This window comes from Cnephaeus nilssonii, assembly GCF_951640355.1.
Source record: "Cnephaeus nilssonii genome assembly, chromosome: 8".
Classification (NCBI taxonomy): domain Eukaryota; kingdom Metazoa; phylum Chordata; class Mammalia; order Chiroptera; family Vespertilionidae; genus Cnephaeus; species Cnephaeus nilssonii.
This window is the reverse complement of record NC_137079.1, coordinates 26,449,195-26,554,356: the sequence shown is the minus strand read 5'-3', so window position 1 is coordinate 26,554,356 and position 105,162 is coordinate 26,449,195. Positions and strand designations below refer to the sequence as shown.

The following is a 105,162-nucleotide window of genomic DNA, read 5'->3' as shown; positions in this document are numbered from 1 at the left end:
ATAGCCTTTGGTGTATCTTAATTGACTAACTTGTAATCAGTAATTAGGAGGAAAGAAAGTAGGAGTAATGTTGGTTTATAGCGTAAGGGAAGAAAATGAGAAAATAAAAATTTGCATTGAAGACTTGCTTTCATCTCATCTCTTAATTCTCTCTAGTAAACCCTTAGTAAAGTGTGGTTAAAAGTTTTTAATTTAAATACGTTTTCTAATAAAATCAGAACAAGATCATCTGATAATAGTGCATGAGGTTTTATTGACTATGGTACAAGCTAAAACAAGAAGAAACAATCATTTAAAAACACCAAAGACCCTTACATAGCAAAGGTTAAGAAATAAATTAAGACTCCTGTTGGGCTGTGCTGGGGGAAGGACAGGCCTCATTCACTTCGATCCTTGGGCTCTCGGTATTTCCACTGGATGTAGTCAAAGATGTCTTTCTCACTATCCACTGGCAGGGGTTCTCCAGCAACTCCTACAAGAGACAAAAGAATCAAAAGTTTTAGAGGGTTCAGGACTGACAGTTGTATAGGACATACTTGTAGAAAACAAAGAAAATGGTAGCCAAGCCACTAAAAAAAGATCTTGCCCGCCCCCATCCTGCCACATGAGCTGTGGCTGAGGTTTGTCACATATACCCCAGAGCTACAAAAGGAACCTGAGTGTGCCAACCACGGCCTCTGAAGTTATCCAATTCATGATGTTCTTCTCTGCTGGATCTCCGTGGGAGTCTCCATGGATTATATAAAATACTCTGGTTAGTTCCTCTGCAACTCAAAATGGGGTTTCTAGACTAGCAACTGGCATCACCTGGAAGCTTACTAGTAATGCAGACACTTGGGCCCCACTCCAAAGCCCACTGAACTGGACTCTGCATTCAATGGGGTAGTCACGTGGTTTGTATACACACTGCCATGTGAGAAGTACTGCCCTAGTCTACCAAGGAAGAAAGCCAGATTTTATACTTTTTAGGACAAAATAACAAAATTTCCATTTTCCTAGTACAGAACAGTAAACTACATAGTATATTGTGAAATGTTAACAAGATCAATAAAGCTGAGATTAAGCTATTATTACTCTTTAATTTTAAAGCATGGGGCCAAGCCCTGACCGGTTTGGCTCAGTGGATAGAGCGTCGGCCTGTGGACTGAAGGGTCCCGGGTTCAATTCCGGTCAGGGGCATGTACCTTGGTTGCGGGCATATCCTCAGTAGGGGGTGTGCAGGAGGCAGCTGATCTGTGTTTCTCTCTCATCGATGTTTCTAACTCTCTAAGCCCTCTCCCTTCCACTCTGTAAAAAATCAATTAAATAAATAAAGCATGGGATCAAAGCTACCAGATTTGGCTCGGCACTAAAAGCAATGATACCTGGATTCTTCAGAAGTCTTAGAGATACATTTTAATCAACAAAACACTTAGACCAATAAAGTTTATTTTTACTGACCATCACAGGTAGAAAGAATTTAACCCACTGTGATAGAGCTAGAATTAATTCCTGTCATCACGGGCCTTCAAGTGAGAGCCTGGGAACATAAATGGATTAAAGCCCCTAACAATACAAAGAAACTAATTAACTGGCATAGTTATTTAAAGGCTTTTTAGAGAAATCGAAGTTGCTAAACCAAAATACCTTGAAAATAACTTTCTCTTCAGATGACTGGGGTTTTCTCTAAGGAACACAAATACTCACCAGTGACTCCTAGGGGACGGATTGTGTATTCATTGATTGTGAAACCCTTTTCTAAGGCATGAGTTCGCATATTCTTATTGAAAATATCACTCCCAGTGAAATAGAGAACACCACAGTAATATTGATCCTTGGGTATCAACCTTAAAAAAAAAAAAAAGCAATAGAGAAATCTTCTACTACACATTTCAAATGTAGCAAAAATAAGACTCTTAAAATCAGTAAGATACAAAGCACCTAAAATATTAGACTATGTGGTCACATAACCTGAAAAGGAGACTATCATTAGGTAAACCATTCAAACTACCCAAACCCTGCAGTTTAGGTTTTAGTAAACTATGCTCTGCAAGAGGTGTGGAGAAATGAAAAGCAGTGTCACTTATTACAATAACTTTCCCCAGGGAGGAAATGACTTTTGAGCTATGGAAGGCATCCTGATGAGATGGATAGCTAGAGAAAATAAATTAGATTCTGTAGACAGTTATTATTTCTACATTTTCAGGCTAAACATTTTCTACAGCAGAAACATAAGGTACTTCAGAATGAAAAGGGATTCTGGATATTTATGTAAATTCCAAGATGAATAGAGGAAGGGGGGAACGGAAAAAAGAAGGGAAAGTTAATAGGTCAGCAACAAATACCTGATATCAATTCTCCTGTGTGGATATTCCTTTCCATCATTTTTACTGGGAAGCTGGCAAACACCCTAAAATGGATATTTAAAAGAGTATTTAATGATATTTTTAAACTGAAAGCTTAATTTTAATTAAATGTTATTAAATGTGAGGTAAGTTTTGTTTATATGGCGGCAGTTTTCTAATTTGGAGCACTTTTAACTTAGTTTTTCTATGCACTGTACATTATCACTACCTTCTTATTACACTTTCTGATAATTAAAGAACTACATGAAACAGCAGGCAAGGATGAGAGTGATGAGGATTTGGCCTTTGTGAATTCTAAACAACAAGCTAATTGAGGAAAGCATCAAACATGAAAGACAGACCAAAACAAACAGAAAAAAAGCAACTTGGAAGAAATGATTATTTAGGAAAAAGAAAACAAATAAAAAAGCTATTAGAGGAAAAAGTAGGAGAGTTTGAAATTGTGGATACCTCTCAGAAATGAGAAGACCAAGAGAAGAATAATCTAAGATAAGAAAACCAGGGGATTATTTTCTTCCTTCTCTACAAGTGAGTTTTCATTATACTTCTAGTTTTCAAACAGATATTTTCAAGGTCTGTTTTGTTATCTTTTCCTTTTTCAGAAAAATAGGCAAAAATTCTGGACTAGTCAGCAACCCATAAATATGTTTAAAAAAAAACTACAGACATAAATAAATTTAAAAGTAAAACTTTCAAATGCCACATTCTAAGAAAAATATACAAGTGTCAGGCTTCTGATTCTAAAAAGTAGTTGAGTTGGTACACATAACACTAAAAGCCATACTTTTTCACTCAGCAACATAGAAAAGTTAAAATCTAAAATCCAAAATGGGTTACTATGGCTGAAAGATTAATGAAACCTATTTATGTTCAAAATATGAAACCTACCTTCTTTGGCATTAGTAAGTTCCAACTCAACCTTCAAATGAATCAGAAACTACTTCTATCTGGAATTACCATGAGGTATTACCTTTCAGATATGGATGTTTCGATGCCACAGGCAATGATCTTACTGTTCATCACATCAGAACTAGGTCTTCATCTAATGGCTTTGTTCCTTTCTTCAAGGCTAATTTTATTTCCTGCACTTTTTCTGAAGTGCTAGTGTCAAAGAATTTCTCTGTATTATTGTACACTAGTGGCCTGGTGCATGAAATTCGTATGGGGGGGGTGCCCCTCAGCCCAGCCTGCACCCTCTCCAATCTGGGACCCCTCGGGGGATGTCCGACTGCCGGTTTAGGCCTGATCCCAGAGATTGGGCCTAAACCGGCAGTCGGACATCTCTCTCACAATCCGGGACCACTGGCTCCTAACCGCTCACCTGCCTGCCTGCCTGATCACCCCTAACCGCTCTGCCTGCTGGCCTGATTGCCCCCAACTGCCCCCCTTCTGGCCTGATCGCTCCCAACTGCCCCCCCCACCAGCCTGCTCACCCCCAACTGCCCCCACTGCCATCCTGCTCACGCCCAACCGCCCCCCTGCCATCCTGCTAGCCCTCAACTGCCCCCACTGCCAGCCTGCTTGCCTCCAACGCCCCCACCTGCCGGCCTGCTCGCCCCCAACTGTCCCCCTGCCGTCCTGCTCACCCCCAACTGTCCCCCTTGCTGGCCTGCTTGCTCCCAACTGCCCCCCCCCCCCCCCGTGCCGTCCTGCTCGCCCACAACTGCCCCTCCCCACTGTCCTGCTTGCCCCCAACTGTCCCCCTGCCAGCCTGCTCGCCCTCAACTGCCCCCCCCCCCCCGCCGGCCTGACCACCCCCAACTGCCCTCCCCTCCTGGCCTAATCACCCTTAACCGCCTCTGCCTCGGCCCTGCCACCATGGCTTTGTCTGGAAAGACGACAGGAAGGTCTCCGGGTCTAATTAGCATATTACCCTTTTATTAGTATAGATTATTTATTAGATAGAGTGGATTAGTTTTGTTGACATTTCAACTAGGTAGCTTCATGCAAGTGTCTGAAATAAAGCTCTTCTCAATACCTTAGGGTAGTCAAGGTACCTTCTATTATCTCTTTAATCCTTACTGTAGATATTTCACAGAAAATCATCCAAGGGCAAACTTGCACAAAATGTTAAAATTTGAATGGTACTCCTCATATATAAATCAAACAGGCATCAAAATGCAGAGGAAATTGTTTTGTTTTTCTTTCAAATAGTATATGCACAGGAGAATAGCTCAATTATCTAAAGACCATGATTTTACAAGAAGATTTGGAATAACCCTGGCTTCCCTAAGGTTTGATTACTATTAAAGGAATTAATGCTTTGAAGATAACTTGAAAAACACATGAATGGTCATAGTTGTAGGAACAAGAGGTTTTAAAATCAAGTGGGTATGGAATGAGAAGGGTTTATTTCATTTTATAAACTGAATTCATTTTGCAGCCAACTTCCTTTCAGAAACCTAGAGATCGTAACTTCTTGGATATCTCTGCTAATGTTCATGCACTTAGGGTCACTGCTCTCTCTTCCCCCCAGGTATCTGCTTGGCTAAATCTCTTACCTCAAGTCTTTCCCCAAGTCTCATCTTCTCTGCCTCTGACTAGCCTGTATAATACTGTCTCCTGCACGCCCATCTCCCCATGTCCTGCTCTCCCCTTTCTTTTTAAAAAGTAGTAATTATTATCTTAACCTAACACACTATACAATTTACTTACTTATTAAGTTCACCATTATTAAATCCCTTCCCACACTCCCCAAATATAAGTTCTACTTAAATTCACTGATATATCCCAAACTCCTAGAACCTGGAATGTAGTAGATGCTTAATACATATTTGCTGAACTGACTGAATATACCTTCTCACCCTATTAACACTCATTCTCCCCATTTTGTTCTTTCATATCATGAACAGTAAGGTCTGACCCAGCCTACTCTGTAGCAGTCCCTGGAATTTGGCTGCCCATGCACTTCCTAGGCAAAGGTCTTTTTCTTTTTAACTGAGCAGCTACTAGGAAACCCATTTCCACCACTGTCAGTAAATCTTTATGCTCACATATACTTGGCTACCCACCTTTCCTTTTTAGGTTATACCCAGCCCACTAGCTTAAATTTTCCTTGTATTCTTGCTAGCTGGATTACTACCACCTTTGTTGGTTTTTCCTCTGGATGTCTCTGAGCACCAGCAGAATACTGTTCAGATTGTAAAAAAATAAATAAATAAAAGCTTCTGCTATAAACACCTTCCATGTTGCTAAATCTGAAAGCAGCTGGTGTACTTCCCAGTAGGGATCCCAGTGCCTCTCACAGAGATGACTACTGGAGGAGAGTGAGGCCAGAAGGGAACCAGAACATGCCCAGGCATACAAGGACACTCCTACTATGAAAAAAAAATCCAACCTGTGTAGCTCATATTGTTTTTAGGATTTTTATCTGATTGAATGTACTTTAATTGTAAGACTTATACATATTTATTTTGAGTAAATTAAAATCAATCTAAATTTTAAAAAGATGTTCATGGAGCATATATAAACCCTATTTTAAATAAGACCTCATTTGTGTATATAGTGTTAGAAACAGAGTAAGAGCTCAAAATCTGACAGATTCAGGAAAACATATTTAATTCTCAAAGACTGACTAGAATTTTTATTCTTACCTTTCCCAAAGTTCTTTTGAAAACACTGATAAAGTGTGACTAACTTAAGCAATACACTTTCATAGCCCATAAAAATCACCAGGCTGAATTTAATAACAATGTTTCTACATGTTAAATATACATACCATAAAATTACCATTTTAACCATTTTCATCTGCCCCAAGTTAAATTATGTACCATTAAACAATAATTCCCCATACCCCTCTCCGCCCAGACCCTGGCAACCACCATTCTACTTTCTGAATGACATGATATTTCAATTATCTATCTCAACCATCTTCTTCTAGTATTGGTTAAAACCATCGTCAAATTTATGCATGAGACTTGCTAATTCTATCATGTCTATTCTCCAAAAGATGTCTTTTTCCTTTCAGTTATGGAACTTGGAAAAAGGGGGGCACCAAGGAAAGGGAATACAAATGATCTATATTATAAAGAGGTAATATGCAAATTAGGCCGGGACTCTGTAACGGGTCACGACCAGACAGGAGGAGGTTGCGTGCGCAGGTGAGTCCCGAAGCGGAGACGGAGACAGAGGCAGCGGGGCCTGCCTGAGCCGGCACAGTGGCTCAGGCGGCCCTGGAGTGGACACAGGCAGGGGAGCCGGGAGATGCTGCAAGTTAGGCACGGTCCCGGCCCCCCGCAGCGCCGGTCCAGCCTTCTGGGGCGCCGATCTGGCCTGACACCCGAGGCAGATGGTGCTGCGCGAGTCAGGCGCCGGTCCCGGCCCCCTGCGGGGTGCCTCCTCGCACAGCAGGAGGCGGGGCACCCCTCGCATGATTTCAATCACACGCTGGGCCTCTAGTGTACATATAAGTGACCAGTAGAATAAAGGTAAGCTTTTAATACCTTAATCCTAGATTTCTATTTGCTTTCCTGTTAATTTTTATACAGGGCCATTTATTAATGTTTTTAATCCATTTGCCATTTTTCTTGAATCTTTAAATTTTAATTCCCTATAAGGACTACAGGATTTTGACAGTTCATCATGATGGGTTTCAATTTGAAAATCTCTGCAAGTGTCTCCCTCTATGAACTCCCCTACTTATCATTCCACACAACATGTTTCTTTCCCTGTGTGTTCTAGCACATACCTTGATTCCTTTTCTTTCTTTGGTATTATAATAAATTAACATTCTTTAGGAAATTTTAATCTCACTTATTTTAAAGAATTCTGAGTCAGAGAATATAAAAACATTTGTTATTTTAGGGAAAAACTTATATGTCAAGGTCATTATGGATATTTTAAAAATAGCAGAGTATACCTAATGATCTATTCCAATGGCACAGATATTTACAAGTGGGGAATTTAAAACAAAATTCTTTACTAAAATAGTCTGAGATTAGCATTCTGCTAATTCTTCTTGTTTAAGGCCTCATGGATATTTACTGACTGTAACATTAAGCTACAGTGAGGTCACACCCTCACAACCATTACTGAACAGTCTTTAAAGTTTTTTTCTGATGTGTTAACTCAAACGAGTACTTACCATGAATTTTGTTTCACCTTTTGACAGAGTATCTGTAATAAAACAGACCTTTTGTAACTGCTCCACAACACGATGTAACAGTTTTGGCTGTAGAATCATAATTAGGGAATAAGAAAAAGAACAATTACTCTGTTATGGCAAGAAAACATTTTTAACACAAGTTTTCTGATGATCTGTGAAGAAATGCCTATTTTCCTATGTTCTGAGTAAGTACTTTTTTCTTTTAACAGGAAATTCATCTTATTAAATGAAATTTATCTTTAGATACCATCATCTTTCACCAATATCATGATGCGCCCAAACAAACATCATTTGTGTGTTTATCTGTTTCATTAAAACAAAAAAGTTAGCTGTTTCATCTTTAAAAGGCATATATTCCAAAATAAAAAATGTTTTGCCTTCTTGGGATTTCTAATAGAGGTAAAGTTTCTAAATACAATATTTTTTAATAAAAAAAAATTCCTTTAATGAAAATCTGATTATACAGAGTATTTTTAAAATATCTATGATAGACAATAAATAATTCTGAAAATATTTTACTAAATTTCATCTTTCAAATGTTAGATTGTCCATCCAATTCCTTGTAGAAAAGTATGCACCCCTTTCAACAACTTACTTTTTGCCTTTCACATAATTCAATCAGTACCAAACAATTTGACTTTTCAGAAAGATTAAAACAAAAACTTAGGCCTGGCCAGCATGGCTCATTGGTTGAGCGTTGACCTATGAACCAAGAGGTCACGATTCCATTCCTAGTCAGGGCACATGCCCGGGTTTCGAGCTCGATCCCCAGTAAGGGGCATGCAGGAGGCAACCAATCAATGATTCTCTCTCATCACTGATGTTTCTCTCTCTCCCTCTCTCTCTGAAATCAATAAAATATATATTTTTAACCTTTTGCACTCGGATGTCAAGTGTGACTCGACACGGTTAGCATTAGAATAAAGGAATCGAGAAAAAAGCGAGTGCAAAGGGTTAAAAAATAAAACAAAAACTTATTCTGAAAATGGACAACTATCATTTAGAAAATGATGCTCATTGCTATGTAAGATTGATCACATTGATTATAAATTGAAGTACCTGTTTGTTTGACTCAGAGGTAAAACTTGGATGGGTCAGAAGAACATCCATGTCACCACTGGACTCTGCACCTATGATAACAGAGAAAACTTATGGAATTCTTCACGTAAATTTACCTATGAGACAAACAGAACCATGGGGATGACACACATAGAAGGGCCTTACTTCTCATAGCATGTGGCTTGCTGTGTATCAAAGTCTAAGTTTTGAAAATATTGACTCCAAGGCCCTACCCAAGGAGATTCTTATTTAGTAGGCTTGCAGCAGGGTACGGCAATGTGTATATTTTTTAAAACTTCCTAGGTGTTTTTGATGCACAGACTTGTTAACTCTAATCTTCTCATTCTGCAAATATGGAAAACAGGACGTGGAGAGACAAACTTACTTAAAATCATGTAGTGACAGAGTTGGCCTGAGAACCCAAGTATTTTGGCCCCAATCCAACGTTCTTTCTACTTACCAGTAATTATAGTTTTAGTACTTTTCTATCCCCAACTCTAGATTCTTACAGCAGCTACCCAGAGAATTGCTTTATAGCCTATCACCTACTTCCAAGCAAAACTCCAGAGTGGCCAGAGATTCAGTCAGATATCTTTCTAAAAGTTTTAAATAAAATTTTTCTATTCTAATTGTTAAAGTTTATATTTTTAAACTTATGTTACCCTTCCAAATTTTTGAGACCACAATTGTATAGTTCTAGCTTTGCTCGTATTCACATAGTAAATGGACATCAGCAGAACCTGGTTGTTGTGAGAATTGGTTTTGAACTGGTGCTTCTGAGACATTATTCTTAGATCCATTACAGAAAACTTAGAAAATACAAAAAGTAAAACAAACAAACAAAAACTACCCACAGATTCACTAGCATCTAGCCAGACAACCACTATTCGGATTTTAACACACCCAAAATTATTATAAATTTTTATTAAAATTGGTCACTAAAATATCATCCTACATAATAAAAAGGTAATATGCAAATTGCATCACTCCGCTACGCCCACGATTGGGCCAGCTGGAGGCGCGGGGGGCGGGACTCAGGGTGGCCGATTGGCTGGTGGTAGGAGCGGGGGGCGGGGACTCGCGAGTCCCCGCCCCCCGCTCCTCCCGCCAGCCTAAACGGCCGGCGCTGCGGGAGGACCCATGGGGCCGGCGGAAGATGCTGGTGGCGGAACTCGGGGTGGCCGATTGCGTGGCTGCGAGCACCAGTTTTCCGCCAGCACCAGTTTTCCTCTGGCCACCCCCAGATCGGAGCACCTCCCGAGTCCCGCCCCCAGCCTTCGGGAGGCGCTCCGATAGGCGGGTGGCCAGACGAAAACTGGTGCTGGCAGCCAGGTGAAGGAAAGTCTATTTCACGAAACTTCATGCAATGGGCTTCTAGTCCTATAATAAATCCAGTATGGATTTCTCTAATTTTTCATATATATTTCCATCTACAGATAAATAAACTTAGCTAATACTACTGGATATAAGTAAATCTGTTAAGTAACACAAATTACATCTTTTTTGTTGTTGTTGTTAATCCTTACCCGAGGATATTTTTCCACTGATTTTTAGAGAGGGAGGAGCAGAGACAGAGACAAACATAGATGTGAGAGAGACATCTATTAATTGCCTCCCATATGCACCCGGAACAGGCCAGGAATCAGCCTGCACGTACCCTTGACCAGAATTGAACCTGAGAAGCTTCAGTCTGTGGGCTAACGCTCTATCCACTGAGCAAAACTGGCTAGGGCACAAATTACATCTTTTTAATCCATGTTTTTTTATATACACTAAGCAATTTTAACATCAAGGCATGAATAACCTGAGATTAAGAAGTGTATTACCTCTTCTGAAACTGCCACAGACTGTAGCAATGTATTCAGAATCCACTTTTTTAACTTCGTTTAGTACAATATCCTAATAGGAGAAAAATTAAGTCAGTATTCTAAAAATGGTTTTTCAGAGTGACACTGTCAATTCTAATCAAAGAATACAATTCAGCACACTCTTACTTGCATTTGTAACATCTCTTCACGAGGAATTCTTTTCTCAAAGTCCTCAAAATATCTATAAAGACAGAATAAATAGATAAGATTTGTGTGACATTTAAATCTTCTTAAAAATTAAATTTCCTACTATATCAAGTGTCCTTATACCATCAGATCATTAAAAAAATCAAGATTAAAATTCATTAAGACAACAGTAAAACTGAGGGTGGAGAAGGTTTATTCCTCAAACTTGATCAAAATCCTTACGTGCCATCCTTTCTGCTATTCTAGATACTCCATCTAAACTTATTTATAAATAAACTTCACATTCACATACCAAGAGTAAATAAATTTAAGTTAGTACACTTCCAAATTAGACTGTTCCCTATTGACAAGTCAAGGGGTTATAATTTATTGTCCTTAAATCATGTAAAATCATTGTATTTTAAAATATCTTAGTAGGATCTTGCAACATAAACAAACCCAGACATTATTCTAATTGAAAGAGGCCAAAAGACCACATATTGTATTATTTCATTTATATGAAATGTCCAGCATAGGCAAATCTATAGAGACAATAAGTAGATTAGTAGTTGCCAGGAGCTGGGGGGTAGAGGTGGAGGGTTGGAGAGAAATGGGAGTGACTGTTAATGGGTACAAGCAACAAAAATGCTCTAAAATTTGGTTAGTGACGGTTATACAACTCTGTGAATATACTAAAACCCCTGAAAAAGTAAACTGATGAACAAAATAGATCCAGAGACATGGAAGCATGCAACAGACTGACAAATCTCAAAGGAAGTGGAGGGGGAGGGGGCAGGAAGAGATTAACCAAAGAATTTATATACATATATGCATAATCCATGGACAATAACTCGGTGAAGGCCTGTAGAGGGAGAAGTGGGGAGGAGGGGAAGAGGGGAGAAGGAAGTCAAAGGGGGGAAAGGGGACAGCTGTAATACTTTCAACAATAAAGATAAATTTAAAAAATTTAAAAATAAAACCAATAAATTTGTACTTTAAATGGTTGAATTGTATGGTATACGAATTATACTTCTACAAGATTGTTATAAAAATATTATCTAAGTATGAAATAGCATCTAAGAATAAAGCACCGGCTGAAAACCAATTCTCACAACAACTAAGTTCTTTAGAAGATCTCTATTTACTATGTAAATGCAAGAAAAGTGAGACCTATACCACCCTGGTCTCTTAAATTGCTCAAATTTTTGGAAGGGCAGCGTAATAGTATGGTAAGGCATCAACAGAAAAGTGCAAGTTATTAGGCCTGAATCGCCAACAAGACTGTAAGACTAGAGGAAAGAAACATGCTTATGCATGAACATAGCTTATGCACTATGTATCCCTATCTAATAAAAAGGGAATATGCTAATTGACCCTCACACCATTGCAAAGATGGCAGCACCCACAGCCAATGAGGGAATATGTTAATTGACTGCTCCGCCCTCAAAGATGATGGTGCCCACAGACAATAAGGAGGGAATATACTAATTGACCACCCTGCCCTCAAAGATGGAGGCACCCACAGCCACAAGATGGCAGCGCCCAGTCCCCTCAGCCCTGCTGGGGTGGCAGGTGTGCGGCAAGGCTCCGCGCGCCTATCTCTGGAGTCACCCAGTCCCCTCAGCCCCCCAGCTGCCCAGGGCTGGCCTGAGGCACAGACAAGCCTTGGATGGCGGCTGCCCAACCTCCCAGGGCCGCCCGAGGCTCAGGTAACCAGGGCCGGCTGAGGCTTGCGCTGCTGGCAGTGGCAGCAGCAGAGGTGTGATGGGGCGTCGCCTTCCCCTTATGACCGGGTTGTCTCCCACCCCTGAGGGCTCCCGGACTGTGAGAGGGGCAGGCCGGGCTGAGGGACCCCTGCTCCAGTGCATGAATTTTCATGCACCGGGCGTCTAGTTTTAAATTATTAGAAAGGGGGTTCCTGATTATATCTGGTACACAACATAAATAATAGCTAATGCTGATATACAACATGCCTATTAGTTATTTCATTACTGTTATTTAAGTGCTTGGTATTTTTCTTCTTTTTTTGAAATTTAGTGTTTCAAGTTCATGTCCTATCTTCTGAGGTTGACTCTAAACTTCCTAAGAGCTACACTGAGCCTGTTTATATCCTTACCCCAGATCTAGTGTAGTGCTTTATATAATGAAAGCATGAAATAAACACCCACTGACTCACTGATACACTCAGTTCTATGAATTTTCAGAGGAAATTCCCTACAAAAGTTAAGAGAATTAGGGGAAAACTCTAAACAGGCAAACTAGAAAGCAGTAGCAAAACATGTGAATACAGGCATATTCTCTACAAGCGTCTGTAACAAATCTTAGCATTTCTGAATAGAGAAATGGTTGTTTAGCTAAGTTTGAAGAATTATTATGATGTATGAAAGAATGGCTATAAAAAATTTTACTTTTACGTTTCCAGTGTCAAAGAAAATTTGCCACCTTACTTCAGCCCAATTCGCTGATGATGGTTCAATTTATCTTCATTTTTTCTGAGATCTGTATAAAAGATAAAGTTGAGGTGCTGATTCAAACATTTTTGGGGGAAAAATGGTAAATTTAGTGATCCTATTTACAAAAAAAAACTACATGGAAAATACATTAAAATTACTTTGAAAAGACAGTAAAAAAATTTACCTAAAAAGAATTAGATAAAAGTGACTCTTCAAATTAACATAATAAAACCTAACAGTTATTTCATGATCATTTTTATTTCCTGAATCAAAAGTTCAATTAGTTACATGGAATAGTAGTAGATAAAACATACCAAGATCATACCAAATTTCACTGACTATAGCACAAAGCAGCCTTAATAAGAACTATATTGCTTAATTTATGGTTAACAGCAGCAGTAGTAACCACAACTTCTGAATGTATTATGAGTAACTAAGTTCATTTGTATTGCTCATTTGTTTATTCACTCCTTCATTTAGTTAACATTTATTGAGTACCAGTTTGTGTAGGAACTGTGCTAAAAATACTGTTAAAAAGAGATGTGTTTTTATTTTTTTATTTTAAAAACTGTCATATCCTAACATATCTTAAATATAAAAGTGACTTAGTTCCACTTAGATGTTCCTTTATTGGGCATAAATACAAGAGTAAGCTTTTAAAGATAAGTATGCTTCACAAGCTATTCCTATAATCACCCATATATTCACATAAATTCTCTCTGGAAATATAAAATGGAGAAAAATAAGTATCTTTATAATATATGGAGTACTTAATATTTCTCATAGTTGTATTTACACAGAAAACAATGAAGTATATGACTGAAATGAAACAGGAATATTGAGTTTGTTTTATGGATATGATATATCAACCATTATTTTATTACAGATCTGTGAAATGAGAATGTAAAAACCCTACAAAAGTTAAGAGAATAAGGGGAATTAGAGTAGATCCTTCACACTCCCAAGGGATACAACTAAATACCTTTGAAAAACTAATGCTTGACCCCATTTTCAGTATTTCACTCAGATAAACCATATATGCCACAAGCAGAAAAGTACAACCCTCCGAGATGCAGATGTAACAGAGGTCATTAACTAGCCATGTGACTCTCACAAATTCTTAGTAATATTACTAATTAACCATCCTTCTTAAGAGTCGGTTACTATTTTTAATTACTTTAGCAGGTACCAAGCTTTGTGCTAAGTGCTTTACATATATTATTTCATTAAATCACATGAGACAGAGATTATACCATTTTGTAGCTGAGAAACTGAAGCACCAATCATTCATTCTAATGAACTCATTGCTTACAAGTAGTTGAACCCACGAATATTAAACCCTAAATGCCAGATATACTGTAATGAATCTATACATATATATGCCCTTGAAATGTATGAAGAAATAAATTATATTTAAATGATTGCTATATTAGATTTAAGAAAAGTGTTTTACAATTGCTATTTTTATCACTTCTTTGAAAGCAAAAATTCAATAAGCAATATAAGACTCTTACAGAAGCTTTCTCAATATACAAAATTGGCTTTTAAGCTGAATGTGTAGGACTTTGTTGTTTAAAATTTTATTAACGAACAAAGTTTATTTACATCAATTAAAATCTGCAATTAAAATCATTGCCTTAAAACCAAAAGCCACTTTTTGCTCTTCTTGATTTTCTTCTGAGTTAAGATGGGAATCTAAACTACTCTGTATATCTATTCTCTAATGTAGAGTTAAAAAAAAAATCCATATCATTTGTATCTAATTGAGAGGGGTTTTTTTGTTTTGTTTTTTAATATGTTTTTATTGATTTCAGAGAGGAAGGGAGAGGAAGAGAGATAGAAACATCAATGATGAGAGAGAATCATTGATCGGCTGCCTCTTGCACACCCCCCACTGGGGATCGTGCCCGCAACCTAGGCATATGCCCTTGACTGGAATTGAACGCAGGACCCCTGAGTCCACAGGCCAATGCTCTATCCAATGAGTCAAACCAGCTAGGGCAAGAAGGGATTTTTTCAAGTTCTGGTTTGTTAGAGCATTAACAGTCAGTCAGGACCACATTTAATCTGGAATTACATACTCACCTTCTAATGTTTTAATTCCTTCATCTACAAACTTCCTTGCAGCAGATGGACTACAAGAAAGAAACACATTATTTCATATCAAGTGAAACTCAGGATTCTTGAAACAAATAATTATGTCTTCTCTTGTCAAACATAAAAGAGTTACTATTGAAGTGAACAAGACTTGCTAAAATGGTGTATGGTAATTTGGGTAATGTTCAATTTCATCCAAAGAGAGGAATTCTTGAAGCCTCAATCTCGGAATACAACCATAAACTTAGACATGAAAAAGATATCTCAACAGTTAGGTGGCCTTATGCCCATGTCTTTTACCCATAAAAGGCATACAGGTACTTGAAAACTGTTCATTCATTCATGAGATTTGCTGAGGGCCTAATATGTACCAGATAACACTGCTAGGTGCTAAAAATACAACAGGAATAACACAAATAAGGGTGCTGGTCTTACCTACTTACATCCCAGTGGGTAGAGAGAGTGAATAAATACATATATAAGCAAATAAAAAAAATATCTGGCAGATGAATGAAAATAGAGAAACATAGCAGAGTGGTTAGGTACTACTTTAGATTGGGTGGTGAGGGAAGGCCTCTGAGATATTTAAACTGAGAATGGAATGACAAAGAGCCTATTCACAGAAGCTGATATTCATGGCAGGAAGACAATGTAGCTTAGAAAAAACAGAACTGAAAAGGGAGTCAGGAAACAGTTCTAATTCTGATTCTGCCACACTTATCTCACTTTCTGTATGCAGTTTTCTTGTCTGAAAAAGGAGAACAATATAATAGATACCCTATAAAACAACTTTTAACTAACATTGCATAATTGCCTTGGGTCCCCAAGGAGTCAAGCTCATTTTCAGTAGATTAAGTTTAAGAATTTAATCTATTTTAGAGTAACATTCATAAAGATATTGCCATATAAATCATCATTATATCTAAAAAAAATTCTCATTCCACGAAGATGAGAGTTTAAGTAAAGCATTACAGCCTTAATATTTCAATGTTCATCTTTATTTTGTCTAGTGTCAAAGAAGCCTCCTTTCATGCTAGTTCAAATTTTAAGATAAAGATCCCGTCATTAAAAAAATGTTTGAGAGCTTGTTTCAAATTTATAAGGTACTATGCTAGGTGCTGTGGAAAAAAAAGCTTAAATGTTTAAGATATCATGCTCAAAGAGGCAAATGAGTTTTAATCTGGAGAACACAATAAGATGTACGAAGAGCAAGTATTAGTGGAGTTTAGAGGAAGAAGAAATCATTTCCAGCTGGGGAATCAAACTGGCTTCATAAAGGAGGTAACACTAGCCTTGGATGAGGCTTTCACAGTCACGACAACATCTAGAGAACCAGCCTCAGACAAGTAACATATGGAAGAGCAAATTGTATGGGCAAAGGCACAGGCGTGGAAAGAGGCAGGTTTTGAAGAGAAACAGCATGCACTTTAGTTTGGCTGACATAAAAAATTAAACCAACCCCACATTGTGTCTGTTTGAAAAATAGTTCTTGCCCTGGCTCAGTTGGTTGGAGTATAATATCGTAGACCAAATGGGTGCTGGTTTGAAATCCTTCCTCTCTCTCTAAAATCAATAAAAACATATCCTTGGGTGAGCATTAAAAAAAAAAAAAGATAGTTCTTACCCAATGCCAGTAACTCGAGTCAGGAAATTGATAGATGAACTTGTATCATCCTGCCGAATCTGTAAGGGGGGGAAAAAAGCATGACAATGATTTAGGAATGCTTCAACGCCTCCAATGATCTTATTGGAAACATACCAATACTTACATGTGTCTGGATAACCCTTAAAGGAGTATTCATATATAACCTAGGTGGTTATAAGTGACTAGAGGCCCAATGCACAAATTCCTGCACGGGTGGGGTTCGGCCGGCTGGCCCCAATTGGGGTGGATCGGGGCCGAGCCTGTCGGGAGGATGGCCTACCCCGATTGGGCCAATCAGGGCCGGCTTGGGGGAGGGGCCATGGGAGGTTGGCCAGCCGGCCCCATCCCTGATTCGGGTTCGCTGGCCGCAGTGGGCTTCATAGCGACCAGTCCTTCCGGTTGTTCCGGCGTTCCGGTCCCTGGCTTTTTATATCCTACCTAATAAAATAGTAATATGCAAATTGACCGCACCTTTGCTACGCCCAAGCCACACCCACCAGCCAAAGCCACACCCACCAGCCAATCAGGGCGAGTATGCAAATTACCCAACAAAGATGGCGGTTAATTTGCATACGCTGAGAGAGGGAGGAGTGAAGACTGAAGACAACTTAGAAGGAAGACGGAGGAAAAGCGGAAAGCAAGATGGCTGCCAGAGGGAAAGCCCGGGCGGGGCGGGGCGGGGCGGAGTGGGGCGAAGCGGGGCGGGTGGCAGCGGCGCGGGTGCAGGTGTGGCGGCCGCAATAGCGGTGGCAGCGGCAGCGCATGCGGCCGCAGCGGCCGCTTGCAGGATTTTTCCTGCAAATGGGCTACTAGTATATAGATAACAGAGCAGCTAAAGATGTCTCATCTCTAACTTATCCAATACTCTTAAAAGACATTCATGAAAAACCAGAAGTGATGTAATTACTCTCACCAGAGTGAAATAAAACCATAAAAATACTTGGAAGAGTTTAAGCATTGAAGTTCTAAAAGATAACACCTTTTAGTCAAAGTTTATAATCTCCCTCCTAAATGGTTCTGGAAATATGAAGATAATTCTATTATATATGTTAATAGTCTCTTAATTGCCACATAAAATAAGTGAACATTCTATAGAATATTCAAATTTTTTAAAAATAGGACACTCAAAGCCATAAACTCCCCTCTTCTCTTTTCCTTCTGAGTCTCTAGAGTCAGTGACATCAATCACCTGCAATGGTGCTCCAAGATAGCTGCCATAAAGACAGACACAATAATCAAATAAGCAAATAAATATGTTAAAATTTTACCTTTTCCAGTTTACGCAATTTTCCAGTTGCTAAAAACTCATCAATCTTTTCAGCAATTTTTGTTCCAACGCCGGGCTACATAAAAAATTAAAAACACAGAAGTCATGTAAATGTAATGTTTTCCAAATCTCTAAAAATTAAAGTACAAAATTAGAAATTAAAAACAAATGATTATCCTATGACCAGTTTTGAAACAAAGAACAAAGAAATTGGGCCTCAGTAAAAAATATAAAATACTTAAATGATTGACAAAAGAGAAACCCTAGCAAAACAATTCTAAATGACTTGCTTTTTAAAAATTAACTTCTGTGCCTGGCTGGTGTGGCTCAGTGGTTGAGCAATGACCTAGGAACCAGGAGAACACGGTTCAATTCCTGGTCAGGGTACATGCCTGGGTTGCAGACTTGATCCCCAATGGGGGGAGTGCAGGAGGCAGCCGATCAATGTCTCTCTCTCTCGTGGACGTTTCTATCTTCTATCCTTCCCCCCTCCTCTCTAAAATCAATAAAAACATTAAAAAAAAAAGGGGGGGGGCACTGCTCAGGTTTCTCATTTTCTATGTCAGAAGATACTGACCCAAAGCAATTTAGAGCCAGGCTATTTTTTATAACTAATATTATGGAGTATAAGGTAAAATACTTATTCTGAAAATCGCAGATTTCTAGAATTATGGAGAAGCACTCATATGCATCAGAAAGTAGGTCTGTTCAAAAATAACAGTGAAAAAATAATAATAGTGAAATGGAATAAAAATGACATTTTCATATTAAGTCCAATCTTATGCAAAAGGAATTTTGGGTACTTCTGTGTTCTTTTTAGGGATATACCATAACTGAGATTTGGAATGAAGTGCATCAAAGTTTGCCAGAAGTTTGCCTTTAATAAATGATTGGGCTATTTGCAATTAACATAAAAAGGGAAATTCAATGGTGATTAAAGGGGAACAGAATGGGAGCAGAAGTGGCTTCTGAGGTTTAACACTAGGTCAGTTGGACAATATAGAAACTTAGAATGAAAGTCTAATGTATTTATAACTTGCATGGCTCATCTACTTGGGGATGATGTATTGATGTTGAGAACTATTATAACACAAAGGATTTAAAACCTAGACACCAGAGCATGATTTGTATCGAGTAATAAATTCAAGATGAAGATGTGGTACATGACTAAAGTGGATAATCTGTCACTTAGTCATAAAGTACAAGATTTATGGTAATGTTAAGACTCTGAAAGACGAAAATATAAGAACAGTTATAGTTTACATTCTAAAGGCTCTCATGAGAAAATTAAGGACAATCAAATAGTAATATCTAAATTCTAGAGGACTTTGAAAACACATAGATAAAGAACAACAGAAGAAGGTGATAACTATCAGGATCTAGACTAATCAAAAGCCATGTCAGTTTGACATCTTTAAGGAAAAATGAATAAGCCATGGCCAGTTTGGCTCAGTTGGTTGGAGCATCATCCCATATACCGAAAGGTTGCAGATTCGATTCTGGATCAGGGCACATACCCAAGTTGAAGGTTCCATCCCCACTTGGGGCGTGTACAGGAGGCCACCAATCAATGTTTCTCTCTCACATCGATGTTCTCTTTCTCCCCCCACCCCCCCTTCCCTTCCCTCTAAGATCAATAACCATATCCTCGAGTGAGAATTTTAAAAAATAATAAAAGAAAAAAATGAAAAAGGTATGGTCCTTAATTTTTAAGAACTTAGAATCTTTTAGTGAGATTTAGATGAGAGAGAATAATCTGATTATCAATAGGTACACCTTCCTGGGATAATATTAACATTACTATTACAAATTATCAAGGATACGACCTTCTAGAAATTGTGACACTGCTAGCATACAGGGCTTTATGAAAATTACAGAGGACAGGGCTAAATGCCATAATATACAAAGGGGTTTAATCATGTGCTTATTAGCAGGTAAGATCTCTTTGGGAACTCTAACTCATGTAAGTTCCTATACGTGGGGATCAGAAAAAGGTAGCTGGGGACCAGATGTGCTGGTACCACTCTGTCTCCATACTCTTCTTCAGATTGAAAATGAGTGAGTACATGCATAAATGGAAGAAAACAGAGAAAACAGAGAAAAAAATTTAATTTAACACATGTTTAAAAATTTTTAAACTCATCCCTCTCCCAATCAAAACACTTTGAGCTTGAAGTATGCTTGAAGCAAAATAAATATTATTCCAATAAGTCAGTACAGTGAAATTTGCCTTGTAGGCCAAGGCAGCTTCAAAGAGACAAATTTAGTTTATGGGAGCCCACCAAATTCGTATATGTGTGAATTCGTCAATCAACTTGCTTACTAAACTTACCAGTTTCTTAGCTTCTGCTCCACTCTTTATTTTGTGTGGGTACTTTGCTATCACAGATGCTGCTTTCCTATAAGAAAAAAGGAAATTAGAAATCCAGTAAGATCTTAATTTTTCTTAAACTGGAATACACATACAAGCAAATATGCAGCTTAAACTATCACCGAGCTAATTCATTTTCCATATCTGTAAAACTTATTTTTTTAAAAAAACACACAGATGAGCTGAAACCACATACCTCTCTATTAGAGATATATCTTGAAAATCCTCACAATTGAGACCTCAAAATTACAACTAAATTACACAACAACTATAAAAAAGAACCAGTCAGAAATAAAGGATACACTAACTAAAATGAAGAATTAATTTACAGGGAATCAACAGTATAGTAGATGAAGCCAAAACTTGAATCAGCAATTTGGAATATAAGGAAGCAAAAAATACCCAATCAGAACAGCAAAATGAAAAAAGAATCCAAAAGGTGAGGATAGTGTAAGCAGTCTCTGGGGCAACTTCAAGCACACCAACATTTGTGTCATGGGGGTGCCAGAAGAAGAAGAGAGCAAGAAGTTGAAAACCTATTTGAAAAAAATGACAGAAAACTTCCCTAACCCGGTGAAGAAAATAGACATATAAGTGGAGGAAGCACAGAGAGTCCCAAATAAGATAAACCCAAAGATGCCCACCCCAAGACACATAATTAAGATGCCAAAAGTTCAAGTTAAAGAGAGAATCATAAGAGCAGCAAGAGAAAAGCAGTTAGTGACCAACAAGGGAGCTCCTGTAAGACTGTGAGCTGATTTCTCAACAGAAACTTTGCAGGCCAGAAGGGAGTGGCAAGAAATACTCAAAGTGATGAAAAGCAAGGACCTACTCTACCCAGCAAAGCTATCAATTAGAATCGAAGGACAAGACTAAACATTTCCTCTCTGAAGCCTGCTGTGACTCAAATTATAGGGTTGAAAATATCTCTTGACTACTACATCATCAAATGTGTGGATGATAGGACAATTACTTTCTATGGGAAGCCATAGGAGGTAAAGGGGAGAGTATAATCCTTTTTAAATTACGCTGGCTGGGAAGGGAAGGAGGAAGTTGAGTTCACTTTTGGAAAGGTAAAGATCAAGGGGATATAGACATAAAAAATCTGAAGAAAAGCCCAGTGCGATACATATTTGGAGTCACTGACATAACCAGTATACAAAGCCACCAAGAATGGTAAGATTGCCAAGAAAGTGAGAGGAGAGAGTCTCTGAGGGCAGATCTCTAGGCACTGCCATTTTAACACGGAAAACAAGAGGTGAAAGAACAGAAGGTTACGCCCTCACGGAAGTCAAGGGTAAGACATGAATAGAATGAGCTAGTAGTGGACGTCACTGAGAATCCGCTGAGATGTAGGTGAGGGCATCTGCAGAGGGTCGGCAGAACGGAAATCGTAGTGCAATGAGATAAGAAAAGATACCAGGGAGTCGGAAGGCCAGGCCAGGAACACAGATCACTCAAGAAGGTTAATTGTCAAGTGGAAGAGAGAGATAAGGTCCTAGTTAGAGGGGGAGTGAAGAAGATTGCTTTGTTTTTGCTTTTAAGAGCTGAGGGATTAGGATGTGTTTATAGGCCAAGGATCAGAAGCAAGTGGAATAATGTCTAGGGCCAGGCCCCCGGTGAGATGAACAAGGATGGGATCCGAAAAGGTGACAGGATAAGACACAGACGAACCAGAGGGGAAAATGTGTTTCCTTGAACCACATCTGTTTCCCAGCACAGTCCTCATGCACTGTCTTTCATTTACGTGGAAAGCAAACTGTATCTTCAGCAATTCATGTTTAAGTCCGAACTGGATTGAACTGATCTTACAGAGCTCTGCCCAAGTTCTCCCAGAAATATTGCAGTGAGGTACCACCAGCCAGTGCCTTCAGTCCTTGCTTTTTTTTTTTTTTTTTTTCTCCTCTGGCAGATGGCCCAAACATACACGGGCCCCTCCGCCCTGTTGATGGCCACATATCCCGGAAGGCAAGTTCCCAGAGAAGGCGGCACCGTCCCACCTGTACGCATTGTATTTGTGGATCGCCTGGTTCACGTTCTTCTCAAAGTTGGCGAGTTCTGAAAAGGCAACAAGAGGCTCGGGTGAACCAGAACCGCGAGTCAACAAACGAGAACCGAGTTTCCCAGAAGGGGAAGTAACAGCCTTTAATCTTCGAGGGCGGGGACACCCGCCCCTGCTCCGCGGGCCAAGCCCACAGCAGCCCCGGCGGTGACAGGGTTCCCAGCAGCGCTGACTGACAGCCAGCCACCGGCCACGGGCGCGGAAAGCAGGTCCGCACGAAGGTTACCCGCTGCCAGGGGGCCGATCCCATCCCCTGGGCTGTCGGGACGGGAAAGGGAGCAGGGAAGGCCAATGGGGTGGCAGGAACGAAGAAAGCCAGCGGCCCCCCGGCGCCGGGCTCACCTGTGAGCATGTCGGTGATCCCCCCGTTGAGAGTCTCCTGTGGCGCTTTCCGCTTGCTCATGGTGGCCTGCACCTGAGAACCTGAGGGCACCGAGCCAGGGACTGGGCCCCTCGCCCAGCCTGAAGGGGGACAGGGACGCGGAGAGGTGGGTAGGACCAGCCCAGCCCCCGTCCAGCCAGCGCGACCGGCTGAACAATGGCTGCCACTGACAGGAGGCGCGGCGCTCGGCGCTCGGCGCACGGCGCGCGTGGTGACGTCACGCTGCGGGGCGGGGCCGGGCCGGGCCGAGGACGGCGCGACTTCGGCTGGTGAGACTGAGAACCGGTAGGTAAGGGGGGCGGGGACCCGAAACTTGGTTTTGGCCGGAGGAAAGCGGACACCCCAGAGTTACCTCCCAATGAGGTTTCTGTCGGAAGACCTGGATTCCCAACCTAAGACGTATCTGTTTTCTCAGTACGTATCTCTGAAATGCTCTCCCTAAAAGGGGAAACTTAGGAGCCCGATTTTTCACTCTGAAGTCAAAACCTAAGGTGGTGGGGTATATCAGGTGGTTGGATGGGAGACAGAATCCTGAATTCTGCTCTGTGCACATTTTGTGTGTGCACAATAACAGTTATTCAACTCAGGACGCATTTTATATGTGATGAGGCAACACCACCAGGGTGATGCTGTCACAACTTTCTGCAAGAAGACGGTGCAGTCCACACCGCAATGGCGTCCTCCTGTACTAGGTGAAGCAGGAGCCCGGAATGAAATAGGCCGATAACAGGAAAGCCTCCTCTCTGAAACTTTTTAACAGATATGCCAACCAGTGTCAAAAGACATTTTATTTGTTATTCCCTTGCCTTTTGCAGTAGGGGCTAAGGTGGAGGGAAAAAAAACACACACACAAAACACTAGAATGGGAGAAGTGCTTAACTTAATGAGCAATGAAACTGCCATTACAACATGATAACCTGCATCTGAGAAATTTATAAGTTCTGCTTGAGAAATGAAAATGTGACATCAGCAATATTTTACAAGTGTTCACTCCTGGGGTTCATACTGCCAAATTCCAGGCAATTGCTTTGTAAATAAAATTAAAAGCTTATTACAAAATGATAAATGGTTGCTGTAGAAAAATCAGAAAAAAAGTATAAAAGGAGAAAACATCAGTGAACATCTCACCATTTATCTTTACTATTAATATTTTGTGACATGTTTCCAAATCTTCTAATCCAGTCCTTTAAAAATTCCCATTATTTTTAAATAATGGAATGCTTTAGATATATTTCCTTGATTAGGTTGTGTAGGTGTTTGATTTTTTTTAAAATATCAGTGTACATCTTAGGTTATACTTATTGGACATTTGTATTTCTTCTTTTGTGAATTTCCCGTTTATATCCTTTGTTCATTTTTCTAATAGGGTAGTTGTCTATTGTTCATTTGCTAGATTTTTAAAATATTACTACTAACCCTTCTGCACAGTTTTGTATGGTTTTTGTAAATATTTGTATTTGCCCTTAATCCCTTGCCTTTTAACTTTATTCTGAAGCTTCTTACCACTTTGATTCCCACCTTCAATTAGAAGTGAGTCATCTTGTTTTCTGCATAACCCTTCTTTTTGGCATTGAGTTTGTGGACATCTCCTGTGAACTATGCCTAAAGTTGTGTCCCGGTCCGTTGTCTGCTCCTACACCCGAGACCGGGAGGAATATGAGGACGGCGAGAAGCCCCTCCACGTCTACTACTGTTTGTGTGGCCAGATGGTTCTGGTGCTGGACTGTCAGTTGGAGAAATTGCCCATGAGGCCCCGGGATCAGTCCCGGGTGATTGATGCTGCCAAACACGCCCACAAGTTTTGTAACACAGAAGACCAGGAGACTATGTATCTTCGCAGGCCTGAAGGCATTGAACGACAGTACAGAAAGAAGTGTGCCAAGTGTGGACTGCCACTCTTCTACCAGTCCCAGCCAAAGAATGCTCCTGTGACCTTTATTGTGGATGGGGCAGTAGTCAAGTTTGGCCAGGGTTTTGGCAAAACGAATATATATACTCAGAAGCGAGAGCCTCCTAAGAAGGTGATGATGACCAAACGAACTAAAGACATGGGCAAGTTCAGCTCTGTCACTGTGTCTACTATTGATGAAGAGGAAGAGGAGATTGAGGCTAGGGAGATTGCTGACTCGTATGCACAGAATGCCAAAGTGATTGAAAAACAGCTGGAGCGCAAAGGCATGAGCAAAAGGCGGCTGCAAGAGCTGGCTGAACTAGAAGCCAACAAAGCGAAAATGAAGGGGACTTTGATTGACAACCAGTTCAAATGATTAGGACCGTTCTCTGAACCCAGACTAAAGGCAAGCATTTAGACCAGGAGGCGAAAGAACTTTTTCTTGACTGCATGGACTGGTTCCTACCTTTATGCCCCAGCAAAAGGCCTTATGTTGCTTCCTACATTCAGTGAGGTCTTTGAATCCATCTGACCTACGTTCTAGAAATGAATTTTTTAAATACATGGGTCTTCTGTACTATTTTTTTTGTCCATTTGATGTCAACTTCTTTAGTTGTATAGAAACTCCATAAGTAGACTAGTGCTTGAGTGGCTTTAGTTTCTAAAGTAGCTGTTCTTTAACAAAATATTTAAAGATTTTTTTTGGGGGGGGGGGGAATGAGTCATATTAGTTTTTTTCCATTCATTTTTCCTATCCATCTCTATTCCAGGCTATATTCATTATTTTTTTTTTCTGAAGAATGATCATTCTTCTTTAAATAAAGTTTTTATTCACCTCTGAATAATGAGCATTGCAACTTTAGGGAATTGTGGGCTTTAGGGAATTGTGGGACCATTTTTTTTTATATGAGTATTATGCCAACTTTAAAGAAAATCAGTGCCAGAATATCAGGGGAAATGATCAATTCTCTGTCCTCATCCTCTTGGACCAACCATTAACATTTGACCCACTTAACCACTGGCTTCTTGAAATAGTTTTCAATTGGCTTCTAAAATAGCACATGCTCTGCGTTTTCCTTCTTCCTAATTCTTCTGTAGTAGCCACTCCTCAAGTTTGTTGGTTTTTGTGAGTGTTGGTTCCCAGCTCCTCCACTCTCCAAACTAAATGGAAAAGTACCTCAGGCCTTGATCTTCTGGGCCTTTACATCCCCACCTTGTCCAGTTTTATATCCCCATCTTGTCCAGTTTCACCTTTTAAAATACCATGGCTAGCTTGAAGATTCCTAAATTTGTATTTCTACAAATTAGCCCTGATCTCTCTTGAACTCTAGACCCATGTATCAGACTGCCTACTGGTTGTCTCTAGTTGTCCATAATAGGCATCTCAAAGATAAAATGTCCTATAGAATTCTTGATTCTTGCCCCACTAGCCTCAACTTTTCCACTTCTCAAGTTAATGACACTTTTTAAAAAATTTATTGGGATGACGTCGATTTCAAGTGTGAAGTTCTGATACACGATCTGTATGTTGCATTGTGTGTCCACCACCCCAAGTCAAATCATATTCCAACACTATATATTTGGGCCCCTTTGCTCTATAATATCTGCCTACCCCCTTCCCTCAGGAAACCACCATATCATTGTCTGAGTTTCAGTTTTATATCCCACATATAAGTGAAATCATATGGCTCTTTGCTTTTTCTGACTTATTTTGCTTAGCATAATATCCTCAAAAGTCCATGTTGTCACAAATGGTAGTGTTTCATCTTATGGCTGAGTAGTATTCCATAGTATATATTACCACATCTTCTTTATCCAGTCATCTATTGAAGGACACTCATTGTTTCCGTATTTGACCGCTGTGAATAGTGCTACAGAGAACATAGGGGTGCATATATCTTTGCGAATAAATGTTTTCGAGTTTTTCAGGTATAAATCCAGAAAAGGTATTGCTGGATCATATGGTAACTCTGTTTTTAATTTTTAAAGGAACCACCATAATATTTTCCATAGTGGCTGTGTTGATTTACATTCGAGGGCTCCTTTTTCTCCACAATCTCTCCAACACTTATTGTCTTGTTGAAAATAGCCATTCTAACAGGTGGTAGGTGGTAGGTGGTAGTTACCTCATTGTAGTTTTGATTTGCATTTTCCTAATAGCTAGTGAAGTTAAACATCTCTTCATATATCATTTGGCCATTAGTCTTCTTGGGAGAAGTATCTGTTGAGGTCCTCTGCCCATTGTTTAATTGGATTGTTTGTTTGGTGTTGAGTTGTATGAGTTCTTTATATATTTTGGATATTAACCTCTTGTCAGAGCTATTGTTTGAAAATATTATCTCCCATTCAGTTGGTTGCCTTTTTAGTTAATGACACTTTAATCTACCCTGCCATCAGGCAAAAACCCTAGGAGTCATTCTTAATTGTGCTTTTCCCACCCCACATCCAATCTGTCAGCAAGTTTTGTCTGATCTGTCTCTAGAATATATATTCTCAACTGGATTACCTCTCACCACCCCTACTGCCACTACCCTAGTGCACTCTACTATGATCTCAATCCCCAATTACTGCCATAGCCTCCTCAATGGGCTTCTTGCTTCTATTCTTGTTCCCTCCAAATAGGACAAGAGTGATTCTTTAAAAAAAAATGTGTATCAGACTATATCATTCATTTCCTTAAATACCTTCTCATTGCACTTAGAATAAAATCCACACTCCTTCCCTAGCCAGTGTGGCTCAGTTGGTTGGAGCATCATCCCCTATACCAAAAGGTGGCAGTCAGAGCACATACCCAGGTTACGGTTTGATCCCCAGTTGGGGCATGTGCAAGAAATTACTGATAGATGTTTCTCTCACATCAGTGTTTCTTCATCTACCTCCCTTTCTCTACAATCAATTTTTTTAAAACCCCACACTCCTTTCCATGGCCTAATGTGATCTATCTTCTACCATCTCTCCTACTTCCCACATTTCCCTTTGTTTACTATACAGATGTACCTGCTTCAAGGATCTTCTCTCATTGTTCAGGTCTTGGCCTGGCTGCCTTCTTCTCATCATTCAAATCTTAGACCAGTAGTTACCTCCTTGTCACATTCCTGAATAACACTATGCACTCTATCCATTACTGTTTTATTTTCTTCATAGCACTGAAACTATTTGAAACTTACATGTGTTACTTGTCTATTATTGACTCCTTACTCTACCCCTTTTCCCACCAATGTTAGTAACCTCCATGAAAGTAAGCAGTTAATTCTTGTTTGCCACATCGAGGTGCTCAATAGATACTTGTTGAATGTCCTAATTGCAATTTTGCTGAAGTAAAGTGTCAAATACTTTGAATTACACAGGATAGGGACACATCATGATGTAGGATGGTTAATCATCCTGGGTTGACAGAGATTGAGAACTTTACTGGGATACAGAACTTTTGGGCTAAAACTGCTATGGCACTGTTTGATCCAGGTACTATTCCACTAAGTTGATTACGAGTTCATAAGTTCTAACCAGAGGATTGTGGAACCCAGTATAAGTGTTGAGTCATTTCACAAGATATAGAAACTATTTTTTTAAATAAATCAATTTAATAATACTGCTAGATGATATGAGAGGCAGGAACTCCCTGTCCCACCTCCACCACACACAGATGTGTCCGAGCAAGGACAGAGGTGTGAGCATTGTGTTCAGCAGGCCAATGGTTAACAAGTAACCTTTTCTTCTCTCCTTCTTCTCCATGACAACTCACTCCCAAGTAATCTTTGGGACCCAAAGAAGGGAGTTTCTCTTCCATCCTGGCTCTAGTGGCTAAAAGATGTGGGAGCCGAAGGGAGGATAACCACCACAGTGTAGGTAAAAAGACGATTTTAGCAGCAGTGAAATGAAAAGAGGAAGAGAGAGGATGGGACCAGGCCAAGTCCATGACTTAAAAGTCTGTTCAAGAGAAACCAAACCCAATGAAACATTAACTGTGAGGACATGTGGGTCAGGGCCTCTGAAGATCAGGAGGGGTCAGGAGAGGATAGGCTGGCATCAAGGACTGTTCATACTTTGCCCTGAAATATTCATGTCAGACATTTGTCCAGTGGTCTGTGGTGCAGCAGTAGTTGAGCACTTTTTTCAGAGCAGAGCAAGGAGCCTCTGTGGTTTAGTCTCCCTAATGCTCCTGCCTGGCATCCATGCTTGCTGGGCCTCTGTGATGGAGGACTTCCAGTGTCCTGACGAGTTGCTGGCAGTGCCCACCAAGGGCCACACCCTTGGTCCACGGTCAATGCCACAACGGCTGGGGAAGTAAGATCTCCATCTGGGTGCCAAAGACTGCTGGGACATCAGTATAGCAGGGCACATACCTGGGAGAGCCTCAGGCCAGGCAGCCCCATCAGGTGGTCAAGGCCACCCACACAGTCAGGCGGCCTGCTCCAAGCTATTCTGCTCTTCTTCCTCCGTCTGTAACCAGCTCCAGTCTAAAGACTGAAAGTCAACAGGCAGGTTAAAAATACACCTCAGGTGGTGCTGGTTTTTCCAGGAGGCAACCAGCCCCATTTAGAAGGAAATTTAAACCCTCTCATTAATAATAGCTATTGCAGGGTACCCTTGAGCTAAAGAAACATTCAAAACCATACAGAATCTTTTCTTTGGACTGGCTAGGAGTCCCTGAGATTCCTGGACTATGGAAAGTAGAAAAGCAATTTTAGTATTACTTGTACTCACAGTGCTTATTTATGCCCACTGTGGGTAGGTGGTACCAAGAGCATTTCAGGTGGAGCAAAAGCACATGCAAAGGCCCTAGGCGTATAGCATCGGAGTATACTGGCTGAATATAGCATAATCTAGGAGCAGAGCAAATCTCAGCTATTGATTTCCAACCTCACCAAATGAAATGCTCTAATAAGACTTCCTTTTCCTCTGGCAGAAATGCAAATTAGCAGTGAACAGATGAAATATATAGTCTCAGGAGGAGGAACAGTAGCAACAACAGATATAGAAAGCCCCCAAACCAGAGAACACTTAAATAAATACCAGATCATTACAATTAATGGTGTCCCCTCTGATTATTCTGAAAACTAAGACGTTAGAGGGAGGCTAGTAGGTGATTGTACTGGCAGGAAAAGGCCATTTAAAGATCTGAGGGAATGATTTAGGATCCTTGAAGCAATGTTAGTTTTGTCTTAATGTACCTGTATCTTGACTAGTTGTTCTTTAGGTTACCTGCCCTATAACTAGTGCTACCTACTGCTAAGCTCTGAGTCCCTGAGAAGTGGGGCCATGACAGGTTCCTGCTTTATCCCTGAAGTTCAGCACAACACCCACAACACACCAATGTTCAGCAATGGGACAAAAGTTGATGGAGGTTGGGGGAGGGGGGAGGCCTTCTCAAAATAATGTTACCTTCTTCATAAAGATCAAGTATTGTAAGGTTTAAATGAGACAATGCACATAAAGTACTGTTCCCATTCAATAACTGTTAGCATTATTATAATGATGAATAATAAATATGTACAGTTGACCCTTGAACAACATGGTTTAAACTACGCAGGTCCACTTATACACGAATTTTTTCCAATAAATACAGTAAATGTATTTTATCTTCTTTATGATTTCCTTAGTAACATTTTTTTCTCTAGCTTACTTTATTATAAAAATATAGTATGTAATACATATACAAAATACGTGTTAACTGTTTATGTTATCAGTAAGGCTTCAGGTCAACAGGAGGCTATTCGTAGTTAAGTTTTTGGGGAGTCAAACGTTATATGTAGATTTTCAACTGTGCAGGGTGTTGGCACCCCTAATCCCTGTGTTGCTTAAGGGTCAATGTACTAGAAAATCACAAGTGTATACTGAGATTGAGGAACCACTGGATTGCCTTTCTGTTTTCTTTTTCTCGTCTGCTGTAGCAAGGACATGGGATAGGCCATTACCCGTAAACTCTGGTCCTGTTCTTTCATGGTGTCTTGCATTGCACTTTCTAGCTGGGTGCAGAGATTGTGTGCTTCGGCCACCAGTTCTTCACTAGAGAAAAGGATTGAGTTATTAGAAAGTGTCAGTAGTATTTTTTCAGAGATAATACTATTATTTAAAAATATGCTAAAGAGCTTTTGACAAGGTTTTTAAAATTTAATAGAATTATTTTGGTACTGAGTATCTTAAAACACCATGTCATTGATTAGTGACCACATTCATCCAGTTAAGCACTTTTTGGAAGCCCAAATCTAGCCATAAGCACCTGCTGTTACTGTGAAAAAGCAAACAGATCTCCGCTTAATAAAAAAGTTAAAAGTAAAAAAAGAACTCTTTCAGACTTAACTATATGGCTGAATATATTAAACTGGAGGCTTGGTGCATGGATTTGAGTACCAGTGGGGTCCACTTCAGTGGAAACTGGAAGTCCTACATTCCCTGAGGGATGCAGTAGTGTGCGTGCGCACACGCGCAGAACGGCAGGCAGCCGGGGAGGAGCCCGAGCCTGGGCCAGGTGCGTACCACTCTGGCTCATCACAGCCCCACTGCACCTGCCGCTGCCACCGCTCGGTAGGCTCGCTGCCGCTCCACTGCGGTCTCTGTGCGCCCATCCTAGGGCGATACCAGCACACCCATGACCAACAAGCGGCTGCAGGCTCACGCCCAGTCAGTCCCGATGCTGGTCCTGATCCCAGTCCTGGTCCAGATGGGGGAGGGGCGTGCAGGGGGAGTGTCCGCAGGAGAGGCTTGCCACAGCTGCAGCTGCACTCGCAAGCCATGAGCCCAGTGTCTGGTGCCTGTTGGTCAGCTGAGTGGCACTCCCGCTGTGGAAGTGCACTGAACACCAGGGGGAAGCTCCTGCATTGAGCGTCTGCCCCAGGTGGTCAGTGTGCATCATAGCTACCAGTCAAATGGTCGAATGGTCGCTTAGGCTTTTATATATACTAGAGGCCCAGTGCATGGATTTGTGTACTGGTGGGGTCCCTCGGCCTGGCCTGCAGGGATCAGGCCGAAACCAGCTCTCCGACATCCCTTGAAGGTTCCCAGATTGCGAGAGGGTGTAAGCCAGGCCGAGGGACCCCACTGGTGCACTACAGGGGCCGGGGATAGACCACGGGAGGGCTCCAGGGTGTGTCCAGCCCATCTCGCCCAGTCCCCATTGGCCAGACCCTAGCAGCAAGCTAACCTATCGGTCGGAGCATCTGCCCGCTGGTGATCAGTGCACGTCACAGCGACTGGTTGAACAGTCAAATGAATAGTCGGACACTTAGCATATTAGGCTTTTATTATATAGGATAGATTCTTTCCAAATTGCCAAATTCTAAAGATAATTCCCACATCACCTGTTTTCCAATTTTTGAAATGGAAAAAAATATATATGAACCAAGCAATTTCACCAGGTTTCCACAGTTCCTTGAGATCCGAGAAAAAGTAGGTCTGGGAACTGATTTCATTTAATCTGTGCTCTCTCTTTTCTATAATGATGCACGTGTCCTATCAATATCGGGCCATGGCGACATAGGGGGAACCCATCCACCCTTTTCTAACCTCAGCTCTATGATGTGGAGAAACAATCAGCAACCTGTGTGCCCAGGATGACTCTTCCAGATCTTTGAGCATTTCACTGGAGGGAATATGACAAATCCAAGAAGGCAGTGTCCTCCCACCTTGCAAAGTATGACTGATGGAAGGAACACAGGGCACCTTTTTTGCTTAGCTTCATCTACAGGGCTACTAACTAGGTGAAAGGCTTGGGGCTTAGCTCCAGCAGACAATGTAGGAAGCACAAGACCCAGTTTTACTATCCTCAAGGGACTCACAGTAGGCTGGGAAGAGAATTAAGAACCCAAGGCCACATAGGATTAAGTACCAAAACAGTATAGGCTATGAACTCCCCCAAGTACTAGAACAGGACTTTTAAAACAGCTTTATTGAGATAAATTAGCATACCATAATGTTCACCCTGTTAAAGTCTACAATTTGATAGTTTCAGTACATTTACAGAATTGTGCAACCATCACAATAATCTAGTCTTGGGACATTTTCATCACCCAAAAAGCAATCTTGTACCCATTATCAACCACTTCTCATTTCCCCTCCCCACCTGCCCTAGGCAATCATTAATCTATCTACACTAATAAAAGAGGAAGACGCAAATTGATCGTACCTTCGCTTCAAGAGGCCCACCAGCCAATCAGGAGTATGCAAATTAACCCAACAAAGATGGTGGGTTAATTTGCAGACAGTGGTCAGGGGGCGGGGCAGGGCATTCCCCACCGCCCCATCCACTCCGGGCCTCTGGGCAGCATGGGAAGGCAGAAAGGCGGCTCCGGGCGGAGCAAAGACGGTGCCGGCAGGCAGGGGAAGGAAGGCCCATTCTTGCACGAATCTTCATGCATCGGGACTCTAGTTTTCTAAATAAAACATGCCTCTTTGCCTAGGGCCTGGCACATAGGACATGCTGAGTTAATGGGTGTGGGACTGAATTATAAACAAAAACACTCACAGGAGGTCCAAGAATTGAGCAATCCCCATGTGCTTGTGTGGCCAGAGCTTTGGAGGTAGGAAGCAGATGTGCCCTCTAGATTGGAGGACCATTCCAGAGAAGCTCTCGAACTTGAGTGTGCATGAGCTCCACCCCTGAGTTTCTGTTTCAGAATCTGCATTTCTAACAAGATGCTGCTGATGTGGCTAGTCTGAACCAGACTTTAAGGACCACTGAGCTAGCGCAAGGAGTTTGTGCGGGAACAGTGGATCCGCCTAGAGAGCTGCTCTGAGGTGGCCATGAATGCCTGAAAAGTCTGAGAATGGAGCCTCTAGGGCAGGGGTGGGGAACCTTTTTCTGCCGAGGGCCATTTGGATATTTATAACATCATTCATGAGCCATAAAAAATTATCAAGCTAAAAATTAGCCTGCTATATTTGGTCAAACATTTAATTAACTCACCCCTAATGCCTTGCCAGGGCAAATGACTTCGTATGGCTGCTCTAGGGAGGCGGAAAGCCTTGCCAGAAAGGGCTGAAGTGCTCTGTTCACCCCTCTGTGGCAGGGGTCCAGGTGACAGGAGGGGAGAGGAAGGGATGAATGGGAGGTGATGAGAGGTGATGGGAGGAAACCGGTAACTTGGTAACTCAAAAGTGGTGGTGGGGTGAGAGGGAGGAGGCAAGATGACTCAGGTGGATTGAATCAGGCCCTCCCTATAAGGAATCTGGTTTTGAAGACCAGATAATGACTGATGGACTACATAACAGCATGTGACTGACCAGCACTTTCAGTATTCTCATTGAGCAATTAGTAATCCAACCCTCAGACAAGGAAATTTTAGTTACCAACATATTCAGACTCCCAAGGGACTATGAAGCATTTGTCCCTGCAGTGCCTACGATATATAGCAAACACAAAGAAAAACATGCACAAAATCATTAGATAGACGAAATGGTCTATCAGTGGTAAACATCCATTTCCACCCCATGACCTCCTGACGTGCCCTTGAATATTACACTTGGCACTGTTAACTATGACGTACCTTTTGTTGACTAACTCAGGTAAGCTGTCGGGGGCAGTGAGAGGCTGAGACATCAGCTGACCAGAGTGACTAAGGCGAGAAGCATTCATGCTATCTGGGCTTCCACTAACAGGACCACGGACCTTGCTCTAAAGGACAAAACCAAAAAGGAAGTCAACAAAATTTTGGAGCAAAGGGATAATTCAACTTTTGCATTCACACCATGGTATTTTCTCATGAAACAATTGGCCACAAGACACATGGTATTCCTAGAGAATAACAGTCAACCCCTGTATCTGTGACAACAGCTGGTAGTTTGCATTTCAATTTAGAAAATGTTTCTGTATTTTGATAAAAGATTCTAAATACAGAGAGATTTGAGTGCCTGTATTTGTAAGCTTTATTTCATTAAGTTTGATTGCTTAATGAACTTTTATAAGGAGATTAAAAGTGAGGTTTTTTTTTATTCTTTTCCAAGTAGAAGACTTAGACACACACAAAAAAAAAGTTTTCAGGGACTTTCTGTGAATCGCACCATCTTTGGGACAGCTGAGAAGAAAACCGAGACAGTCTGACTCCAAGGATGTAGCAGCCACTCCCCTTCAAAGCCAAGATGCTCCATCAACGGCTCCTGCTCCAGCTACTTGCTCCTCCTCAAACCTACAGCCCACAGACATGACCTACAGTCCACCTTCTCAGCACCTCAAGCCACCTCTTCCTCCCCGCATTCCCACCATACTCTCATCTGTTGGCCTCACCTACTGCTCATTAACCCCTCTCCTCGCCTTCACTGCAGCCTGCATTGTTTTCATCCCTTTCAGCTGTATAGACTGGCTCCTCATTCTCCCAGCTGAACATCAAGGTCCAACCTCACCCAACCATTCAAGAACCCTAGTTTGCCCTGCTCTTCGTCCTTCCGCTGTGCCTTCCCTGGCGACTATCACCCTTGGAGAGACCCATCTACCTCCTCTACTTCTGCCTGTGTCCACAGTAAGGAAGGAGATCACTATTGTGCTTTTGGGCTCCTGACTTTTCTACCATCCTGTCCTGTGCACCACAGCAAGTACTCAATTCTGCCGCCATGGAGTGGCCACTCACGCTCAATGGTGAGGTCTGCGAAAGTCTCCAATCTGTTCTCCAGTTGCCATCAGAGTGAGTTTCTAAAATCCTAATGTGACCATCCCATTTCCATACTTAACTTTCTTCAATATGAAAGGAAAAAAAACAAATACTGCAAAGTTTCCTTTATTTCTTCAAAATAAAGTGTGGCCTGTCTGAGCTAGCCCTTGCCTAGCTGTCCAATGCCATCCCCAGGGATACCCTTCCCTACCCCACACCAACCTGCTTATACCTCCTTGCTCCAGGCCTTTGACAGAGCATCGTCTTTGTCCTGGAGTGTCCTCATCTCCACCTAGCCACCTACCTACCTCCTACTCATTCTTCAGGTGAAATTCTGTGGTTCCCTCCCCTCTAAGACTGAAGCTGGCATTCCTCCTCTGCATTTGTGCTATATTGTGTGCTTACTGTAGCTGCTGTATGTCACCTCCTGACCTAAATTGTTCTCATTCATTTCCCTGGCTGTGCCCCTCACCAGATTATGACCTCGGGCCAGGGGCCATGCTTATTTTTCCTCCCATAGCTCTAGTATTCAGCACCCTGCTGGGCATATACTCAGCACTTGATGTTGAATGGATGCAGATGGCAGATCAGGCCATTGCCTGTGAATACCTCAACTTCCCTCTCCCCCTTAAATCTTGTCTGCCTCGTCAGCTCTCCCCTTTTCTTTTCCTCCTCACTTCCCAAGGCCACGCTCATGATTCTGACCTCTGTTGTTCTCAAGACTGGAGACTAAATTGTCTCCTATTACTTTGATACTGTGAATCCCCGGAACACTGTCTACTTCTACTTGGCTTACAATATGCTCCAGTTGCCATGATCTTAAAAAACACCATCCTTGTATCCCACTTCCCACCTTAAGAATTTCCCTTCTCCTCTTTGCTCTTAAAGACTACCAGTGACTACATGGCTCTCTTTTCAGCCTCTTCCGCCTTTGTGCAGCCTTCCCATCAGCTGTGGCTTCCGTGGCTTTTACCTGTTTCTTCACTTCTCTGTCCTGAGCTCTCTTTTTCGTGTTATGTTTTCTCTCTGAGCAGCATTCAGTGGAGTCACAGCTACATTATGACAGATGGTGGTCACAGAAAGTAAGAGTTACAATAGAGGCAGCAGGCATAGATGAGGATCCACCACATCATGCTGCCATGTACTGCAGAGGACTAAATGGAGGACCCCCAAAAGATCTGTCCATTCCTAACTCCAGGAACCTAGGAATGTGCCCTTATTTGGAAAGACGGTCTTTGCAGATGTAGTTACGGATCCTGAAATGAGATCATCCTGGACTCTTCACGTGGGACTGGAATTCAATGACAAGTGTTCTTATGAGACACATCCAGAAGACAGAGGCAGAGATTGGAGTGATGCGGCCACAAGCCAAGGAACACCTGGAGCCACCAGAAGCTGGAAGAGGCAGGAAGGGTCCTCCCCTAGAGCCTACAGAGGGAGCCTAGCCCTGCCAACACCTTGATTTCAGACTTCTGACAGAATATTTTGTGGTAATTTATTAGAGTAGCCACAGGAAAGACATACATGCATAAATAAAAACAATGGGCCTAGGCCCTAACTCTGCCACTCCTGCTCCTCTAAGTTGCAAAGAGGTGGCCTTATGGTCTCCCTTGTAGGCGGTACAGCTGCAGAGAGGGGGAAAGGCCCGGGGAGATGGCAGACTGAGGGCTGTGGACCAGGCTGCAGGGGCTCACTCACACAAGCGATCTTCAGGAGATTCCAGAGCTCCTTCTGTCGCTTTTCCTGAAGCCGAACAACAGTCTTCTCATCCTCATTCATTAAACTCACCACTTCTTCCACCTTGGGCAACAATTCCAGAGCCTTCTGCTTGCAAACCACAGTTTTACTGTAAAGAATAAACAAGACAAAGTCCAGTGGCATTTGGGTTGGAGAAAGTGGGAGAACATAATCCCTGGTGATTACGAATCCAGTCAGCAGCTGCAGATATTTTCTTCACGTGGACAAGTGCATCAGAATGGAGTGAAGAAATGGCCTCACACAGCCTTGCTGCTTCTTCACATTCCACCTCGAGTAGGAAAGTCGGGGCTTGTACCTGAGCTGTGTATAAATCACTCGCACTTTCTTCTCAAAGGCTTGGATTGCCTGAAGTAGCAGTCGCACCATTTCCTGGCTGTCACCCTCAGTTCGCTGGTCTGGAAAGAGGAAAGGAATTGCACAGTTCCTACAGGTGGCTGGCAAAGAGGACCAATGTCTCACACCTGAGATACCAAGGAACCCAAGGCAGGCATAAAACCACACTTACCTCTAGGTTTTTCCCTGAGTCTCCTGTAAAGCTCCCTCGCTTGCTCTTCTCTGAAATATACAATAAAGAAGCTCTGTCTAGATTTGAGGCCACATTAGAACATCTTAAGCATTGATTAGCTGATTCCTGCCAGTAGAATTACTGATTTCTAGAAGTAAGGCTGGCAATATGTCTTGACTGGAGAAAATAATTATTCCTGGTGATAATATAGGTGATGTCTATAAATAAGGGCATGATCACTCTCATTATCAACTATCTCCAAGGTTTAACTAGAGAGGATCTTAAGGAAAGGAGTCTCCACTTTGTCCCTTGGAATTTCTGGCTTCCGCAATAGTGGTTCCAGGTGCCATCCCTGGATCCGAGCCCGGAGAACATGGCTTCCTTTTGAAAACGTAAGACCAGGGTGGATACAAACTCCTATCCCTTTTTCCCCTTAACACAGTGAGACAGGCTGATATTTTCAGAGGTGATTTTCATTTGAAAACTAGAGGAGAATAAAAGTTTAAATTATTCAAGAAAATATAGGGTACAAATAATCAGATTTCTGAAGTTCTGGCTCCTGGTCCTGAGAATCCCAGTAAAAGCATCAGAGGACACCACTGAGCCCAAATGGGACAGTTTGTGAGAGGCTGATGTGCCTGCCTGCCTCCTTCCCATCTGCACCGTGGGGGCTGTGTGAGACTTCCTTTCGGCAGGACTGCTCTACTTGGGTGCCTCATCCTCTCTTGGAGCCAAGGCCAAAGTCCTGATAAAGACTCAAATGAACGGTTTCCAGATCTGAACTTCTGAGTTTCCAGGCTTCTTCGTCTCTGGGCCAGTTTCTGCTTTTCAAGCTACACCTGGGACAGGGTGAGCTTGACGAACAGTGATGCCTGATACCATGACAAAGGCTCCTTGCAGTATAGCCTTTATATTTTACAAATTACTGCTCTATGCATTAGCTGAACTGATCCTCACAATGTTGGGAGGTGAGACAACTTTTCTGGCCACTAAACAGATAGGGAAACTAAGGCTCAGAATGATGGTGATCTGTCCTTGCTCATCTCTGGAGCTTGCCAAGATGATTCACTGGGGGTTCGGGGTGCATGCTCTATAGGAGAACAATCTCACGAGCTTCCATAATAACCACACGTGTTCCCAACGCACATACAGAAACTCCAGGTGGGGCACATGCATGTGTTAGGGACACAGTGTGATCCCCGCCCAGGTGGTACTCACAGGTCGTCCAGCGTCCCCCCCTGCTTCCGACCCATTGGGCTCCTCTGCAAGTCCACGATATCCGTCTGCAGTGCCATCATCCGTTCCACCAGATGTTTCACTTCGTTCTCCTGATGAAAAAGCTGTGCTAATGTCAACTGACATAAGAGTATTCTGAGACGCAAGATTTTTTGGGGAAACCCTTCAAACTGATTGTAGACTCACAACTGACTCGCTAGAAGGAATATGGACTTCGGAATCAGAATGAGCTGGCTTTGGATCTTGGGTCTACCACTTTCTGTGTGACCTTTGGGCAAGTTACTTAACCCTTGATCTGTAGTTTCCTCCAGCATAAAATAAGCTTCTAAGAGGGCTGTTTTAGAGGTCAGATAAGTATCTGGCATGGTGCCTGGCATATAGAAGATGCCCAATGCACAGTGTGCCCCCCTGCTTTCTCTTAATTTGTCCATCCAATGACATCCCATGTGGGGAGCCTGGATTCCTTTATTTCACAGATTATGTCTATGAGTACCCATCTCTATGGTTAAATAATGTGTTATCTATATATATTCACCTTTAAGCATTCATTCAGTATTGATTTACAGAAACAAACATTAAAAAACACAGAGGTGAAGGTCCTTGCCCAGGTCACAGGAGAAAATGGTGGAAAAGTCCAAGAAAAAGGCTCAGAGCCCAAGGTCTTCAATTTGTGTGAGGGTCACTAAGTAATACTTCCCCTGCCTTCCCAGTTAACATCTTCAGTGGCATTTGATCTACACTGTCCTAAGACCCTCAGTCTAGACCTTTTCTTTCCTATGGATTTAATGTCCCAATAAAATGAGGCAAAAACCTTTGACTAGATGGAGTGTTGATTATTCATTCATCCAAGGCCCTTTCTAATAGATGTCTAGGCTTCCCCCCAAGGTCACTTCACACTTTGCTCCTTATTCAAATCTGGACCAGCTCTGTCCATCTGCATAGCTCCTGGATCTGCCACAGTGGGGCCCCCTTTAGTGACTATTCTTCCAGCTTCTTTCCAGCAAGTTCTAGTTAAAGTCAAAGAGCATGGCGAGGAAAACTTGAGTTCTCACGTACAAGATCGGCCTAGTCTTTGACGAGAAAGTGGAAAATGGTAGAGAAAAGCCTCAGTAAGGATATAAACCTAAAATGAGTCTCCTACCCGCCCACAGAGCTCCACAGCCTGTTCCATTTCCCTCCAGGCCAGCAGCAGTTTATCTGATGCTGGAAAAAAAAAATGTAGGGGAAAAAATGAAAAACAAAATGAAGACACCACAAAACCAAAACAGAAACAAGCAACTCGATTATAAAAGGATAAAAGAAACCTCAGGAAGAGAAAAACAAAAATGAAATGGGTCTCTCCAAACTCATTGCAAAGAGTACACTCACTGATCCCAAACTCAGTTTGCTCACTATACTTCTCCAGGTCAATCTGGATGCTGGTCTTAAAGAAATCCAACTTGGCCTTGAGCTGCTGAGACATGGAGGCCATGGAATTCTTCATCTTGGAGAGGCAGCTGTTATTCCGGAGGAGATTCATCCTGGAGGGACCACAAGAAACAGAGCCTTCAGGCATCTTTGGATCCCAACACCATTTCCTGTACAAGAACCAAACTGCCTCCAATGCCAAGGCAGATCCCTGCTATAATTATTATAAGAGCAGCTACTCATAACCATCAGGACAATTTCCCTAGTCCTCAGCAATGCATGAGGTCCTGCACCAAAATTGGAATTGGACAGAGTACTACACAAAGGACCGATAATCCAAACTAGTCATAACTTGGGGGGAAAAGTCAGGCAGTCCCTGGTATGACCATCAGGGGAGTGTTGCTGCCCCAAATTGCAATGAGCTCCCCCATGTTCCAAATTCTGGCCCCAGTTCAGCCAGCCCAACCCTCCATTTATGCTCCTGTTCCATGTGCTGACCTCACCCTGCCATGTCTAAAAGGGTCTTCCTCCATCCGGTCCAGCTGACCACGTCCTGCCCATCCAAACCAGTGTCTCCCTAACAGTTGCTTCTGGGCCCCTGCCTCCGCCACCTCCCTGTGGCAAAAGCCACCGAGCCATTTTAAGTAAGTCAAATCCCAAACCGCCTGGCACAGTACATGGCAGCGCGCTGTCCCTGCTGCAGCCGGTGACAGTCCTCCCTCAGGGTTTGGATGCTGTGCCAGGCCTGGCCCCACACCTTCCGCAGCTGGAAGAAAGGCAGGCTCCTCTTGGGCTCTTGAACTGGAACAGAGTCATATGCAATTGTCAGAGAACTGCTCCCCTACAATTCACCACATCCTGCCTTGCAACATCACTGTCAGCACTTTTAAAAAGTTATATAACTTCTACGTTATTATAGAACTTTTTTTGGGTGCTATGCCTGGTTACTCTCTCATACATTTTTGTACCCCATTACAGAACAAGCATGCAATGCACTAGTCAATAAACAGCTTTAGATTTGAAGAAAGACTTTGTGAATCATGTGGAGATAGTCACATGTACACAGGCTCGTATATTTTCAGTAGAAACTCTTATGCTCACAATATTTAAGGTCATATGAAGCTTTCTAAAAATGCAGCTTCAACCAGCAGTCCTAGAAGATGACTAAGCAATAAGCCTGGAGATCTCTAAGCCTTTGGACACTTGATCTGTTTATTCTGTGTGTGTGTGTGTGTGTGTGTGTGTGTGTGTGTGTGTGTGAACAGGACTGGGAGATACATTAAAATGTCCATCACCCTGGCTGGGTGGCTCAGTATGTTGAAGCGTAATCCCATACACCAAAAGGTTACATGTTTGATTCCCCATCAGGGTGTATACAGGAGGCAACTGATCAATATTTCTCTCTCACATCAATGTTTCTCTCTCCCTCTCTCCCTCACTCTCTCTCTCTCTCAAATCAATAAAAAACCATGGACATAGACAATAGTGTGGTGAAGGCTGGGGGAGGGAGGGCAGGCAGCGCAGGGGCAGGGTAGAGGGGGGGGTCAATGGGGAAAAAAAGGGACATGTGTAATTCTTTCAACAATAAAGATAAATTTTTAAAAAATTACCCCGAAACAACAATAAAAAATAAAATAAAAAAATAAACACAGATCCTTGGCCTCACTGGTGTGGCTCCATTGTTAAGCATTGACCCATGAACCAGGAGGTCATGGTTCGATTCCCAGTCAGGACATATACCTGGGTTGTGGGCTCGATCCTCAGCAGGGGACATGCAAGAGACAACCAATCAATGATTCTCTCTCACCATTGATGTTTTTATCTCCCTTCCTCTCTCTGAAATCAATAAAAATATTTTTTTTTAAAAAATCCTCAGTTGAGGATTAAAAAACATTTTTAAAATGTCTATCTAACATTCGTACAATGGAATACTACTACACAGGCATTTTAAAAATAGGCAGCAAAAGGGGAAAAAAATTTCCAAAATATATTGTGAAGTGAAAAAGGCAGATACAGAACAGTACATATTGTATGCTACCATTTGTTTCAAGGGGAAATGAAGAAGAATATAATCATTTATAAATGCATAGGTAGAATACCACTGGAAGGTTAACTCAAGAATTTGATAGTAAATGGGGGAATAAGGACACATATGTAACACCTTAATCAATAAAGAAATTTATAATAAAAAAAATAATTTTATAGTAGCAGTTTCTCTGGAAGAGGCTGGGGGTACTGGGGAGAGAGGAAGGCTTATTTTCCGCTCTATATGTTCTTGCATCTTTTGATTTTTATTTTTTTTTGGCGTATGTGGATGTATTCATTATTAAAATATAAACTCAAAAATAAATAAAATGGCCACCTGATTCAAGGTCAGTGGCTTGCAGGCAGTGTTCTCTGTCTGTTTCAAATTCTACCTAGAGGCTGAAATTAACTGAAGACTTCCTTTCCTCTTTTTCGGCTGGGCTACTCCTCACATGTCCCTAGTAAAGAAGGCTGCCCCGAGGATAGGGTAAGCTGATCTCGGTGTGGACCCCTCTGCTGGGCCATGTCTCTCCCTCCTGCCTTGTCCCAAGCATTGTAAGCGATTATTTAAAACAACAACAACACATAACCACAACGATGTTCTTACGGATACAGCTGACACTTTCAGGTTGGGGCCGTGGGGAGATCTGCGTCTCATAGGTGACTTTACTGTTGTCAAAGAGGAAAACGAGATCCATGTCCAATGTGCGGCCCTCGAGCTGAGAAGGGACAAGAACAAAATGAGATCTCGTGAATCCAACCCCTCCTTTATCTACGGAATAATGAAGATATTTCAGCGTGTTTCCCACTGTTTACCAACAGCATCGTCTTCAGCCAGCAAGTACTAAGCACCCACTGGCCTCTACTTCCTTTTCCTGTTCCTTTTCCACTTATTTATCCCCCGTTCCTTTTCCACCTCATTGGCAACGTATTACATTCCATTTTATTCTGTGATTGTCTTTTAGGTGCAATTTAGACGTGTGCTATCTCCTTTTCTCTCCAGTGATTGTTTCTTACATGTTAACTTCATCAGTTTTGTGGGGGCAGGGACCATGTCTTGCATTGCTGTGGCTGTCAGCACAGTTCTGTACACAAGAGGCGCATCATAAACAGTTTTGGTTGACTTGGAAAAACGAAGCATCACGTTGACAACAAAGGCAAAATAAAGGCACGCTAAGTGGTCTGGAAGTAACAAGACGGGTGTGGAGTGATTGGTGTCTCCTATTAGGACACACAGGGGATCTTGCATTCAGTGTGATGAGCAGAACTGATGAAGTACAGCTAAAATCTGAATGCATGATTATTTTCCTTGCAGGCAATGTCAGGGCAAAACAGGGCATTCTACAAGAAGCCCAGGGCTCACCTTCCCGTCTGAAATACACTGAGTGGCAGGCTTGTCGGAGAGCAATGCCAGACCCGCTTCTTGCAGCAGCTCCTGGTCCTCCTCAGGGATTTCTGTGTCCTGCCGAATTCTGGCCTTTAAGCTCTGCAGACTCTCGTCTTCTGACACTGGATAGGTGTGAATGGTGCCTGTGACCATGTTCAAGATATGAACCAGCTGCAACACAACCCAGATGTTATTGAAAAATCCCAACTTTACAGAGATGCCCATCTCTGGATCCTTTGCTACTCCCAACACTTCCCAGCCACACAAAGCAAGGGCCTAGCTTGAGGGCCATGGTATATATACTCTAGTCTTTAATATTCATGTTTGTCCATAGCTACAACTTTATGACCTACGTCAGTCAGCACGGGTTCTATCCTCTTACTTATGTAGAGAGATACTCTCACAGCAGCCTAAATTTCCCCAATGGTCAGGTGGCCCATGACCTGTTTTTTAATGAGTATTTCTTTCTCATAAGAACTGCCGTGACCCATGGGGATCTGACCTGTTGCCTCCATGCTCACCTTTAAGTTTAAGATGTCATCCAGGGCCTTGAAGCAGCCGTTGGGCCCATACCCGGGGTCAGTGCCCCTTTGCCGGGGGTGCCACATTAGCATCAGCTGCAGCCACTTCTCCAGTCGCTGCAACAGGATGCTGAGAAGAAGAGGAGCACAATGTAGGAGGAGACGCCTCTAATGCAAATTTCAGGGGGCCTTAACATGGGATTAAAAAGCACACACTCACATCCATTTCACCATTATACACACGGATGGCAGCCAAAGAAATAATCACTTAAAATGAATTAATCTGAGAGAAAAAGTAAACATTTCCAACTAACTTAATTATTCAGGTGCTTATCCCCTCTCCTGGTCTGCTAAAACACCTCCTCAAAATTAGGGATTTTTCAGCAGATGGGTCAATAGGCTGATGTCCCACTGGCTCTGCGAGAATGATCTAAGCTTTTTAAATGCACTTTATAGGCGTGCCTGACCTCCAGGTGATCTCCACACACAACCTGGAACCCCTGCTGCTGGAGTTATTTTGTTAATCACCCCGTCAAAGGTTCACATGACAAAGGTCACTCCTTCCCTTGGCACTGCAGGCCCTCCACAACCTGCCTCCTGTGAGGTCTCAGCTGACCTCTCACCGCCCCCACGAAAGCCCTTCATGAAGCCAGTACTGCTACTGATGGATTCCCTAAATGTGCGTTTGCTCCCCCGCAATTTTTCCCCTTTGAACTTCCTTCCTCTTTATCCAAGTCCTGCACATCTTTCCAGATCCTTCCACCAAGTTCTAGCTCAGCCAAAGTCATTCCACATAGCTCTCATCCACACAATACATCTCCCCATCCTCTATATACTCACGGTAATTGTTATCCATGCTACTTGTGGATAATGTGACTGCCTTCTTGGCTTTCTTTTGTACCATTTCCCAATTCTGATATTATTGTTTAACTGTTCATATTCTGACTCTAAGACCAGAACGCAATGCTGTTCAAACTACAAAGTTTATTTCTTGGCTATTACACAGTACTAGGTTACATGAGCAATGCAAGGAGAAATGTTCCCTACCCTTAAAAGGTTTACAGGTGAGTAGGAGATAAACTCAATGCAAAACCAAATGTAACACAAGGTTGAAGCTACTAATCCTAATAAAAGGTACATATGAATTGTTATGTGAATTTAGAAAAGAAGATTTCTAGATGGGGCTAGGGCTGGGAATCCACCTAAGTTTAAGATTGAGATGGATTATGTCCAGTTTTTATCATAGGATGATATCCTGATAACCCATTTAAAAGCTATCAGATGTCACCTCAGACATCTATTTCAAAAAGAGGAAAAAAACTGTTGAAGAAAAATGCCGCTGTACCTTACCTGTTAAGATTATTGGGGTAGGGTAAAGAGCTCGAAAACTTCACCGCTCCATTCAAGTCTTCAAAAACGACGATGTCCATCTCACTCTTCTGCCGGACTTTGGAATGCCTGCAGACATGCATTCTTGTTACTTACAGCCCTTAACTCACTTCGTGGTCAAGAGCCATTTGACACCTGTAACATGTCACTTTACAACTGTGCAGGATACCCCCAGGTCACTAATCTCTTCAGGTAATGGTCAGTGCATGTGTATCCTGGTAGGAAGGCTCCTGTGAGCGTTTACTAGTAAGAATGATGGTACTGCCTGAATGAGTAGAGTCATTAACCCTCCTGTGCCCAGAGTTCTGCAGTTGGAGCTGCTGACTCATTTCATCCTTGGCCCGTCCTTATCATTTCCTCTAATTTAAAACTCCCATGTTTTGATGGAGGATAAAACGGAGACTTCCAAACCATGACTATGCACATATCACATTTACAGGAAATATGCACAACACATGCACTTCCCTCTAAATGTATATGGCTAAATATTATTTATAAGTGTAAATGAACTTTTACAATTCCCAATTTAGAGAACTTATCAATGCACCTGAAATAGTTTTTAAAGGGAAAAAAAATTAGCCCTAGCTGGTTTGGCTCAGTGGATAAAGCGCCGGCCTTAGGACTGAAGGGTCCCGGGTTCAATTCCGATCAAGGGCACATGCCCGGGTTGTGGGCTCGATCCCTAGTTGGGGTCATGCAGGAGGCAGTGGATCAATGATTCTCTCTCATCACTGATGTTTCTCTCTCTCTCTCCCTCTCCCTTCCTCTCTAAAATCAGTAAAAATATTTTTTTAAATGAACGAAAAATATTAAAATCCAACCAGTTTCAAATCTTCTTGGTGACAAGGATAATAATTTGAATAATGCTTCATAGCTAAGCAAGTACTTTGACACTGAACACACACTTCCTTTGCCATAATAACTGCATGTGGCAGACACTATTTTTAGACTCCCATTCAGTGGTAAGGAAATAAAGATCAGGTGATTTACCCAAGGTCATACAACTACAGAATGGCAGAACTGGTAACTCAAATCCAAAAAGTCTGGTGTTCTTTTGAATGTCTGAACCTTTCCTTTCCAAAAACACCTGGGAAATTTAAATAAAAAGTATTCCCATGAACACTTCTCATTAGTAAAGGGTGAACTCGCCTATCTGGAGCTCATGGGAAACCTCAAAGAGCTGGCAGATGGCCGAGGCTGGTGGCTTACAGCTCTGGCTGAAACTGACTGTTGTAAGTCAGGTGCACCAAGACTCTTCATTACATTCAAGTGGGATAATCCTCTAATACAGTGGTCGGCAAACCGCGGCTCGCGAGCCACATGCGGCTCTTTGGCCCCTTGAGTGTTCTAACGCCACTTCTTCAAATTAGACTCGCCCAGGCCGAAAACCGACTTCTGCGCACGGGCCACAAAGTTTCAATCGCACTGTATGTGCACGCCCGCACGTGGTATTTTGTGGAAGAGCCACACTCAAGGGGCCAAAGAGCCGCATGTGGCTCGCGAGCCGCAGTTTGCCGACCACTGCTCTAATAGAATACTTAGTCTGTCAATGGGAAATTACAAAAATAGAAGGACATAGTAAATAAAATGCTTATTGCTTAGGTCCCAAATGTATTGCAAAGTAGCTTTATAATCAAATTACAAAGCTGAAATGACATTTGTCCTGAAATTACCATCTACCTGCCACCTGAGATGAGAGAGTGAAATTTTAGGAGTTGTTTGCGGCTTTACAAAGCAGATGAGTCAGGCGCTTCTCACACCCTAGTCCACTGCACAGCTCCTTAACGGGCCGAGAAATCCATTTGAAAGCGGTCACCTGGCCTTCCAGCACCAATGAGGGGGGTTCTAGGAATCCGATTCTGCAGACAACAGACTTACTAGGAAGATGATGAGCCATTAGGAATATATTTTCTTTTCTTTTTTTTTTCAATTTTTTTATTAAGGTATTATATGTGTACATATCTTACCATTGCCCCCCCCCCCACTCCACTCCCATATATGCCCTCATCCCCCAGAGTTTTGCATCCATTGGAGGAATATATTTTCAAAGAGCACTTGTTCTTCCAGTCCTAATGGATTTTAACTGATTTTGTTATAAATACTAGAAAAGGTCAACATTTGAACTGAAGAAATGTAGTAATTCTTTGGTTAGTTAGAGACACTGCAGCTGTACAGATATTTAAATTTTTTTTTTCATAATGGTTACAGAATAAATTGTAACTATAAATTAATTAGCTAATTCCTCAATATTCAGAACCTGTGCCAATCAACAAGCATTACTTGTTTTTAAAATAAGCCACCACAGGAGGGCGTATTTTGTCATTTCACAGGACTCCTCAAGAGCAGGGCCTTCACCTCATGCATCTTTGCATTTCCAACATCTGGTGTATAAAGCTTGACTGGACTGCCATCACATACAACGGCTCTGAAACAGATTTCAAAGGCTACATCTTATTCTCATAAATAAGTGTTCTCATGATAAAAAATACCTGTTTTTGAAAAAGTTCATTGTTTTTATTACTTCCAGAAAGGTAGAAAATGACAACAGCCAGTGTTGGCAAGGGTGTGGTGAAAGGGACAGCTTTGTATGTTCCTGGTGGAAACAGTATTTATATAACCTTTCTATTGAGTATTTTGTTGCTACACATCAAAAACCTTTAAAACATGTATAATCTTTGATCTTTTGCTTCCATTTCTAGAAATTTGTCCTAGGGAAAATTAATTGTGAATACATAAGAATTTCCCTACAAAGATGTTATCTTGGTGTTATTTTCAGAAGTAAAAACTATAAACCACCCATGCTTCCGGTAATGGGGGAGAAGCTAAATAAGCTGTAGAATGGCCACGCAGTAGCAGACCAAACAGACATTACAAATAACATGGAACAACGTAAAGCATTTTCAATACTAAGTTTGAAAAGCAGGTTCTATGAGAATATGTAATTTATTTGTGTGGTGTGGGTGTTTTTTTTAAGTATAACACACACACTGAAGAGCTTGGAGACACACAAAAATGTTCATAGTGGTTGTTTTCAAGGAGTGTGAAAGAAATCCTCACCCTGTAAAACTGCTTTAGGAGTACATACAAGACAGATTTAATATTATGCTACCACTGAGGTGAAAAAAGGGAAGAAACACATTAACAAACAAACAAACAAACAAATACAAGCCAAATCTGCCTGTATGTGTATGAAACATCCGTGGAAACATACCAAAAACCAATGCTCTCGAGTGCCTGTGGGGAAGGAAATCGGGCTGGGAGACCAGTCTGATGTGACTTGCACTGTATACTCTTTCACACTCTTTGAAGTTTGAACCATGAAACGTTACTACTCCAAAAAACTAAAAACTGAAAACCAACAAAAAATCTGAGCCACACAGCATCGTTTAAATTAGTGTGTGGCCTCTCAAGGAGCAATTCTGAATGAAACTTAACTAATTTAGGGGAATGTTAATTTTTATTTATTTTTTAAATATATTTTTATTGATTTCAGAGAGGAAAGGAGAGAGAAATATCAATGATGAGAGAGAATCATTGATCGGCTGCCTCCTGCACGCCCCTTACTGGGGATCGAGCCTGCAACCTGGGCATATGCCCTTGACTGGAATCGAACCCAGGACCCTTCAGTCCGCAGGTGGACACTCTATCCACTGAGCTAAACCGTCTAGGGCAGGAATGTTAATATTTTTAAATATATTTTATTGATTTTTTTCAGAAAGGAAGGGAGAAGGATAGAGAGTTAGAAACATTGATGAGAGAGAAACATCGATCAGCTGCCTCCTGCACACTCCCTACTGGGGATGTGCCCACAACCAAGGTACATGCCCTTGGCCAGAATCGAACCTGGGACCTTTCAGTCCACAGGCCGACACTCTATCCACTGAGCCAAAACAGTTAGCCAAAATGTGTATAATGATCAACACATTTTTATAATAAAAAAAGTTAAAGGACATTTAAAAACTTAATTGTACCCTTTGGTTTTTTTTTACTAGAAAATCTTTCTTGGTAACTTACTTGGTTCATATTTTAAGCCACTTTCTTATAATTTTAAAACAAAAGTGTACATTCAGGTTTAGTAAAAACTGTCAATAAATTTTCATGTAAATATTTCTCATTTGTCTTGCACACATATCCTTGCTTTGTTTACTAATACACAGCATTGTCAGGGTAAGTGCACACATTTACACAACGGCCTGTGAATGTATTGACTTGCTGCTACTGAATGGGGGGACAAAGGCCATTTGGATAGTATTATATTTAATGATGTTCACACTTGACAACTGCTCTAACTTTCTAGGTCTTTGGAGTTTGAACTGCCTACATGTTGGGTCCCAACAGGACTTGATCTCTGGAAGACAGATCACAGATGGCTCAGGCCTAGCCTGGGAGCGCCCAGTGAGATGGGAACAGGTGAAGTGACATGACAAAGCAAAGGGACATACTCCTTCTTTCAGAAGACTCTCCCAGTCCCCACGCCCTCCCACCCCCCAGGGCTGTGGTCTCTCACCACTGCACAGGCTGCCAGTTGGGGAGAAAAGGCCGGAAGCCTGTGATGCACTCGAAAGCCAAGGTACCAAAGCTCCAGTAGTCGACAGTCACCGTGTACTTCTGCTGCTCCAGCAGTTCCGGGGCCTGCAACAACGCATGAGGGAAACACACCTGAGCCGCTGCCAGAGGGGGCAACAAGCCCTTCCGGTCACGCCCCACACTTTTCCTGGCTCCATCCAGGAGGTGCTGGCATCCCGCTCCAGGGTGAGGAGGTGACCTGGTTAGGTGGTGGTATCTAGGATTTTTCTGTACTTCACTGACTAAAAAAGGATATTTTTAGGTAGATCAGAGTACATCATATATCTTTCTCTTGGGCAAATGGGAAAGTAGACTACACACAACAAAGGAAAATGATACTGAGCTGTATATACCAAATGCATAATACATGTATTAAATGCTGGCCACGTCTCCTAAACTGATGTGTTTTATGACGTGTATACAATGAAAATGGAATATTTACAATCAGGCAAGAAAAAAGCCAGATACATGACTGCTGCCCACGTAGAGAGAGCTGTGGGGTGACCAAGGAAAGCTTTGAAGCACAGGTGGGACCCAGGCTCAGGCCTGGTGTCTGAGAGGAAACACTCCAAAAAGGACCATCACAAGCAAAGGCATGGAGGCAGGACTGTGTGGTCTGGCTGAATGTGTGACACTTATGGACAGACCAAGGAGTCAAACCACAGGGGAAAATTGGGGGATGGTCAGGTCAATCTCTGTGTCTCATTATGGACAGTTCTGGCTCCTGCAAGTGAACAATTTCACTGAGCATCCTGGACCATCCTTGGTCCTCCCCTTCTCCCAGAATGCTGCTAAGTCAATTAGGATTCCCGAGGACACTTAGCAGGACCTGCATAATTACATTATGTGGACACAAGTGCCTTACCATAGCCCGCCCCCCACCCCCAAAATCTCTCTTCCATAGGAGGTGATAAGCTGATGGAGCCCACACCCTAGTTAGTAGGATAAGTAGAAAGTATAAATGCACTCATAAAGACTTAGAATTTCTTTTCTTTTTTTAATTTAAGAACTAGAAAGAATATTTAAGCTCATCCAATCCAGTGGCGTTCAATCTTTTATTGCTTTTGTTTTTTAAACTGCAGGCTCCTTTATTCAATCAACATTTTGCCGACACCAGCAATCTACTACCAAGTCTTGCTAAGTCTCTTGCTAAGCACTGCTTACATCATTTCCTACATCCTCTCTGCTGCCAACAGCTCTGAACTGCCTATCACAATGTCCTCCTTACTACTTGCTCAAGATTTTACTCTTGTTCATTCTTCCCACCCTATCAAGAGTGATCTTTTCTAAAGGTAAACCTGATCTCTCTCCAACTTAAAATCCTTCTATGTCTCTCCAGATGTTTTAGGAGAAAGCCTAAAATCTTAAACCAGCTACCAAGTCCCTGAATCGTCTGTCCTCTACCTCTCTCTCCAACTTTAACTCGAGGTTCTCTCTCCCTTCTTCTCTAGATTCCTGACTGTCTCACTTTCTGGTCTGCCAATGTACTATCCCTGGAGGGACTTCCTCTCCTTCCCCCACCTCCAGCCCCTTTTCACCAATTCAACCTTCAGGTTTCAGACTAAGTTAGGTCTTCCTAATATATATTCTTATCCCTTTTCCTTCGCAGCACTTACCACAACTGCAATTTCTTAGTTATTGGTGTAAGTCTCAGGGTAATGCCTACTTTCTTGCTAAACTCTAAGCTACTAACGGCCAGAGAAGTGCTTGTCTTCTTTCCCATTGCATTGCTGGCTCCTGGCACAGTGCCTGGCACGGAGCCTACACTCGATCACTATTTCTTGAATGAATGAATGACTCAAATAAAACCACAATATTCAGACCAAATAAGAAAGGGTAGGGATTCAGAACTCAGATCTTCCTCAGTGGCCCCTGAGACACCTCATGGAAACTGTAGTGTCTATAGACCAGTATGAATCTAATTTAAATTCTTATTTTCGGACAGTATAAGAATTCTTTATTTTTAGATAAAATACCGAAGCACAGAGGTTATGGGATCTGTGTGAGGGCGCATCAGCAGCCCTTTTGACATCAGAGAAGATGACCACATCCTTCCACAGGGTCTCTGCCGGCAGAAGTGCTGACTTGACCAGATAGATGATGGCTCTGACCTCATACAACAATCCCTACGCATCTAGGAGACATCCAAGGAGCTGGCAAGACTGAGATGCTAGGAGGCGAGGACAGAGAGGAGCCCCACAAGTGTGGCCATTGGAGAAAAACTGATGAGCAAACATATAACCCCATTTCTTACCAGGTACTGCAGGGTCCCCACAAAGGAAGTACAGAGACTGCCCTGGTCCAGTTCCTTGGCATATCCTAGGTCAATAATTTTGTGTATTAACTGAAAAAAAAGGAAGAGGAGAAATCTGAGGATTATGAGAATACACTGTCTCCTATAACAATTCTGATTTGTTTGCTGACAGGGCAGGGGATATACCTGAACTTCCAGGTGGTATTAGAACCTAAGCTCCTATGAACCACCAAATACACAGGAGAATGCCTTCATCATGGTAGATTTAGGGCAGAAGGAAACAAACATATGCTGGAAAAATGCTGGAAAAAGGCATACTTTCTCTGTTGGTCTGTGACCAATCATCAGAGGAAAATCAACATTAAAAGACCATGCACCAGCCCTCAACATTGCTAAACCTGGACTTTATGATGTGAAAGATGAGGCTGGTCTCTTCTCAGAAGTAAATACCTTCAGTTCTCAATTCTTAGAACCAATGACAAGTATGAGTATGAACTGAAACAATGAACTGATATCACAGGTCAGCCTAGAATGCTGGCGGAAGCTGTATCGGAGAGATTAAGTGGCCCACAATTGAGTTACTACATTCCTCTCAGCTGAGCCCCTGCTCATCACCCCCAGCTAAACAAACAGGGCCATGAAAAAGCACAGCACTGAGCCCCATGGGGAGGTCACCACCACACATGCAGGAGCGCCACCGATGAGGCCACCAAGAGCTCTGCGGAAACCGCAGGCTGGACCAGGCTCCATGGGCAGGTGCCAGCTGCAAATGCCTCTTCTCAGCCCCACCCAGAGTCAACTTAGAGCTGGTTCCCATATTGGCATCAAAAGTGGACGCTCTCAAACAAATGGAAACAAAAAGTCTATTTCCAAGAAGTGCTAGTCCCAAAGGTTGGCGCTGGAGGTGGGAAGAAAAACATGATTTTCCTTATCAGATTCCCGCCACTTGGGCCATTAACAATGTGATCCATTCAAACTTGCCTCAACCTGCAAGCGAGAGCTCTTTGCTGGATTTTGTTTCAGATCAAAGAGCAGTCCCAGAGAATCAAAGCAAATATGAACTCAAGGAAACGCAAATATAAACACACATGCAGAGCTTGTTCCTCATCCACCAGAGCCGCTTCCCTGGGACTTTCCAAGCCCCAGGAGGGGGTCACTCACTCTTTGCTCTCCTTGCTGCAGGACGATGTTTTCTGGCTTTAAATCCCGATGGATGATTCTGTTTTCATGAAGGTATCTAAGCGCAGAGGCTGAGAGGGTGGAAAGGGGAAGGAGTTTTCATTAAGCCTACAAAAACACTTTTCATTTCAAAATCGCCTGAACTGTGAGAAATGAATATTGTGTGTGCCTGACCCACAGTCTGACTCCCAGGGCACAGAAACGGTGGAGGGATGGGGCCGAGGCAGCTGCCCCTCGGGCCAAGTGAAGAGGACCTGGCTGTGTGAGCAGAACTGGGACCCCCACAAGAATCTGACTTTTTCACGCAAAGAACTCGTAGCTTCGAATCCTTGAGGTCACCAACTACAGTCTAAATTGGCTTAGGTCCACTGATTGTCCAAATGAAATGAAAGACTTGCTACTTTCAATGCCTAAAAAAAATTCTATTCCATCTTGTTCTCTATTGTGTTAAGTTTTAAAGACTTGTGCTTCTTATCGCACTTTCATTTTTGTTTTACTAAGTTTTATTAAAGAATCAAAGCAAAGTACAATAACACACTGTAATAATTGCACAAACACAACCTTGCACACAGGGATGGTGCTACTGTTGAAACTGAACTAGTGGCTAGCAGGGAGCGCTGATGTGCAATAACTCAAAATGTTTATTGATTGGTTCAGAAAAGGCCTGTCTGGGTATATGACAAGAGTGTCAGGGTATCTATATATATAAAAGCCTAAGTGACCAACCGACTGGTCAACCGGTCGCTATGACATGCACTGACCACCAGGGGGCAGATGCTCAATGCAGGGGCTGCCCCCTGGTGGTCAGTGCGCTCCCACAGCGGGAGCGCCGCTCAGCTGACCAATGGGTGCCAGACGCTGGGCTCACGGCTGACAAGTGCAGCTGCTGCGGTGTGAGCCTCTCCCGCCTCCACGGCAGGGCTACCGAGCTGCTGCGGCAGCAGCAGGCACAGCGGGGCCAGGATGAGCGGGAGCAGTGCCTGGCCGGGGCTTGGGCTCCTCCCTGGCTGCCTGCTGCTTCCTGCACTACTACATCCTACGGGGATCAGGCTGAAACCAACAGTCCGACATTCCCTAAGGGGTCCTGGATTGCGAGAGGGCGCAGGCCAGGCTGAGGGACCCTAGTAATATAAAAAAGTGTGGGTTGATGTGTTCAAAAGCAGAAGATTTGAACGTTGAGACTCACTGTTTTTGGAACAAGCACACAGGCTAAGACAAGGCCTCTGAAGCTAGATGTGAACGTCTCAGTGCAAATAGCAGGGCATGAGCAGGTGAGATGCCCCAAGCAGCTCTTCATGAGGAGAAGAGCTCGGATCAGACTGAAAGCCCCATTCTCTACGCCCTGCTGATTGAGAACTGTCACCAGGTCCTTAGTGAGGGCAGATGGCAGGCTGGTCACTCAATCTACTGATTACTATTAATAGCTGTCTACTTTTATGCTTAAGCAACTGTACATAACAAATTTTAACCCTCATTTTAGGGCAGTCATTTATTCTCAGATATTTTTATCAACTTAAAGTTGGAAATTAAAGGTAGCTCGGCTGGCGTGGCTCAGTGGTTGAGCGTCAACCTATGAACCAGGAGGTCACAGTTTGATTCCCGGTCAGGGCACATGCCCAGGTTGCAGGCTTGATCCCCAGTGGGAGGCATGCAGGAGGCAGCCGATCCATGATTCTCTCTCATTAATGTTTCTCTCTTTCTCTCTCCCTCTCCCTTCCTCTCTGAAATCAATAAAATACATATTTTTTAAAGAAATTAAAGGTATTGTTATATATAGTTTCTTGGACTGAGTGAAAGAGTCAAAACTTTGGTAGGCAGAATCAGTCCTTAAAATGCTTAGTTCAGCCTGACCGTGCTACATTTTACAAAATAGTACCTGAGGAGCATGATAAAATGAATCAAAACTGTCTGAAGCCAAGAGAACCTCATTTGATTTAAATCAGGTGGAAAACAAGAATTTGAGGTTAAGAAAAATACTTTTGCATTTGAAAGTTTATTTAAAAATCTAAACATCTAGCAATAGTGATAATACACATGTATAAAAATTGAAAACCACAACACAAGCATCAAAGCCTAAAAGTTCATTTCTCATGTTTCAATTATAGAAAAGAATTCCAAGGACAGATACTGCATACAGGAAAACGATAACCTCCTTCTGTTATCCTTGTCAGGCTCGGCATCCAGGTATTTACCCCAGCCTTCCCTTAGCTCATGAGGAAGACGAATATATAACTGAAGAGTGTGTCACACCTGGAGTTCTTATTGATGAACTAGAATCCCAAAGCACAGATCCTGTGTATTTTTTCAGATTTATAAACCACAAGTTAGGGGACAGATAGGACCAGCTAGACTTCCTTGTAGAAAAACAGGTTTATAAAGGTTGTGTCCATGAGTTTCTACTTACCACCCTCCAAATTCAAAAGGATTACTAAACTCCTTTAAGAGCATTTTTGTTTGGGATACAGTCCATAGAGAAGAAATGGAAAGATAAATGGACCAAAAGACTAACACTGAGATTAGAAGAGACTGAAAAGGCAGCCAGCAATTGGTGATTTAAGTTAGCAATGAGTAAGAAGGGCAACAGGATGTTCGTTCACGCAATAAAAATTGACCATGTTCCTACTATGTGCCAGTCATTTTGGTGTCACTGGACTTTCCAAATAAAACACATTAAAAGGCCAAGTGCGGACATGTGGAGAAAGATTTAGTCCAGCTAACGGTTTCTCAGCTAAAATAGTTCCTATGACTAATCAGCAAGGTGGCGAGGCAGTCATGCCAAGTGCTAAGAGAAAAGTGAAAAATAATTCTCTCATCCTTTCAACTAGTAACTTATAAAGTGTCTTCTGTTTGCTAGGTGTTGTGGGAAATGTGCCAGTGAATCAAAGCGCTTTCTTCACTGACAGCACAAAGTCTGTTCAACAGGCCCCAAACCCAGAAGCCAGTCCTTATTGCCAAGCACAGGCAGAGATCGTGTAACAACAGCAGAGATGCCAGGTACCAAGTGAGTGGAGTAGGCAAAAGGGGGAAAGGAAAGCCGTGAGAGGAAAAACCATGGTGAGTGATGGATCAGGGAAGTTCCCACGGAAGGGGCAAAAGATAAGAAGGCATAGGGTTGTTGGGGAGATGCAGGAGCAACATTCTCAAAGGAGGAGCATGTGCAAAGGCTAGCAGGATTGAAAAGTGGATTTTCAGAGTCATGTACATGTGAAGCTGGCTACAGTGGATTGGGAGAAATGCAAGGTTAAGAGGTTTGACCTTGATCTAATGATGGATTATAAAGAAAGAAAGTGTCCTTTCACTTGTATGCACGCTTATAAGCATAACCAATGGACGCAAGACACTGGGGGAGGGGGTAAGGAGGGCATGTGCCGGGGGGTAGGGAAGGTCAATGGGGAAAAAATGGAGACATATGTACTACTATTTGTAATACTTTAAATAACATAAAAATTTTTTTAAAAGTGTCTTTTCAAATGAAAGATGGATTAATAAAATGGGGATAAGGAGGTGAGGTAGGAGGTCATTATAGTAATTTCCCATGACACAATTAGTGGAGGCAGTAGGAACACAAAGGGAAAGTGGGATATACAACACAAAGGAAGGCTGAGAGGATTTGGACACTTTTAAAATAAGAAATTCAAAATTGGCAGGAAGGTAGGACAAGTGATGCAAGAGAGGTCAGAGTTGAACATGCAGATTTTGGAGATGTAATTGCTACAGATGTCATGAGAATGACCTGGCAGACAGAATATTGGGAAGTAGAGGGTGGTCAGTCCAGGGACAAATAGGGTGGAGCAGAAATAAAAGAATGCATCAAGCAAAGCTCTGGGCAAAAGATGATGCATTAAGGGAGAGGGGAAAGAAACTGTGGGAAGTAGTCAGGATGGAATAATGGAATGAACAGCAAGACTTTCTGGGGTGCCCAGGCCAGTGTGGCTTAGTTGGTTGAGAGTCGTCCAATGCCTGGAGAGGTCTCTGGTTCAATTCTGGTCAGAGCACATGCCTGGGTTGAAGGCTCAATCCCCAGTAGGGGGCATGCAGGAGGCAGCTGACTGATGCTTCTCTCTCCCTCCCCCTTCCTCTCTCTCTAAAATCAATAAAAATATTTAAAATAAAGACATTCTGGGGTAACCATTCTGAAAATCAGCTACCTGAATAATGAAAATTGAATATTTAAAGTTAGAATGGACTTTCTCTAAGGTCACCTAGCCCAAATCTCTCTTTTATTTTTTACATTTTTTTTGTAGGCCCAGAAAGTTACCATAGTTTTCCATAAAGAGGAAATAGTAATATAAGTAGACTAAAAAAGGTCCTCGCACAAGCAGACAGAGCCGGGAAAGAGGAGAAGCCAGAACTGACAGATAATTGTTTTCTCTTTTATTATTATTACTAGAGGCCCAGTGCATAAAATTCGTGCACGGAGGGGGGCGGGTCTCTCAGCCCAGCCTGCACCCTCTCCAATCTGGGACATCCCTCTCACAATCCGGGACCACTGGCTCCTAACCACTCACCTGCCTGCCTACCTTATTACCCCTAACTGCCCTCCCCTGCCAGCCTGATTGCTCCTAACTGCTCCCCCCTGCCAGCCTGATCGCTCCTAACCGCCTCTGCCTCAGCCCCCACCACCATGGCTTTGTCTGGAAGGAAGGAAGGACGACCAGAAGATGTACAGTCGACCCGGTCTAATTAGCATATTACCCTTTTATTAGTAGACTATAGGCCCAGTGCACAAATTCATGCACTGGTTGGAGCATGGCCTGTGGGGATCGGCCTGCTGTGGGAGGACTGCTCATCCCAGTCAGCTGAGCAGCTGCTGAATGAGGAAATTAGTCTGAGCTGCTATTTCGGGGTAATGTCTTGGGTAAAGGCATGTTCTGTGTCCTGGAGGAACCTGGCAGAGAGTTTTGCATCCCAAAGCCACTTGGTGAATGTCCTTAATGTGTGATGCCAGGTCGGTGACACCATCAGGGATGTTCAGGGCAGCTGTGCTCCAGGATCCTCAGCCAGCAGGACAGCCTCCCTGGAGGGTCTACAGTCACATTCCCTCTTGCCATCCACCTATGCCAGCTCCCTACGCTCTTTCTAGAACACACCTTAGACGGCCGCATCAGCTGGTGGGGTCAGGCCAGAGTCTGGATTGTCTCAGGTATTTGATAGGGGCAGAGACTTGGCCTCTCCCTGGGCCTGCTAGCGGCTGCTCCCACTGCAGGAGCAGCTGCTCATCCAGGTCAGCGGAGCAGCGCTCCCACTGTGGGAACGCACTGACCACCAGGAGGCAGCTCCTGCGTTGAGCTGTTGAACAGACAGGAATATTCGCATCATAGTGACTGGTTGACCATTCGTTCTGGTCATTCCGCCATTTGGTCACTGGGCTTTTATATATATAGATGCTCATTAACCTGGTTATGCTTTCCAACATACTTTATATACAAATGATCTGCATTTCTGAGATCAGGTGATCCTCTTTTGTTATGATTCCACAATTAGAGAAACACTAAATGGAGAGCCCAATTTTCTGATTTCCAGAATGACAGCTCTGTTCCCTAAAGCCCTGTGTCCTCTTTGAAACCCTCTCTGCTCTTCAATGTTGAAGTACTGGGTGCCTGCTAGGAGCAGTTCCAAAAAGGACAGAGATGGCTACTCAAAGAAAGAAGCACAGACAAAAACGGGGAGTGAAGTTCCTGAAGGCTCAGAGGATAGGATGGTCAGTCACTACAGTAAACCAGCCACCTGGAGAATTGGGAAGACTGAGTCAGACCTGAAACTGAGTAAGACCCTGGCAAACGCACAACTGGCCCACCCAGCTGGCCTGCATGGCAGGTCCCCACCCCTCAGAGAGCAGAGACGTGGGACTCCAATCTGTGCCTCAATCCTGAGTGCCCAGGAGTCTGCTCCTCTACTGACAGAAGGAAATACACGCCAATGTTTTCCAAAGAATAATGAGCAAGATTGCTTCAATAGAGTCCACTTAGATACAACCTTCTTAAGCTATTTTAGGATCAGATTCTTGGGAAGACAAATAATTCCTAGCTGCCCCTGCACCTGTCTCCGGATCTCTTACCAGCAGAGAACAATGGTCGAACTGGCCTGCCCTGGCAGAGGAAACAGGGCTCACCATGTGCTTGCCAGGCACCTGCTCATTTTCTCACATGTACACTGCAGTACTTCTCAGGCAATTTAAAGTTCACTGGGAAAATCCTACCTGTGTCTATTATCTTGGTGCTGCTCTGAGTGGGCATCTCTGGGAGGTGAGTGGCACAGAAGATATGGGGGTGGGGGGGTTACACAGGTGTAACCCAGAAGAGAAGGCAATGAAGCCGTCAAGGGTGTGGCTCTGCCGCTTATCTGAAGTCAACCTGGCAGAGAACAGAAGCGGCAACTCCAACAAAGGGAACGTGGCGCCAGCACTTGAAACAAACTAGAACAAAATAAGTTCAGGAAAGGTTTCAGAATACAGAACAGTTAAGTGAGATGAGCTCCAAGAAAAGCTTTTGACCTCTGGCTCAGTGACAAAACGCTTGCAAAAGAAATAAATTTGATGAATACACAAATCAGAAATGGGTAAAAAAGTAAAATACAACGTTATCAGCCACCTCAACCACCACAACAAAGGCAGGGGAGGTAATTGCTTACAAAAACTGGCTGAGATGGGAATGGGTCTGAGGAAGAAAAGTTTCAAAGACAACCTCCTACCTGGCTCACTGGATCCCAATCCCAGGTCCACACCCATACTAGGGTGATGGAAGATTTTCAAAAGGGATGCTCTAAATCCAAATCCAGAGGGGAAAGGAAATGAGAAAGAAACTAACTCTTGGTGACTGCAATTCATCTCATTTTATTCTCATAACAATTCTAATAAAGGGAGTAATGGTCCCATTTCACATCTAATAAAACTGATGTTCTTAAAAATGAAGTAGCATGCCTAAGGTCACACTTCCAATTAGTAGAAGAGCTGGTATTTGACCTGGGAGTGTTACATATATGTGGATCTTTCTTTTTAATAGGTCCTTACTTATTTTAATTTATCTTGGAATTTATTTCACTCATTTGACAAATATTTATGGAGAAGCTGCTAGATAAGGTACTATGGTTCCAGATGCTGAAGTCATAGCAATGACTACAGTCTCTACCTTTGAGAATTTAATTCTAGTGTACTACTACTTCAACACCTCATTAATTCCAATTTGGGGTCATGGAGAGGAAAGATAGGGAATCAGAGACCTAAAGAATTTTAATATTCATTCACCTATAAGTGAACTGAACAACAACGTAAGTCCTTTGACGTTTACCTCTTGGTTATTCTGATTTACAGATAACTTAAACACACACGTACAACTTGAACAGGTAATAAATAACACGAAAGCTACTCCACAAGTCAGTGGTAATTGGATATACAACTAGAAGAATTTCTATTAATATCACTAGAGAATCGCTTGAGGAAGTAAAATGTTATATGAGGAAGTAAACAGTTATGTGTGCCTAAGCGAGTAATTTAAGACTTTCTTAATAACTATTTGCTGAATGCACAATGAGTGAAAGAAAAATATTGGCAAGGATAACATTTTAGTAAATGGCTTGAAGCCCTAACCAGGGAGAAACAAAATAAAAGTTGCCCATGAAGAGCAAAATATTCTCCAACCTATTAACCTGCTTTCAACCCAACTCAACAGAGAATAAATTAATGATCTGGCCACCGGGGAAAACACAATCAAGTAAATGTCTGAGCAAAATGTAGATGGGTGAGCCACGTAGCAAGGTGTCAAAGAAACAGGTGAGATTCTCGACCTACAGACTAGACTCTCTAGGTAGACAGACAGGACCCTTTCAGGAGACCCACAGGGGCCAATGCATGAAGGAGTGGATGCCCACCCCAGTTAGATCAAATTGGTGCAATGTCAAATTGCCCTTACTATGAACTCTATCCAAAAGATAAAGACACAGGATAGAGGAGGAGATAAAATTTTCTGTCAGACTGTTTGGATCTTAATATTAAATATGTCATTGTTTAACTTTGCCCCATTTCATTTCCTTCTTGCCCACTTTCCATCAAAAGTGGCACAGAGTGCCCAACCAGTGTGGCTCAGTCAGCTGGGCATCATCTTATGCACCAAAAGTTTGCCTTTTTGATTCCCAATCAGGGCACATGCCCAGGTTGTAGACTAGGTTCCTGGTAGGGGCGTGCATCAGGCAGCCAATCAATGTTTCACTCTTATATCAATGTTTCTCTTTCTCTCCCTTTCTCTCTCTCTAAAAATCAATCTTAAGATATAGATATATAGATATATAGATATATAGATACATAGATATATAGATATATAGATATATAGATACTCGAGGCCCAGTGCACGAAATTCGTGCATGGGGGGGGGGGCCCTCAGCCCGGCCTGCACCCTCTCGCAATCCGGGACCCCTCGGGGGATGTCCGACTGCCGGTTTAGGCCCAATCCCTTGAGGAGCTTATAGTCCAGTGGGGGAGACAGGTGAATCAGATTTCAGTGGGGATAGGACCTAGAATGTGGCTGAGCAGAAAATGCCAGAGCAAAACATAGGAACAGTACCTGACTCACTTCTTGGGGTCAGATTTCCTAAAGATGTCCCTAAAAGCAGTGACATCAAGCAGAAGTTTATAGGATGAACAGATTTGCTATGCAGGGACCAGGCCTAACCTGGCAGTTGGTCATCCCTCTCGCAATCTGGGACTGCTGGCTCCTAACCACTCGCCTGCCTGCCTGCCTGATCGCCCCTAACCACTCACCTGCCTACCTGATCGCCCCTAACTGCTCACCTGCCTGCCTGATCACCCCTAACCACTCTGCCTGCCTGCCTGATCATCCCTAACCACTCTGCCTGCCTGCCTGATCGCCCCTAACCACTCTACCTGCCTGCCTGCCTGATCATCCCTAACCACTCTGCCTGCCTGCCTGCCTGCCTAATCACCCATAACCATTCTGCCTGCCTGCATGATCACCCCTAACTGCCTCTGCCTCAGCCCCCGCCACCACAGCTTCATCTGGAAAGATGTCCAGAATGACATCTGGAAGGTTGTTCAGCTGTCTGGTCTAATTAGCATATTATGCTTTTATTATATATATATATATGTATATATGTACACACACACACACACACACACACACACACACACACACACTTATATACTGAGTGACCAGATTATTATGATCTCTGAACACATAAAATCTGGCCACTCAGTGTGTGTGTGTGTGTGTGTGTGTGTGTGTGTAATAATTCATAATAATTCATGCACTCATATATTAGAGGCCCAGTGCATGAATTCATGCATGGTTGGGGTCCGGCCAGCCTGGCCAGGGGGAGGGGACATGAGCAGTTGGCCGGTCTGCCTGCTGGTCGAACTCCTGGTTGAGGGGACAATTTGCATATTAGCCTTTTATTGTATAGGATATACACTGAGTGGTCAGATAATTATGCGTTCAGCGATCATAATAATCTCGCCACTCAGTATATTTATATATATATATATATATATATATATATATATATATATATATATATATATAGTGGCATAGAGTAAGTTAGAGGCAGACCCACAGCAGCAAGGCCAAGTGTCTTAGAGACTGGAAGTCACCTATCCTTCCAGGCCAAGACTTAGAAGAACACAGCTTGTGGCAAAATAGTAACAAGTGGTGAATCTAGGTGACAGGTATGTGGGTTTCACTGGACTACTCTTTCAACTTTTCTGTATGTTTGGCATTTTTCAATAAAATAAAGTGTGAGCAAACAAAATACAGCTTTAAAAATGTTTCAGTGAGAAAGGGTTGAAAATGGTATATCATTCCCCAAATCTCAGGGCAACACTCCGTGATAAACTCTGGATAACTCTAGATCTCAGTCAATTTGGCATTGCTTCTGACCTCTGCAGTCAGTGGTCACTCTTCTCCCTGAAGCCAGCCTTGTCTTCTCAGAGAGTGCCACCGATACCCTCATCTGAGGACACCATCAGTACCACAGGATTAAACAAGGGCAGTTTTTCCTATGCCTGGGGTTGGCAAAAGAGCTGCCAATGTGGAAGTGGAAAAAGTCATTGTGAAGGGATGAGATTCATTCAAATAACAACTTGCTCCGTCGCTGGCCATTCCAGGAAAGTAGGGAGGGGAGATTTGTAATGGGAAAGGAAATCTGTTACTCTATATACATCATAATTCACTTCATGACTTAGTCCGGAAGGAAGGGAAATCTATTTGAGTTCAGCGCCTGCCTGACTAGCCCCTTGTTGACCTCCCCACGCTGTCTGTCTGTCACACCTCAACCCTCTGTAATGACCAAAATATCTCCGCTGTGCTCCACAAGGACTCACAGGGGCACCACACACTCTCCCTGGAGGGCTTGACCTGCCTTCCAGGTCTGGGATTTACCAATGTCACTCAGCAAGGTGAGGATGGCTCCTTCCCGTAGGCCACAGCAGTTCTCAAACTGGTTCAGGTACTGTCAAGAAGATGAAAAGAAGTGTCAGGTTGACTGGTCACCAACCACCAATAAGTCCCCAAGGGACTTTTACCAGCTGAAGTCATGTGAGTGAAGACCCTGGCCCTGGGCTTTGGGGACCTGGGCTGATGGGCAGTAGGACTGGCAGGAACTGGCCCGAGGCGGAAAAGGAGGAAGCAGACTGAGAACTCTGAGAAGCGCTCAGTTACACATAGCTGAGGCGCCTCTGAGTCACTCTAAGATGAGGGATTTTCAGTCTCACCTGCGCTGCAGTTTTGAGGGAGACAGGCCAGAGTCTAAGCTCAACCACAATTGGTCCACTGCGCCTGACCGTCCCACAAAAGGCAGGGTGGAAGGCTCTCGCTAAAAACCACCTTCTGACCACTTCCCAACATTGCCTTGCCAGTGGGGTGATGATGACAGGAGGGAATATTTAATGAGCACTTACTACGTGCCTGGCACCGGGCTAACCTCTGCACAGATAAGCCAGGTAAAGCTTTACCTCCGATGTCTCACTGCATCCTCCCCACTGCCACTGAGGTAAGTACTGGTGGAATTTCCATTTCATAGGTGAGGAACATGAGACTGGAGGGGGTCAGTGATCTGTCTGCTCACACAGCCATTCCAGGCAGAGCTGGCATATGAAGCCGTGTATACCTGAGGCTCGAGCCCAAACACTGAACCCCTTTGCCCTCCTGGCCCTCTCAGCTTATTGAGGGGCCCAATATACTGCTGGAAATTGGCAGTAGAGACAAAACTTCCCAATTGATGTTTACAGTCATTGAACACTTATAACCATGAACACTCAAAGAGCCTGTTTCCTGAGCAGGGCATACGGACTTTGCTCTTTCAATCTGTTCTGGCTTTTACACTTGCTCGTGTGCTGGCCACGCTTGTCTCGCTAAGACCAGGGTGTAGATTTTGAACTTTTTAGAGGAGGGAAAGACAGGCCACCTCATCTGGGGAACACAGGGAACCCCATCACTCCGGGCAGCAGCACCCTCTTCCGAGTTCTCCCACCCCCACCCTGTGGGTAACAACATGGACAGAGGACCCTTAGGCTGCAATCACTTCCTGCTTCCTCAGAGCACCCTGCGCCCACACCAGGCCAATCATGCTGAAGTGTGTGTGTCTTCTTCCCTGGCTGACCGGTCTCTGCCGCCTACAAGGGCAAGTCTGAAGTGCTCTGCCCAGTCCTCCACAATCTGGTCTCATCCCACCTACCTCCTACATTGCCCTCAAAGAACCATCTGCTCAACTACAACATGGCTTTTATCTCCTCAAATAACTGCAGTTAGTAATCAGATGGTTGTCAAAGGTTAGGAAAATAAAAGAGGAAAATCGAAGCTTTGTCACGTTCCCCATTTCTCATCTGTTATCAGTGCCCTGCCTGCGGTCTTGCCAGCGACTGTGCTCACATCCTGCTGTGACACTCCCAGGATGCGCCCACCTCCCGGGGTGGAGAAAGCCACTGGGGCGGATCAGCCTTCACGGAAAGTTTCCTTGTAAAAAAGGAGGCGGAAGGGGCCGAAAGAGTAATGAGAACAGCACGTGATGCTGGGAAGCTGCCATGTGAAGACAGAAGAATTGCCTGGGCAACCCCCTCATGGACCTCCTTCTAGAGCAGGGGTGCAGAACCTTTTTTCTGCCAAGGGCCATTTGGATATTGACAACATCGTTCGAGGGCCATACAAAATTATCACCTTAACAATTAGCCTGCTAGCCTTAGCCAGTTTGGCTCAGTGGAGAGAGCTTCGGCCTGTGGACGGAAGGGTGGCACGTTGGTCCAGTGGATAAGAGCGTTGGCCTGCGGACTGAAAGGGTGGCATGTACCTTGGTTGCAGGCTCAAGCCCTGAGTGCGGGCAGCAACCAATTGATGTGTCTCTCTCTCACATGGATGCTTCTCTCTCTGTCTTTCCACCTCCCTTACACGGCCCATGGGCCGGACGTTCTCCACCCCCGCTCTAGAGTGAAGAGCTGAGGGAGACGTGCGCTAACAGGGACATTTCAATACAAAACAAGTGTCTTGTTCAGAGCTTTCAGTTCTCCTCTTGCTGTATGGCAAAATTCAGCAGGAGGAGAGGTGGCCTGCATTCGGGTTCGCGCAGGCTGTGGCCAACCTCGGCCACTGCAGCTGTGAGGATTGTAGCCACCTAACCTCTCGGGGCCATGATACCCACCCTTTCCACGGGAATCGTAACTGCTTAACCAGTGTCACGGGGTTGTTAATCAAGCGAGGCAATGTGTAAAAGCAAGGTGTGTGATACTGTTTCAGAGAACATTGGGGAGGTGGACACCCACTACTGTCCCTGAGCTGAGGGAGAGCTGCCATCACCCACCCTGACGTGTACGTTCTAGTGAAGAGAAGCTCATGTGAGAAGGAAGAAAGCGGAGCCCAGAAGGTGAGTCAGTGGTGGCTCTGGAACCCCAGCTGGGTTCCCTGACTACTGAGCCAGCCCCCTTCCTGCTGCACTCTGGGCCCCTGAGGGCACTGCTGCCACATCTGTGGGAGCAATCCCTCCTACAAAGGACATCAGTGATGCTGACACGAGAGGCTGAAGTGGCCCTGACGTGCCGGGGGAGGAAAAGTTTGTTTTGGAACGTGTCCAGTCTTTCCCCGTACTGAAGACCTGGTCACTGTTTCCTTGTCATTTTAGTAATCGCTGTGCAGAACGTACAGTGAGCCCTTCCCTGGCTTTCTCGTAAGAGCCGCTGATTCACACCCCACACTGGGCATGGACGGGGGATTTGAGAAGGAAAAGCAATCCCGCTGAAGTCACCGGGGCTCCCTGAGCTTCCTGATGATGAAAGAGGTGAAAGGTCTCCCTGCTGCTCCCGCCTGGACAGGCTGTGCCCGCCACCCTGGAAGCCTCACCTTTCGGAGATCTCCTCCTTGGCAGTACTCCATGGCCAGCAGGGGCAAGTCATTGGGAGCCAAATTCTGCATCCCCTCGGGGACATCCCGGGCAGCCACCACATTGGGGTGGTTGAGCCTAAGGAGGAGGAGAAACCCATGAGGGAGGAACCCAAGCGTTGGCTCAAACCCATTCCCCACTCTGTCCGTGTCTCACGGAAGCTCGCCTTCTAACAAAGGCCTAGAATAGCCAAGTGCCCTCGGGAGTAAGTAGGAAGACAGAGGTCAGGAACCGGCGACTCACCCCAGTGCCCGGTCAGTTAGCATCCACCCAGATCTACTTTCAGCACCAAGAACTCAAGAGCTCTGTGACTGCATCAGTACCATTAGATTTTCTTTTGAGTGCCCCGTATCAAGTCCTCATTGTACTTCGACACTGCTTCTAAACGCAGAGAAAGTAGAGGGACTTCCAATCTCATGCCACTGGAGTGGCGATGGTGTGTGTGTGTGCCCAGGTGTGTGTATGTGCATGCAGACAAGGTGACGCCTCCCCTTTTTAAGAGGTTCGTGGAGGGAGCACCTGTTTGAGGTCGTCCAAGCTGATGAGGCTGCTGGGAGGACAGCATCCATCTAGGGACTGACAGGCCGTGTCTCCACACTGGGGGGATAAATACCAGCAATAGGTTCACAGCAGTGGAGTCACATGCCACCTTGGAATTGGAAATATAGGGGGAAAAGGATTTTTTGCTGACAAAGGAAAATTCACTGGGATAACTATTTTAAAGTCCTTCATATAACAAAGAAAACTGCCCAGAAGCCCCCTGACAAGGCCCAGTTGTTGGACACTAACCACCACTGCTCTGGAAGTCATTTACCTGGACAGTCTGGCCGGTATTCTGATTGAGGGACTGAGATATGCAGCAGGTGCGGCTGTTGCTCCAGATCCCAAAGTTCAGCTGGCACCCTCCAGATTTCATTTCAATGTCCCATGGTCCCTCGGCTCCAGCAGTACCCTTGACACTCCCCACCCCCCCCACCCCCCGCCACCCCCAATCTTCCCCAGGGGCTGCTCTGTCCAAGTGGCTCGGCGTATGGTGCTCCGACCTCACCTTCTCATGATCTGAATCTCCAGGCACCACCGCTCTCGATTCCGGGGGCTGAGCTCCTGCCGGCACTGCTTGATGGCGATCTGCTCACCTGTTTCCTGCAGGGAGAGCACACACAGGAAGGATCAGCACAACCAATGACCAACCACAGAGAAACTCATGGCTCAAATCGGGAATTGTCTCCCTAGAGCCCAAAGCATGGATCTTGATCACCTCCCATCTCCTGGGGCCCATATATGTATCCGCTGGTAAATATCCCCAAGTCACCTGCCAGCCCATCAGGCTGGTCTCCACCCTCCCTGCCTCTCACCCTGCCCTTCTCTCTCCTTATTTCTATCCATCCAGAGTCTACATCGAGGCCTTGCTCCATTCCCACCTCCTCCTTGAAACCTCTGCTGACCATCCCAGCCCGAGAGATTTCTCATTCCTCCGAACCCGACTGCTGTCATACCAGGTTGAACCATATGACATTGCGATCTTGACCAGTCTGACCTGCACAATTGATACTTCCATATGGCTCAACCAAATAGTTAATGCCACATTCTCTTCATGTTTCATGTTTCTCTTCTTTTTCATGTTTCTCTCTCCAGAGAGAATGCAGGCCTAGCTAGTACAGTAGGTGGAAGACAGACTGATTCAAATTCCAACTCAGCCATTTACTAACGCTGTGACCTTGAGCAGACCATTTGGTCTGACTCAGTTTTTTCATCTCTAAAATGGGAATACAGATGCCCAACTTCAGGACTGTCATGAAGCTGAACCCCTCGCAGGTGTCCAATAACACTCCTGGGGGAACACCCATGTTCTGCAGGTACCCCTGGCATTTAAAGTCCTCTGAAGCTTGGCTCCAACCTGCCTTCCCAGCCATTCTCCCATGACTCCAGCCCAGGCATCGGACACTGCAGCTAGGTGACTCCACTTGTCCCCCTTCCTGTGTTTTTCTAGACTATGCTCTGATAGGTGCACAGGCACTACAGTCTTCCTACTGCAAGGGGCTCTTACCCTCCTCTCTAAACAGGTAACTCCTCCATTGTACATACCTACCAAAGACTTATTTCCCATTGGGCCATAGGGTTATTTCCTCTTTTCTTAGTTAAATTTGTCTATCCTCATGCACTTTAACCTCTATTCTACTAACTAGCACAATGCCCTCAACTGAGGTTTTGTGAATGGAAGAGAAGGTAATAAAATTTTTGTGAATAATTAACCGATTGCCTGGGTCCTGAGGATCCACTCCTCCCTCTGACTTAGTGCTCTAGGCAGCACCAAGGAGCCCATGGGCACAGACTAAACGTGGAAGGCCCTGAGGCTGCAGCACTGGCAGTAGCAGGGACAGCGGCTCTGGCCTTGGCTGTTCCAGACACCACAAGGGGGTCACCACTACACTGCTCCAACCTCCGTGGGGGCCTCCAGGATTGCTGAGGGACAGCAGCTGCCCCCGGCTATGGCTTTGGTGGCACCAGCCTGGGAAATGGTCCTGCCATTAGGGAGCAAGCTACACCCATACTGTGTTCTGTGCACATGCAGCAAGAACCTCCCCAATAGCCCTATGCTCAGTATGCACCCAGGAAGAGCCACAGAGTGCAGGACGGTACAGTAACCCCTCAATAAGAAAATATTGCAAAGCCATCCCAAAATCCTACTGCTGCCCTCCTCGAGGTGCTGCCAGACCATTTTCTCATTTTATGAAAATGCATACGGAAAACGATCATAAGCCTTATAATGATTAGCCTTCTAAGTGCAGCAATTATATGGTACTGAATGGGACTTAAAAAAAACACACATGCCAAGGATCGTGGCAAGACCTCCCAGGGTGCGTGTGGCTGTCCTTGTGGCAGCAGAACTGCATCACAGACACACATTTACCAAACGAGCCATGATCCCTGCAGGAACGAGGACCGGCCCAGGGAGAAAAGGAAAAATGGAAGTCTCTAAACACAAGCAGAAGTTGTCTAGTAAGACCACTGAATCACTGCTCAATAAACCAAACCCTAAAACTAACAGTCAAAACTATAAGCTTCAGAAATAAGGGAGCAGCATCTCTGACCCTTACAGCTCCAATTCCAGAAAACAGATACTTACAACACCTCTTAAGATACTCTCAGAAGTTGCTTTTATCAAACCCCAATATTGCTGTGGTTAAGCTCTCCATCATGCAGTTACCTCACACGCCTACGCTTTTTTTTTTTTTAGCAGTTCTATTGAGATATAATTCACATACCATACAACTCATCTATTGAAAATATACAATTTAATGGTTTGGGGTGTATTCAGAGTAGTGCAACAAAACCACAATCGAATTTAGAACATGTTCATCATCCCCCAAAGAAACCTCATATCCATCAGCTGTCACTCCCCTTTTTACCCCCAACTCCTACGGCTCTAGGCAACTACCAATCTACTTTCTGGCTCTACAGATTTGCCTGTTCTGGACATTTCATATAAGTGGAATCATATAGTATGTGGTCTTTTGTGATGACATCTTTCACTTAGCATGTTTCTAAGGCTCACCCATGCTGTAGCCACATGCCTACTTTGGTGACAACAGTCCTTGGTGCAGCCCGTAGTACTAGGCATTGATAACCAGGTCTGCCATAAGTATCATTCACATACTTTGGTGTTAGATCCCTGATCTTTGCCTGTTCCTAAGGCTCTCTAGGAAGATGTTGAAAAATTGCGAATTTTGTTTCTATTGAACCAATTAGTACAGTTGTACAAGTGAACTTGAGTAGAAGTCCACCTAGGAAATGTGTCAAAAGAATACCATTTTTTCAAGTCTGATGTACAGACTTAATTACACCTCACAAAATATTATACCCTCTACATCATGAACTTCTGAATTCCTCTGTCTGTTCTCAAACTTATTTGAATTTAGTTTCAAATTTCATTTCCCATCAGCATTCAGACTCACACTTTTTTGCCCAGTTCTCTGGTAACTTCATCAGTTAACAGCTCTCACATGCCATTATAGATGCTTGTTTCCAGTCGCCACAGAAACTCAGACTGTGGAACTGCAGAGTTTTACAAGTGAGAGAAGACTGGTGGGCCAAGCTGTAAAATGAGGTGACACTGCTGAGAGTGTCTACCCAGTATGTGACGTTTGATGGACAGACTTATAAGCAACAGGTTAGCAGAAGACACACATGGCTTGTTACCTCAGAATGACTCTGAGAGTTTAAACCAAGATACTTTAAATGTGCACCTATTTTTCCAGGCCAGTGTGGCTCAGTGGTTGAGCACTGACCTATGAACCAGTAGGTCACAGTTCAATTCCCAGTCAGGGCACAGCCCAGGTTGCGGTAGGGGACGTGCAGGAGGCAGCCGAACAATGATTCTCTCATCATTGATGTTTCTCTCTTTCTTTCTTTTCTCTATCTCTCTCTCTCTCTCTCTCCTTCTCCCTCTCCCTTTCTCTCTGAAATCAATAAAAATATATTTAAAAAAATAAAATGTGCATCTATTTTAACTTCAATTCACAGAAGAGTTAGTTTTCTATAGCTGCTATAACAAACTGCCACAAACTTAGTGGCTTAAAACAACACAAATTGTTCCCTTAAAGTTCTGGAGGTCACAAGTCCAGCACAAGGTCTCACTGGACCAAAATCAAAATGTCAGCAGGGCCATGTTCCTTTTTGGAGGTTCTAGGGGAGAATGTGTTTCCTTGCCTTTTAGAGCTTCTAGATGGAGGGTGTCTGTGTTCCTTGGCTCAGGGCATCTCCCTCCATCCTCAAAGCCAACCATGACCAGTTGAGTCTTTGTCACATTGCAAAACTCAGACACTGACTCTCCTGCCTCCCTCATCCAATCCAGGATAATCTTCCCATTTAAAGTCAACTGCTTAGCAACTTTAATTGCATCTACAATCTTAATTCCCCTTTGCCGTGAAACCTCATATATTCACAGGTTCAGTATATTAGGACATAGATATCTTTGGTATAGGCCATTATTCTACCTACCACAAACAGTATGCTTCCTTCATAAAAATGATGATAAATCAATCCCAAAAGGTAGATTTATTAAGTGACTTAGATAATATTTTAGGTACTCTATCTATACATTGGATAACTGTAGAGAATTGTAGTCTTCTACTCAACACAAACATTGAACCTAACACACCTGTCACCTGGCCCAACCCAGAATCCAGAAATAGATTTTGATACTTAAAGATTAATATCAAAGATGGAAGATTTTTATATTGGCCTCAATATTCAAATTCACACTAAAGAGTAAATTGGGTAATATGAACACTGGGAAAACTGGGCGCAGAAACCAAAACTGACTTTCTATTTGTGGACAATTCAGCTTAGTCCTAAGGTTATAGGGGAAATCCTAACTTCCTAGCCTGGGGATGTCCCATACAGTTACAGACACACCAATTATTTTTACACAATGGCCCTCTGGAAATATTCTAAAACATTCCGGGTTTTCTGTGAGTAATATTTCACTTGAACTACAAGCCCAAACACTGACTTTCTGCTGCTTAAAATATGCCTGGTCTAGAAAGCAAAATTCGATGAAACAGCACAGAAACAGACTCTGAATACTGGTTGTGAAGGCCTGGGGAGTTTGTTCTTCACCAGCAATGAAACTCAAACAGCAGCACATGGTTTCTTTATTTGGCCTGGAACCCCCTCGTTTCAGCTCTGTTCTGTGGAATCCTAGACTTGGCCCAGAACCATCTCACTATCCAACTTTCAGTAAGTGGACTCCTCATTTAGGACAAAATTTAGAATTGGTTTGTATTTTGAGAAATGGAGACAGGGGCCAACAGTGTTATCTATGTTGGATGAAGTTCATTACAAAGGTCACTAAGAGTTTCTGTGATTCTTTGCTTTTTGTACATGCAAACATAGAAAGTGTGTATAAATGTGAGTGTATTATCAAGTGTAGAAGGCAGGAGGCGGTGGGTTGGGGAGACACATCCTCAGACTTCTGAGAGCTATCAAAAGTTGCCACAGCAGCCCTAGCCGGTTTGGCTCAGTGGATAGAGCGTCAGCCTGTGGACTGAAGGGTCGTGGGTTTGATTCCGGCAAAGGGCACATGCCGGGATTGCAGGCTTGATCCCACTAGGGAGTGTGCAGGAGGCAGCTGATGAATGATTCTCTCTCATCATTGATGTTTCTCTCCCTCTCTCCTCTCTCCTCTCTTCTTTCTCTCTCTCTCTCTCTCTCTCTCTCTCTCTCTCTTTCTCTCTCTCTCTCCTTTCCTCTCTGAAATCAATAAAAAATATACATTTTTTTAAAATAAAAATAAAAGTTTCCACAGCAGTAATCTGGAAGATTGGTTTACATAGGAGCTGGCGCAGCTTCCCAAAGTTAGCCTTCTTTTAATGACCAGGGAAAACTCACAGGAAGCCAGAAAGTACATTCAACCCTTGGTTAGCACAGAAAGCCCAGTCTCTTGTTACCGTGGCCACCATCCAACAGGCCATTATGGTATAAGGGGGCAATCAGTAATAACCTGCTCATTCCTTCTCAGGCCCTGCCCTCTAAAATGAATGTTTCAGAAAGGAGGTGCAAAGCTGGGCCCTGAGAGATCCTAGTGACAGAACCCAGGCCCGACAGTCAAAAGGTCCAGGGTCTGACTGCAGCTTTACCCCTGACTCAACAGTGTTGAACAGTCTGTGCTGAGAGAGCTCTGACTTCAGCCCACTCTATTCAGTGTAAACACCCAATGGACACAGTAGCCTCCACACTCACCCACGGGGCTCAGGGATGAAGTAGGTCAGGGTGGAACTCCCTCATCCTTCACCTGGTAAATGTGTGGCATTGAGCCTATTACTTAAGCTTCTGGGTCTTAATCATACAAGATGGAGATGACTCTACCCCCTCCGGTGTTGGCAGTTAAAATGAGATGGAGTGCCTGATACACAGTGAGCCTTGAGTAAATGACTGGTATCATTTCCTTTCTCTAGCCCTTTGTACATGTTGCTCTACCCATCTGAAGTGCCCTGTCTTCTCCCATCAGACTATCGACAGTCTACTTCCTTTCAAGATCCTGCTCAAGTTCCATTCCCTCAAGAAGCCTTCGCTCCCCTCTGAGCATTCAAGAAAACAATATAGATAGAGCACCTAGACCAGCTGGCACATGACACTCTTGATTAATAGGAGCCAGTATCATTTCCACACAACTGGGTGCTTAAATTTCAATATACTGGATAAATTCCTAAGTATTCGTTTTCCCTCCTCAAATAGGGCATAAGCACATTAAGGACAAGGTCATGTCCTTTTTTCCCTTGATGGATTGTGATGGAGCTGAGGTCAGTGCTCAAAAAATTCGAAGTGAACTGACTGACTAAAGTCTTTAAAACTTCAAAACACACAGATAAGCTGAAAGGAGCTTAGTCTTATCCACTGAGGGGACAAGTAAAAGTCAGTACTAATTCAAAGAAGGGATGTTGAATAATAACTTACCTTTTATATCTTTATCTTTATAACTGGCAATGCATATATGATCTCATTTTATCCTCACACAAGCATCATTTGGGACCCAAGACACAGACCCGTTCACATCAAAGTACACAAAGAATATATTTATAAGGCATCCTGGGACTTTTCCAGGTGCTTCCAGAGAGCTGCCCAGGTCTGGCCCAGAGCCGAGGGGATCAATATCTTAGCATCCTCAAAATCCATGGGGAAAGAGGGCATAGAGGAGACAAATGGTGATGGGAAAAATAAAATGTACTAAAAAATAAAATCCATAGAGGAAGTTGTGGCCCTAAGTCTTGAGGCTATCAGTAAGAGCCAGGATTTGAACCCAACGTTGTGTGACTATGAGTCATGTATTTCACCCCCTTTTTTCCCACATGGTGCTGCAGGCTGAGGCCACTCAGGTCATCTCCTTTTCCTCTTCTTTTGTTTTTAACAAAGATCTTATTGAAACTATCAGCCTACCTAGGCTGTACTGACCCTTGGGCAGAAGATGTAAGGGAGTACCAACGCAGCAAGGATGGTCAAGGCCCATGCTTGGTAAGAGAATAAAAAAAAACCTCAAGGACACAGGGCTGCGGACATTGTTACACTGCCCTTCCTCACGGAGAAATAATCTTTTTAGAGTTCTCTGTTAAACAAGGAAGACATCTATTTCGTCCTCCCTTTTCCCCTTGGTGCTTTGAAATGGTTTAGACTGATTGTGGAGAACTGGTAATGTCCTAGGGGTTTCCCCACCTTGGATTCCCCCACCATAGAGCAGCCACAGTGGGAAAGCATGAGGCTGGGACTCAAACAGTTGTAGGTTCAGATTCCAAATCCTTCCCTTACTAGCTTAGCCTCTTTGGGTAAGCGGCTTAGCCTCTCAGCTATAGTTCCATTTTTCTCCGCTATAAAATGGAATTAAAGGCAATAGTACTTCCTTCTAGGTTTACTGTGCAGACTGGACATAAAGCATGTAAAATACCTAGCCCCGGCCTGCCAATGTGGCTCAGTGGTTGAGCGTCAACCTATGAAATAGGTGGTCACAGTTTGATTCCTGGTCAGGGCACATGCTAAGGTTGTGGGCTCGGTCCCCAGCAGGGGGCATGTAGGAGGCAGCCAATCAATGATTCTCGCTCATCGTTGATGTTTCTATCTCTCTCCGTTCCCCTCTGAAATTAATAAAAATATATTTTAAAAACCTGAAATAAGATAAAATACCTTGTCCAATGCTGGCATGTAGTCGGCTCTCAATAAATGATGGGTCTATTATTAGGCATCACTTATCTGACTGAGGATACCAATGCTTAAGTTCTTTTATGCAATGTCTCATGATAAAAAAAAATATATAGTCTCTTTTGTAGACAAGATAAAGCACATAGAGTATTAGGAAAACGTGCATGATTATGTTAAGAATAATCATTATACTTGACTATAGTTAAGCAAATCTACACTACCCTAGCCCAGCTGAATTCTTTAAGAGGTCCTGAACAGAGGGGTATCCAGCAGACAACACATGCTCATGTTCTGATCCTGAACATTGATTCAAGAACTGCCCCCACCCATCCCCCGCCGCCCCAAGGACCTAAAGCAGCTCTACAGATTTCTCCAACTGAGGAAGAACCCAGGAGGATGGTGCAGAACTTCCTGGACTGAGCCAGGCTCACCAGCAAGCAATCACTAAGAATTTGTGAACACTCAACTCCTCCCACTCCCTCAGCCCCTCCACTTCCTATTCCACCACCAAGTCTTATCAATTTTACTCCTAAAATAGATCTTAAATCTGCCCCCTTCTCTCCATCTCCACCACCATCAGCCCTGTCCAATCTCTCATCTGGACTCCTCAAAAAACCTCATTACTGGTATCCCCACATGACAGGGTAGTACCAGTGGGGTCCTGGTACCAGTTCCTCAGAGCTGATTGCTAAATATTTAGGAATTCAGTGAGAACTGGTTGTCAAACTGTCAGTGGCTTGAAATAAGCCATGATGGGACTAGTTACTCTGCGGAAATCAGGGCTTTATTTTGGGACAGCTGATTTCCCAGCACACCACTGCGTGGCCCCTTCCAATCCGTGCCTGCAGTCAGAGTGCACCACCTTCAACAGCTTCCTGTTGCTTTTTGAATCACAGCAAAACCTCCCCAGCAGTGTCTGACTCTCACCTTCTACACTTCAGCCTCCCTGGCACCTGTTTCCCTGTCATCCTTCTTTCCAGTCAACACTGGCCTTTAAGTCCCACCTACTTGCCAGGACCCACCCCTCCGCAGGGGCTCTGAACAGACTGCTCCCTCTGCCTGGAACTCTCTTCCCACATTCTCTACCCAAATAACTTCGTCAACCCCTCAGGTCTCTGCTGGGTGCCACTTCCTTGGGAAAGCCTTCCCTGTTGCCTAGTACCGTGGTCGGCAAACGGCGGCTCGCGAGCCACAAGCCGCTCTTTGGCCCCTTGAGTGTGGCTCTTCCACAAAATACCACGGCCTGGGCGAGTCTATTTTGAAGAAGTGGCGTTAGAAAAAGTTTAAGTTTAAAAAATTTGGCTCTCAAAAGAAATTTCAATCGTTGTACTGTTGATATTTGGCTCTGTTGACTAATGAGTTTGCCGACCACTGGCCTAGTATAAGGACTCACTGCCCTTGGCCCCTCTCCCATGATATACTTACCATAGTTTGGAGCTTATACTTATAATTATTGATTAATGGTTCGTTCTCTTTTCCAAAAAGGTCTTTATCAAAAGGGTTTTAATCACCATTGTATCCATCATAGACAATATTTGTGGACGGACTGAATGAATGATTTTGTGTACCTGACACATATATAACATAAAGATAGTTGGAATGGGGAAGTGAAAGAAACCCAAAGCCACAAAGGGCCCTGGCTGACCAGGAACTAAGAGCCTTCAAAGACAAACTCCTACACACAGACAAAAAGGCATTATATGAGGCATGCCAAATGAGTAGAGCTGAAGGAATTCAAAATTCCCGCAGAATGAAGGAGTCTATGATGGGCTTATGGAGGAGCTGGTCTAGGGCTGGCCCTGGGGGAATGGGCAGAATTTATATAAAGCTGTCCGGGAGAGGGAGACTTGTCCCAGAGGGGGCTCAGCTGACAAACCTGTTGGGAACCAACAAAGGCCGGTAATGCTAGAAGGACAGAGGGAGGCCAGACTGCGGAGGGGCCTCAAACAGCAGGATGAGGAGGAGCTTGGCTGTTGGCTTTTTAAAAGAAAAAACAAGTTAAGGTGTTTTTTTTTTAACAAGGGAAGGAACTTGAAAATAGTTATTCTAGAAGAGTAATACACACACACACACACACACACACACACACACACACACACATTCTTAGGCCCATATATATGAAGCCAGAAAGAAAATTTAATCTCACAATAGCTTTCCAAACCCAGGGAGCAAATAGAGGGCATTTTGAGCTGGAGATAACGGACAAGTGGTACATTTGGACAAAACTCTTTTGAAGGGAACCAAGATGTCTCTAGTTCAGCTGCAGCAAGATGTTTGCCATAGTCCAGACTCTAAAAGCCCTAGCGTGTCTAAAAGCAGCCCAGCCCAGGTACATGGGGCCATAGAATGATCTGGTTCTTCTGCTGTAATGCTAGACCCCTGGCTATACTCTGACCAGAATAAATTTGAGCCAGTGGCGTTACTGAGGCCCCCTCAGCCAGGGGTAGGCTTTGCTAGAAGCCTGGTTTACCAGTTGGGTATAAGAATGTTACTGTCTAGCCAGCACTCGATGACTCTGCCTACTTGCTGCAGCCAGGCTCCTGGCAGGTGGTATGCAATTTGCCATCCCTTCAGTCCAAAAGGGTGCTCCTGGCCTGGCCAGTTTTTCTCAGTGGTTAGAGCGTCAGCCAGTGGACTGAAGGGTTCGATTCCTGGTCAAAGGCACAAACCTTGGTTGCGGGTTCCCCAGCCCAGGTAGGGGTGCATGCGAGAAGCAACCCAATCAATGTGTCTCTCTCACCTTGATGTTTCTCTCTCTCTCCCCCTCCTCTCTCCCTTCCACTCTCTCTCCAGAAATCATTGGAAAAAATATCCTCGGGTGAAGATTTTTTTTTAAAAAGTGCTCAGCAGCCCTTGACTGAAAAGCAGGTGCCTTCAAGGGCTTCGCTAGGTCTCAATTTTGGATCAAGAAGCTAATTTAGCTTTTTGGTGAGTGAGAGTTCCCTAGTGCAGCGGTCTCCAAATTGGGTATATGCACAGCAGGGGTTACCCAAAGTGGTTTTTAAAAAGAATAAAAATGAAATTTAGCTTTTCTGATATTAACTATCTGGCACTCTCCTCAGACCTTTGGTCAAAAGGTCATTTGCCACTTCTGATACTCGAGGCGTCCTGAGGAGAAGGGCATTTCACAGGCAGGGGTGGACAGCGGCCTGTGGGGGAAAGTTGCAGGTTACATGTGCTCCGCTTAGTTATAATTATGAGCTGTATTCTCTCATTTTTAATAACTCTCATAAAATGGCTGAGGGGCTTAAAAAGGATCCTACAGAGAATTTCAGTACGTGTAACACCTGCACAAGCGAATAGAAAAATGAAAGAACTAACACTTCTAGTGTGGGAAACTCGGGTCAGACATATAAGGAGCAAAAACAATGAATTTTAATCAGATCTACAAAGAAATCAGTCCAAATAATTCAAAATTATAAAAATTATTTGAAATATGGATTTTCATCCCAAGATCCTTAACAATAATTCTCACTTTCGTGAGCCTCTGCGTACGTTGTGCTGTGAAGTATTGCAAATACTGGTAAGACACTTAAAATATTTCATTATTCTCATCTTTTACATTTTTCTATTTGTATGTTTTATAACATGTGATCTATTAGAAGAAAATATATTTAATACATGATAGTCTAATGTTAGCATAGATATATAATTTAAAACATAATTGAGGCTGAAAGCTTAAAACTTTTTTACTATTTATTTAGGTGGCATAGTCAGTAAGCTTGGAGACCACTAACCTAGAGTCAGCTTAGCGGTCCTGAAACCCCCCTTCTCAGGCCCCCTTCCTCGCTCTCTCCCAAGAAGCCCATGGCAAAGGTGCGCAGCATTCACCCACCTGGCACACTGTGGGGTACAGGCAGTGAGAGGGGGGCCTGTCTTCCACAGCCCCCACCCCTGCCTGTCCATGGCCCTCCCCAGCTGCACAGAACCCCTACCTGATTGTGCCATCGGATGACGTTTCCAAATCCCCCTGTCCCAAGTCGTTCTTTCATTTCCCAGGCCCCACATGTCTGGGTTGGCAGGGAAGGTGACCAGCTCATAATGATGCCGTGCTAACTCTGTAAGCAATTTGGGGTGGGGGACAAAAGGTTATGGTTCAGAAAGAAGAAGAAAAAATGGAACTCAAGGAAATGGAGAAGGTAAGAGATACCCTAGCCTTTCCATGTAAGGGAAGGAAAAACTGAGCTGGTTTTCCATCTGTATGCAAGTCTGGTGTGTATTTTGGTTTGGGTAACAAAAGTTTTGTCTTTCTCACTTTCCCCCACCCGCACCTCAGCTGAGGTGTCGGCAAGCAGGGAGGCAAGTCCTGCAAAGGGGGCGATGCCCCACAGCCCATGACCTCCGAAAGGGATCCCCAGCCTGGACTTCAGCGAGGGGCGCCCTGCCCTGCCCTTCGGCCCCAGGTGGCAGGGGCAGACTCTGTCTGGGTTTCCCCGCGGTCACGTGTGTCCTCACACAGTCCCGGTGAATCACGGCTCGGTCCCGCAGCCACCCACCTGCAGGCAGCCACCTGGAACCGCCCGGCAAGGGCTGTTCCCGGGGCCCCCCAACTCCAACTGCACCAGAGACAGGCTTCCACGCCCGGAACCCCCCGACTTCTAAACTCCACGCAAGTTTCTTCAGGGGCCTCCAGTGAGGCGGGAGGTGCAAGCAGAGCGGAGGGGACCAGGGGTCGGCAGGTGTCACGGGGGCCCCAGCACCCCGCGGCCCACGCCCGCCCGAGGACTCACCTGTCGGCGGGGACACGGGGCGGGGGCGGCGGGGGGCTGGGGCGGAAAAAAACTGGGGGCTCTGGTACCACCCCGAAGACATTAAAATGTGGGAATTTACAGCGCCCAGCCGAGCGCCACTTCCTCAAACACTTCCTGCTCTGGCGTCACGGATCACGTGGGTCGCCGCCCGCCCTTAAAGGGGCCGCAGGGGGCTCTGGCCCCGGCCAGCGCTGGTGCCCGCAGGCGGCTGCGCCACCCGGGCGGTACCCTGGGGGGGCCTCGCGCTCCGGTGGCTCCGGGGTAGATGCGTGTGGCTTCTAGACAGTTTTAATCCAAATTGTACAGGCTGTGCTCCCGGAGAGAGAGAGAGCGCGGCGCTAACACAAGCCCTGAAAGGCCAGAGTTCTCATTAAGACAAAGGACTTGGAACTGAAGCGGTTTCAGGGACCATGTGGATGGGGATTTCCTCACCCCTGCCCTCCCGGGTGCGCTTGGCCCCGCTTCCTAGGCTTTTCACCGGGTGGAATTTCCCGCGCCCCCGCGGGATGGATTTGGGGCCCGTTTACAAGAATTGCCGCCGGCCTGCTGGGCTCCTGCTGCGCTCCCCTGGTCTGGAGGTTCTTTGGCTCCTTATCAAGAATGATAAATCACAGCCTGCTCCTTAAAAGTGACAGCCCCCATTTCCCTCTTTAAAAAAAAATTTTTTTTAAGTGGGAAAAAAAAAATCTTAATATTTGGTGCGTAGTACCATCCTAAGAAGTTCAGAAGGCCAATTGAATTTCGAAGCAGCTACTACTGCTATAGACTGACTACCTGGGAGGATCCAGGACCAATTTCTTAACCAGTGCAAGCATCCATTTCTCTTCTTTAAAATGTAGGCAGTATTAGGTTGAATTGCCTGCAGTTGTCATTTTGATAAGTCGAAAGCAGTTGAAACATCAGCAACCAAGATCAGCCGTGTCATCTGCTTCAGCCCAAGAGCAGCAGGAAGATGGATAGGAGGGCACACCAGTCAGAAAAGCAGGCGCCAGCAGGGTTGTTGTGAGGGAGGGATGAGGTCAGGGTAGAGGACACTCCGGCCCGAACAGAGTCCAGAGGCTGAAGTTAATTAATTCTTAGGAACGATGTCAACCAAAACAGAGGGGTCAGCAGTGCCCAGAGCCACACCAGGCACTCGGGGCTGCTCAGAATTTCTGTTTACCCTGTGGTCTCGGCTAAAGACGTAGAACACTCAAAGCAGGAAGAGAAAGGAGCATGCGTAAGTAGTTGTAAAGCAATATAAGTGTTTGTTTAATAAATACGTTTTTAAAAAATAAAACATATTTATTGAGCTCCTATATGTACAGGAGCTGGGCCCTCTGTAGAGTCTACTTCCTGTATGACATCCTGTCACCTCTGAAAATCACTGTCCCTGAAACGTAGAGAGACATCCGCTGATCACCGATAAGCTGAAGGTGTACTCTGCACCACGGTCATTTAGGAGTTCTCATTGCTCAGCTCAAAATAACTTGATTTTCAACGGAACATAAATCTCTCCGATAAGTCATAGATTACTAGATTTTTAAAAAATCAATGACGGCCCAGGAAGGTGCTTCTGGGTTTCATCAGGTCCCAGATATTTATCAGCTTACGCCCTGTTTTCCCTCCAGATAACACGTGTCCACTGTCTATATCTGGTCTCTATCCTGCTCTAGAGATGTGAGCAGGATAGTATCTCTTTTTCTTCCTGTTTTGAGGCAGTGAAGGCTATTTAGCAGTGACTAGTGGATAATCAAGAAATACTGAGCAGCCAGAGTGCCTCACACAGCCCTGGGCACCTCCGTCCCAAGGAATTCAGGCAATGTAACTCTCATCAGAGACACCTGGGGTCTTACTGGGGACACAAGACTCGCAGAGGGCCATCAAAGAATTCCAGATAAGGACCAGGCAATAAAAACCCTGTGCTAATAAGTTCTACCACAGAGGCAGTACGGTATTTGTGATAAAGATACGGTTTCTAAGCGGTTCTTTTTAAAATACAATCTTCCCAGAGTAAGTCAAGGATGTCTCTCCTCTTAGTCTTTTTTTTTTTTTTTTGTGCCATCATTTGAGAAAACTGCTCTCTCACTGATAGCATCCAGGCAAAGCGGCACTGAGCTCCTGGGAGGGAGGAGAGGATTGTTTTCTGAAAGATGAGTCTTAGTAGGAGAAGCCAGCTTGAAAGACAGAAAGGCAATAAAACAGACCACTCGTGATAGGGAGGATTTCTCCGTCCCCCAGCCCCCAGAGTCAGCTCTGGTTCAGCGACTTCAGCAACTTTTCCATGATCCTCCCGAGTTTCCTTTATCCCACCCCTGCGGGGAGAAGACTTTGCAAGTGTCAAACTGCTCCTTCAACAAACGAAAATCCTTCTGCCAGAAACGTTGGGAAACTCCTATAAGCTGGAAGAGCTGAAGAAATCCTCCTTTCTCCTAGGGGAGTTGGTGGGACGTGGGGGTGGGCTTGTGGAGGCTTATGGTGAGAATACACTTAGGTCCAGACCCTTCAGGGCTCAGCGCATCGCTGGCTGCAAAAGAGGAAGGGAGAAAAGTCTCTGTGAAGGAGACCTGGACCAATGGTGAAACGTTAGAGGAATCAGGAAACTTTTAGAGGGCCAGCCAGGCCATCATGCCTCAAACCTTGGGTGAAACACTGAAAGCTGAGGATTGGGGCCCCTGAGTCACCCTCCCTGGAGGAATGATAGATTGGGGGAGGAATGATAGCTTGAACTCTCCCTTTGTGTTTACATACACATGGTTTTATTCCAGTAAATTCAAATTAAAGAGGAAGAAGTTACTAAAGGGCAGCTGTCCCCCCACCCCCCTCCACACACACCCTTCCTTGGTGGTGGTGGCAGGGAGACCGTGGATATGCACTAGGTTTATATGTTTATACACTGGCAGGTACATTTCTCCACTCGCCTCAGTTTTGAGCTGCTACTTTTGTTCCGCGGTAGCAGAGATCGTATTCACTGCTGCGCTCCCAGTGCCTGGTATAACATAGGCGCTCAGTAAAAATGTCCTGAGTGGACTGGCCAGTGTAAAGATTGGTGATAACTGCACTCTTTAGCTTTTGGTTATATGTCGTCTCTGGAGTCTGAGAGATGTGGGTTCTAATCCTGGCTCTGCATTTTCGTGGCTTTGTGAATCCAATTTACTGAACCTCACTGAGTGTCAGTTTTTTCGTCTGTAGAATGGGAGCTAATAAAACCTATTCCTCATGGTTATATGGTTTAAGTGAGATTATATATAAAGAGCCTAGTACAGAGCCTAGTACTTATTAAGCCCTCTTTGAATAGTGGTTATTATGCTATTATTTTTTAACTAGAGGCCCAGTGCACAAAATCCGTGCATGGGAGGGGGTCCCCTCAGCCCAGCCTGCACCCTCTCCAATCCGGGACCCCTCGGGGGATGTCCGACTGCTAGTTTAGGCCCTAAACCCACAGTCGGACATCCCTCTCACAATCCAGGACCGCTGGCTCCTAACTGCTCACCTGCCTGCCTGATCACCCCTAACCGCCTCTATCTGCCGGCCTGATCGCCCCTAACTGCCCTCCCCTGCTGGCCTGGTCACCCCCAACTTCCCCCCCCTTGCTGGCCTGGTTGCCCCTCACTGCCCCCCACCACCAGCTAGTCACCCCCAACTGCCCTCCCTGCCAGCCTGGTCGCCTCACACAGCCTGCAGTTCAGTCATTTGGTTGTCCCTCACTAACCCCCCTATGGGCCTTGTCGCCCCACGCAGCCTGCAGCCTGCTGTTCAGTGGTTACTATGATGGAGTCCTGGACAATTTGCATATTTCTCTATTATTAGTATAAATTGCAATAATACAGAACTCAGCTGAGTCCTTTGTGACTCCAGTGAAATGGGCTCAAACCCTACCTCCTTACAGTGAACTTTCATGTTTCCAGGAATTTGATGTAAAAGGTGGGTGGTATGTTTCTTAGTTTCTTAACCATCCTTTCTAAATAGGTCCTTCTCTCCACCACAACCGGCTATTTTGTCACCACACTCTATTCTAGTCCTTCAGAACACTTATTACTAATTTTTTTAAAGAGTTCAGCTTTTTATTGAACATGTTACCAAAAAGATTTAGTTAAAAAGACCAAAGCCCTTGTCATCATCGAACCCCTCAGATTCTTCTTTCTTTGCTTCCACTCTCTTCTCCCGCACTGAGGGGCCTCAGGAATGGAGGGGGCAGGGTCTCGTGCTGGGCAGGGCCGCCAGCCCTTAAGTTGTAGATGAGGCTCCCAATGTTGATGTTGACCAGGGCGGGGCGTTTGCAACAACCCTGGGCAGAAAGGTTCAGCATTCACACCAGCTGCTGTAATGAGGGCATTGATCCTATCATCTGTGACTGTCACCTCATTGTCCTGCAATTTGAGGACCAGAAGATACAAACTGCTTCAGAAATGAATGCCCTGATACAGGCGAATGCTGGGCTGGTGGCTACCAGGCCTGGTGCTAGCTGCTGGATGACGAGAGGGCCTCACCCCAAAGCAGCCATACCTTCCCTTGGAAGCTACTGAGCACCTTAATGGCAGCTCTGAAAAGAGGCCCTCGCTAATTTTAATATAATATTAGTTTATTGTTTATTAGTTGCCCCTCCCACTACTGGTAGCTTCCTGTCTGCCTATTCTATCCCCCAGTGTCCATGCGTCACCTACATGTGTGCAGGCCACAGCATAATAATAATATTAATAATTGTTATTAATATTATTATTGTTATGGCTGCACAGTAGGACCCTGCAGCCAGGGGCTCTGAGATGGCCAGCACAGCAGTCTAACTCCCATTCTGATTCCCAGTGCCTTAGGCTGAGACCCATTTTCCTGCTGATGGCCCCACCCACCGGCTCTTACTCTGCTCTTTCAGGCTGATGTGACCTCCTTCTGGCTCTGTGACCCCTTTAGGGCATCCCCTTTGCGTAAGCAAGCTCTGAGCTCAACAGCCTATCCATGCTGTCTAATTTCTTTCTCTGTCCCTGCCCAGCCACCACTCTCGGTAAGAAGGGACCCATAGCGATTTGATATAAATTATGTATGCCTCCCTTTTTAGAAAAAGCAACAGACTAGTTTTGTTCCTAGATAACTATGTTTTTCTTCTCTGCTACTTCTATACTGCTACGAACTGCCCATCTGAGTCAGTTGACACTGACTGAGTGGGTGGTCCAAAAAGTGGGCAAGCCCTAACCGGTTTAGCTCAGTGGATAGAGCGTCGGCCTGTGGACTGAAGGGTCCCAGGTTCAATTCTGGTCAAGGGCATGTACCTTAGTTGTGGGCACATCCCCAGTAGGGGGTGTGCAGGAAGCAGCTGATCGATGTCTCATCGATGTTTCTAACTCTCTATCCCTCTTCCTTCCTCTCTGTAAAAAATCAATAAAATATATATATTTTTTAAAAAGTGGGCAAAAAATGGCAAAATGGGAGGGGAGATTTTTGGGAAAAACTGTAGACCCCCTACTCATTTTATTCCCGGAGGATGTCAGATGATTTACATTCATAGGTAATGTCTCCACTTCATATTGGTCATTTTTTAAAAATCAGGTTTATAGAGGTGTAACTTACACAAAATAAAATCTACCAATTCTAAATGTACAGTTTAATGAGTTATTTTACAATTGCATATAGGTTGTATCACTCCGAAAGATGCCCTCCAGTTAGTCCCCTTGTCATCAACCCCCTCCCCCCACCTTCTGACACAGTCCTTCCCGGCTTCCTCCTTTCTCCCCCAAACCCCCACCCCGCAGCCCCTGGCAACCACTGACCCACAGTCACTGTAGTTTTGTAGCTTGGCTCATTTTCATTTAACTTCTTAGCCATCATTTCTAGAGAATGCCAAAAGTGTGGCCAGACTGCTGGGCTGGGCTGGATTTTTCATGCTGAGGAGTCAGAGGAGTCAGAGACCAGAGATGGCCAGACGGGGACCTCCCAGGTCAGTGGCTCTAGAATAAGGCAGGCTGAGGCTGAGCTAGCCCAGGCGGGAAGGACGGCTAATCATGAGCCCCCAGAGGCCACACCAAGAAAGGGGAACAGAGAGGAAGGGGAGAAGCCCGTGCACAGCCTAGAGGGAGGAGGGGTGGAAGAGGCCACACAGCCAGCGGAGATGGGAACTTCACTCAAGGGCCAAGAGCTGTGTTGCAATTCAACTGTCAGACCCAAATCCCATCCTGAGCCCAGGCTGCTCTCAGCACTTCCCCTTGTCAGGGGTGTCTGTCCCACCTACCTGCTCGTCCCAACTTCTCCTTTTTGCAGAGGGACTGTTAGCGCTGCCAGATCACCAAAACTGGGTCTCCATCTCTGAGCCGCCCCTTTCTAACCTCAGGGGTTGGGGCTGTATCTGGGAGCATCACCCCCAACTCCTCTCTCTCCTGGGCCTCTGTCTCCAAGTTCATGCCCCATGTCTATGGGAACCCTGGCAGGAGCATTTGAATTTTAAGTGGAGGTAGAAAGTAAATTAACATGTATTGACTATCTTCTACCAGAAGGGAGGGAAAATTCAAACAGCTAAGAATGACACAAAATGAAAACTAAAAAGTCTCTCTCCTAGTCTGTCCCTTCAGAGGCAACATTGTCAACCATTTCCTGTATGCCCTTTGCAGGGGCAAAGAGGGGATATTGCTTTAAAGGGACATAATATACGCATGGCTCTGCACCTTCCCTTTGTCACTGCATAATCCATCTTAGAGCTCTTTCAAGGCCAGCGTATATATCAATTTCAAACCTACAGAAAAGTTGCAAGAATAATATAAGGAACTCTTGTACACCCGTGACCCAGACTCACTAATTATTTATTTCTCACCCCTTTTGTTTGGTCATTTTTTCTGTTACCTACCCATCTACATATTATTTTTTCTGAACCATTTTAGAGTACATTAGACACTTGAGGGGTACCCTCTACCCCTCATTACTACAGTGTGCATTTACTAAGAATAGGACTTTCTATTACATTTCAATTATTAATATCAGGAGATTGAACATTGATACAAAACTATTACCTGACTCACAGTACATACTTAAAAGTTATTCCAGCACTATCCTTTATAGCTATTTCCCCAGTCCAGGACCCAATCCAGGATCACATACAGTACTGCACTTAATTGTCCCGTCTCTTTAGTCTCCTTTAATCTAGAAAAATTCCTCAGCCTTTCTTTGTCTTCCTTGACCTTGACATTGTTAAAGAGCACACGCCAGTTGTTTTGTGGAATGTACCTCAATATGTACCTCAGTTTGTCTGACGGGATGTTGTATCTTTCTCAGCACATCATCTCAGGAGGCACATGTTCATTTTCTCTTACCCATTTCTGATGCCATTAACGTTGATCCCTTGGTTAAGGTGAGGTCTGCCAGATTTCTCCACTTGTAAAATAACTATGTTCCCTTTGTAACTGTACAAATATCCAGTTCCTCATCAAACTTTTATCCACTTTTTATCCACTGATGATTTTCTAACTCTATCATTTCTTATAGTTGGTATTTTACTGTAAAGAAGTGGTTTTTTTCAGTTGGTATTCTACTGTAAAGAATAACTTCCCTGCCCTGGCTGGGTAGCTCAGTTGGTTAGAGTGTCATCCTGATACACCAAGGTTGAAGGTTTGACCCCCGGTTAGGTCACATATAGGAATCAACCAATGAATGCATAGGTAAGTGGAACAACAAATCTCTCTCTCTCTCTCTCTCTCTCTCTCGCTCTCGCTCTCGCTCTCGCTCTCGCTCTCTCTCCTTCCAACCTCTCTCAATAAAATAAATTTTATAAAGAATAACTTTCCCTTCTCTGCTATTTTATATGTTTGTTATATTAATATAAACTCTAATTCTTATTTTATTCAATGAGTTAAATCCAATGCTGTTATTTTTTTATTTTGATGCTCAAATTGTTTCAGTGAAAGTCACTGCAAGCTCATGCCTGAGTCCTTTTGGCATGCCCCCATGATTCTTTGAGTACTTCCTTACGTTCTGGTACAACAAGATGTTCCAGGATCATCTTATACTTTTCTCTAAGAAGTCCTGGTTCCTTTGAGTGGAGAATGGTATTTGGAAACCAAGCACATACATTTTCACCTAGTTGATTTATCAGCTGAGTATTATTCTATTGTATGTATGTAACATGATTTATATAACCACCAGTTAGTGTACATTTGGAGTGTTATCACAAAATGTGCTGCTGTGAATATTCTTGCACATATATCTCAGTTAACATTTAGACTCTATCTAGCAAATTTCTAGCAGTGAAATGCTGGATCAGATTTATGCATTTAAAAATGTGATAGATGTTTTCAATTCTCCCTTGAAAAGATTAGAAAATTGTTGTTATTCACATATATTCCCATCAGGGATGTATGGGAGTGTCTTTTAACCTAAATCTTGCTAACTCTAAATACTATCAGAATTTTAAATTTTTGTCAACTTAATTATGGTTATAAACACATTCCTTGTGTTACAAGTGATGTTGAATCTCTTTCATTGTTTATGACTACTTGTATTTCATACTGTCTGATCAAATATTTTTCTCATAAATATACATTCTCTTTATTCATTTGTGTGTGTGTGTGTTTCCCTTGTTAATTAAGAAAATTAGCCTTTTGACAAAAAGTTTCCCAATTTATTTTCTGACACTGCTTAGTGTGGGGCTTTATGTCATAAAAATGTTTTTAAATATTTTTATTGATTTCAGAGAGGAAGGATGAAGGAGAGAAAGATAGAAACATCAATGCTGAGAGAGAATCATTGATTGGCTGCCTCCTGCACTCCCCACACTGGGGATCAAGCCTAAAACCCAGCATATGCCCTGACAGATTGGGAATCCAATCATGACCTCCTGGTTCATAGGTCGATGCTCAACCTCCGAGCCACGCTGATAGGGATTGTGGTAAAAAAATTTTAAACATTCATTTGAAATTTTGTGGCTTCAGGCTTTATATTCTGATAGACAAGTCTTCCCTACAAGATTATAAATAAATTTCAGTCACATTTTCACTTCATAATTATGTGTTTTCTTTTTTTGGGTTTAATGATCCATTTAGCATTGCTTTTGTAAGAGTAATGAGGTAAGAATTCAGCACTGTCCACCCCCCCCACACACACACACGCACACATACACAAAAGGGTTAGCTTATTGTTAAAGCCATTTATTTAAAAATTCATCTTCTTTTTCACTGCACTGAAATGCCACCTTTATTAGAAACTTTATTCTCATTTGTTTTGAATTTATGTCTGCATTCTATTTTGTTTAATTAAGCTTTCTTTTCTTCTCCATGAAAAAAAAATCATTTTAATTATTGTAGTTTCATCATATGTTTTAAGATCTGGAAGATGATACATGATCTCATTTGAACCTCAAAATAATTCAGGGAGAAAAGTATTTCTCCATCATTGCTAATAAAAAAAGAAAATGGAAAAGAGGTGAAGCAACTTATACCGGGCTGTAGAGGAGTGAGTAGAATACTGGGACCAGCACCAACCTCTCCATCGCCCTCCAGAGCTTTCGTCAATGCATGGCCTTACAGCAGGGCTTAGGGAGTCCTGATGTCTTACCCAGACTCAGGAGAGTCACCAGGCTTTCCTGAGACAATTGAAGAGCTTGCCGTTTATTGGTCTCGTTAATCTTAGATCGTTCCAGTTAGTAGAAATAGTTCCTGCTCTATGTGATAGATGTTTCCGAAAGGTTGAGCATATCTGGCTTTACTAGCAGTTTCCCAATTTTTATAAAGTGAATCCTTTTGTAAACCACCCAGAGAGTCTCTGTTGAAGGGAACCTAGAGAACTAGTAAAGCAGAGTCCTTCTGCAATTGTAAAATTTGCTCCTTCCCTTCCCTGTCTCTCGATTCGTATTTGGAGAGGGTATCTGAGTTTCTTAAAAAGAGGCATGCCTGCGCTACTAGAGTCCTATCACATATGCACATGGGCCTGAAGACCCGAGGTATCTGTGAACGGAGCAGTAAGGTTGGGCTGTAGGGGAAAGATCAGTACTTCCTGGAGAACATCCTTCGTCTTACTTCACCAGCATCTGGCATTCACGGGACAGCTGTCTGACATGATGGCCAGCAAGACAAACGATAGTATCAACAGTTCATCTTCCCTAAACAGGAAACTAAACATTGCTGTGTAGGGACAGTCAGAGGGCGGAAAAGCTGCTGAGGAACTTTTCCACTGGCTCTCCTCACTGAGCTGCTGTGGTTTTCTGCACCAAGTCCAAGAAGGTATCTAGATGTTTGCTGATATTGCAGAGCTAAGATTTAGTGTCGCTCCATGCCTCATCTGTGCTAGGGGCTTTGTAAATCTCTTTGGCTCCTCATATATACTTTTTATTATATGTATACATTTCCTATTTTAATGCACTTTTAAATGAAAAACAATATATCTCAGAGGGAAAAAAACAGAGCAATACAGAAATGTCTAATACAGAAACGTATACTACGGAAAGCGAAAGCTTCCTCAAGGCCATTCACGGAGATAAACTCTTCTGTAATGTTTCTACTTATTTTTCATAGCAGTTTCTATCTCATTGGATGGATGTTTCACTTCTTAACCATTTCTTCATTGATGGTTATTCCAAATCTGGGCTATGACAGCAGTGCTGTAATACACATCTTTGTTATGTGTCTCTTTGCACACATGTCAAGAATTTCATAGAAATTTCTAGAAGTGGAATTATGAGTCCAAGAAGTATGCAGATGTAAATATTGTAATAGTTATTGCCAAATTGCTCTCTGCAGTGTTTATGTCTTACAGGCCTTTTCTGGGTAAGGGCTCTTGAGTCTGAGAAACTAAGGGCTGCCTTTCTTCTCTGAGCCTGAGAGTCCTCGATTTTCTTGTGATCACAAGAAGATGAAACTATGGGTTCCTAGAGACAGTGTCTCACTCTCCCCCCCCCCTTTTTTTTTTTTTTTTGCTGTCAAATGCATGTCAAGTGGTGTCCAGATAAAGTTCACACTATTCTGCTTGCCTGTGTGATTCTCAATCACCCAAGGGCTTCTCCCCCTCGGAGCAGGGTGGCTCCCTGGGTACTGATGGCTGACAGATGGCTGGCGACCTGTCCCTGAACCTTTGTGAACATAGTCTGCGGCACTGCGGTGTCTTAACCCATTTTGTTGCTTTCCTTACATCGGAAGTTGGAGACCCATGGTGTCATCCAATCACAGTGCCCTCGCTTCTTTGGGGGTACTGAGGGGGGTTTAAAGACAGGTGTTCCTAACACATGTAGAATTATAAAAAGAGTGACTTCTAAACAAAGGGTTAGGTCAGGCTTTTCAGATGTCCAGTGACTGGTACTGCCTTCCAATTCCTGACCAATTACATGGAGCAGCTCAGAGTGACTGGATAATCCATTGATAGTTGACAATTTACCATATAAAATTAATTACAAATTAGGTTTTTTTAATCATTGTTAATCCACAGGAATACAGTAAAGAAGATTAAAAGAAGGAAAAGGAACTTGGCACACTTAAATCAGGCCTGTTTGCTCAAAACACAATCTGTGAGAAAAAAAAAAAAAGAAAAAACACAATCTGTGGCATCATATGTTACAGGCACTCCCTGTCCGGTTACATGTCCAACAGCCACAGCACTGGGACTGCCCAGGACACTTCCTCCTTATTTTCTAAACAGGAAACAGAATAGACTGTTTTACTATCTTCTCCTAACCAGAATAATTAACTACCTGGTGTCGAGTAGGGTCAGATTAGAAGCTTTAGTAATTAATCCTTTCAAATAAAATTACCCCACTGATGTGACAAATGCATAGGACTGGATTTGCACATTTTGGTTGGATGACCTCAAAGCATGATAAAACTCCCAAATAAAATAATAAATAATTTTATGAAAAGTGTCCATATATCCTTAATGCAACCAAAACCTGATTACCAGAAATAACCCAGAAGTTACAGACAATAGGGTGTACAGCTTCTTGGGGTAAACTAGTAATAAAGTCAGATATGCTCAGTGATTAAAATGTATCATCTGAGTTCATCCCACTTTCTTTCTATATCCTAATTTTTCCAGTGTGAACAAAGTCCTGTATCACATGCAGTTCTAAAAGCTCAAATATTATGTGTCCAACTACAGATACCCTTAAAATTGTTAACCAAGGAACCAGGACTGTTTGTTCTTATTTTAATGTTCAGAACTCCAGTCCATCACCGTAATCACTTGGGGCTACAAACTTCAGGTTCCTGTCTGTCTCACTTAAACCCAGCCCTTTGATCGGACTCAGGCTTGAGCCAAAGTAGCCTCATGCAGTGCTACTAGCATAAGCAGTAGCACAATTTCATATGAAGTTACGCTAGTTGTCATTCTGCTGTCTATACATCAATTAGTGGTTATTATTATATTAATCCTAACCACAATTCAGGGGAATGGTGGGACATAAAAGCCTCAGAGATGTTTTGGGACTCTGAGAAGGTCTGTGCTTACATCCGGAGTGACCTGCTTGTTGTCAGCAAGCCCGTAGCAGGCACATGGACATGGCGACTGGGGCTGCCCAGTCCCCAGTGTACCTCAGCCCTCCTGAAGAACACCAGTGACTGGCAGAGGCTCTGAGAACCAGGAGGAACCTCTCAGCAAGGATGAGGGGACACCATCAGCAGAAGGGGCACTGGCTTTGCAAGCCAGCGGCCATGGAAGGACTGTGGGCAGCAGCAGCAAATGCAGCAGGAAGTGAGGGCAATGGCCAGTGACCAGGCAGAATGGGTTGGCATCTTTGTAGAATGTGGCAGAAAACAGCACAGACCAGAGTGCTTCCCTGCCCCCTACAGAACATAGCTACAATTAATTTACAAACCACATAGATAGTTTTCATTGTACCCATTATTTCTAATAGGGGCCCTACTTCCTTTACTAGTATATACCTACTTGATAATATCTACCTTAATAGCTCTAATTTTTCTATTATTTTCAGTGCACAGTGCTGTTATAAGATGAAGCTTGCTAATAATAGCACCTAACATCTGCAATATCTATTCAAAGTCTTAATCCTTTTCAATGCTAGAATCTTTATCCCAACCACAGGAAGGGGAGGCAATCAATCAATGCTTCTCTGTTACATCAATGCTTCTCCCTCTCTCTCTCTCTCTCTCTCTCTCTCTCTCTCTCTCTCTCTCTCTCTCTCTCTCCCCCCTTCCTCTCTCTAAAAAAATAAAATAAAAATATATCCTAGGGTAAGAATTTTTTAAAATATATTTTTACTAGAGGCCTGGTGCACAAAATTCGTGCATGGGGGAGGGTGGGGTCCCTAAGCCCAGCCTGCGACCTCTTCAACCCAGGACCCCTCGAGGGATGTCCGACTGCCTCTCACAATTTGGGACCGCTGGCTCCTAACTGCTTGCCTGCCTGCCTTCCTGATCGCTCCTAACCCCTCTATCTGCCTGCCTGATCACCCCTAATTACTCTCTTACTGGCCTGATCACCCCTATCTGCTCCCCTGCTGGCCTGATCACCCCTAACCGCCTCTGCCTCACACCGCACCGGGACCCAGGATTCCTTCTTCTGGCCGGTTGCAGGCACCCAGGAATTAGGCCGGCTTCGCCTGGGCTGGCCACAGCTGCAAGGGACCATGGGAAAGGCAGCTTCACCCAGGCCACAGCCACTGGTGCCCAGGACTGCGGGGTGGGTGGCTTGTCCCTCTCCCGGGCCACAGGTGCAGGCACAGCTGCTGGCGCCCAGGACCATGTGGCGCGCTACTTGTCCCTCTCCTAGGCTGCAGCCTGGTTGGTCCCCATTCCTCTCTCATGAGCTCATTTGTACCTGGCTGGCCCCCATTCCTCTCTCCCCAGTGTTGAGTGTCTGAGCCTTAAGGTATGATGGCGTAACAACCATTTGCATATTAGCTCTTATTGTATAGGATTGATTTCAGAGAGAGGAAGGGAGAGGGAGAGATAGAAATATCAATGATGACAGAGAATCATTGATTGGCTGCCTCCTGCACGCCCCTCACTGGGGATCGAGCCCACAATCTGGGCATGTGCCCTTGACTGGAATCAAACCCGGGACCCTTAAGTCCACAGGCCAACGCTCTATCCACTGAGCCAAACCAGCTAGGGCAAGAATATTTTTTTAATGTTACCAAATTATAAGTTAAAGAAAAAAGAGTGTCAATATATTGAATACTTTGATAGTAATAAATGTGATCACTTTTCCTATATCATCACATATACACAAGTCACATCAATATTCAAATAATCTTAAAATAGTTATTCCATATGCCTATATAACCAGTCTTGTCCATACTCTTACATTTACTAATGTAGAGCAGATGACTAGCATTTCAAACCTGCATTGAGCCATAGTCAATATAATAATATTAATCGTCATCATCATCATAAGTATTTAGGCTAATAAAAATGTTAAATTTGATTATATTTCAGTAATCTTTATTTCTACTGCCTTTTTCATAACATGGTTATTTCTGAAAATATCAAAAATGGGTACATGTTTACTCAAATATTAATCAATTGCTTTAAAATTTTGCCCTCATTTATGATCACTGTTTCAAATTACTCTTAACAATATTTTCAAAGATTTTACTGGGTAATAAAACATTGAAATCATGTCATGTTATTAATTGATCAATGATATGGTCAAACAGATGCAAACACAGCATCCCCTCCAAGCAGTTCTCTATAATTGGGTTGAAAAAAATCATCTTTGAGTCAGGTTTTGAAAAATTTAGAATTAACTCTATTTCCTACCCTTTTAACTAGTTTTTATAATAAACCCTACTTGGCTACTCATTTTAGGATTACTAGGCCCAGTACGACCTCTGGTCTTAACTGCCTTCTACAAGAGAAGTCTCACTGTTAACAGCCCTACATTCCAGGACAAAAGTAAGAACAAGGTTTGTTTATACTAATCTGTATCTAATATTTCCTAGAGAAAATAAAACAAAATATTTGAACCCTAAACCTTTGTTAATGCGCCCAGGCAACACTACTTCTGCAATCTAAAAAGTGATGTTTTAAAAATAATTGCTGTTTCAACTTTTGACCTAGTAGGAGTAATAAAAATACTAATTTAAATTAATCAAACCTACTTAGAAAATAAGACACATAGATGCAAATAAACATATAAAAAAATGCTCTACAGTTTGTCAGTAAGGAATTGCAAATTAAAACAACAATGAGATGCCACTACAGATCTTTTAGAATGACCCAAATCCCAAACACTGACCACACACCAAGTGCAGCCAAGATGTGGAGCCACAGGAAATCTCTCATGCATTGCTGGTGGGAATGCAAAATGGTACAGCCACTTCAGAAGACAGTTTGTCAGTTGCTTACAAAACTAAACATACTCTTACCATATGACTCAGCAATTGGGCTTCTTGGTAAGTACCCAAATGAGCTGAAATCTTATGTCCACATGAAAACCTGCACATGGATGTTTACAGCAGCTTTACTCATAATTGCCAAAACTTGAAAGCAATCACGATGTCCTTCAGTAGGTGAATGGATAAACTGTAATATACCCAAACAATGGAAATTTATTCTGATCTAAAAAAAACAACACAGCTATTATGGCAGTGATTCTCAACCTTTCTAATGCCACAATCCTTTAATACAGTTCCTCATGTTGTGGTGACCCCCAAACATAAAATTATTTTCGTTGCGACCCACAGGTTGAGAACCGCTAGCAGGGTCGCCTAAGACCATCGGAAAACACAGATATTTACATTACAATTCATAACAGTAGCAAAATTACAGTTATGAAGTAACAACGAAAATAATTTTATGGTTGGGGGTCACCACAACATGAGGAACTGTATTAAAGGGTCGCGGCATTAGAAAGGTTGAGAACCACTGTATTAAGGCATGAAAAGACACGGAGGAAACTTAAAGGCATATACCAAGTGAAAGAAGTCAATCTGAAAAGACTACATACTGGATGATTTCAACTATATGACATTCTGGAAAAAGCAAAACTATGGAGACAGTAAAAAGATCATTGGTTGTCAGCAGATAGGAGGCAGAAAAGGATGAGTGAGAGCACAGAGGATTTTTAGGGTAGTGAAACTATTCTGAATACCACATATCCACCACTAATTTAAAAATAGATGTTAACATCCTGCTATATTTGCTTCATTAGTATTTTTTAAAGACAAGGTACATTACATTTTTGATGGGACAAATTTCATACTATTTGTAAGCCTTATCATCATGCATATCATCTCTGGTGCTTTTCTTTTTCTCTCAATCAGCAAACTTGTGACGAACCAGCAGCATAATTGGAAAATATTCTTCTTCTTGGTCCTGGCCAATTGTTCAAAGCACTTTCTTTCTTTCTTTTTCAAATATTTTTTTAAATTTATTTTTAATATATTTTATTGATTTTTTTACAGAGAGGAAGGGAGAGGGAGAGAGAGTTAGAAACATTGATGAGAGAGAAACATCAATCAGCTACCTCCTGCACACCCCCTACTGGGGATGAGCCTGCAACCAAGGTACATGCCCTTGACCGGAATAGAACCCGGGACCCTTGAGTCTGAAGGCTGATGCTCTATCCACTGAGCCAAACCAGCTAGGGCTTTCAAATATTTTTTAAAATATCTTTTTATTGATTTCAGAGAAGAAGCGAGAGGGAAGAGAGAAACATCAATGATGAGAGAGAATCATTGATCAGCTGCCTCCTGCACACCCCCTACTGGGAAATGGGGCCCACAACCCTGCTGACTGGGAATTGAACCGTGTCCTGACTGGGAATTGAACCGTGACCTCCTGATTCATAGATCAACGCTCACTACTGAGCCACAAAAGCCGGGCTCAAAGCACTTTCTAAGTTGAACTATAGACATCTGGTATCCAGCTCTTTCTTGAAGATTATGTAAACTCAAATTGCCCTTCAATATGTTTCTTTTTTTTTTTTTAAGATGTTGAGGAAATACTTCCCCCTTTTTTTTACCAAAATATTTTTATTTCTTTCTAGAGAGAGAGAAACATCGATGGGAGAGCGAAACATGGATCAGCTGCCTCCTACACACCCCCTACCAGGGATTGGGCCTCAATAGCCTTTTAGTGCACAGGATGATGCCCAACTGAGCCACATCGGCCAGGGCTAAATTACCTAATTTTATGCATCATTACTGACAGCACACAAAAGCTTCCTGGGCTAATTTAGCTTATCTTAAAGCTGGGCAGTGGAAATGTCCAGATGCGCTTTTATAGGCCCATAAACATAAAGGTTGGGCCTGGCTTTATTGTTAGTTGTCTGCAGACTTGCACGTGCAAACATCAGCACACTCAAGAGAAGGGCCTGTCTGTTAACTGAGTACTGAAAGGCTCTAGCACAAGAACCTCATAAGGCAGCTCCCATATTTTGCTTGACCATATCCCCATGGGATCATAAGTAATTTTTTTAAATCAAGCAATAAATGAAGTTTTGACTAAGCTATCCTTAGAATGGTAAATTTCATTCTAGCAATTGAGTTCGTATCATTGTCCTTAACCAATACTTTCCAGTGTAAAGCGTGTCTAAGATTTAAAAGTGAAGATAAAACGCAACTAAACTGTGGATACCTTCAGCTGAAATGAAAATGGAGATAGTTTACTTTTCTCTTCTTTTGGGGTGGAGGGGCTGTATTTCAAACATACAGAAAAATTGAAAGAATGATAAATGAAAATCCATAAATCTTCCACCCAGATTAAATAACTGCTAACATTTTGCCATATTTATACAGTCTCTCTTTCTTTCTCAATTTCTCTCTGTCTCTGTCGCTCTAGGTAGGTCAGTGGGGGGGGGGAGGTAGAGAGAAAGAGATGATAGATATATAATATAGATAGATAGATAGATAGATAGATAGATAGATAGATAGATAGATAGATAGATGATAGATAGATAATAGATGTACAGTTACATAATTTATGGTTTGCTATGTCATTTGAAAGTAAGTTGTAGACATTATGGCAGGATGACAGGCCTGAATATTCTCGCAGGAGTCTTCTATGAATAAGAAAAATCTCCTACAGAACTACAGTACTATTTTCACACCTAAAAAACTAACAATCATTCCATAATAGAACCTATATAATAATCCATATTCAAATTTTCTAAATTGTTCCAAAAAATATTTCTCATTGCCTTTTAATCACTTATGTTCTTCAGCCTCTTTCAGTCTACCAGTACTCCCACCCATTTTTTTTTCCCCTCAATGATCTTGGCTTTTGTTGAGTCCAGAATAATTGTCTTGTGGAAAATCCCACGACATAGATTTGTCTAAGTTTGTCTAATTGGTAACTTGATGTCCTTTAATTCTTCTCCCTCCCTGTATGTCCTGAGAACTGGAAGTTAGGTTTATAACCTTGATTAGACACAGATTCAACATTTGAACAAAAAATACATTATGGGTGATATGCTTTCCCATCATATTAGGAGACACATATGGTCAGGTTGTCGCATTATTTGTGAGGCTTATTTTGATCACTCAGAGTGGTGGCCACCATATCACTCCATTATAAAGGTACCGGTACATTTTCAAAAGTAACAACCAAAATAAATAAATAAATAAATAAATAAATAAATAAATAAATAAATAAATACAGTACATTTTCTCTTTGAAATTCATAATTAATCATGAATGCTATTTTGTTGCCATGAAAATAGTCTTCACTAACAATGTTTCACCTAATGATTTTAACACCTATTGATGATCCTTGATTGGCCAAATTATTACATTTGTAGTTGCAAATTGGTGATTTTAAGAAAATGACTTTACTATTAGAGAATACATAAGTCAAGACCCTGACAAGAATTAGATGCTTTATATGTTTCATCCTAAACTAATACAGACAAAGCACTTTTTTTTGCCAGAGAACTGCTAGTAATGGCTTAAAACTCAAATAATGGGTGGTTCTTATAACTCTCTGAGAGTCTGTTTTATAATTAATATTCTCCTATAAAGATCAGCTTACTCTCTATATTAGCAGAGCCTTAATTGAGTAGAAAATAAGCACAAGTACAGTCATAAAATCATTAAGAAAAGGTGCAGCATTTGGGTTAAAAATAAATGAGCTACATTATCTAGTTTAGAGTACAATGTTTATGAATGTGTCCATGGTTAAATAGACAAAAGCAGGCTTTAATAATTAATCCGAACAATCCATAAGACAGTCACACCCCGCCTCTCTATCTCTATCCTCAATGAAAAATTTGTAAGTCATAATATGATGGATTTTATTGGAACTAACAAAGATGAGTCAGAATACAGTAAGCAGTCAGAATGGTTCACTTGGATGAATCCAATTGTAACTCAAGCCAAGCACCCCATTTATTTGGGGAAGGTTTGGGGAACACCTGATTACTCTGAACTCACCCTAATTCTTTCTAAGTCTAATTAAACTGTGCTTAATATTTCCTAAGCATCTATGTTCACTCACAGAAGTGAAGCAACACAGGGGATTTTTAAAAAGTCCTCAAAGAAAATGACAAAGTAATTGTAAAAGTGGTGAAAACCAAAAGTTATATTTTTGGCATAGAAAATTAACCAGAACTATACACCCTAAATCTTATTGGTTTAAAATCCCGTAACTAAATGAATAACTCATGAACAATGAACAGAGTGATGTCATCTATGTTGCAAAATAGTGAGAGATTTATCAGTATTGGGGGAGCGGTCACTTCTGCCTAGATACAGTTGCCTAAAATGAAATTAAGGTTAAACATTAAATATACATTTTTGAAAATATTTTTTAATTTATTTCAGAGAGAGAAAGAGAGAGGGAGAGAGGGATAGAAACATCAATGATGACAAAGAAACATTGATTGGCTGCCTCCTGCACACCCCCTACTGGGCATGTGCCCTAACCAGGAATGGAACCGTGACCTCCTAGTTCACAGGTGGACGCTCAACCACTGAGCCACACCAGCTGGGCTTAAATATACTTTTAGTAACAATAACCACATGGTAATTTTCATGAGAAAAAAAAAGGTACAGGTCTTTTGAAATAGAAAATGCTCTTTGTTAAAAAATAAAATTACCAAACCTCCTAATAGGAAGGGCATTGATTAAATGGCTTAATTCCAATAATCCACCAGTATGCTCACCAAACTATTGGACACCTTTGTAGAAAAAATAATACTTAGTTATAAGTTAGAGATAAGAAAATCAGATTTCTTAGCACACCTTAACTTAAAGGAGTAGGGTAGACAGCTACAAAGGTGAGATGGGGCACAGACAGGAGCTGGGGAGAGGCACATTTCTCCCATCTGCAGTGGGGAGCTAAGGAATGTTTTGAGCATGGTGTAAATACGAAGAAGGCGTTGTCGGGAGATGATTGGGAACAACTCTCTGAGAAAGGATAGTGACTAATTTGGGGACAGCCAGTATGTGCCAGGCTCTGTGCAAGCTCAGTGGATAGTCCTTCTCTAAGCCCCACAGCCTGTTTTAAAAATGAGGAGCAGGCTCAGAGAGCACGTAGCTCACCAAGGTCACATTGCTGGCAAATCATGGAACTAAGATTCAGAACAAGTGTGTTGACTCTGAGGCTCGAGTCCTTTCCTCTGCTCCAGGCCGTGGCCACGAAGAAAGCACCTGCCACAGTGAGCACCTGTAGAAGCCCTGCCTTCTGCGAAAGGAGAGTGCTGGCTGAGCTGGGACCAGGGACCACAGGGTTTCTGACTTTCCAGGGACCATAGTGCATCTAAGGGATCCTCTTCCCCTGGCCCCATCCCTTGGCACTTTGCTAGCTGTGTGACCTCAGAGAAGTCACCTTGCCTTTACTCTAAACCTGTAAAGGGTTGGCAAAAGAATAAAGAAATAGGATACCGGATATACGTAGCTTATGTACTAGTAAGATGGGACTTTCAGGGTGAGGTATTTGGCTCTGACCCTCAAATGTGTCATCGAATTTCTTTTTTTTCTACTCTTACTTCCTTCTTGCCTAGCCAACTACCACCACCATTGGAAGACTAAAAGCCAACTACCATTGCCACTAGAGGCAGGAATGGGACAGATACATGAAAGGGAAAGAACTGGGAAGGAGGAGAGATTTGTGGGGGGTTAACAATGTCTTCTAGATTCAGAATGTAGCTGGACTCAAAATACAAAAAGAATATTATTTTAGCCCAGCTGGCGTAGCTCAGTGGTTGAGCATCAACCTATGAACCAGGAGGTCATGGTTCAATTCCTGGTTAGTGCATATGCCTGGGTCGTGGGCTCAGTCCCCATGGCGGGTGTGCAGGAGGCAGCTGATCAATGATTCTCTCTCATCATTGATGCTTCTATCTCTTTCTCCCTCCCCCTTCCTCTCCAAAATCAATATATATAAAGAATATTATTTTAGCCCTAACCGGTTTGGCTCAGTGGATAGAGCGTCGGCCTGCAGACTCAAGGGTCCCAGGTTCGATTCCGGTCAAGGGCATGTACCTTGGTTGCGGGCACATACCCAGTGGGGAGTGTGCAGGAGGCAGCTGATCGATGTTTCTCTCTCATCAATGTTTCTAACTCTCTATCCCTCTCCCTTCCTTTCTGTAAAAAATCAATAAAATATATATATTTTTTAAAAGAATATTATTTTAGAGGCTATTCAAGGAATGGAATTAGGGTTAGTGACCATTTCTGAGTGTAGTTGCAAAATCATGTCTCTGGTGTTTCTCAAACTCAAGTGTGCATATGGATCACCTGGGGGTCTTACTGTAAAAAGATTCTGATTTAGTAGGTCTGGGGGAGGGGCCGAGATTCTCCCAGCTGGTCCAAGTCCACACTTGGAGTTGCAACAAGCCAGACTTCTGTGAAGGACAAACCTCTGTAAAATGGCTTCGGCCGGTGTTGGTGTGGAGCAAACGTGAAGAACTGAAGAAAAGGCATTGGATAATTATATACTTTCATATTAATTACTTCATTAAACACATATTTATTGAACACCTACCAATTGCCTGGCATACATGAGAGAGGAACAAGACACTTGGTCTTGAGAATTACCCTAACTTTCAGCAGGTGGAATCAAAGACCCAAATGTTCAGCAACTAGGCAACCAAGTAAACTAGGCACAGGGAAGAGATGAGCCAGGAGTGACTCCTCACTTGGAATCTCTGGAATTCCTTTCACTTCATGACCTCAGGCAGGAAGATTAATGGTGCTGCAGCCCCTGCAACGGGCTCCAGGTGGAGCTCAGCCAGGATGACTGGAACAGAGCAGGCAAACACTCCACTAGGCACTCCCTTCTCCCCCCAGGGACCGGGATCTCCCTGGCTCCCAGCCAGCCGTGTGGAAATGCTCCAGTGCCCAGAGGAGCCTGCCACCTCCCCGCCTGAGTAATGGGGTGATCTGTCAACGCCCCTTCTCCTTAAGATCCCCTCCCCACACCACCAAAGGTTTAATCTTCTCCCCCATAACTGTTGAAGTCTCCATCCACCTCTGACAAATCGTGGCATTCTCTAAACTTTCCTGCTGGCAGGGGCAGGCCACTGGCGGTGGGACCAAGGAGGACAGGTTCCTCCAAGCTCAGGCCCTACGAGGGGCAGCAATGAGGAGAGAGCCAAGGGTGGGGCACCAAGCACAACTGGGTTTGAATCCTGACCAGTGTTCCCATCACAAAATGAGATTACTAACACCCACCCCACTGGATTTTGTGAGAATGAAAATGAGATTGTTTATGTACACTATCTGGAATCAAGGCCGAACACCGAAGCTTCAGGTGTGTCTGCTCTTCTACTCCCTCTGCCCTGAGGATAAAGACCGAAGTCTTCATTGTGGCCTAAATTGCCTCTCTGAACTGCCCGCCTCCTTCTCTAGCCCCATCTATGGCGCCCCTCTCCCCCCTCGGTCTCATCACACTAATTGGTTGCGGTCACCTAACCCCTGTGCAGGGCCCTTGTCACAGCGCCTTTGCTCCATGGTGTGCCTCCCTGTCCAGCAAAGCTGTGCCTTGCCCCAGCCCGCATGGCAAATTCATACTTCTCTTGTTTGGTTCAGCACAGCAACGCCTTCTTCACAAAGCCTGTTCCTCCTAATGCATCCTTAGTAAATGTAGCAACTCCCTCTTTCAAGTCATGCTGTACCAGGTGCTCACTTCCACCTGTACCTCCACATTCTAGGGCAGGGATCATGCCCTCGAGCCAAATCCAACCTCCACCCGATTTGTAAATAAAGTTTTATCAGAACACAGCCACACTCATTTGCTAATATATTGTCTTGGTTGCTTTCATGGTACAATGACAGAGTTATATAGTTACGATAGAGATCACATGGCTCCCAACGCCTAAAAATATTTACCCTCGGGCCCTTTACCAAAAAATTTGCCAAACACCTCCTCTAGTACATACTTGTCTCTCACTAGACTGTCCCTTGCCTCTCGGTCCCCAGCATGTAACACAATGCCTGCCACAAAGCAAGAATCCGGTAAATGTTTGAGGAGTAAAAGACCTTACACATAAATAAATAAATGCACATGTCTCTTCAGTCTTCCTTATCCGTAGGTGGAGTGAGGACCTTCTGTGAGGCTTGAATTTAGAGGCGCAGGATCTGTTTGATTGAGATGAGGTTTCCTGGATCCCAATCGTGTATCAGAATGAAATGGCGAAAGAAAGGAGCTTACTTAGATCATGAAAAGCTCGATTGCATACAAGAGATTCCCTATCTCTACACAGTGCTTCTGAGGATGGCTCCTAGGACCCAGAACTAAAAAACAGACTCTACAGGCAGGAGAAACAGTAAGAAACCCAGCAGAAATTGTGTGCACCTGCTTCTGTCTGAGGGCGAGTTCTGCAGTCTGATTTTGTAAAGGAAAACAAGGGGTCAAATTAGTCCCTCAGGAGGTGATAGTGGCTTCATGCATTAAATTGGCTGGGGCTTTCTAATACCTGTTTTTGTGGAGGGTCATCACTGAGCCTCTCTTCTGATAGACAGCATCGCTTACCCTATCCTCATCTCACGTCGCCTGATTTCATTTCTTTGGAGCAGTGAGTTTGATCGCATGGTGTTCTAGAGAGAGCCCTAGGCTGGGTCAAGGACCCTGGCTTCCCAGTTCTACTAACTGGTTGAGTACCGATGGGTCCAGAGAAATGGAAGTGTAGGCTAACCCAAGTGAAGTCTAAGGCTTCTTCTAGTTCATAATTCTGCAAATCTGATTTGTTCTGCTTTTGTCTTTGCAAGCATGTACTAGAGAAGGCGTTTTGTCTTTCCCTTCTCATTTATGGAACCGAGGTTCAAGGACCTCCGTGCAGAGAGAGACTGGTATGTTGTGTCTACTGTTCTGTCTTCCTTGCACCCCTTTCTGCTTCTGGTAACAGACTTCAATTCCCAAGCCATAGAGATAGACACATGACCAGGCTGGACAGGTCTGCAGGAGCTCTCTGTGGTTACAGGCTATAAGAATTTGAGCCTGGAGCTATAATGTCTGTGTCCCTCAGCGGCATGGCGTGCCAGCCTAAGAGGAGCCATCATGCAGATAGAGGAGACGCCGAGCAAAGCCCCAGGGTCTGCTGCCCTTCAGGCCAGCTCATTGGTTTACTCAGCCAAGATATCCCCTTCTCTGCTCAGGAGAGCTCACTGGGGCCATACCTGAGCAGCACATGGAAGAGTCCTGGCCTTTTTACAGCACTTCAAGCTCCTGTCTCTCTTGGGCTCAAAATACTACTACCCTTCCTAATGCCCTTTCTGTTCTCCCTGGGAGAGTCTTGTCGGGGAGCTCGTGTCTTCACTAAGCTGTGTTGCATTGTGGGTACACAAGCCGACTCTGGATGAGGCTGGATTAAATCCTGTTTCTGTCACTTACTAGTTGTATAACACTGAGTGAGTGACTCCAGCTCTCAGTGCCTCTGTTTTCTCACCTGCAAAATGGGGACAATCACAGCACCTGCCTCACAGGATTAAACATATGCCAAGTGCCTGCCCATGGAATGTGTTCTGTAAGAGGTAGCTGTTAAAATTCTCCATAGTGTCCCAATAAACCAGAAACACCAATCAGAAAGGCTAT

At 43.4% G+C, this 105,162-nt stretch overlaps 3 protein-coding genes across 10 annotated transcripts; 1 reads left to right on the top strand and 2 right to left on the bottom strand.

Moving 5' to 3' along the window:
• Positions 1-237: 237 nt before the first annotated feature.
• On the bottom strand, positions 238-22,954 carry POLB (DNA polymerase beta). The gene is made up of 14 exons (XM_079778471.1): positions 22,740-22,954; positions 22,336-22,393; positions 20,297-20,363; positions 17,966-18,040; positions 16,677-16,735; positions 15,041-15,090; positions 12,950-13,001; positions 10,503-10,557; positions 10,335-10,407; positions 8,509-8,579; positions 7,429-7,515; positions 2,325-2,389; positions 1,687-1,826; positions 238-472 (listed from the first exon to the last, which is right to left on the bottom strand). The coding sequence occupies exons 1-14, from the start codon at positions 22,798-22,800 to the stop codon at positions 378-380; spliced, it is 1,008 nt and encodes a 335-aa protein (XP_079634597.1). The 5' UTR covers positions 22,801-22,954; the 3' UTR covers positions 238-377.
• Positions 22,955-22,974: 20 nt separating this feature from the next.
• LOC307103919 (STING ER exit protein-like) lies at positions 22,975-26,602 on the top strand. Of its 3 annotated transcripts, none has more exons than XM_079778472.1 (2): positions 22,975-23,064; positions 24,275-26,602. In XM_079778472.1, the coding sequence occupies exon 2, from the start codon at positions 24,378-24,380 to the stop codon at positions 25,044-25,046; it is 669 nt and encodes a 222-aa protein (XP_079634598.1). In that variant the 5' UTR covers positions 22,975-23,064; positions 24,275-24,377; the 3' UTR covers positions 25,047-26,602. The 3 variants fall into 3 exon arrangements, with proteins under 3 accessions (XP_079634598.1, XP_079634599.1, XP_079634600.1); XM_079778473.1 differs by lacking the exon at positions 22,975-23,064 and adding an exon at positions 23,103-23,193; XM_079778474.1 differs by lacking the exon at positions 22,975-23,064 and adding an exon at positions 23,111-23,178.
• A 1,474-nt stretch (positions 26,603-28,076) lies between these two features.
• On the bottom strand, positions 28,077-80,408 carry IKBKB (inhibitor of nuclear factor kappa B kinase subunit beta). Of its 6 annotated transcripts, none has more exons than XM_079778932.1 (22): positions 80,270-80,408; positions 79,475-79,597; positions 67,897-67,991; positions 66,809-66,926; positions 63,863-63,932; positions 53,460-53,548; positions 52,299-52,388; positions 49,986-50,110; positions 45,440-45,547; positions 44,090-44,219; positions 43,545-43,739; positions 42,789-42,900; positions 40,834-40,957; positions 40,118-40,269; positions 39,891-39,952; positions 38,732-38,853; positions 37,514-37,563; positions 37,304-37,403; positions 36,949-37,096; positions 34,153-34,280; positions 30,586-30,676; positions 28,078-29,134 (listed from the first exon to the last, which is right to left on the bottom strand). In XM_079778932.1, the coding sequence occupies exons 2-22, from the start codon at positions 79,577-79,579 to the stop codon at positions 29,069-29,071; spliced, it is 2,280 nt and encodes a 759-aa protein (XP_079635058.1). In that variant the 5' UTR covers positions 79,580-79,597; positions 80,270-80,408; the 3' UTR covers positions 28,078-29,068. The 6 variants fall into 6 exon arrangements, with proteins under 6 accessions (XP_079635056.1, XP_079635057.1, XP_079635058.1 ...); XM_079778933.1 differs by having other exon boundaries at positions 38,732-38,841; XM_079778934.1 differs by having other exon boundaries at positions 40,142-40,269.
• Between the last annotated feature and the right edge of the window lie 24,754 nt (positions 80,409-105,162).

Coding starts and splice junctions, on each gene's coding strand:
- POLB (XM_079778471.1), bottom strand. CDS start 22,800: ATGAGCAAGCGGAAAGCGCCACAGGAGACTCTCAACGGGGGGATCACC. Junction 22,394..22,739: donor GATCACCGACATGCTCACAG/GTGAGCCCGGCG, acceptor TTGCCTTTTCAG/AACTCGCCAACTTTGAGAAG. Junction 10,408..10,502: donor AAGAGATGTTACAAATGCAA/GTAAGAGTGTGC, acceptor TTCTCCTATTAG/GATATTGTACTAAACGAAGT.
- LOC307103919 (XM_079778472.1), top strand. CDS start 24,378: ATGCCTAAAGTTGTGTCCCGGTCCGTTGTCTGCTCCTACACCCGAGAC.
- IKBKB (XM_079778930.1), bottom strand. CDS start 79,579: ATGAGCTGGTCACCTTCCCTGCCAACCCAGACATGTGGGGCCTGGGAA. Junction 42,901..43,544: donor AGTGTATTTCAGACGGGAAG/GTGAGCCCTGGG, acceptor GTCCCTTCTCAG/CTCGAGGGCCGCACATTGGA. Junction 38,854..39,890: donor CTGTGGAGCTCTGTGGGCGG/GTAGGAGACTCA, acceptor ACATTAGCACAG/CTTTTTCATCAGGAGAACGA.